The 144179-nt window shown below is 38.2% G+C and overlaps 2 protein-coding genes, 4 long non-coding RNA genes and 30 other non-coding genes across 37 annotated transcripts; 7 read left to right on the top strand and 29 right to left on the bottom strand.

Annotated features, from left to right (window-relative positions):
* Positions 1–22: 22 nt before the first annotated feature.
* On the top strand, positions 23–12689 carry LOC100334677 (NLR family CARD domain-containing protein 3-like). 2 transcript variants are annotated; one of them, XM_073947402.1, is made up of 12 exons: positions 23–64; positions 755–805; positions 979–1086; positions 2301–2408; positions 2859–2943; positions 3849–4044; positions 4138–5911; positions 6922–7095; positions 8051–8224; positions 10700–10746; positions 11067–11267; positions 11377–12689. In XM_073947402.1, exons 2-12 carry the CDS (start codon positions 762–764, stop codon positions 11418–11420), a joined length of 2955 nt encoding a protein of 984 aa, XP_073803503.1. In that variant the 5' UTR covers positions 23–64; positions 755–761; the 3' UTR covers positions 11421–12689. The 2 variants fall into 2 exon arrangements, with proteins under 2 accessions (XP_073803503.1, XP_021331151.2); XM_021475476.3 differs by having other exon boundaries at positions 11067–12689.
* An 11446-nt stretch (positions 12690–24135) lies between these two features.
* On the bottom strand, positions 24136–27419 carry LOC141381720 (uncharacterized). The gene is made up of 3 exons (XR_012402349.1): positions 27357–27419; positions 26527–26652; positions 24136–25559 (listed from the first exon to the last, which is right to left on the bottom strand). It is a non-coding gene; the product is annotated as an uncharacterized lncRNA (long non-coding RNA).
* Positions 27420–48212: 20793 nt separating this feature from the next.
* LOC101882691 (uncharacterized) lies at positions 48213–56173 on the top strand. The gene is made up of 10 exons (XM_021475474.3): positions 48213–48242; positions 49351–49444; positions 49641–49787; positions 49862–49989; positions 50064–50200; positions 51340–51433; positions 51514–51849; positions 51942–52119; positions 52333–52460; positions 52900–56173. The coding sequence occupies exons 1-10, from the start codon at positions 48231–48233 to the stop codon at positions 53212–53214; spliced, it is 1569 nt and encodes a 522-aa protein (XP_021331149.3). The 5' UTR covers positions 48213–48230; the 3' UTR covers positions 53215–56173.
* A 3339-nt stretch (positions 56174–59512) lies between these two features.
* On the bottom strand, positions 59513–61778 carry LOC137490919 (uncharacterized). Its single transcript, XR_011010956.2, has 3 exons — positions 61512–61778; positions 61138–61238; positions 59513–60255 (listed from the first exon to the last, which is right to left on the bottom strand). It is a non-coding gene; the product is annotated as an uncharacterized lncRNA (long non-coding RNA).
* Positions 61779–66770: 4992 nt separating this feature from the next.
* Positions 66771–66843, bottom strand: trnar-acg (transfer RNA arginine (anticodon ACG)). Its single transcript has one exon. It is a non-coding gene; the product is annotated as a tRNA-Arg (tRNA).
* A 297-nt stretch (positions 66844–67140) lies between these two features.
* trnae-cuc (transfer RNA glutamic acid (anticodon CUC)) lies at positions 67141–67212 on the top strand. The gene has a single exon. It is a non-coding gene; the product is annotated as a tRNA-Glu (tRNA).
* An 85-nt stretch (positions 67213–67297) lies between these two features.
* Positions 67298–67384, bottom strand: trnay-gua (transfer RNA tyrosine (anticodon GUA)). Its single transcript is given in 2 exon segments — positions 67298–67333; positions 67348–67384. It is a non-coding gene; the product is annotated as a tRNA-Tyr (tRNA).
* A 1649-nt stretch (positions 67385–69033) lies between these two features.
* Positions 69034–69106, bottom strand: trnar-acg (transfer RNA arginine (anticodon ACG)). The gene has a single exon. It is a non-coding gene; the product is annotated as a tRNA-Arg (tRNA).
* A 297-nt stretch (positions 69107–69403) lies between these two features.
* On the top strand, positions 69404–69475 carry trnae-cuc (transfer RNA glutamic acid (anticodon CUC)). The gene has a single exon. It is a non-coding gene; the product is annotated as a tRNA-Glu (tRNA).
* Positions 69476–69560: 85 nt separating this feature from the next.
* trnay-gua (transfer RNA tyrosine (anticodon GUA)) lies at positions 69561–69647 on the bottom strand. The gene is given in 2 exon segments: positions 69561–69596; positions 69611–69647. It is a non-coding gene; the product is annotated as a tRNA-Tyr (tRNA).
* An 88-nt stretch (positions 69648–69735) lies between these two features.
* On the bottom strand, positions 69736–69807 carry trnae-uuc (transfer RNA glutamic acid (anticodon UUC)). The gene has a single exon. It is a non-coding gene; the product is annotated as a tRNA-Glu (tRNA).
* A 1851-nt stretch (positions 69808–71658) lies between these two features.
* On the top strand, positions 71659–71730 carry trnae-cuc (transfer RNA glutamic acid (anticodon CUC)). The gene has a single exon. It is a non-coding gene; the product is annotated as a tRNA-Glu (tRNA).
* An 85-nt stretch (positions 71731–71815) lies between these two features.
* On the bottom strand, positions 71816–71902 carry trnay-gua (transfer RNA tyrosine (anticodon GUA)). The gene is given in 2 exon segments: positions 71816–71851; positions 71866–71902. It is a non-coding gene; the product is annotated as a tRNA-Tyr (tRNA).
* An 88-nt stretch (positions 71903–71990) lies between these two features.
* trnae-uuc (transfer RNA glutamic acid (anticodon UUC)) lies at positions 71991–72062 on the bottom strand. The gene has a single exon. It is a non-coding gene; the product is annotated as a tRNA-Glu (tRNA).
* A 3357-nt stretch (positions 72063–75419) lies between these two features.
* Positions 75420–75492, top strand: trnar-ucg (transfer RNA arginine (anticodon UCG)). The gene has a single exon. It is a non-coding gene; the product is annotated as a tRNA-Arg (tRNA).
* Positions 75493–77753: 2261 nt separating this feature from the next.
* trnar-ccg (transfer RNA arginine (anticodon CCG)) lies at positions 77754–77826 on the top strand. The gene has a single exon. It is a non-coding gene; the product is annotated as a tRNA-Arg (tRNA).
* Positions 77827–83482: 5656 nt separating this feature from the next.
* LOC141381743 (uncharacterized) lies at positions 83483–85783 on the bottom strand. The gene is made up of 3 exons (XR_012402393.1): positions 85634–85783; positions 84248–84348; positions 83483–83851 (listed from the first exon to the last, which is right to left on the bottom strand). It is a non-coding gene; the product is annotated as an uncharacterized lncRNA (long non-coding RNA).
* A 1356-nt stretch (positions 85784–87139) lies between these two features.
* trnat-cgu (transfer RNA threonine (anticodon CGU)) lies at positions 87140–87213 on the bottom strand. The gene has a single exon. It is a non-coding gene; the product is annotated as a tRNA-Thr (tRNA).
* A 5898-nt stretch (positions 87214–93111) lies between these two features.
* trnap-agg (transfer RNA proline (anticodon AGG)) lies at positions 93112–93183 on the bottom strand. Its single transcript has one exon. It is a non-coding gene; the product is annotated as a tRNA-Pro (tRNA).
* A 2173-nt stretch (positions 93184–95356) lies between these two features.
* Positions 95357–95428, bottom strand: trnap-agg (transfer RNA proline (anticodon AGG)). Its single transcript has one exon. It is a non-coding gene; the product is annotated as a tRNA-Pro (tRNA).
* Positions 95429–96851: 1423 nt separating this feature from the next.
* trnap-ugg (transfer RNA proline (anticodon UGG)) lies at positions 96852–96923 on the bottom strand. The gene has a single exon. It is a non-coding gene; the product is annotated as a tRNA-Pro (tRNA).
* Positions 96924–97329: 406 nt separating this feature from the next.
* On the bottom strand, positions 97330–97401 carry trnap-cgg (transfer RNA proline (anticodon CGG)). The gene has a single exon. It is a non-coding gene; the product is annotated as a tRNA-Pro (tRNA).
* Positions 97402–97700: 299 nt separating this feature from the next.
* trnap-agg (transfer RNA proline (anticodon AGG)) lies at positions 97701–97772 on the bottom strand. The gene has a single exon. It is a non-coding gene; the product is annotated as a tRNA-Pro (tRNA).
* A 1427-nt stretch (positions 97773–99199) lies between these two features.
* trnap-ugg (transfer RNA proline (anticodon UGG)) lies at positions 99200–99271 on the bottom strand. Its single transcript has one exon. It is a non-coding gene; the product is annotated as a tRNA-Pro (tRNA).
* A 1988-nt stretch (positions 99272–101259) lies between these two features.
* On the bottom strand, positions 101260–101331 carry trnap-cgg (transfer RNA proline (anticodon CGG)). Its single transcript has one exon. It is a non-coding gene; the product is annotated as a tRNA-Pro (tRNA).
* Positions 101332–102182: 851 nt separating this feature from the next.
* On the bottom strand, positions 102183–102254 carry trnap-ugg (transfer RNA proline (anticodon UGG)). The gene has a single exon. It is a non-coding gene; the product is annotated as a tRNA-Pro (tRNA).
* An 877-nt stretch (positions 102255–103131) lies between these two features.
* Positions 103132–103203, bottom strand: trnap-cgg (transfer RNA proline (anticodon CGG)). Its single transcript has one exon. It is a non-coding gene; the product is annotated as a tRNA-Pro (tRNA).
* A 299-nt stretch (positions 103204–103502) lies between these two features.
* On the bottom strand, positions 103503–103574 carry trnap-agg (transfer RNA proline (anticodon AGG)). Its single transcript has one exon. It is a non-coding gene; the product is annotated as a tRNA-Pro (tRNA).
* A 951-nt stretch (positions 103575–104525) lies between these two features.
* Positions 104526–104597, bottom strand: trnap-cgg (transfer RNA proline (anticodon CGG)). Its single transcript has one exon. It is a non-coding gene; the product is annotated as a tRNA-Pro (tRNA).
* A 1330-nt stretch (positions 104598–105927) lies between these two features.
* Positions 105928–105999, bottom strand: trnap-ugg (transfer RNA proline (anticodon UGG)). Its single transcript has one exon. It is a non-coding gene; the product is annotated as a tRNA-Pro (tRNA).
* An 877-nt stretch (positions 106000–106876) lies between these two features.
* On the bottom strand, positions 106877–106948 carry trnap-cgg (transfer RNA proline (anticodon CGG)). Its single transcript has one exon. It is a non-coding gene; the product is annotated as a tRNA-Pro (tRNA).
* Positions 106949–107247: 299 nt separating this feature from the next.
* Positions 107248–107319, bottom strand: trnap-agg (transfer RNA proline (anticodon AGG)). Its single transcript has one exon. It is a non-coding gene; the product is annotated as a tRNA-Pro (tRNA).
* Positions 107320–108270: 951 nt separating this feature from the next.
* Positions 108271–108342, bottom strand: trnap-cgg (transfer RNA proline (anticodon CGG)). The gene has a single exon. It is a non-coding gene; the product is annotated as a tRNA-Pro (tRNA).
* A 1330-nt stretch (positions 108343–109672) lies between these two features.
* On the bottom strand, positions 109673–109744 carry trnap-ugg (transfer RNA proline (anticodon UGG)). The gene has a single exon. It is a non-coding gene; the product is annotated as a tRNA-Pro (tRNA).
* A 3391-nt stretch (positions 109745–113135) lies between these two features.
* Positions 113136–113207, bottom strand: trnap-ugg (transfer RNA proline (anticodon UGG)). The gene has a single exon. It is a non-coding gene; the product is annotated as a tRNA-Pro (tRNA).
* A 28998-nt stretch (positions 113208–142205) lies between these two features.
* On the bottom strand, positions 142206–143323 carry LOC101883113 (uncharacterized). Its single transcript, XR_225378.6, has 3 exons — positions 143268–143323; positions 142358–142393; positions 142206–142259 (listed from the first exon to the last, which is right to left on the bottom strand). It is a non-coding gene; the product is annotated as an uncharacterized lncRNA (long non-coding RNA).
* Positions 143324–144179: the final 856 nt, after the last annotated feature.

Here is a 144179-nt window from a genome sequence, read left to right as displayed (position 1 = left end):
AGTGAAGCGAGTGAAAGAGCTCAGATTGTGTTCCTGCTGCACAAGAGTGTCTGTACTTCTGCATGTGAGTTTAACACTTCTACATTACGCTGATTTGTGGAGATGATGAAGGGGTTTTATATGTGTTAGTGTGATTTAAATGTCTGATCCTGAAGATCAAATCCTCAAACACCGATTAAACACTGAGTCAAACACGGTGACTTAAACACTGTGTCTAAAAGCTTTATTTTTAATCACTTTAAAGTGTTTGTGCTCTTCTATATCAGACTGACTCAATAGTGTCCAATAATTCAGCATTAAATATAACTCTAAACATTCAGAGTCACGACCTTCAGTTGAACAGGAAGAAAAGCTGCTGAAAAACAACAAGCTGACGATCCTTAAACAACACTGCATTTAACCTTTGACCATCAGAGTAACTCATTAACCAAATAGCCTCTTTAGTAGAGAGACATTTTATTACTCACTAAATCAACAATTGGCTGAACCTGAACTTCTCTTGATAAACTCTATATAACATGCATTTACCTTAAATCAAATGTGAAACAGCTGAGATGTCAGATCAGGGTTAAACCAACTGCATTTATGTTAAGGACTATATATATATATATTTATATATATATATATATATATATATATATATATATATATATATATATATATATATATATATATATATATATATATATATATTTATGTATGTATGTATGATTGTTTCCTGAAAGCTCTGCTAATGTCTGCATTGGTGTTTTAGCTGCAGTATGGCAGAGGAGCGAGTAAAGGACTCTCTCTCAGAGAAACACAGGTATTGACTCTGTTTTTACACCATTATTTTAACATGACAACAGACAGACCTTCAGTCAACTATTAGTCTGTGCTGAATTAAACTGAACAAACTCATATTTGTCTGATAAACTCTTGTAAAGGAGACTGAAGTTTGTCCTGCAGTTTATTCCTCTGGTGTGTTTGTGTGTTCAGTGTGAGATCAGGATCTCGTGTGTCCAGCTCTGTGTCTCTGAAGAGTGACCGGTCTAAAGGTGGCAATCTTCCAAACTTCAGTGAGAAAACACCATCATCAGTCAAAAGGTATTTAGTGATTTACATTATTGGTCACACTTGGACTGTATTGAACATGTTATTGTGAACCAACAATCCAGAAAATAGAGTCATTAGTAAATGAATCAGTTGTTTGGATTAATCAAATCACTCAATGACTTTTGGTGAATTAAGAAATTTACAGACACCTGGTGATGGTTTTAGTTTCTTATTCAGAGTATCTTTTAGACAGGCAAGGGGACAAAACAAGCAATCATTCATAATCAAGGGTAATCCACAAAGAGTAATTCAATATCCAGACAGCTAACAATAAACACAGAAGATTAAAACACAAACCAGCGAAACACGCTCTGAGTGTACATGAACGAGTAACACACCGCTAATCCACAAGAGTACTCCAGTAAACAGAGCTGATGGCTGATGTTGGAGCGCTGCTTCATGAAGCTTCAATACCTTTACATTTATTTTGTTGTAAATCAGTGGATCAGAGCATTTGACAGATCTATTGACAGCTCAGTTTAGGCAGTTCTAGAAAATGTTTGGTCGTCCCACACATCTTTCATTAAAGGATTATGGGGCCACTGTGCTCTGAGGAACCTTCAGTGCAGCAGAAATGTTTCTGTAACCTTGGCCAGATCTGTATCTTGCCACAATTCAGTCTCTGAGCTGTTCAGGCAGTTCCTCTGACCTCATGATTCTCATTGGCTCTGAGATGCATTGTGAGCTGTAAGCTCTTATATAGACAGGTGTGTGGCTTTAATCAAGTCCAATCAGTGTAATCAAACACAGCTGGACTCAACTGAAGGTGAAACACCATCTCAAGGAGGATCAGAAGAAATGGACAGCAGCTGAGTTCACAGCAAAGAGTCTGAACCATGTAATATTTCAGCTTTTCTTTATTAATAAATCTGCAAAAACGTCTACAGTTCAGTGTTGTTCTGTCAGTATGGGCTGCTGTGTGGACATTAATGAGGAAACAATGAACTTAAATGATTTTAGTGAATGACCACAATAGAACAAAGAGTGGGTCTGAATACTTTCTGTACGCACTGTAAGTCTAATCTGTTTAACAGACCTGATCAGCCTGACCTTGAGCTAAGAGTTACTTTGAGCTAGTTTTGTGCAGGGTGAAATGTTTTTTTTTTTTCCAATAATTGTCTCATCTGTCAGACTTAATACAAGGTGTACTAAGGAGACTGAAGTTTGTCCTGCAGTTTATTCTTCTGGTGTGTTTGTGTGTTCAGTGTGAGATCAGGATCATGTGTGTCCAGCTCTGTGTCTCTGAAGAGTGACTGCTCAATGGGTTATCCACCACCAGACCTCAGAGAGAAAACACCATCATCTGCCAGAAGGTATATTGTGTTTCACATTATTGATCACACATGGATTGTTTCAGGCATATTATTGTGAACCAACAATCCAGTAAAGGAATCACTTCTGAATGAATCAGTAGTGTGAATGAATCAAATGACTCAATGACTTTGACTCATTTACAGACACCTAGTGGCCGATTTAGTTTCTTATTCAGTGTCTCATGTCATCTTCATCCTCATGTCATTTCTATTATTTGTGTGACATAAAACATGTTTTGAAGATGTTTATAACCCAACTATTTTGTAAATATATCTAAATATAGATGAAGCATTGGGAAAAAAAAAATTAATACATGACACAGCAGTAGTCCAGTGGTCTCCTTATTATAAGCGCCACTACAGAGCATTCATTATTTTCAGTGTTTGTAAAATATATCTGTATCTGTTTGCCTCTAAATGTATGATTACAGTAGTTTTACCTGTTAACAGTGTTGAATATGAGTCAGCAAATTCAGGAGACGAGACTCACAGGAGACACAAGAGCTTCACAGACAATCTCCAGTGGATCTTCCAGGTAGGAAAAACTCCATTAGATTCATATTTTAATTGTAAATATAACACACAAAATGTTTACTGGAAAAGATCCTGCTTCTGCAACACATTTCATTTGTAACTGTTATTTTTTACGAAATTAAAGATTTCAAGAATTAAAAAGTATTTGTGAAGTGAGGAATAATTGACTGCAGTTCATTGAATTACTCGCAAATAGTTCACACCTGTGATACACGTACAGTCACCGTTACACATTTAGTGTGTATTATTTTCTAATAATTCAACAGACCAGAGTGGATTATTCTGCAGTGTTTAATAGATGTCTAAACAATGATAGCCAGACCAAAAAAAAAAAGGCTAAATTTAAGCTGTCAGAAAAAAATCTACTAAACATCTAACTATAGTCCAGAACTAGACTAGTCATCAAATACACAGATCAGACAGATTCACACTGCTGCATATCTGATGTCTAGTGTAGTTTTGGGCTGTTGTTAAACATCTATTAGACTTCTTTTAAATATAAATGTAATAATTGAAATATGTTTGCTGGGATGCTGATGTTCCCACAGCTTAAGCCACCATGTTGTGTTCCAGACATTTGTCAGGTTTTTGTCCTCAAACTTCTCCTGTGTGTGAAACTAGTTTCTTACAAATCCAAAGCTTTCTGTGTGTTTTGATGTGATGTTTGACTGCGAAGAAGAGATATGGAACTGTCATGTGCTCAAAACCTGCCAAATCTGCTTTAGCTGTGTGTTTATCTGAAAATAACAACACCTCACAAAGTTTATCAGCCAATCAGAATCAAGCGTTTAACTTCAACTCATATTATAATGTCTTTTTGTTTTTATTGAGTAGTTTGTGGACGTACAACTGTATGTTAATGAATGTTTTATTTAAATATTGTTCTTCTCTTTTCTTCAATCATAGAATCTTGAGAGCAAAATGATCAGATTTCTGAAGAATCAACTGGAAAACTTTAGGAAAATCTTACAAGACAAAAACAGACAAGAGTTTGTAAAAGAGTTTATTGAGAACAGAAGCATTATCACAGAAGCAGCTCTTGATCTCACACTCTTCTTCCTGAGAGAGATGAAGCAAGATCAAGCTGCTGATACTCTCCAGGGTAAGAGACTCATGGGTATCTGTCAGACTGACACTTACTAATATAGCTAAAAAAGTCGAGACTAAATCCCTGTTTCTTTTCTCCTGTGTTTAGATGAGCTGTTCTTCATTAATCAGCTTAAATGTAGCATGAAGAAGAAATATCAAAGTGTGTTTGAAGGAATTGCTCAGCAAGGAGACTCCACACTTCTGAATAAGATCTACACAGATCTCTATATCACTCAGGGTGCGAGTGAACAGGTCAACACTGAACATGAGATCAGACAGATTAAAGCTGCTTCCAGACGTCATCAGTCACTAGAGATACAGGTTGAATGCAAACATTTGTTTGAAGCAGCTAAACAAGACGAGCAGATCAGAACTGTCCTGACAAAAGGAGTTGCTGGCATCGGGAAATCAGTCTCTGTGCAAAAGTTTGTTCTGGATTGGGCTGAAGGGAAAGAAAATCAAGACATCAGCTTCATATTTCCTCTTCCATTCAGAGAGATGAACTTAAAGGAGAAAGAAAGACAAAGTTTAAAAGACCTCATAACTCAGTTTTTCCCAGAGACTAAAGGACTGAACCTTACAAGAAGCACACGATTCAAAGTCCTATTCATCCTTGATGGATTGGATGAATGTCGTCTTCCTCTGAACTTTGCTGGTAATGAGACGTGTGGTGATGTATCTTCAGCAGTCTCTCTGGATGTTCTCCTGACGAACCTCATCAAGGGAAATCTGCTTCCTTCTGCTCTCATCTGGATCACCAGCAGACCAGCAGCTGCCAGTAAGATTCCTGCTGACTGTATCGACCGGCTGACAGAGATACGAGGATTCAATGATGCCCAAAAGGAGGAGTACTTCAGAAAGAGACTCACAGATCAGAATCAGGCCAGAGAAATCATTGATCACATTAAACAGTCAAAGAGTCTCTTTATTATGTGCCACATCCCAGTCTTCTGCTGGATTTCAGTCACTGTTCTCCAGAACATGCTGAAACTGAAACACAGGGCTCATGCTGAAACACTGCAGGAATCTCCCAAGACTCTGACACAGATGTACACACACTTTCTCCGCTTTCAGATCCAGCAGAGCAGAAGAAAGTATGATGGAGAAAACACAGCAGATGTCTCCTGGGATCCAAACCTCATCCTTTCACTGGGGAAACTGGCCTTCCGGCAGCTGGAAAGAAACAATGTGATCTTCTATGAGAGCGATCTGAAAGACTGTGGCATTGACGTCTATAAGGCATCGGTGTACTCAGGCATGTGTACCCAGATCTTTAAGGAGGAGACGGGAATCATTCTTGGTACCATGTACTGCTTTCTTCACTTGAGCATTCAGGAGTTCATTGCAGCCCTTTATCAACATCTGCACAGCGAGAAGAAGAGTGGATTTCTTTTTAGACAGAAAAGCAGAAATAAAGGCATGATTGATTTGCTGAAGACAGCAGTGGACAAGGCTCTGGAAAGTGAGAATGGACATCTGGACCTTTACCTTCGCTTCCTTCTCGGTCTGTCACTCCAGTCTAATCGACAACTCTTACGAGGCCTGTTGACACAGCAGGATGACAGAGACCAGAGCAAAGAGGAAATAATTGCCTACATCAAGCAGAAACTTGAAGGGAATCTGTCTCCAGAGAGATCCATCAATCTGTTCTACTGTCTGAATGAACTGAACGACCAAACTCTGCTGAAAGAGATTCAGTCTCACCTCAGTAGTGGACATCTGTCATCTGCTCGCCTTTCACCTGCCCAGTGGTCTGCTCTGGTCTTTGTGTTGTTGACCTCAGAGGAGGAGCTGGAGGAGTTTGAGCTTCAGAAATTCCAGAGATCAGACGAGTGTCTCATCAGACTATCAGCAGTCATCAAAACCTCCAAAAGAGCTCTGTAAGTCAAAGTGCCATGTTTACTTGCAGTCGCGCATTTGCCTCATTCATAACAGCAGAACACGCAGGATTCAGCATGTAAATTCACCAGTTATTCTCAGAATACATGCAAGTGAGTGTCTGGTGAACTTAGAGAAGGGTAGATTCAACTTTATAGTTACTTACACCCTGTGTATCTGATATGAATAAAACACATCAGCAATTTATATTTGAATGAATTTGTTTCACAAACTCTAAATGTCTTGTTTTACTAGTGCTTGTTTGTATTTACATGTAGATGTTTATCTAAAACATGAAATAAGCATTAGGCGGTTAAAACGCTGCATAATTGTAATGATGACACGTCTTTCTCTTTATCAGCTCCAGCCAACACACCTGCTGTTGAACTCCCTTCCTCCTAATCCCTGTCTGATGTGCCGAAGTCTATATCAGTGAGCGAGAGAGACCGTGTTCACTCCGCGTGTTTTTTAATAATCAAACGTCCCCGTGTCGTGCGAAACAAATCAATTATGAAATTCAATTATGACATTCACTGCCAAAGCTTTGAGTAATCGATTTTTATCAATTTAATTGATTTGTTGTTGCAGCTCTAATACAAATATCTGACATACTCCACTGTGATTGGTGGGCTCGTTCATCAAACTCACGGGCTGCACTAACATTAAACTTTTGAATGAAGGCGGGGCCACAAACTATCGTCTCAAGAGTATCAGACCACGGGTTTGAAAACCCTGCTGTAGAAGCAGCGCACGGCTCCCACACTGCCCCCTATTGACGAGCACTCACAAATACAGCTGTCATTTAAAAATACCGGTATTAAAAAAATTCGGAATTGTATTGTTTTGAGTGCTAGGGTATCCCTATGCTTTTATAGTTTCGGTATATCATGCTACACTACTGTTAGTACATACAACCATAATGGTGAAATCTAGTGTCGTTGTACTGAGTAAGCATTGTTAATCAGTGAGGTCCCAGATGACCTCATAAATATTGTGTTTGTCCTCTACACAGGCTACAGAGCTGTAATCTTACTGTTCAGTGCTGTGAGAGTTTGTCTTCAGCTCTACAATCCTCAAACTGTGTGCTGAGAGAGCTGGACCTGAGTAACAATGACCTGCAGGATTCAGGAGTGAAGCTTCTCTCTGATGGACTGAAGAGTCAACACTGTAAACTGGAGACACTGAGGTAAATACTCTTCCACTCAACAGCAACTCCAAACAGAGAGTTACATAGTGGTTTAACAAATATAGAAGCCCCTATTCCCCACTCAGTGTGTTGGCAAATGGGCAAATTTTTATGGGTGTTATTTTATTCATATCTATACAAATGTGTGTATAGACAAATGCACTGTATGACTGTATTTAACGATTATTTAGATGAATTGTCTATAAATTCTCTACTCATATTTTACATGTTCATATTATATTGTTGTTTATATTTGCATTTGTTTATTGGAAAGGTTTATTTAAGAATTTGTCAGATGTTCTGGCAATAAATAAATAACAGTGATGAAGACAAAGTTAACCCTGTGGAGTCTGTAGGGTTTTGGGCCGTGGTGAGGTTTTGACTGGCCCTGATGTTTGTACAGTTTGCAGTTTTCCTGAAAACATATAAAAGTCTCATCACAGTCTTATTATCTAAACTGAAGAAGTGTCTTGGCCTTGTTAACATTTGGACTCAAAGGTGGATTGACTACATCTCTAGTGACTGTCAGACAGGAGACAAAGACACCAAGAGATTGAGTTTGTGTGTGTTTAGTTTATTTACAATATTGTCCACAATATAAAATAAATATGATCTAAATATAAATAATGAAAATCAGCTCATTTTCAATTACACTTTATACTACAAGATTTCCTTCTGAGGTCAAGTGTGTCTTATTCCTCACAGCAGACTTTACAGCTTCATGTGATGTCTTATGAACTATTGCTCTGTACACTTCTACAGATGATGTCGAGTCCTTGTTGAGCGTGTGAGTGTGTTTGCTGATGTGAGGGCTCGATCAATAAGGAGAGCTAATCAGGATGTGTGTGTTCATCACTGCTGTTGACATGAGCAGAAACAGCAGTCAGCATCTTCACAACACAAAGAGATGTGTGATTGTCCAACTGTGTGATGTGGACTATTGCTGTGTTTGTAGATTGTCTGGCTGTATGGTGACAGAGGAAGGCTGTGGTTTTCTGTCTTCAGCTCTGACTTCAAACCCCTCACACCTGAGAGAGCTGGATCTGAGCTACAATCATCCAGGAGATTCTGGAGTCAAGCTGCTCTCTGAACAACTGGAGGATCCAAACTACACACTGGACAAACTCAAGTATGTGGAGCAGCACTGATGTCGTAACGCTGAATGCTCTTAACTCTTTCCTGACAGCCATTTTTATTTATTTGTTTTTGTGATTATTACTTAAATTTGACAGCCCTCTGAATAATCTTTGGTCAAGAATATCTGAACATATTATATATAATTAATTAAAGAATCACCCTGATATCAGACATCAGAAATGTTTAATCTATTTTCTCCATCGTCTGTTTGTGTTTTATGCACACTTAACTGCAGGAAGAATTCATGACAAATGAACATTTATGACAAAAACTGAAAATATATTTTTCTAAAAGCTTAAAAAACATTTAAATATCTGCAGTTACAAGAAATAAAGTATAACACGCACACACACACACACACACACACACACACCCCCACAGACACACACACACACACACACACAGCACTAGTGTTTGTCTTTGAGCTCCACAGTGAATCAGATTTGTCATAACAGTTGTGAATGTGTGAATGTGTAAATGAGTGATTCCAGCAAGTCTCATATCAATAATCACACACTCTCAGCTCAGAATGATGGAGTTCTGAGTCTGTTTGGAGATGATGAAGAGGCATTTGACAGAAGATGAAGATCTCCATCATATTTCAAGTCATTTAACACTGAATTCTGCTTTATTATTGTGCTGCGCTTTTGTCAATTGATCCTTGAATGAATCCTTCAGTCTTTATATCTGTCTGTTTCTGTGTTTCCATTCTGTTTTCTGTTTCCACATCTGATCTAAAAGCTCTGTGTGTCATTCAGAAGCTGATTTGACAGCTCCACACACACTCATGTTGTTTTACTGCAGTTATTAATGCACTGAGATCAGCCAATCACAATCCAGCATTCAGCACACTCTCCACATGTCTTGTTGTGTGTGTGTGTGTGTGTGTGTGTGTGTGTGTGTCTTTGTCTGTCTGTCTGTCTGTGCGTGTGTGTGTGTGTGTTATAAGCTGATGTTTGTGTACTGACTGAAGGACAACCTGTGTGTGTGTGTGTGTGTGTGTGTGTGTGTGTTAAAGCCTAGTTCACACTACAGGATTTTAAACATCAGCAGATCGCTGTGCCGTTCACTCTACATGACCTGACTTTGTGTCTTTTAATCTCTGTGGTGTTCACACTACGCAACACTCTGTGAATGATCCACAAGAGGGGGGTCACACACTACATGATCTGACAACATCTCATTCCCCATCAGCTCATTCAAGCTACCAAACCACAGCCAATGAAAATTTGAGGGAGGAGTCGTCAGAAAAAGCTGAACACTATTGGCTGCTTGTGTGCTGATTACATCACTGACAGCGTTTCAAGCTTTGGAGAAAGCATTTAAAAACATCGTCAAATCAGCTGATTTATAAGCGGATTAATCACTCATCTGCAAGGTTCCAGTGGATGGATACACAGAGAGTTTTTAATTTTTGTAATTTTATAACTCTTTGAAATAAAACTAACAAATAACACCCTGCCGTTTTCTAACTATCAGTGTATTTCTTTCTGACATTGTTATTTTTTTTATTACAAAACAGTAAAGAACTGAGCATTTCTGCCTTAAATTACCATATTGGTTAAAATGACTGCATGCATGTCTGATACTTTTTCGCTGTGACTTTAAATATGTGTGCATTTTCTTGCCTGGCAACTTCCTGCTAACATAAACAAAACTTTCTGATGGCAAAAACATCAATTTACTTCAGATATCTTTCAAAACAGCATATTCTGTGCAGTGAAATAGCTCCTGTTTGAAAGTGAAAATGAAAGCCAAGACCTTTAAGTGTTTTAGTATCTTAACTACATATTTATAGGCTGTATTACAAAAAAAAGATTATATTATTAGGGTAATGGTGTCATTAAATATGATGCCAGACATTCAAAGCTAAATTTTAATATCTCAATAATAGCTTTGAATGTAAATATGTTGTGACAATATGGCGTTTTATATGAGAACGATCAGAATGAGCAGTATGGTAATTCTAATAGTTACAAAATTCTAGCTCCACTGTTAATATAGCCTACTCTCATGTCTGTGCTAACGCAGAATGAAGCCAGTGCACCGATGCCCATTCTGACCAATCACAGATGTTTCTGCTGAGCTCCTGAACACACAGGCACGCGGCTCATGCTGATATGCTCTCTCATTGGCTGCAGCTCGTCACTACATCTGACCACACGTGGGGTTGAGTCGGCCGACGGCTCTGGAATATTTAGCATGCTGAATGTTGGATTTCCGTCTGCGAGGTGTCGGCGACGCGTCAGCGAGCCTCGTTGATGCGTTGCTCAGTAGTTCACACATAAAGAGCGCCGAGCGCCGAGCGCCGAGCACCCGCAGATTTCTTCCCGATCACAGCCCGATCTGTCGGCGAGCTCGTTAACTTCCAAATCGGGCTCAAATCAGGCTTAAAATCCTCTAGTGTGAACTAGGCATTTGCTGATGTTTGTGTACTGACTGAATGTCAATCTGTGTGTGTTTACAGCCTGGATCATGGAGGAGAGACGAGGATTACAGCAGGACCACACAAATGTAGGACTACACACACACTCTTACACACTCTCTCAAACACACACACCCATGCATACGATCACACAATTAGACACACACACACACACACACACACACACACTTCCTCTCTCTCACACTCACACATACACACACAGAGCAGTGAACACATGCGTACACACACACATACCCTCTCTCTCATACAATCAGACACACAAACTCACTCTCTCACACACACTCTCTCTCTCTCTCTCTTTCTTTTTCTCTCTCTCTCTCTCTCTCTCTCTCACACACACACACACACACACAGCTGTGGTTGTAAATGTGTGTGTTCTTGTGTTCAGATGTCTGTTTCCTCACTCTGGATCCAAACACAGCACACACTCAACTCATTCTGTCTGAGGAGAACAGAGAGGTGAAGAGTGTGAGAGAGAATCAGCGGTATCCTGATCATCCAGACAGATTTGATGTTCATCCTCAGGTGTTGTGCAGAGAGAGTGTGTGTGGACGCTGTTACTGGGAGATTGACTGCAGTGGAGATGATGGTGTGTGTATATCAGTGTCATATAAGAGCATCAGGAGGAAGGGAGCAGGTGTTGAGTGTGTGTTTGGATTTAATGCTCAGTCCTGGAGTTTGCTCTGCTCTTCCTCCAGATTCTCATTCAGACACAATAACACAGACACTGTTCTCCCAGTGAAGGCGCTCAGCAGGAGAATAGGAGTGTTTGTGGATCACAGTGCAGGAACTCTGATCTTCTACAACATCTATAGAGACACAATGAGCCTCATCCACTCAGTCCAGACCACATTCACTGAGCCGCTCTGGCCTGGGTTTATAGTTTATTCTGGATCATCAGTGAAACTAAGCTGAAGACTGACGAGAGATTTACCCAGAATCCTCTGCAGGAGCAGACAGCAGCAGTGTGTGTGTGTGTGTGTGCATGCATGCTTGTGTGTGTGAGAGAGTATGTGTGCGTGAGTGTGTGCATTTAAGAGTGTCTGTATTTGTGTGTGTGTGTGTGTGTGTGTGTGTGTGTGTGTGTGTGTGTGTGATAGAAAGTCTGTGTGTGTGTGTGTGCGTTTGTGTGAGAGAGCGCGTGTGTGTGTGTGTGAAAGAGAGAGAGAGAGACTTTTGACTTTTAAGGGTCTCTTTTATTACAAAACAACAGTTTAGCTAAAAACAATTTAGCTAATTAAAATGTACATGACATCTTAAAAAAAAGCAAAAAACTTTTTTTTTCTGATACTTACAAATAAATATTTAGAACATTTTCAGAGTCAGCATGACAGATACACTGATTTAAACCCCATTTGTAATTAAACATTGCCAGATCATTTACCATTTTGTAAAACCCATACTCTACATTAATGCAAGATTTTATTAGTCCTTTTATTATTAAAAAAGCATCAGTTGAACCTTTGTCATTTAATTGACTTTTTCTTGACAGCCAAATTGCCATCTTTGCTTGCCCCGATAAGAAGTTTAATAGAACATGATGCTCTCTTCGATTTTTTTTTTTTTGTATTTAGGTCCATAAATAAACATTGCAGGTGTAAAGGCCTCTCCAAGTTTTTGGCACCATTCTTCTAGCTGATAAAATAATGGTTGTAGCCTTTTACAATTAAGGAATAAATGGAAAACAGTTTCTGGTTCTCCACAAAAAGGACAGCCCTCCCCAATCTGAGGATCAAGGCGCGCTCTATACAGTTTGTAGCAACAATACAGTGTACAATCCACTGCAAGTCTCCAGTTCTTTTTTCAATTGGAGGCTTATACAGAGATCTCCAACAGCCTTTTGGGGAGGCATTTGGTACAATTGTCTCTTTCCATTTTGGTCTCTCTCACACTCTGTAGTTGAAACAAGTTTGAGGTTTTCACACACATCACATAGATTGATTTCTTTCCAGCAATGCTAAAAAGTCTTGGTTCTGGTGTTTTAAACGATAATAAACTGTTTTCTGTTTCTGACCAAGTTCTTGTGTTGGCTGATATAATCAGCTCTGGGAATGCAGGAATTGTATTCTCTACATTGTTGGTTACTAATGACAAAATGTAATCCGATGGTAATGACTCGACTATCTGAGTCAACAATTTTCCTGTTGCCCGAACAGATCTCATTCCCAGTTTGGATGCTAGATCCTCGGCAGTAATCCAGCCATTCTCAGAAACAAAGTGTCCAATTTTAAATATATTTGCAGTCTTCAAAGCTTTTCTGAGAGCAAGTGAATTGAGAATGTCCAGATCAAGAGCAGGATTATAAAGTAGGGGTTCTTCTCTTGACCACAGCCTTTTTACACCATTGTGCTCTCTAGAGAACCTAAAAAGAGTCCATGACCTCAACATTGACCTGTAAAAAGGTGTCAGTCCAGACAGGTCTAATTTATTAGTATCCATTAAAAACAAGTGGCGGTCTAGACCCATTTGTCCTGCTCTTCTCAGGATAGCACAGGCTACTCCGGCCCAGCTTACATTTTCTCCATACAAAAGTCTTTGGGTTGTTTGTAGTCGAAAAGCTTTTACTCTAGACATTATATCCACCAAACCTTGTCCTCCTTCCTGTAGGGGTAAATACAGGGTAGCTGCCTTCAACCAGTGTTGTCCCGTCCAAAAGAAATCCACCAGAAGCTGTTGAATTATCTTCACCATGTCCTCTGGGGGGTCCAATATCATCATTTTGTGCCACAATGAAGATGCGACTAAGTTATTGCAGACCAACACTCTCCCTCTGTAGGACAACTGGGGTGTTAGCCATTTCCAGTGACACAAACGAGCACACACTTTTTCTTTTAAGCCCTCCCAATTCTTTTTCTTATATTCATCAGTTCCTAAAAATACTCCTAAATATTTAAAACCTTCTTTTCCCCACTTTAAACCACAAGGTAGCATAGGACTATTAAAATCTCGCCCACACCATAAGGCATCACTTTTTTCCCAATTAACATTGGCTGACGATGCTTTACTATAGCACTCCAAAACTTCCTTTAAAACCCGAACATCTTCATTATTTCTGATTAAAACTGTGACATCATCTGCATATGCAGAAAGTTTAACAGTAGATTTAAAATCTAACGTTTTAATTTCCAGTCCTGTCAATTTTTCTCTTAGTTTGCAGAGCAATGGCTCAATGACCAGGCTGTAGAGCTGGCCAGAGAGAGGACACCCCTGTCTTAAGCCTGATTTATACTTCTGCGTCAAACACCGGCGTATGCTACGGCGCTGACGCATAGCCCTTCGCCGTGGCCATCGCCGTCACTGACGTGCACCTCTCAAAAAATGTAACTACACGTCGCAACGACGCGTAGCATAAGCTCTGTGATTGGTCGGCTTGGTAGCGCTGACGAGTCTGGGCGGGACCATGAGGCGCGCGAATGGCGCGACGCCGCGCGAGCGATTGTTTACAAGTGTGGAGTCCCGTGAAGGAGCTCCGGATGGAAAGTTTTGTTTTGTGTTTACCTCATAGTTAAAGTTGTTGCACGTCCGCCGGTTCCTGCCTCAAAATGAGCGAGTTTGAGCCACTTGTACATCCCGGAAGTGTTCAGGAAATGCAAAAAAGTAGCGAAGAAACTTGACACAGAGGAACATTTACACTTTACTGCCAACTAGCGTTTCGGAAGTGTTAATGCAGACCGGCAGAGACAGCGCGCAGAAGTATAAATGCACAGCCACGCGCGTTGCCTGCGCCGTGGGTTACGCCGGTCACCTGACGCAGAAGTATAAATCAGGCTTTATTCCTCTTTGCACCTTTACAGGAACACTTAAACCTCCAGCAACTTTAATCATGCATGTTGCTCCTTTATACAACAGTTGTATTTTTGAAATAAAACCATCACCAAATCCAAAAGCTCTTAAGGTGTCAAAAAGGAAAGTGTGGTCAACTCTGTCAAAGGCCTTTTCTTGATCTATTGACAAAAAACCCAGATCTAACTCATTGTATGAAACAACATCATAAGCATCCCGAATCAAATGCAGATTATCTGTAATAGATCTTTTCATAATACAATATGACTGAACTTTATGTATAATTGTATTTAGTGCCAGATTTAATCTATTTGACAAACATTTTGAAAAGATTTTGTAATCCGAACTTAAGATTGCAACAGGTCACCAATTTTTTAAAAGAGTTAAGTCACCTTTTTTTGGGAGCAATGTTAAAACAGCTCTCTGACAACTCAAAGGGAGAACACCTTTGCAAACACATTCTTGTAGTACTTCAAATACATCTTTTCCTAATTCAGCCCAGAATGCCTTATAAAAATTAGCAGGCAGTCCATCCAACCCTGGTGTTCGTCCTGTGGAAAGCCCCATAACTGCAGCAGTGACTTCCTCAAAAGTAATATCAGCCTCAAGCAAAAGTTTAAGTTCTGGAGTTAAAACTGGGAGATCCTCCAAAAGAAGTCTCCTGCATTCCTCATTAGAAGGTTCAGAGGCATATAAATCAGAATAAAAATTTACAGCAAGTCTGCGCATTGTTATTGGGTCTGAAGTGTTGTGTCCATTATTATCTTTTAAAAAATGCATCAGTTTTTCTTGTCCCGTTTTTCGTTCTAAACTAAAAAAAAAAGAAGAAGGTCCATCCATATCTCTTATTTTTAAAAAACGACTCCTTATCAGGGCTCCTTTAACCTTTTCATTTAAAAATGAACTCAACTTCTTCTTTTTCTCAGTCCATCTATCTTGAAGAGTCAGGGTATCATTTTCATTCATGCTCTTTTCAATGTCAATGATTTCATTTTCTAACCACTCCAAAGTTTTCTTTAAAACCAATGAGGAATGAGATGTATATTGCTGACAAAAACTACGGATATGAGCTTTCCCCACTTCCCACCATTCAATAATATTTTCAAAACAAGATTTTTCCATTTTCCAGGTCTCCCAAAAAACTTTAAAATTCTGGCAAAAATTTTTATCTTCAAGAAGTTTGACATTAAAATGCCAGTCATAACTCTTATGTTTTCTCTCTACCAGCATACAGTCAACTGTTATTAATTTATGATCTGAAAAACATATAGGGATAATTGATGCATTAGCAACCTTGTTTCTTCCAGTATGTGAAATATAAAATCTATCTAATCGAGCTCCAGACACTTTTCTATTACAAATTTTTATCCAAGTATATTGTTTCTCTAATGGGTTATGTTCTCTCCAAACATCAGAAAAGCAAAAATTTTTTATTATATTTTCTAAAAACGCAGCTGATTGTAAATGAGGTTCTTCTCCATTTCTGTCCTGAATAAAATTTAATGTGCAATTCCAATCTCCCCCTAATATAGCAATGTCACCCTCGTGTTGTTGTTTAAATATGTGCTCTAATTTAGTGAAGAACTGTATCCTGTCTGCTCGTCCATTAGGGGCATAAACATTTACAAAAGAGAAGAAGAAACCCATTATTTCAGCTCTTATAACCAATAACCTGCCAGGAATTTCTTCCTTTTTTGACAGGACTTTTACTTTTAATGTGGGGGAAAAAAGTACAGCCACTCCAGCACTTAGATTAGTTCCATGACTTAGGATTTTCTCCCCTTTCCACCATAATCCCCAATCAACCTCATTATCCATACAACTATGAGTTTCTTGTAGCATCACCACACTCAACTCTTTCAACTTAATTATTTCTGCAAGGTGACTCCTTTTTTCCCCATCTCTCATTCCATTTACATTAACTGATCCCACTCTCAAGACTTCCATGCATAAGGGAAAAAAGAGAGGAAAGGACAGATAGCAAAGAGAAAGAAACACCTTCATTTAGTATTTAGTTTTCCCCCTCACTTTCCCTGGCTTCTTTCCACTTCTTATATTAGTGATATGTTTTCTTAATCGAAACCATTTCTGTTGTGACAGCACTTCCAGGCTGCTCACTTTTCTGGCCCGCATAACAGAAGAAATAAATTTTTCTGTATCAGGGAAATATTCACTAACTTCAACACCCACTTTTCCTTTAGTTTTGTCTAAGAAGGAATTAATTTGTTCAACAGTATACAAGCCATTATCATTTTCCGCTGCAGCATCTGACCACTGTTCCTCATCTCTTATACTATCATCCATACACTGTGACAAACCATCCAACTCATCAATCATACTGTCCCCTACACTTTCAGCTTGTGAGATTTCACATTCTTCTGCCATGCAATCAGTTGTATCATTATTCTCAGCAGCCTCACTAACATCAACAGACTCTGCAGGGTTGCTACAACCAGGTTGTTCTACGCTGGAAACTATAACTGAAGTTTCACTCACCTCTTGCTGTTCTTCTTCCCTTTGCTCGCCACCTCCCTGTGTCTGTTTATCTCCTGTTTGTATTTCCATGTCATTTGTCCCGGTATTTGTATCAGTTGTTTGTTTTCCATCCTTATTTGGACAAAAAAAACATTTGTGCCCAAAAATTCCGCACTGAAAGCACTTCATGCTTTCAGTACTAGCGAAAACCATGTAGGAATTTTCCCCATGATTTACGCGAAAAGACGCGTCTAATGTACGGTCCGGTGAATTCAAAAACATGTAAACTTGACGTCTAAACGAGAGAACATGTTTTAAAGCGACATTCTTACACCTAAGGGGGATCGTTCTAACGGGGCCTGCAATTTTCCCAAACCTTTGCAACTCTTTCGTAATCATTTCATCTGAAATAAAAGGCGGAACATTCGAGATCGTGATTTTTGTTGCAGGAGTGGACAGCGGGTTTACCCTTACAAACGTTTCTTTCACCCATATTCCACTCACAATCAGCTGATTAACTAAAGATTCCGATTTAAGGAATACAACAACAGCTTTGTTCATGCGGGAGGCCGAGAGAATATTCTCAAAGCCTACCTGTTCTCCAAAGATCAAAAGCAGCTCCTCCACTGTCACCCCCGGCTCTGGTACGCACCTGCAACCGTTTCTGAGTGACAGTGAGGGCGTCCCTTGCTCGGGATCAGCCGCCATTGCGGCGTTTAATGTTTAAACGTTATTTAGGTACAAAAATAACAAACATAAACTACAAAGAAAACGGGGGGGGGAAAAATAAATTAATTTAAGGGGAAAAAAAAGGTAAGAAAAGCCACGCTCTCCAAAAGACGCTCAGCTCCCATTCACCCAAACGCACACCACGTGAGAGAGAGAGAGAGTGTGTGTGTGTGCGCGTGTTTGTGTGTGTGAGTGTGTGTGTGTGTGTGAGAGAGAGAATGTGTGTGTGTGTGTGTGAGTGAGAAAGAGTGAGAGAGTGTGTGTGTGTGTGTTTGTGTGAGTGTGTATGTGTGTGTGTGTGCGTGTCTGTGTGTGAGAGAGAAAGTGAGTGTGTGTGTGTGTGAGTGAGAGAGATGAGAGAGAGTGTGTGTGTGTGCGTGTTTGTGTGTGTGTGAGAGAGTGTGTGTGTGTGTGTTTGCATGTGTGAGAGTGTGTGTGTGAGATAGAGAGAGAGTGTGTGTGTGTGTGTGTGTGAGTGAAAGAGTGAGAGAGTGTGTGTATGTGTGCGTGTTTGTGTGAGTGTGTATGTGTGTGTGTGCGTTTGTGTTTGCGTGTGTGAGAGTGTGCGTGTGTGTGTGAGAAAGTGAGCGTGTGTGTGTGTGAGTGAGTGAGAGAGATGAGAAAGAGAGAGAGTGTGTGTGTGTGCGTGTTTGTGTGTGTGTGTTTGCGTGTGTGAGAGTGTGTGTGTGTGAGAGAGAGAAAGTGAGCGTGTGTGTGTGTGAGTGAGTGAGAGAGATGAGAGAGAGTGTGTGTGTGTGCGTGTTTGTGTGTGTGAGAGAGAGAGAGTGTGTGTGTGTGTGAGAGAGAGAGTGAGTGTGTGTTTGATTGCATGAGGTTGTGTTTGTGTGTACGCATGTGTTCACTGCTCTGTGTGTATGTGTGTGTGTTTGAGAGAGAGGAAGTGTGTGTGTGTGTGTCTAATTGTGTGATCATGTGCATGGGTGTGTGTGTTTGAGAGAGTGTGTAAGAGTGTGTGTGTGTGTGTGTGTGTAAGAGAGAGAGAGAGGGGGGGTATGTGTGTGTGTGTCTGATTGTATGAGAGAGAGAGAGAGAGAGAGTGTGTGTGTGTGTGTGTGTGTACGTGTGTGTGAGAGAGGGAGAGAGTGTGTGTGTTTATACTATGAACTATCTGTAACACGAGAAGCGCATGTGCATGGGATCGATGTTTATTTTTCTTTTTCTCTCATGCTCGGATTAAGTTATTTTCTGTAGTGACGCTGGTGACAGAATAAAGCACTAGATGTGGGATGAGACCTTTGTGAGCCTGGATGGATTTTTTTTTTTTTTTTGCTGCTACACTCCAGTTAAGAGAGCATTGTTTTTTTTTTATTCAACGTGTTACATGACATCTTTCACACATATCCGGAATATGCCTTATCTGAGATGTAAAACGCATGGAAAAGCTGCCTAATAGAGAAACACTGCCGTCGCTCACAGAGAGACGCATGTGCTGGTCAAGAGTGCGTGTGCGTGTGTGTGTTTACAGCCGTTTGACTGATAAATAGGGATTTGTAGCTAAATCGTTAGAGGTGGCGAACATCATTTCTCGTTGTTTACGTCTTTGCTACAAGATACCGTTAAGGCTAGACACTGTACATGTCATGATCAATTTTAACAAATAAAAACACTTACAGGTCGTGGCTCAGAGTTCACAGCGTCTCCTTGTAGTTGCTCCATCTTTGAGGAGATTTTAGCCAAATCCAGCTCTACACTGGGAGAGATTCTGGAAGCTGTTTTTTGTCAAATCATGCTTGCTATGTATTTTATAGTTCTCTGGAACATAATTAATATTGAACTGTAAGCACTTTTGTGTTTGTGTCGTGTCATTTGGAAGCCCAAGTACAGAAACAGAGAAGCTCTGTGGAAATAGCAGGATGGCATTTCTCCCTCTGCTGTAACGTTACAGTGCCTCTGGCCACGGCCCTTAGCTGCGCTGTGTGTGTGCGTGGTAAATGAACCTTTGTGATCTCAGAAGGGGCGGAAGTATTTTTTGTAGTCCCAAAAATTTGTTCATTGTAGGCTTTGCTAAGCTAACTCTGTAAAAATCAACGTCTCCCTTTGCATTGAACTTTGAGCTTTTTACATTCAGAGATGTTGTTAATGTTGTCACAGCTACATTACACATCAACTAAAGTTTTAAATATGATATCGTAGTGGACCACCCCTTTAAAATCACAGCTAGCAAGGTTCTTGAGGGAAAGTTTTTCTCTAGTATTTTTTATATCCTATAATTATAAAATTTTAATATGCTTATGCTAATTATAAAGGTTAACAACCTTCAACTTTTTAGTGGGGGTGGGGGCAATTTAAATCATAAATAGATTTTTTTTTTGTTGAGATTTTGAAATCTGAGATATTCTAAAAGGGCCATATCACCCTATGCGAAATGATCAATCATTCAGCTCATCTTTGAATCTTGTTATGAATAGAATAAAATTATTGAAAAACACATAGTAGACAATACACATGAAATAAAACATTCATAAAGCTATTTAAAAAGAAATAGTTTAAACATATCAGGACTGCTAAAAGAGCATTTTAATACAAAACTGAATATTATCTGCTGAGTTTATGAATGGTGTTTAGCAGCTGTTAACTACAGAGAAAGGAGGATGCTGGCAACTGTCACTTATATGGCTACTAATGTTTGGGAGAGTGCATTTATTTCAAACTTTGATTAAAACTGACTGAAACCAAAGAGCATAGAATCAGCAAGAGGCGACACTCTGTTGCTATTTTGGAAACAGCCTCAAGATGTTGCTAGTGTTACGCGGCGGCTATTTTGGAATGATTATTTAAATAGGAAAACAGCACGGGTAACTAACAGTGGACAGAATTAATTAAAATATTGAGTTAAATATGATTTAAAATGAGTACATACCTTTTGAAAAGTAACATTTTAAAACGTTTTAAAACACTATCCCATTGAAAACACAATACTTGACAATACTTTAGCTGCATCCCAAATCGCTTTCTTATGCACTATTCTATGCCATTTTGTAGTATAAATAATGTTAGTGCATTTACACTGAAAACTACCCGGATAAGGCACTCATTCAACCGGTAAAATTAAGTGTGTAATGATAGACACTTCACGCACTCAACGACCACAGGTTTGCTCATCCTATTTCTAATAACTGATTTATTTTAACTTTGTCATGATGACAGTTAGTAATATTTTACTTTATATTTTTCAAGACACTTCTGTACAGTTTAAAGTGACATTTAAAGACTTAACTAAGTTAATAAGGTGAACTAAGCAGGTTAGGGTAATTAGGCAAGTAATTATATAATGATGGTTTGTTCTGTAGACTATTGAATAAAAAATTAGCTTAAAGGGGCTAATCATTTTGTCCCAAAATTTGTTTTTAAAAAATTTTAAACTGCTTTTATTCTAGCCGAAATAAAACAAATAAGACTTCCTCCAGAAGAAAAAATATTATCAGACATTCTGTCAAATTTCCTTGCATCTTCCTTGCATTTCCTAAACATAATTTGGGAAATATTAAAAAAGAAAAAAAAAATCAAAAGGGGGCTAATGATTCTGACTTCAACTGTATATGTGTGTGTGTGTGTGTGCGTGTGTGTGTGTGTGTGTGTGTGTGTATGTATAATAAGTTGGTGGTATGCTTTCATTATAGGTTTGTGATCATCCTCAGCTGATACTCAGTGTTTGGAATATCCTTAAAAATGTATTTGTGACTCAGCACTTGCATCACTGGTGATGAATTACAGTGAGCACAGCAATCTGAGAAAAAGAGCTCTAAAAAGAGTTAAAACATTTCTTGAATCCGTTGAATCAGTGGATCAGGATGTAAACGAAGACAATCAGTTGCCAGACAACATTCCTGTTAGCAGCCCTGTTGGTAGTCCTCCAATTAGGAACCCTGGTTCCATTGGTAGTACTTCAGACAGTAGCAGTACAGACTACAGGAATGATGAAAATGATCTAAGAAGCAGCTTGACCGATTGGGCACTTCGTTTTGGTGTTTCACTCATTGCACTTTCTGCATTATTGGCCATTCTTAGAGCTCATTTCCCATTTTTGCCAAAGGATGGAAGGTCCTTGTTAAAAACAAAAACAAGTTACAGTGTAGAGACGATTGCTGGTGGGTCTTTTCACTACATTGGTATAATTGATGCTTTTAAAAACACTTTGAGAAGTGTAAGTTCTGTTTTCCCGGATAATTACACATTCAACCTGCAGTTAAATTTTGTTGGCCTCCCCATCTTTAAGAGCTCTTCAGTACAACTTTGGCCTATTCTTGGTATGCTCAAAGGTGTATCCAAAAAGCCTGCTGTTATAGGTTTGTTTTGCGGAGATACCAAACCAAAAATTCTGTCAGATTATCTTAGTCACTTAGCTTCAGAGTTACAGAGCTAAGGCAGAGGTTTTGGGTTTGCTGGAAAGACTTTTTTTGTCAAGATTACATCGGTCATGTGTGATGCTCCTGCACGAGCCTTTATCAAAGGTATAAAATCTCACACAGGCTACTGTGGAAATATAAATTTCTATCAACTAATTCCAAATGAACAATAATCTACGTATAACTGAAAAGTTATATTCTCTGGTTTTTAATTATATAATTTCATTAACATCCCAGCTAGGAGTGACATTTAACCTTTATCTTTCTGATTACAGGCTAAGCCAAAGTAATGCAAATTGTCAGTTTCACAGCATGGGGTGTCTATTGTTTTCTCTTTTCGATCAAATGGTCAGGCGGTTTCTGTCTCCAGAACATGATGAGATTAGACCTGAGAAGCAGTTTACCCTGCCGACCACAACCCTTAATTTGCATGCTTTGTTTAGCTATATCCCCTCCTCCTAAGAACACAATATAGCCATGAAATCTTTGTCTTAATTCAGACTAATTCAGACTTGTGTGAGACTTGTGAGAGACTTGTGAAAGAACTTGCAGACTGCAGACCTCTAGTAGGCTCTTGCAGACACATGGAAATCTAAAAGATGCTGTATGACTGCAGATTAACCAACACGTCTCAATAAAGGAATTCTGCTTGTTCCGAGTCTCCTGGACTGGGTTCTTCTCTCTTCTTTTCACTCATTTATTTTCTTTTTTACAACACTACTATGGCTGTGACAAGTGTCAGCGGAAGGGTTCCTATTTTAAACATCGCATGACATTTCCAGAGACCAATGCCCCCTGTAGGACTGATGAAGATTTCAGACTAGAATTAGACGAGGAACACCATCTAACACGTTGTCCTCTGTTGGAAACTGACATTGATATGATCAGTGGTTTTCCGCATGATTACATGCACCTAATGTGCTTGGGAGTAATGAGACGTCTTCTGGATCTGTGGTGTGGTGCAGTGGGACCACTTCAAACAAGACTTTCCAACATTTTGGTCTGTGCCATCTCTGAGAGACTGCTAGCACTGAAGGACTTCATTCCAGCAGAGTTCAACAGAAAGTCAAGGGCTCTTGGTGAAAGGCTTCGCTGGAAAGCAACAGAATTCCGTCAGCTGTTGTTGTACACGGGTCCTGTTGTTTTAAAGGATGTGTTGCTGCCTCAGGTTTATGATAACTTTATGTTGTTGTCTGTTGCTATTTACATTTTGGCAAACTCCCAGTATTGTGTGGAAATGAATGATTTAGCTCACTCCTTTTTGGTGTCATTTGTTAAACATTACTCCTGCTTATATGGCAGAGAGCAAGTGGTGTACACCCAGCCGGCATTTCAACGGTGATTCAACGTTGAAACCACGTCAGGTCTATGGTTGGATCAACGTTGAATTACCTTTCGGTTTTGCAAATTGGATCAACGTTTATGTAGTGACGTTGTTTTACCGTCGGACCACCACCGGTGATTCACAGTTGAAATCACAACGTTGTTTCACTCTTACCTTCTTCATGGGTGAATTATGGTCGTTTTGTAGACGTTGAATGAAGGTTGAATTACCTTTCGATTTTGCAAATTGGATCAACGTTGATACCGTGACGTTGTTTCACCGTCATACATTTCAACGCAAGTTAAATAGAAATTACATACAACGCAAAGTCCATAAATATAGCAAACAAATTTTTACTAATAAAAATACACGACAAAAATACACAACTTAGCCTGTGTATCAATTTATTTAATACACACCTCATTATTACATTTATTCTAAATATACAGCAACATTTACAGCATACAGTTCATCAAAACCATGCAGGTTACTATACATGCTGTACACTCAAATACAGAAAAAGGCATACAATTAAAGAGTCACTTTTTAATTAGGTTTCATGAATTAAAGTTAGTTAATGTTTACTAACATGAACAAAGAACAAATACTTGTACAGCATTTATTAATCATTTAATTAATTGAAATATGTCCCGATGCTATTAAAATCAAAATGTATGCTTGTTAACATTAATGCACTGAGCTGACATGAACTGTACTTTCTTTATATGAAAGATGCTTCATTGTTCTTTGTTCATGTTAGTAAATACATTAACACTTACTAATACAACCTTTTTGTAAAGTGGTACCGTCTTCAGAAAGACAGATGCTAACTAAATTAAACTAAGTAACTAAACTACGCTTCAACCATCACAGTCTCCAAAATACAATTCCGTTTACAAAGTTTACAAAATACCCATTTTTAAAGTGGCTGCAGTAAAAAAAATAAAATAAAAAACATCACTCACAACTAAGAATCACAAGTGAAATACATTACATCTGTTTGAGGTTTTATAGGTTGAGAGAAACACTTGAGGTAAAAGATGGCACTGGGGACAAAGAATCAAGTGTAAAACACTAAAACATCTATATCAGTTTAGCAGTTAAATACACATTTATTTCTCAAACACCAGGTGAGTTTCCAACAAAATCAATAATGAGGTTTGCTATTCCAACTCATTGTGAATGAATGGCTTCACATTCACAATAGTGAAAACTCATGCTATAATCTAAACCTGACATTACTCCTTCACTTTGCAGGTCTGCATGCTAAATATTTAGTAGTTTTTTTTGTTTTGTTTTTTTTGCATAAAGTACATCTATTGTGTTTAGCATTACTGCAGCAAAACTGAGCACCTGTGACAGTGGAACATGTAGACAAATATTTCAGTAAATCATCAAGAAAATGTGTAGAATATATGGTTTGATTCTCTCTCACAAACACAACAGTAAAAGCAATTTGTTATTCCATTATTACTAGTATCATAAAAATTGCATGTTCACATGGGTCTTATAATAATGGCTCACATTTGTGAATGTAGGACCACTATTTCACTATTACATGTCACATTAAGTGTTCATATAGGTTCTGTTATTAATTACTTGTGTCATCCCAGAGACCTGTTAATCTTCAGAACACAAACTAAAATATTTTAGATTAAACGCTCCTCATCCTCTACAGACAGCAATGGTCCCAAGATGGTCATCGTCAAGATAAGGCACAAAACACATTGTCAAAACGTTCCATGTGACTTCAGTGATTTCAACTGTGAACATAACAAGCTCCAACAACACTTTAGTGAGGCAAAACAAAACAGTAAATACAAATATGTTTGCATATATCTCTCCCGCATCAGATCAGCGTGTGTGTTTACTACGAGCAGTATGCACACACCATGACCTGTTGTGGCAAAGGCAAACAAGTTATTTTTACAGTACTTACTGTGATTTAACCTTTATGACAAATGTACTGGACCTGTTACACATATATCACTATCTTTTATGAACACAAATTTCACTGTAACGGATGCTGTTGTTTTGCTCCAGTTATACCTTTAGAGAACACCGTACTAGTCAGACATCCATACAAAAGCAGAGAGTTTGGTCTTGTGTAGCAGAACTGCAATAGATGTCTGTCTGTCTAGGCTGACACTGGTTTAGGCCATCAGTATGTCCTTGATGCCCTCAAATGGAGCTTCCAGAAAACCTGCAATAAATGAAATACGAGGTTACAACTAAGTTGGTATCTGCTATTATACAAAGTGAAATTCAAATATTTATTTTTTATTGAATCCAAATTTGTCTTATAATAATCGCCACACTCAATAATTTTGACTCATCCATCTGAATATTCCTAACTAAGAGAAGTGAAGAATTAGGTGTGATATCGTCAGGAAGCCCTTCACCACCACCGGTGCCAGCATTTTCCAGAATTCAAATTTCAGATTCTCGAAAAAATTTCTTTTTTTTTTTTTTTTTTTAACAAAGGCTGCAGTAAAGAACCATGAAACATTCAACACATATAATAATTACAAGTTGTTGTAAACCATTACATGTACTGTAAAAGCTGTTTAAAGCTTTTTAGACATATGGTTGAGAAAAACTCTAGAAGGAGTAGCACTTCTGCAAAACTCTGCATGTAGGACAGAAAATTAAAGCGATAGTTTAAAATTTGTATTCTGTCGTCATTTACTGACCACGTTGAACACAAAAGAAGATATTTTGAAGAAAGCTGCAAATCTATAACCATTGAATTCTATAGTATTTTTTTTCTACTATGGAGGTCAATGTTTACAGGTTTTTAGTTTTTTTTTCAGAATAGCCTCTTTTGTGTTCAACAAAATAAACTCATAATGGTTTTAAACCATTTGGGGAGTAAAATGTGAGTAAATTTTCATTCTTGAGTGAACTATCCCTTTCAGTTGGGAAACACCAGAATTCTTAAGTAGACCCTTTTCGCAAGACAGATGATGCATTTCATTTCTCATCTTAATCCTCAAGTTTTTAATATTTAGATTTATTTAAATAGCATGTTTATTTATTTGTTTTAATGACATTTAATAAAAACAACTTCTCAATGACATCACATGTACTGGACCTGCTACACATGTATCACTATTTTTATAAATACAAATTTCACTGTAACGGGTGCTGTTGTTTTGCTCCAGTAATACCTTTAGAGAACACAGTAGTAGTCAGACATCCATACAAAAACCTTGGCGTGGAGTAGCAGAACTGCAGTCTGTCCAGGCTGACACAGGTTTAGGCTATCTGCATGTTCTTGATGCCCTCAACTGGACCTTCCAGAAAACCCAGAAAGTTAAAACCCATTACACCTCTTATTTGCTACTATTCAAAGTGTAATTTAAACATTAATTTCTCACTAAATACATATTTGTTCCCCAATACTGTCACATAGTAACATCACAACATGATTTCACAATAATAATATCAATATAACAATATAATATCACAACATAGCCTAACAATCAATAAACAAACAGATTAGAAAGAGAATATCACCAACCAAAGCACCAAGAAGATTTAACAGATAGGCTAGCTTAGTTAAAGGTAAAGTAAACTTACATGGGCAAAGCCTTTTCCAATCAATGCTGTGCAAGTTAGTGCGTCTCTGGAGTAAGTTACATGTCTAAAAGCAAAAACAACAACAACAGTGAAACGAAAGCAGTTCACTTTGTAATAATAACACTAATAATACAGCGTATAAAAATGATATTGTTTTATAACGTTGCTCAGTAACTTTAAACTGCGTTTGGAGTTTATCGCTTTGAATTTGCCATAAAAACGCTCATTTAGACTAACGTTACACATGTGACATTACCTCGAGGTTAGCTGCGTCACCGGAGCGCAAACTAAACCAAACTGGAAAGTTTTAAATGCTTCAAAATTCGAAACACTACACTAAGTCACATTTAAGATACACTGTGTGTAAAACAAAATCGGGGGGTAAATAAAACATTAAAGCATCTAAAAACACGCTTACCTCTGAATTCTGCTGCACTGCAGGTCAGGTGTTCGTAATTAAGTGAAGTGAAGCGCTGCGCGTGGCCGCGTGCGCCGAGTCCTCCGATACCATGGTAACCAAACATGTTGAATATTGGGTGAAGCCATGACGTTAATTCAACATACAGATCATGATAAAAAAAAATGTCAACGTTGATTTGTACAAGGATTTCTGTAACTTTTTTCAACCATTTATCATTCAACATTGTTTCAACATTAAAGCAACAACTGACGTATTTTCAGGGCCGGATTAACCAATGGGCCTTATGGGCACAGGCCCAGGGGCCCGTGCGCACTAGGGGCCCCTGCGAGGGGGGAGAAAAAAAGACAATTTCGGAGTGTCTTTTTAGGCTAATTGCAAATAGCGCATCCAGTTGGACTAAGCTATTCAGGGTTTACGCCTATCGATGCCTGATTGATAGAGACAAGATGAGTAAAGAGCAGTGTGATAATACAGCCGCAGTGGCGCACCTTGTAAGGCACACAGCACCAACTTTTGACGCGATTACACATAACATCGGTTCGAATCCACCATCAGTTGAACTCGTGCTACTTTTTTTTCTCCCCATTACATATCAGATTGGAAATATATTTATTTTTAACAGGAAAGAAACATTTTTTTAAAAATAATGCAAATGTGATATAAAGTCACAAGTGTCTCGTGGGTATTTAATAATGTTTAGCCTTATTATACACAGCAAATTCATTGGTGTTAAATTTCAAGTGTTGTGGTAATTCAGAGTAAAGTGTTAAAATTCTAGAGTTAGATAAAGGTAAAATAACCCTCTCGGCGTTAGAAGCTGATTTGCCACCTTGTCATACAGAGTAACATGTATCTACCTTTGTAGAAAACCCTTGTATTTGAGAAACTAATCAGAGTGTCTGAAATCTCACCACACCCTCATTCACCTGGCCCTTAAATTACTCAATTAGTTTAGTCCACTAGACAGAGTGAATGACCACAAATAAGTGAATTCAGACATCTGCTGTTGAACACCTGCTGTTAACAAGCACAATAACTGAAGAAAAATAAGAAATTGAAGGAAGAAATAAAACTACAGACACAGCCTCACACCAAACCAACTGAATTAAAACAGAGGATTAAACAACTCCATTAAATAATAGTATAAGCAGCTTCACTGATTACAGTTTGACTTCATTTCTGTAAGAATATTTGACAATGAACAGAGGTTAATGTTTTTTTATTAAAAATATTTCATTTGACCTCACCATCATGGAGATCAGAGGCTGCTTATTTGAGCTCTTGAAGCTTTACTCTTATAGCCTAATGTTTCTCTGACTGTTATAGCTGTGTTTCTAAAACTCATTAGCTATAGCAAGAAAGGTCAAGAGAAACTATACTGTTTATGCTTAATTGTTATAGATTTAATTTCAGGTGTTTATTAAGTTGATTCATAAAGATATGCAAATATAGTTGTATTAAAGCTGCATGGGACAATACTACTGGCAGTCTGCAGCTCTTCATAGAAAATTCAACAAACAATTAGGATGCAATTAATAATTAGAGTGTCATGCACTAAACATTCAAGCTCCAGCTTGCTCATATGACACACAGGCATCAAGAATCAGGACATGAACCTCAACCGTGGTTGCTAAAAAAAAAAAAAAGCTGCATAGTTCATGCCGCAATGCATGCTGGGTGACAGCATAGTACAAAGCTCCCAGCATGCATTGCAGCATGAATAAATTATGCAGCTTTATGTTCTTACAATCTCTTTCTTTTCCTTTATTTTGTGTTGTTTTTGGGAGGTGATATTTCAGTAGAGTGTTTTTTTTACTTGATTTTTATTTTTTTGTTTGTCACCATCATTGAGATTCAAAGACTAATTGTTGATGTCTGTGTGTTTTTAAGTTCTGCCATAGATCAAACATTCTCATTGTAAATATTTTTTTATTTTATATTATTGGCGCTTCAGTGGTTCCATTTATGTATAATATTTATTTCTCACACAAAATTAATATGATATTGAATTAGAAAACAAGCAGGAAAGGATGGCTATGATATCATAAATAATCTCTTCAGACTGATACTTCAAGTTTCTTTAGGCTTTCCATGCTATATCTATAAATAGTGTGAATAACACTAACTATAGCAGCCTAAGTAAAATACATTTATAGTAAAAAAAAAAAAGTTGAAGAGCTTGACTAAAGTAGACTCTGTCCTCCATCATGGTGACTTTAAATGAACAACAGAAATTTCATTAAGAGCTTTTGTTCACATGACAGAAATCAAGTCAAAGGTCAGTAATAGGTGAAGCTCCATGATAAGTTGTTTAATGTGATGAGTTTTTTTTAAAGATGTTGATAAATATTTTTTTTTTGTATTGTGTAATTTGTTTTATTTTTATTGATTATTATTTTATTTAGAGTTTTTTTTTTTTCTCAGTTGATTTCATCTTTGGTTTTGGCTTGTGTTTTTCTTTCCTTCAGTGATTCTGCTTGTTAACAGTTGTTCATCAATAATTCTCAATCCTCCTTTAATTAGACACTTAATTGTTTCATTAACTTCATCACTGTCTGAGTGTTCAGCCCTCTGTAGTGAGGACACTAGTGAGGATTTTGCTCTGGAATTTAAGGCTTAAGTGTGTTCGAATGAAAAATACAGACTATGGGATTTGTTTTTAACAGAAATATTCTGGAAACTGAATTTACGAATGTAAAATGTTGAAAACAGCTGATTACTGGCAACCACTGCTGCCAGTATTTTGACATACATTTAACAGATATTTTACACAATAAGAGTTTGCTAATTAACACTCTGGGTGTTAAAAATTTTAACACTTTCAAAAATGTTATTTTAACACTTATAGTGGTTCCCATATAAACACTGAGGGAATGTTAATTTTAACTCTAAGGTAGTTAAATCTACCAAATCTAAAATTTGCAGTTTGTGTTCAATAAAAAAATACAGACTGTTGAATGTGCTTTTAACAGAAATATTCTGTAAACTGAATTTATGAATGTTAAAAACAGCAGATTACTGGCAACCACAGCTGCTGGTATTTTTCTGTAAAATCTAAAAATGAAAAAAAAAAAAAGAAAAACAGCAAAACGGTTTTTGTGTCACCATTGTGGAGGATAATAGCGTCTCTGTTCAAGTCCAAGATGAACTGAGAGTATTTGATGTTATGCTGCATCTTCTTTTGTTTAAAGGTAACTGTGTAGTTACTAATGCAGTCAAAATCTGTTTGCTAATTGCCATCACACATGAAAACATTGATGCATCTAAAGGCTTTACATTTTTGTGCACTAAGCTATGATTTTGTAAACTGAACTTTGTATTAGTTCATGAAATATGGTTATTTTTTTGTAAATTTGTACAGATATATAAAACTTCCATGTTTTTTCACAGAAAGATTCTGGCAACCACAGCTGCTGGTATTTTGTCGGAAATGTAACAGATATTTTAAACAATAAGAGTTTGCAAATTAACACTCTCTTGGTGTTGACAATGTTAACACTTTTAAAAGTGTTATTTTTAACACTTATAGTGGTTCCCATATAAACTATGAGGGAGTGTTAATTTTAACTCTAAGGTAGTTAAATCTACTATCTAAAATTTGCTGTGTACGCGCCTGCCGCGCCTCCCTCTCTTCAAAAACTAACTTATATTGCTCAGACAACTGTATTTCCTCTGAGCAAAAAAATCGCGATCACATATTAATATTATTATATTTAAATTGCCTTTCTTTCTTTAACTAAACAGAATGCTGTAATTGGTCAAGCGCGGAAACGTCAGTTTTGTAATAACCCGCACTAAACTGAGCGGACTTTATCTGTCATAGATCAAAAATGAGTGGACAAGTGGATTTAGCAAACGCGAGAGAAAGAGGAGAGGAGGCATCTTTATTGAGGCATTTTCCATACACACCTTCTTTAAACAGACCCGTGATCAGGAAAATGAGGGTACAGAAGAAGACGTTAACTTTAAAAGATGAGAAGCTAGCATTAACCAGGCGGAGGAGGCTAACGGCAGCGCAGCGCGGACTGGATTCATCGTGTGAGAGACAGACAGAAAGGGAGAGAGAGAGAGGGAGAGAGAGAGAAAGGCCCAGAAGAGAGAGAGGGGAGAGAAGAGGTATAGTGTCTGTGATTTCGGATACTTTTAGGTTTATAATCAAGTTTTCATCACGAGAAGAGTAGAGAAAATACAGGGAGAGGAGAGAGAGAGTAAATCAGTGTTTGTATTATGAAAGACTCAGATTCATAGAACTCAGATTCATAGAACTGGATTGGAGAAGCATTGTGCGTTATATGCCATGGCAATAATATGCTTTATAAGTTTGTAAAAGCAATACACTAAAATACCCTTAAAAAAAAAAAAAAAAAAAAAAAAAAAAAAAAAAATATATATATATATATATATATATATATATATATATATATATATGTAGTTTTATTAGTATTTCTATTTAATGCTTTGAAAAATAATTTAAATCTTTGCAGACTATAAATACATATGTACTATATATCATTTATTTAAATATGTGGGCAACAAATTATAGATTAATTTTATTTAAAAATTATTATATTATTCTTATTTTTTAAATTCAACTATTGGGGTGCGGCCAGGTAGGGGGCCCTACAATACAATGTGCCCAGGGGCCCCTGAGTTCTTAATCCGGGCCTGCGTATTTTCAACCACATTTCAACGTTGAAGCCTTGTCATATGCAGGCTGTTTTTCAACCGTTCAACATTAAACGTTCTATCAACATTATTTCAACGTTCAAAACACATCTGACCTTATTTCAACCATATTTCAACGTTGAAGGTCGGTCGTGTGCCGGCTGGGTAATTATTGATGTCTGGGTGTTTATAAGTTTTGCCATTGATCAACCATTCTCATTGTAAATACTGTTTTTATATTATTGGAGTTTCAGTGGTTCCATTTATGTATATTATTTATTTCTCACACATATCACATATGATATTGAATTAGAAAACAAGCAGGAATGGAAGGCTATGTTATAAATAATCTCTTTAGACTGATACTTTAACTTTCTTTAGGCTTTTCATGCTATATGTAAAAATAGTGTAATTAACACTAACTATGGCAGCCAAAATAAAAAACATTTATAGTAAGAAGTTGAAGAGCCTGACTAAAGCAGACTCTGTCCTCCATCATGGTGACTTCAAATGAACAACAGAAATTTCATTAAGAGCTTTTGTTCACATGACAGAAATCAGGTCAGTAATAGGTGAAGCTCCATGATAAGTTGTTTATTTGATGAGTTTTTTTTTAAAGATGTTAAAAAATGACATTTTTTTACTGTGTAATTTGTTTTATTTTTATTGATTATTATTTTATTTAGAGTTTTTTTTCTCAGTTGATTTCATCTTTGGTTTTGGCTTGTGTTTTTCTGTCCTTCAGTGATTCTGCTTGTTAACAGTTGTTCATCAATAATTCTCAATCCTCCTTTAATTAGACACTTTATTGTCTCATTAACTTCATCACTGTCTGAGTGTTCAGCCCTCTGTAGTGAGAACACTAGTGAGGATTTTGCTCTGGAATTTAAGGCTTACGTGTGTTCGAATGAGAAATACAGACTGTGGGATTTGTTTTTAACAGAAATATTCTGGAAACTGAATTTACGAATCTAAAATGTTGAAAACAGCAGATTACTGGCAACCACTGCTGCCAGTATTTTGACATACATTTAAAGGGGTGGTCCAGAATGTAATTTTAAGGCTTGGTTGTGTTTATAAGATGCAAAGCAATGTGTGCTTATGTTTCACTTGACGGAAATCGCGTAATTTTTTCATATATCTCACTTTGATTATACACAGCTACTCAGCTAACATGAAAACGACTGTCATATTTCCTAGTTCCTCTAAAAGGCCCGCCCTTAAGTGACTCTGATTGGTCATCGACATAATGTGCTGCTATTGGCGGATCGGCTCCACGTCACGCCCGTAAAAGCACACGCTTTTCTGCTGTGTAAACATGAAGTCAACCTCGCGCCCGCTCTCTAAAATAACATCTGACAAGTGTCTGTAACTAACGAGTGAAAAAGGGGTGCGGCTCCTTTAACAGCGTCTGTGTGTGCGTCTATGTGTGTGTTTGTGTGGTGTGAACTTTCTGTAACAAGCGCAAGAGCGCGGGACTTTCTTTTTCTCTGATGCTCGGATTAAGTTATTTTCTGTAATATATCGTGACAGAAGAATAAAGCACAAGATGTGAGATGCTACCTGTTTGTGGTGTACTGTTATATGCCCTTAATAAATGTGTTTCTGAATTATACCTCTCCGTGTAAGCTGTCTATATAACACACAGCACAAGGAGGAAACACTACATGGTGTCAGAAGAGAGTTGTTTTACGGACTCAAGCCTGCAGTTGACAGCAAATTGATGAAGAACGTGAACTCATCCTGACTAAAGTAAGTCTGCCATAGTGAAAAACAAACATGGATCAGTTCAGATTACCACCTCCATTAGTCCTGTCTGGCAATACAGGTGAAAACTGGAGAAGATGGATACAGCGGTTCAACATTTATATGACTGCTACAGGATCAGACTCAAAAACTGAAAAGGTAAAGATTGCCATTCTGCTTCATGCTTTAGGAGAGGAGGCATTAGAAGTATATAACTCACTGTCTGTTGAGCTAGAAGGGGAAAATGAAACAATGCAAGATATAGTAACTGCAATGGAGAAGTATTGCTTACCAAGAAAGAACATTGTTTTCGAAAGGCACCAGTTCTGGGCTTACCCCATGCTTGATGCGATTAACATCGATAAGTATGTCACAGAACTAAAACAAAAGAGTAAGGACTGTGAGTTTGGCTCAACAGAATCTGACATGATAAGAGACAAGATTGTGTTCAGTATCAGTGATCAGCGTTTAAAGGAGAGGCTACTAAGAGAAACAAACTTGACCCTTGAAAAAACTGTGGACATATGCAGAGCGGCAGAGGCAGCAAAAACACAGATTCAAGCAATGGGGGAGCAGAGTAAAACTGTTCACGCCATTAAGAAGAAGACAAAAGATGTAAAACAGAACAAAATATTTGAAAGAAAGTCATTTCAACAGCAAAAAACAGTAACATTCACTTGCAAAAAGTGTGGAAAATCTCACCTTCCACGACAGTGTCCGGCCTATGGCGCAACATGTCATGCTTGTGGCAAATCCAACCACTTTGCCTCAGTGTGCATGTCTCAACAAAAAGACACAAAGCCTAAACACAATAGAAATGTCATGGTTGACTCATTATTCATTGGATCAGTGGAACTAAATCAGACAAGTGGATCAGTACAGAACGCATGGCACACAGATGTAAACATTGGAAATGTGACAGTGAAGTTCAAACTGGACTCTGGGGCTGAAGCCAACATAATACCTCTGAACATTTTTCAATCTCTGCACAAAACAGCGATGTTGCAACCAACTTCAACTATGCTTGTGGCCTATGGTGGAACAAAATTAAAGCCGGAAGGTGTGGCCAACCTTCAGTGTGTCACACCCAAAGTGCAAGCATGCTTACCCTTTTACATCACCAGACACTCATCCATTCCAATACTTGGTAAGGAAGCATGTGAAAGGATGCAACTGCTGAAAAGAGTTGAGACTGTTGTAATTAAGCATTATACCTCCAAAGAGGAGCTGATTGCACAACATCCAACAGTCTTTGAAGGGCTTGGTCAGTTTCCGGGTGAACACCACATTCATGTTGATCCGGAAGCAATCCCAGTCATATATGGCTGTAGAAAAATTCCCTTAGCAGTGCTGGGCAAACTAAAGGATACACTAGATCAGCTGTTGCAAGCAGATGTTATAGCACCAGTCACCCAGCCCACTCCTTGGGTCAACAGCCTTGTTATAACTGAAAAAAAGAATGGGTCATTACGAGTGTGCCTGGATCCTCGTGACCTTAATAAAGCTATCCTTCGTCAACATTTCTCCATTCCAACTACTGAAGATGTTCTGTGTAGGCTTTCAGGAAAGACAATTTTCTCCATTTTTGATGAAAAGGACGGCTACTGGCAAGTCACACTTGATAAAGAATCTTCACTACTATGCACGTTTAACACGCCATGGGGTAGATATAGATTCAAACGACTGCCGTTTGGTGTCAAATCTGCTAGTGAAGTTTTCCAGCAGTACAACAATGAAGTGTTTGGAGACATAGAAGGTGTACACATTGTAGCAGATGATATGATTGTTGCTGCTGCCACAGAACAAGAACATGATGTCATTGTTGCTGAAATTATGCAGAGAGCAGAACAACACAACGTGAAATTCAACCCCGACAAGATCCAGTTCAAGGTGAACAATGTACATTTCATGGGCCACGTGATAACACCACAAGGTGTAAAAGCAGATGATGGCAAGATACAGGCAGTAGTAAGCATGCCAGCACCTGAGGACAGACAAGCACTGCAGCGTCTTTTGGGCATGATTCGATATCTCGCACCATTTATCAGAGGTGAGGCAACACTGACGGCCCCTCTTAGACAGCTGTTAAGAAAGGACATTGTATTCCAGTGGCAACCAGAACATGACGAGGCCCTGTCTGCACTCAAGACAGCACTAACCAACACACCAGTTCTCAGGTACTATGACCCCAACACAGCAGTCACCATACAGACAGACGCATCCAAAGATGGCTTAGGATCATGTCTGCTGCAGGAGGGGCAGCCAATAGCATATGCATCTCGGGCATTAACAGATACAGAAAAGAACTATGCCCAGATTGAAAAGGAGCTGCTGGCGATAGTTTTCTCGACCAAAAAGTTCCATCAGTATGTTTATGGACACAGTGTGAATGTTCAATCTGACCATAAACCATTAGAGGCTATTTTCAAGAAGCCACTGATGAACGGGTCGTATACTCGCTTGAAGCACAAGGAGGAACACTACACTGTTGAGCCTTGATTTATTATTCTGCTGCGACCACTAGTCAGGTAAGCTAATCTGTGTTTTTTTAACTCTAGTGCTGGATTTGTGCTGGTTTGTGCCGTAACAATTAACACTTTATCCATGTTTATTGATTAGATATTGACTAATTAAAACATTTCGGGAGCCGCGACGTCACTCAGCGCCCCATTTCCTCTAAAATGCACAAAACAGGTGACATTCTTTAGTGCTGGATTTGTGCTGGTTTATGCCATTAAAATAAACACTTTATCTGTTTGTATTGTTTAGATATTGCCTAATCAAAACACTTTGGGAGCCGCGACGTAACTCTATATTGCACAAAACAGGTGTCATTCAATTGTGCTGGTTGTGCCGTTAATAAACACTTAATCTGTTTTCCTTGTTTGGATTTAATTAGAATATTTGGTTAGATTTGTGCTGGTTTGTGCCATGAAAATGAACAACAGATAGACCTATTTATATTTGTGCACAAATATGTTACTTTCGTTTAATTGCTCGTTTGTGCTGCAAAAATATTATTTGTAAAAAAATAATATCAGATCATTAAGAGGTCTCTCCACCCCAGTTGCTACATATTTACTAAAATAGTCTCATTTGTGTTATGACATTAAAAAAATTGCAAATATATGACAGAAGATTGTGATATATGACAGAAGATTGTGATATATGACAGAAGATTGTGATACAATATGAGGCATATTAAATTCATAGGCCTACTTTCCACTGACTGAAAATCATCCACCCGCACAGTTGGCCTTAAACTAAAATATAATTCGTATATTTTTCTTGGAAAAAATATCTTTTTGAAAGAAATTTCGTATATAGTTTGTCTCTTTAAAAGCCGCTTTTCCAATCGTTCGGACCTTTTTTTATGCTGAGCTGTTAGGCTCACATTCCGTGCTAAACCAGGTAAGACAGCAAATCAATTTTATTTGGAGGGAAAATTACCAAAATTTAACGTGATGAATGAAAATGATTGGAGGGGAAATAAATTTATTAAAAATTTCATACATTAAGCAAAAATAAACAATGATAAAAAAAACAATAATACATTTGTATTATAGTGCCAGAAATATTTTTTGAGAGGCCTTGGGCAAAGTAAGCAAGCACTTGCACTAATAAAAAATATAGCACTTAAATTATTTCATTTTTAACAATCAATAAATTACACACAGGTTTTATATCAAAAGTTGATAAAAATATAAAATATACATTTTGTTGGTAAAATAACCATTTAAACAATGGCTGTTATTTATTTTAGTATTCAAACACTAAGTACCGATTTTTTCAAGTGAAATAAGAATGAAAATGAAACAACAGCATATCAGGATGTAAAGCATATTCATATTAAAGCAATTCCTGGTTGAGATTTTAGAAAATATAGCTACCCAGTATATATTAAAGATCACAGATAAATTACATGTCCCCAAAAATGTCCAGCTTATATTTAACTGAATTGTATAAATATTGAAAAGTGCTCATTTTATTTTTAAGAAATTTTTGTTTAATATTTATTTTTTATTAGCAAAAAACAATATCAACATTTAAGAATCTATATTCATTCATTCATTCATTCATTCATTCGATTTGTTTATTGGTGCATATATAGGCTATAATTTAAATTATACAACAGTACCTTGGACAGCTACAGTGCCACTAAAGCTTTCAAACAAAAGTCCAAAAAACTAAAGTTTTAAAGTTTAAATTAATTTTCTCCGGTGACGGCCGACATCACAACACGCCGTATAACCGTCCTTCAGGTGGTAACCTATAGCCGGCATTAAATTATAAAACAAGCTGTCTGGGCCTTGAATTAAAAAAGTTTAGTTATTTCCTCATTGTTTAAAGAGTCTACAAGTTATTAAATATAAAATAAATATAATAATATTAATAATAATGACAATAATAAGAAGATAACTAAGGATAACTAAAATATAACAAAATATTACATGTTTATCTTTTATTAAACCAAATCAAAATGGTCAAAATAACATCCTACAGCCCGTGATAAAAATGCAGTGTTTACCAATTAAGTGAATGTAAATATTTTATATGATTGTTGTTATTGTTATTATTATTATTAATTGTAATTAATTAATCAATAATTTATTGTTATTTTATTGCCGTTTGGACATTGTTCTTTTACCGTATGACAAACAACACAATCACGAAAACCAAAACTTATCTGTAAAAAACGCATAGCCTGTGTTTGCGCCTGTTATAATCTATTTTTCCCCATAAAATAAATATTGACTAAATAAGTCCACTAAATCTGCTTTACTTATAAGTGGTAGGCCTACCTACCACAACAGAAAAGTTTAGGCTGCTAGTTTAAATACGAAAGCAGCCTAATATGGACGACCAGATGATAAGAGTATTTAAGAGAAAATCGCAGCATGGTTAAACAGGTAAAAAAATTTATATTAATACATTTTTATAAAATTAATAAATAAAATTAATAAAGATTTTATATATATATATATATATATATATATATATATATATATATATATATATATATATATATATATTTTTTTTTTTTTTTTTTCCTCTATTGTTAAGCATGCTGGCTACTCATATGAGACTAAAACGAAGTAGATAAGTAAAGCAGGGTTGTAGCCAATTATCTTTATATTGGCCAAGCCCTTTTACTTGGATTAAATCTGTCAAAATGATGTTCGCATCCTTCATGCTTTTTCTAATAATAAAAAGATCTCAGAATAACCTTGGCCTAGGCTATCTAAAAAAATAAAGCATCTTAAACAAAATTTCTATCAGCCCAAACAAATTTAAATATTTTAAAATATGCGGGTAGCTGATATCATTATCTTTCATTCAATATTTTAATAAAAGAAGCAACACTAACAAAACTTTCAGGTACAATCCAGCACAAATGAAACGCACATAACGAGACTATTTTAGTAAATATGTAGCAACTGGGGTGGAGAGACCTCTTAATGATCTGATATTATTTTTTTACAAATAATATTTTTGCAGCACAAAAGAGCACAATTTGTGAGCAAACGAAAGTAACATATTTGTGCACAAATATAAATATCTGTTGTTCCTTTTCATGGCACAAACCAGCACAAATCTGACCAAATATTTTGGTTAAATCCAAACAAGGAAAACAGATTAAGTGTTTATTAACGGCACAACCAGCACAATTGAATGACACCTGTTTTGTGCAATATAGAGTTACGTCGCGGCTCCCAAAGTGTTTTGATTAGGCAATATCTAAACAATACAAACAGATAAAGTGTTTATTTTAATGGCATAAACCAGCACAAATCCAGCACTAAAGAATGTCACCTGTTTTGTGCATTTTAGAGGAAATGGGGCGCTGAGTGACGTCGCGGCTCCCGAAATGTTTTAATTACACAGCAAATTGTGAGGTGTTGAATTTCTGGTGTAAGCTCATGTAGTGTTTTAGTGTTAAAATCTAAGTGTACATATACTGTTTTTAACGCTGATGTGGGTTAAGTTGTGACTTTAACAGTGTGTATTATTGGTGTTGCCTTTCCATACTCCTCATCGGTGTTAATTGCACATACGGGAACTTGAGGTGACTGAGTCAATACGGTCCGCATTTGACGATAAACTTTTCATTAATGGCTGCTCCTGCTGGACAGTTTCCTGCCGGAAACTTGACATAAAAGCAATCGAAAGACACGCGAGTCGGATTTTTTACATTTTAGAATTAAGAAGCCGGTTTAGCAACTTTCCGGGATTGTGGGACTATACCCGTCATTACAGCATCAGCCACACAAAGCCATAGGTGTTGAGGTACGTCATTTTCCTCATTTAATAGCACAAACTTCAGTTTTTTTATTTGTAATGTTATATATACGCCTGGGCTACTTGTTAATTACACAAATTGTCCTAAATACTTTTGTAAAACCTTAATGTCACGAATCATTTTAAATGATTTTTGGCGCGGGATTCTACACCACTTCAGTGTATATTTTACATACAGGACCCCCTCGTGAGTCATCAACACGGAGCGGAGCGATGGCAGCAGCAAGTTTTCCGGGGCGGCGCAAGATGGCGGCTTGATTAGACGCACATGCTTTGGCTCTGAAAATAAAAGCGGGTATCTTACAGATTTCGATGTAATTAATCAGTCACACTTTATATTTAAGTTTTATATCAGTGGTTAGAACGTGTTACAGTTAAGTAGTCATATTTACATATTTTTTTTACTCGTATTGAAAACTCCTGAAAGTTACCATGGACTCGTCTGACTCCGTAAAGATGGACATTGAACTTCAGCGATCGACGGAAAAAAGGCTCATTAGTGAAACTCATTCATATAGTTGTCACGGCAAAGAAGGAGAAGAAAATGATTCTGCTCCGAATACCCCATCAAAAGCACCTCCAACGAAAAGGGTGGCAAAAGGTGATGCAACGGATGACCTCACATTAAGCCAGGTACAGCAAAGTATCATTCAAATAATTCGACAATCATCTGAAGAAATAAAAGACATGGTTAAAGAAAATTCGAATAGCATCAACTTATTGAAAGATGCCCTAGAGGCGGTGCATTCAGAAATATTCGACATTCGGAAGGAGAACGAAGAGTTAAAAAACAAGAATGAAGCTAATCTGAAGCGCATCTCAGAATTGGAGGACAGAATGAATGAGCAGGATCGTTACGGCCGGAGATGGAATCTTCGTTTGGAAGGGATGCCTGAGCGTCCAGATGAGAATGTCAAGGCGCGAATAATGGAAATTTGCAAAGAGGTGGTCGTCGAGCAAGAGCGTGACTTTGTAGCAAGTAATGTGGACATTGCTCATCGAGTTGGAAGATCCAGTGCAGACGGCGGCAAAGGAAAGAAACCAAGGCCAGTGATAATAAGATTCACTTCCAGAACAGCGCGAGACCTCACATGGAAAGGAGCCAAGGGAAATGACTTTCTCAAGAAGAACAAGATGTACTTCAAAGAAGACTTCACGATCAAAGACAGGGCTACGCGGAATCTCCTTTGGCCGTCAATCGACAAAGCCAGGAAAGAGGGAAAAAAGGCCTTCTTTGTTGGAATCAAGGCAATAGTTGATGGTAAAGAAATTAAGATATAAATTGCTCTAAATATAGGTTTTAGACACTGATTTTTTTGTAACACAAAAAGTTCTAGCTACATTGTAATTTTGTTAATGATGTGACCTCTTTAAAATATATATAATTTATTTTCCTTTCACTCTTTAAATGTATACATATTTGTTACTGATAATTTCAATAACATATTTTCCATAAAAAATAGTTACTTTGTTTTGTGGTACACAGAAAAAAAACAAAAAAACAAAGGAGGTCATTTATCTATTTTTTTTTTTAATCAAAGCGAAAAGGATTTCAGGACTAAGTTAACGTGACTGATTTTTCAAAGACGGAGGGAATTTTTTACCCGTTATACACTCTCAACACTCTTAAACCTTATTCGGTTGTTGTTCACTTGTTCACTTGATTGTTTTTTTTTATAATTAAGGATTGTATATTTTTTTGAGTTATGTCAATAACAATATTTTCTGTTAATGCCAGGGGTATACGAGATTTGCTAAAAAGAAAGGCTTTGTTTCTGTTTTGTAAAAGTAAAAAGGCTGACTTTTGCTTTATTCAAGAAACTCATGCCTGCAAAGAAGATGTGTCTTTTTGGAAGAGTCAATGGGGTTGTGACATTTGGTTTTCTTTTGGCGCTTCAAATAGATCAGCAGGTGTCGCTATTTTAAAAGATAAGTTTTTAGGGAAGACAATAACTCAAAAATCGGATGATAATGGCCGCTGGGTCATTCTACTTGTTGAAATAAACCAGGTACAATTTATTATTGTAAATATTTATGCCACCAACAATAAAAAAATAAATGGATTAATTTTTCAAGATATTGAAGGTCATATTAATAACTTGCAATTAAAATTCCCTTCAGCTGAAGTTATTTGGGGTGGTGACTTTAACACTATTTTTGATGGACAACAAGATAGATTGCCCCCGAAAGTTGACTATAGTGCAAATGAATTAAGCAACGTATGTTTAAGGTTAAATATAGTTGACATTTGGAGGTATAAGAATACAAATTCCTTAGCATATACTTGGTCTAATAGGGATGGATCTCTCCAATCGCGTATTGACTTTTGGCTTATATCAGAAAGTATGAAAGAAAAAGTAGAATATGTGAATATTGAACCATCTGTTTTAACTGATCACAAGGGCATATCAATAAAAATTTGTATTTCAGGCCATCAGTCAGACAGGGTTAAGAGGGGATACTGGAAATTAAATAATAATTTGCTGAAATGTAAAGAGTTTGAAGCTCAAATTAAAACCTTAATTATTAAATATTGGAAACAGGCATGTATGACCCAAATGTATGGAAAATACTGGGAACAAACTAAATTTGAAATAAGAAAACTCGCTATATCCTATGGAAAGTCTATTGCAAAGAGGAAAAAAGAAAACGAAAACAAGATAATTAGTGACATTTATTCTATTATGTGCAGAAGTAACCAAGATATGTCAAGCAATGATGTATTAAAACTTACAACATTGCAGAACGATCTAGACAATATTTATGAAGAAAAAGCAAAAGGTGCATTTGTTAGGTCAAGAAAACAATGGATGGAAGCCGGAGAAAAGAATACTAAATATTTTTTTAGCTTAGAAAAAAGGAATCGGGAAATTTCATCTGTTAATAAATTAATAATAAATAATTCTATCAATGAAAATCCTAAGGAGATTTCTAACTATGTATCTCAATTTTATAGTAAATTATATAGTTCCTTTAATCAACCCACTAATATAGAACTTTTCCTTAGCAGTTTATCAGAAAATAGTAATAAAATTGACTTTAATTTTAGAAATTCATGTGATGAAGATTTCAATTTAGTAGAAGTAATAGATTGTATAAAGAGCCTTAAAGAAAATAAATCTCCTGGAAGTGATGGGTTGACAGGGGAATTTTATAAAACTTTTGATAATATTCTTGCACCTTTTTTACTTGCTGTTTATAAAGAATCAGTTATAATTGGAGAGCTTCCAGCTTCACTAAAACAAGGAGTAATTACAGTAATACCAAAATCTAATAAAGACAAATTGTACTTGGAAAATTGGAGACCAATTAGTTTGCTAAACAATGATACAAAAATTTACTCTCTGATATTGGCCAAAAGAATTAAAAAATCTTTAAATATGATAATTGATCAAGAACAATCAGGCTTTCTGAAGGGACGGTTTATTGGAAATAACATTAGATTAATTCTTGACCTAATTGACTATAACCATTTTATACTAGAGGACAGTTTAATATTATTTATCGACTTTTATAAAGCGTTTGATACTATTGAACACTCTTTTATATTCAAAGTTATTGAATTTTTTGGCTTTGGCATTTTTTTTCAAAATGCAATTCAAACTCTTTATAATGGTTGTAATAGCTCAGTCCAATTATCTCATGGGACTTGTCCAAGATTTAAAATGAGCCGTGGGATAAGGCAAGGTTGCCCTATATCGCCTTTTCTTTTTTTATTAGTTGCACAAGTAATGGCTACTCATATTAAAAAAGCTGATTTTCAAGGAATTTCAGTGTTTGACAAAGAAATAAAACTCAGTCAATTAGCTGATGACACTACAATTTTTGTAAAAAATAGTAAAGAAGTGAAGAGTGTTATTAATTGTATTGAGGAATTTTCTGAGGTCTCTGGATTAAGGATGAATAAGAGTAAATCTATTTTATTTGCTCTTAAAGACTGTCCCTTAAAAGAAGTTAGTGGTATTCCAATAAAAGACACTGTTACATACCTCGGTGTAATAATAAGCAAGGATTTGAAACAAAGAAATGAATTAAATTTTAAGCCCACCATTGAAAAGATCAAAAACAGATATAATATGTGGTTAATGAGAGATCTGTCCTTATATGGTCGTGTGTTGCTGTCTAAAGCAGAAGGAATTTCAAGGTCTGTATATATATTATTGTCAATGGAAACTTCGAAAAATGTTGTTAAGGAATTGGATAAAATTCTTTATGATTTTATTTGGCGTAAAAAGGCTCACTATTTAAAAAAAGATATTTTAAATAACAGCAAAGACTTTGGAGGCCTTGAAGTGTTAAATTTTACAGATCTCAATGAGGTATTTAAGATAAAATGGATAATTGAATACATTAAAAATAAAGAAACTTTGTGGCATATCTTTCCAAATTTTATATTTAACTCTTTGGGTGGCATAAATTTTCTTTTAAAATGTAATTTCTCTATTGATAAAATCCCTATTAAATTGGCAAGTTTTCATAAGCAGGCATTGTTGGCTTGGCAGTTGGTCTATAAACATAATTTTACACCTCATCGGTATTTTCTGTGGAATAATAAAGATATCTTGTACAAAAGGAAATCTATATTTATTCAATCATGGTATGACAATGGAATATGTACAGTCAGTCAATTACTTGACGAACATGGATTGCTTTATTCATACTCGGAATTCCTTAAAAAATTTAAAGTTCCTGTAAAACCAAAAGACTATGCTGTTATTTTTGATGCAATACCAAATAAAGTTGTATCACTGTTACGTAATTCAATATACAATGTGGACCAACAGCCAAAGACAAGTGATGATGTATTATATATTGGTGATATTAACATTCTTAAAAATAAATGTAGTAATAAATATATTAGAAATGTATTAAAAAAGAATCAAATACCATCTTCAACAGTCTTCTGGTCATCAAAATTTGGAAGTATTGAGTGGAAAAAAGTATGGTTACTTACAAATAAGTTCTTTATAAGTAATAAAGTAAGACAGGTATCATTTAAAATTTTACACAGAATTTATCCTGTAAAAGAATTATTTGAACGATTTGGAGTTGATAGAGAAAACTTTTGCGATTTTTGTGGAATTATTAAAGAATCTGTTACTCATCTTTTTTTTCAATGTGTATACTCAAGATTATTTTGGATTGATGTTTCTAACTTTATTTCAAGGACATTTGGTACACTAATACAAATTGGGTTATATGATGTCATACTTGCTTTTGTACAAGATGGAATTGACTCCAAAACATGTTTTCTTATACAACTAATAATATTACTTGGAAAATACCATATCCATGTCAAGAAATGGGCCAAAGCTAAGCCAAATTGTGTTCATTTTATAAAGGAGATTAAACAATATGGTACTACATTATGTAACATAAAAAACAGAAAAGCTAAAAAAACATATGAGGCATTATGTAAATTTCATTTGATTGAATAAGTTTTTTTTTTTATATGATTATCATTATCTTACCTATTCTTTGTTCTACCCCTGGCATGTTTATGCATTGTATAAATGAAAGAATTTATTTCATTTTATTTTATTTATTTTTATTATGTTCATAACTGTTGTGAGATGTATTCTATTGTACTATGTTTGTAAATACACTGTAAAAAATTGCTGTTAAAAAACGGTCAGATTCTACGGTAAAATAATGTTTTTTCACTAAAACAGTAATATTCTGTTAAAAACAGTGCTTTCTGGGTAACATTTTTGTTTTCGAGAAAGTAACCAACTGCAGAAAACTGTGAGCTAACAGAGTTCAGATTCGATGTTTTGAAGTCTGTGTTTGAAATCACGCTTTGTGTCCTTGTTCACTATTTCATACACTAGTTAACTAATATAGTTCACCTGACAGTTTTAATGAACACTAATGAGTGAATTCAGACACTGATGAACACCTGCTGTTAATAATCACAATTACTGAAGAAAATAAAGAAGAAACACAAACAGTAACTTGAGTTACAGCATAAAATAAAATCAAATAAAATAAAACAGCTTCAGTCTCAGCAGAGGATCATTAAACAACTCCACAAACAACAGCAGACACACACTTATTACTGACTGATTTGACTTCCATACTATTCTCATTGAGATCCAACAGAAATTAAGGTGTTTTTTGTGTCACCGTAATGGAGTGAAGGGCTGATTTAGTTGGGTTCTTCACCCTTGAACTCTTTTAAGAGGACACTCCAACTGCTGTAATACAGAGTTTACAAAACGTTTGTACTATAGCAATAAAGTTGGGAAGTCAATAAATAGAGAAATCTATTTATCTGAAATTAATTCTGATAAATGTTTTGTTATAAATCTGGAAGAAGGGCCACATTCAATAGATTTTATGCCTAATTGCAGGTATTAATTTAATTAATAAGAAGTGTAAACAGAAAAGATACCTCCGTAATTACTTAACAGTTAAGAAATAACATACAAAAACAGTTCAGTTATGACAAATACACACTCAGACCTCATGAATCTGACCTTGTATCTCAACAATGGTAACATCTCAAATGTTTCATGCTGCAATGCATGCTGGGAGTGGCACGGTACAAATATCCCAGCATGCATTGCGGTATAAATAAATTTTGTATAATGGTCTTACAGTTTTCTTTATTTGTGTTTGATTCTGCTGTTGTTTATGTTTAGACTTTCAGTTGCCTGTTTGTGAGTTAAACTGTTAATTTTGTTAAATTTGTTTTCACCATTATTGAGGTTCATATGCTGATTATTGATGTCTCTTTGAGTGCGGTTTACACCATAGAGCAGTGTTATTGTCCAAGATATTCTTAAAAACTTCCAGAAATCATTGCCATATATATATATATATATATATATATATATATATATATACATATAATGTAAAACAATAGATTTACATTGAATAGGAGCAGTAAATTTTATTATACTAAATGAGAACAGTCTCTGCCATTTAATAGCAACATGAACATCACCAGATCTTATTTAGGCTTTTGGCTGGCTTGCCACAACAAAGGAGCTTTTCAAACAAAGTTCTTAACAATTGCAGCAGCCACGATATATAAATGTTAAATATGACAGGGCTAAGAGCCCAACTAAAGCAAACTCTGTTCTCCATGATGGTGACGTAAAACTTTAACTTTTTCTCAAGAAGAACTTTAGTAGATGTTATACAAAAATACATGTATTAAGTAATAAGTGTAGCTGGTGATGATGTTTGTAGAGTTGTTTAATCATCCGCTGATCATTTAAATGATTTAATCATTTGTTGTTCTTCAGGTTATTTCATTATAAAGCTGTGACTAAAGTTTTGTATGTTCTGTTCTTGTTCTCTCCCTTCAGTATTTCTTCATTTGTTCATTGTTAATCCTCAATTATCATTTAATTAGTCAGTTAATTAATGAATTTACTTCAGCTTTGCTACATGTTTCTTGAACACTCAGTAGTGTGGACACTTCAATTAAAACTGAAGTATATGCTCTGGGGTTTAAAGGGTTAAAGGTGTGAGAGGTAAAAACACAGTGTAAAAATGTATTTTAACAGTAATATACTGTTAATTTACACTACGGAAGTAGACTGTAAAAAAACAGTAGATTGCTGGCAACCACAGCTGCCAGTAGATTACTGTTAAATCAAGGAAAAAACAGTATTTTACTGTAAAACCTGAAGCTAATTTCTTCTGTCTGTCACCGTTGTGGAGGAGAGTAGAGCCAGTGTATGAGTTAAAGATGAACAATGAACTGCTGATGTTATTCTGCATGTTTCTCTATTTAAAAATAGCGGCTGTTTAGTTGCTGATGCAGTCAGAATCTCTCTGGTGATTCCAGATTTACATGTATGTGTGCTGTTGTGAAAAATAAGACATTAGAATTAAACCGAACTTTTCTAATTAACTAAAATAAGTTATCATTATAAGTATGCTTCTAAGCATATATAGCACATTACTTCATAAACTCATTCAGCAGTTGACCAAGTTGAGGCAGTTGCTTTCAGTGAGCAAAATGAGTTCACTTGAGTATTGTGTAAATCAATGTAGTCCATGTATTTTTACAGCAACATACTGTAAAATAACAGTACATTGCTGGCAACTGCAGCTGCCAGTATTTTACTGTTTTTTAACGGGACAATTTTTAACAGTGTACTACAATAAAAAAAAAAAAAAAGCAGCAAGTTTTCCGCTCATTTAATGCCAAAACAGGTGAGTTGTTTTGTACGTGTTATCGAAATTATAACGTAGTAATTTTATTTTAACAAAGAGAGTATTGCAGAGTGTAACGTTACGCTTTCTGCCTTTAACGTTACTGCGAATGCCTCATAAAATGTCACTCATAAATTTAGTTTTAGACAGCTTTCCTATCTTTACACATGCTTAAAATCTAAATTTTTACCGTCTGTTTATTCGTTTGTGCGTAAATGGTATGGGTATGTTGTTGAAACTTATTTTAAATGTGATTGAATCAACCAATGCAATCCAATTTATTATTTAACGTCGCAAATTATGTGCTATTGAGCATTTTACACATGGTACACGATGTCTGTAAGTGATTCTGATTGGGAATGTGGAGAATGAATTCGTATCCTTACATGTATACCGTTAACAGCATTTCTTTTACGTTTGCCGTCAGCTAAGTTAGTGCATATAATTTTGAAAGATTTTAAGGCGGGTTAATGTACACTGATTTAGTGTTCCTTTTTTCAAACGGAGACTCGACGCCTTGCGTGTCACGCTGGAAAAATAACGAACTATGCATGAAGCAAGTAGAATCAAGTTTTTCCTTTCCATTTTTGCTTGAAAACAAAATCATTAGCTTAACTTTAAGTTATACCGTTTTACATTAAGGATAGCAATTTAGTGTATGACGTCTGCTGCTGTGGTAAATGTTTTATTAATACTGCAAATGTTACTGATAATATATTCTAATATTCGTTTTATCATCTTTCTCCTGGAAAAGTGTAATGTTACTATTTACTAATATTATTTTTCATCGACGTTTGAAGGAAAAATGTACTAATGTTTTTTTTATATTTCGAGTTAAAATCCTGCATTAAGACCGGTTTTGTGCAAAGATTTGAATCTAATGTTTTTTGTGACTTGTCCAACTATTGCAAGAATCCACAGAATGTTAAACTCTCCATATTGTGCAAAGTTGGATGTCTACTTTTACATGTCATTAAAGAAATGTGGTAAACCAGACTTAGAATTTTGAAGAACATTGATATTTATTTATGTAAATGTTTTTCTTTTTTTGTTTGTTAGTGTTTATTACCCAAACTCTATTATAATCATATCTTTTATTTCTAACCAGATGATCAACAGAATGCTGTTTAAAGTACAGTATCAAGCTCGTAAGAGATACATGAAGCTTCCAGTATTGGAATATGATGCCCTTATACGGGAAGGTAAGTTTTCATACAATTTTTTTTGATACCTGGCATTTTTTTTTGTTTTTTGGCTAATGTCTCTATATATTAGTTTAGCCTAAAACACGTTTAGAAACAGATATTATGAAACAACTGATGGAAAATTGTAATTTATTTAAATATTTGTTTTTCTATTCACCTAATTATATTATTTATTTTATGCCATTTTGTGTAGTCAAGGAGAAATTTGGTATATCTCCAGATCATACCATTTATTTGGCAGACGAGACCGGAACTGAAGTGGATGAAGATGTTTTTGCTGATATTATGGAACAAAAGCCTAACACACTTTGGACAATTGTTGATTCTATGGCTACAGAAGGTTTGCAAGGCTGCAAATGCAAATATGTGTGTTTTAAATAGTTATGTATTTGTAACATTTAATTTTCTTGTTAGATTCTACTGCCCCACCACCCTCTCAATTTTCAAATGAAATGAAAACGGTGTCACCAACAGACAGCTGTGTTTCTGTTCTCTCAACAAAAAGACCTCGAACTGACGACCAATTTACTGAGGCCAAGGAGGTAGATTACATGATTAAAACCTATATAAATGTTGCCTTATGACATGATTTGATCAATTTATCTTTGTTTTTAAGCTTGTAAAAGATGTATTGGGGAAAAAAAGTGCAGGGGAGAAGATTTTTCAGGAGTACAGAGCAACTGGGAAAATCACAGATTCTACAAGGCGAATTCTTGTGAATGCTGTAGTTGGAGACATGATTGAAAAACATGGGTAAAGTATATAAATATAAGCTGTTTTTACAATGCATTGTCATCCCAATTAAAGGGATAGTTCACCCAAAACTGAAAATTTTGTCATCATTTACTCACCATTTACTTGTTTTTTTCTTTCTGCTGAACACAAAAGAAGATATTTGAATAATGTTGTAAACATGTAACCATTTTCCCACTGATGGGTTGCAGCTAGAAGGGCATCCGCTGCGTAAAACATATGCTGGATAATTTGGTGGTTCATTCCGCTGTGGCGACACCAGATTAATAAAGGGGCTAAGCCGAAAAGAAAATGAATGAATGAACATGTAACCATTGATTGTGCTAAGGAAATCAATGGTTACAGAGTTCTAAAATAATTTATTAAAACCACTAATTTGTGTTCACTAGAAAAAATAAACTCAATGGTTTCAAAGAACTTGAGGATGAGTAAATAGAGGAAATCTAAATTTTGGGGGACCCATCCCTTTTAAACAGACTTGAACATTCAAATCAAAATCTTTGAACTGTCTAGAAACTTGAGTCCAATTTTGCATATTAAATGGACATTTAAACTAAAACTGAAAATTTACTTGCTATTTGCTCACCCTTAAATAGTTTCAGACCCTTATGGCTTTCTTTATTCAGTTGAACACAAAATAAGATATTTTGAAGAAAGCTGAAAACTTGTAACCATTGACTTTGTTAGTAGCAAATGCAAATACTATGGAAGTGAATGGTTACAGGTTTTCAACTTTCTTCAAATTATCTTTTTGTGTTCATAAAAAAAGTCTTGCAGGTTCGATAGAAGTAAAGTCTGGGTAAATGATTGTTAATATGTGGGGTATAAATGAAAATCAGTTGTACAAAGTGTGTTACCTTGTGCAGCAAAACTGTTGCATCACTTCACTACCTCATCATGGGATAGTAAAGTGTGCATATGTGCATTTCAGAATCTTTGTGACGGTAATTTATCTAAATACTTCTCACTCAGTGTCCTATTAATACTTTGTTTTTGGAAATGGTACTCTGCTTACATACTGTTTCATATGGTAGTATGTGTACTATGTGAGTTTGTACACAGCATAAGTCTGTATTGCTTGTTAATAAAGTACACAGTTTAATACATATTACACACTATAATTTTATTTATCTTCGTAGGAACATTCCACCAAAAGAAATACGAATTAAATATGCTGTTGGAATAGTGACTCTGTTCCCCTCCCTCGAAGATCCCTACTCCAAAAGAGGCTATGTGAGTTGTTGTTTATTTTCCCTAAAAAAATAAATAGTGTCTTTTTAATTTAACTAAAACATCTTGTTTTTTTATTGCAGGAACATTTTTATGATCCAGATAGTAACTCTGGATACATAGCCTGGAGACTGAAAACGGTTCAGCGCAACAGTCAAGTCAGTAGGACCAGCATTCCACAAGGCATCTCTGAGAGTAGGGGCCCTATCACTAAAAGAGCGTTTTTGACAACGGAGATACAGCTAGAGGGAGATAGCTGCCAGGAAGCCATTTCATTTCTAAAACACTGTTCTGATCTGGAGCAAGTGGCTGCAAAGATGAAATCTACTTTCCAGTATCGCCAGGAACTGATCCGCAATCCTGAAAAGTCGTCATCTGTTTTCAATATATTCCCTAGGTTCCTTGACACAAAAGGCCTGGTATGTGCTGCACCAACTGATGGTGGTTTAAAATGGATTTTAATCTGCTGATGTGACATGACATTTCTGTTTTAATCTATATAAAACATTAGGTGCTTCAAGACTTTGAGTTGCTGTTTGGAGTAGAGACTTCAGCAAAGCTTCTGGAGAAGTGGGGATCTTCTCTTAAACACAAAGTAATTGGAGAAGCCAAAAACCTGACCCAGTCATTTCATCTGAGTCGTCTGATCGAGTCTGCAGAGCAATGTGAAAGCAGTCAAGAAGTTACAGGTAGTTATTTATGTATCGCAATAATTGTGTTTCTTTTATGGCTTTTAGGCTTTATTATAAGTAATTTTAAGTCATACACATAGATTATCTTGATTTAATTCATGTAGATTGAAACAATTATGGGCCATGGTGTTTTCTGAAAGGATGTGATTAATCATATGCATTTGTTTTAAAAATAATGGGCCATGATGTTTTCCTTTTCTTGACTTTTAGAGTGGGACAGTGACATGTCTTCACTGTTGTTGCTTCTCTATCTCCTTCCACCACCTTCAAGTGGAAAGAAGAATATTGTAAAGATCAGTGTCCAAGAAGCATTAAACCACATAGTAAGGTTCCACAAGGTATGCTTTGTGTTTGGGTCGGACTAATTAGTGTTCCAAATGTTCTAAGATGCAAGTTAACAATGGATATTAACTTAAATAGTGGTAAATGATTGCAAAAAACAAAATAATTTAATAAACTAGGCACATTTTGCAATGACTAGTGCTGCACTGACCATGAATTTTCATGAACCATATGATTTGCGTTGTTTTTTTGTTTTTTTTTTAAATAGCATAAAATAGTCTTGCATAACAATAATGTTGTTTATCACAATATATTGTACAACAAAAATTTGAATTTGTGACAGGCCTACTGTACACACTTTGTGGCTGAATTCAATCATTTATTTTGCAGACGTGTTTGGAGCAAATTTACGTTTGATCTGTAATTCTTAGATGTACATCATACCCTCTTTTGTAAAATACTGAAATTTTTGTTTTACTTTTTTTTTTTTTTCAGTCCTGTTGCAGTTTCGATGACGTGCTGAGGGCAGGACAGACAACACAGCCGTACATCTTGGCAGTCGGAACTTTGAAGAATTGCATCCATGACTATTACATCATCGTGGATGGACAACTCATTCCCTGCAAGGCGATGTCCTCTCTGGCTGCTTTTGATGAGCTTTTCAAAGCACATTATGTGTTCGGGATTTCATATGATGCTGCTTTACACAGTATGTACACGTTTCTTCAAACAACGGTTTACAACATTGACGTTGGTGTCACTCATGAAAGCCCTCGAGTCAGGGATCTTCGAGCCAAGATTCTAAATTAGGACACTACTGCAGAGCTTAAAAATGTTTAGGTGCTTTGTTTGCAAGTTGACTTGCAGTACAGTCAATGATCTAATACGCCATCTAAAACTTTCTCATGCTTTTTATCCTGGCAGAAGATTACAGTTGGTATGCAATCAGGATGATTGTTGTCTAAGATTTGTTTCATATTCAGGGTTTAGAAAACATCTTCAACGTAGGCACAACAGTGAGCTCTCTGACATGTCTTTATTTGAATCCTCCCCGGCTCCTTCTGTTGAAAGTGGACCAGCATCTGTAACACAACCTTCCAACTTAGTTTCAGGAAATCCAGGAACATCTTCAAACACTGATGAGAGAAAGTTGAGAACCCAAGAAATGTGTGCATCAGTTATTGCAAAATTACAGAGTAGCGGAGTAGCCTCCAACGTAATTACATCAGTGGCTGAAAATATGGAAGAGCTTGTGAGTGAATTGCATTCAAACATCAGAGAGGATATTGTTCAGTTGGTATCTGATGATCACAGGTCAGATGTTGAAGAGTATTTTGACCATCTTGACAACCCATTCTCTAATTTCACAACTGAGACAAAATGGAAAAAGTATTTCTTTGAGAACTGGGGTGTTGTAGAACCTATTGAAATACCCTTAGGAGTGAGATATGACAGTAGGCGCAATAGAACTACAGGCACATATGATCAGGTTCCAATTACTGATAAATTTGTATATGTTCCTTTATTGCAGACTTTGAAATTTATGTTCAAAAATGTAGAAATTCAAAAGCATTTTGTCCAGCCAAGTGAGAATGGAGAAATATTAAGAGAGTTCTGTGATGGTAGCTATTTTAAAGAACATCCTCTTTTTTCCAAAGAACAAAATTCTCTTCAGATACAACTCTTTTATGATGACTTTGAAACTTCGAATCCCCTTGGTTCTAAGCATGGAATCCATAAGATTGGAAGTATTTATTTTGTTTTGAGAAACCTGTCATCAAAGGTAAACTCTGCTTTAATGAATATTCATCTTCTGGCACTTTTTCACACACAAGATGTAAAGCGATATGGCTTTAATGCCATTTTGGATCCAATTGTGCGTGACTTTAAAATTCTTGAGACATCTGGAATTACATTACCGATCTCAGAGGATCCTGTCCATGGAACTATAGCTCAAGTAACTGGAGATAATTTGGGAATGCACACACTTTTTGGATTTGTAGAATCTTTTAACTCAAATTATTTTTGTCGTTTTTGTTTGATTGACAAATGTGCTTCACAGAACATTTTCTCTGATGACCACCCAGACATAATACTGCGTGACAGACTTCTACATGCTCAACATTGTCAAAGCCTCTTTTCAGATGCTGGTCCACAATCATCCTTTGGTGTGAAAAAAACATGTTTGCTGAATGAGCTACAGTATTTTAATATTTCGGACAATTTTGCATTCGATATAATGCATGATATATTAGAAGGTGTAGGACAGTTAGAAATGAAATTGCTTTTTAACCATCTATCACACAGCAGCATTATATCTTCACAATCTGCAAGCAATAGAATTTACTCATTTAACTATGGCTTTGTTGAACGTAAGAACAGACCAACAATGATTAATTTTGAACAAGCTGGGAATGGTTTGGGTCTCAATGCTATTCAGACATTTTGCCTTATTAGAAATCTGCCTTTAATTTTTGGAGATCTGGTTGAAGTTGGAGATAAACACTGGAGTTTGCTACTGCTTTTACTTCAGATAATAAATATTGTGTTTTCTCCAGTCATCTCAGAGGGCATGACTATTTATTTAAAACATCTGATTTGTGAACACCACACACTGTTTAAAGAACTTTACCCAAGGAATCTCATTCCTAAGCACCACTTCATGACCCATTATTCCAGATGCATCAGGAAGATAGGCCCGCTGGTTCATGTGTGGGGAATGCGTTATGAGGCGAAACATCGCTTTTTCAAAAAAAGTGTGAAGAATTTCAAAAATATTACCAAATCTTTAGCGCTAAAACACCAGATGTGTATTGCATACCACTGGGAATCTCAGCCATTTAAGAATATTGACTGTGGGCCTACAACAAGCGTTCAGCTTTGTGACCTGATTGACTGTGAATTCATTGCAGAAAGACTGCAAATTGACAATGAAAGTAATGTAGATCATCTTTCTTGGATTACTTGTTTTGGAACTGAGTATCGGTCAGGCCTTTTTGTTTGTTCAGATTTAAGAGATGACATTCCTGTGTTCAGTAAAATTACTGATATTATTGCATTTGACAGTCAGTATTTTTTGCTGACATGTGAATTTGAAACTGTATGCTTTGTTGAACATCTTCACTCCTTTAAGGTTAAGGAGGAGCTTTGTAGAAAAGTTTCCCTTTTGAATGTTGAAACCTTGCGTTTTTTTAAGCCATTCGACCTTCAGATAAGTTATGGATTGGAGGAAAATGACTTTTATATAGTTCCTGTACACGTTTTCATATGAACCACTTTAGTTCAGTGATGGTACATTGCTGAGGCTTTCCTGTATGTTTAGATTTGAAAGATGCTATTTCTGTGCTCAGTAAAACGTCTGATATTGTTTGATGGACAGCATTTTTTGCTTGCTTATGAAATTGAAAGTGTGCTTTTGTTGAACATTACTAATTTCAAGGAAATCCCCCTTTTTGAGTGATTTTTGCTGTGGTTTTAATCCATGTATTTTTTTTAAACAACTGTATGCAAAAATTACTTTTATATTTTTATAAAGCATTTTGGTTCAGGAATGGGGCTTTAGCTCATGTTGTCTTGTTTATGTTTGGCAGTGACAAGTAAAATATTAAACATTTCCACTGCATTTTTTTCAATGTGACAAATGTTTGTCTAACAAATGACATTAATGACAAATTAAAGTTTTCAGGTATGAAATGCATATTCTGTAAAGTGATTTAATGTTGCCTGTGCTGTGAATTTTAAAGAAAATAAATTCTGTTTTGTAACTTTCTCCATGATTGCTTAATTTATGCGCTAAACACTTATTTTAATAAGGCTGTAACAGAAGAATTTATTTACATTTTGTTATTATTCCAGGGTGTTAAAATTTTCAAATATACACTTATCTTTGTGAGTTTCATGTGTGGAAAATGTTAATTTTTCTCATGTTAGTTCAAAGAAAAATAGAATTTATGCTGAATATGACCTGGCTATGGTGATGGAGTATTTACTATACACTATATCTAGTTTATAGTTTTTACACTCTTAGTGTAAAATTATTTACTCAGCTTCAGTGTATATATTCAACACTTTACAAAGAGTAACTTATACACTGGGCTGGTGGGACTCGTATATACACCAGAAGAGAGTGTAATTTAACACCTGAGGAGTTATATTTACACTGGACAATTTGCCCTGCAGGTGTTAAAAATGTTTAATGTGGTGTGCATTTTTACACTCTAAGTGTAAAATATTTTACACTGCAGAGGTGTACATATTCAACACTTTTCAAAGTGTAATCTGGACACTTGGCTGGTGGGACTCATATAGACACCAGAAAAGTGTTAAATTCAACACCTGTGGTGTAAAATGTACACTGGCAAATTTGCTGTGTGTGTTTGTTCTTGCTGTCAACTGTGAAAAAATGTTGATAGCTTGAAAGCTTTCTGATAAACTGTTGTGAGTAAAACTGTGTTTAACTAATGACAAGTCAAGCTTTCGGTTTGGCAGTATATGGGAGGGAGCCTTAGAGTACATATACTGTATAAGATTACACTGTAAAAATGTATCTTGTAATTTAATGGTAAATTACTGGCAGCAGGGTTTCCAGCAGTGAACTTTACTCTTACACTTTAATACTGTGTTCTAAATTAAATAATAATAAACCCCTTTTCTAATTAACTATTAAAATACATGTTCTTCTGTAAATACACAAAATACATTTTAAGTGGCAGCAAATACACAGAAGAAGAAAATAATGGTATTATAATGCAAAATGTTTATTATTATGCCCAAGCAAATAATTAAATTTTTTGTCATTAAAACCTTGGAATATTCCCCTAAATACACCCACTGAGAAACAGGAGAATCCACAGGCAAAGAGCATGTTAGATTTATAAATTGTCCAAATCTGGTGCTGCTACAGCCAGGAGTGGAATGTAATCTGAAATATAAAGAATGGACATTTAAGTAAAGTTACATGTTAAAAGAATATAAAGCAGCATCCTATTAACCACATATGTGTAAATATAGACGTGAAAAGGGCTTGATATTAACTTTTTTGATAACCAGCCACTGTGGCTAGTAGATTTTTATCATCACTAGCCACTCACCATTTTCACCAGCCACACTTGTGTTGTTGGGAAAATATATTTTTTATGCATAAATTTGACTTTGACATGCTAAAATTACTTGATTTATATTTTGTGTTATGTCCACATGCCTCCTCATTCACTTCACATTTTGTGTGTCGTGTATGAGCAAATGGGCCATGGTTTCATAGTGTTGTATTACAATTAGTTTTAATTTCACATAACCTTTCAGAGCTCAAATTAAGTATTTACCAAATTTAAATAAAATACTATTTCATATCCACAAATTTTAAATGTGTCAAAAAAAGCAAAATATAGATGTTAACTATTTATTTAACAAAACATTTCTTAAAAAAAAAACAAAAACAAAAAAAACAATTGACATTAAAAAATAACTGCTGTAGTGTATCTTGTGGGAAAAAAGGAATTTATTTGTAATACTTTTGTGTCTTTATTTTTATTAGAAAAATGTTTAGACTAACAAAAGATTAATCAATCTTTTTCTTTTGTATGATACCATATTGACCAGGCATATTTCCTCTTTTTTACAGTGCTGCATACTTTTAGAAGGAACTGCTGTCAAGTGAAATAGCAGAATAAGAATAAATTTATTGCGGGGGCCCTTGTTCCAGACTGCTGTCTAAAACGAAGTCTAGACATGTCACAAGGAGCATGATGCTTGTAGAAGTTGTGAAATATATTGAAGATGCATGTAATTGTTCAGTTCTGGTATGCAGAGAATGGTTTCAGAAAAGAGGAAGTATGTGGTGGGGAACAAGAGGCAAAGGACTTCAGAATGACTGATAAGTGACGTTACACCAAATTCCACCTGTTAATATCAGATTTGTATATATGCTGGAGTCAGGAAATGCAAGTTAGTTGTGAACCTCTCGAATGTATTTCTTGTATTGCATTAGGGTTTCATAACCCAGAGCTCTGAGATCGAATTATTCATTTGTATCTAATAAATTACTAATATTTTTGTCATTGTATACAAAGACAGGTGAAATTAAGAAATAATGAGAGATATACTTAATATACAGATGTTACTACTTCAATGTGTTCCTTTTGCCGCCATTCATACCGCGGTGACGGCGGTAATTGATGCCCCAGCACCAGTTGACCGCTGGGTGGCACTTTAACCACAGATATTCAGCTTTGCCTTTTAACAACGCTAAACAGACTGTTCTGTGATGTGTTCAATTAAAATATACTTTTAATTTAGTTTTTCTGGTAATAGACATGCTCTTACACTCTATGCTGTAGAAAAGATACATGGTGAGAAGTCATAGGCTTCAAAAAGCAAATATAAGAATTAATATAAGCAAATATAAGAATTAAGTTATTAGCCTTCAGTGCAAGATTAAATTGTGTTGGGGTGAAAATAATGTTTTGATTTCTTTGACAATCATGGCAATGTTATTACCTCAAATCTTAAACGTGCGCATATGAAAAACAGCAAAATAATATAGATTATCCTGCCGGTAGAGCACATCACCTCACAGTTGTGAACTTGCGATCACCTCAACTTACATTTAAAGAGCATATTGCAGGTTAGACACCCCAATGAGACAATGTGTGTAAGAGTAAAGTAAGAATTAGATTTTCTTTAAAATATACTTTAAAGTTTATTATTAAGCCGTTTGGAGTCACGGAAATTTACTTCCGCGTTTGAATCGCCAGACCGGAAGTGACGTCGGATCAGGGATTTTGCGCATATAAACACTATGAAGACAACTGATCATGGTGTGTTTGGTTGCCGAGATAAGATATTCTGAGAGACTCACACAAACGACAGACCACAGCCATACAATTATAAGCCTGTGGACAGACCAGCAGACAGAACAGCAGTCTGGGAAGTGTAATTTAACTCTTTTGTGAGGGAGAACAGAGCAGGTTTATGGTGAGGCCAGTGTTGGCTTACAGAGAGATATGTAAGATAACAAAATCTTATCTGGCAACAGCAAAGCTAGTATTGATCATCTAAAAATATTAATACTTACCAGTAACAGAAACTAATGAGGATTTAACACAGTTATGCCACATTGACACTATTTTTAATAGTAGATAAGTGAATACAAAACACAAATAACTCAGAACGTCTGGAATAATGCAGAAACATGTAAACAAGGTACTGGAAAATCTATTAATTTTACAAAAGATTTTCAGAGCTTCTGTATTAAAATAAAAACAACATCAAATATTATAACAATTAAAATAAGTTTTTAAATGTCTTTTTGTCATTTTTTCATTGGGTATAAGATTATCTGTATCAGATCCCATTTAGACAACAATCCATAAAAAGACAAGTATAGTTGTTAAAGTATAAAATATTTACAAAGATTTGATCAACAGATCTGATCTGCATTTATGGTTAAATAAACTTCAACCCTAATTCAAGTTCAAATTCAAAATGCAACTCAAGAAAATCATAAGCAGTGTTAATACCCAGCATTTTTACTCTTTATATATGTATAAGTATCTGTGTGAGTGTGTGTATACTGAAAGGAAAATATATCATCTGACCCATTTAAAAGTAAACCTAAAATTATTTTTCAGTAAGTTGGCCAACGTTTATGTGGGTGCCACACCATCATGTCTTTAATGTGTGTTAAATTGTGAATGCTGTGTAAAAAGATGCCGACAGCCTCATCCTTGTAAACTCGCTGGAAGGATCTAGAAAGGAGAGCAAATGTAGTGGCCACTTCTGCATTCTCGTCGAGCCTGTGAAGACCTCCAGTAGTCCACCGTCAGACACGCAGTGAGGGCTGATGCATATATTCTGGGGAAATAATGCAAAAGTTGAAATCATGTTTATTAATAATGTATATTTTAAAATTCACCATATGATTTTTAATATAACACAATACAGAAAACCCAACCACATTTGCAGACCCCTGGATAGTGAACTGCAAACCATCTCACATATACAGTAGACTGTACCCATTATAAGTTGAGCATGTAAGAACAAACTTCAATTTTTTGAATGTTATTTGTTTTTCTTCTACAAGATGAATATTCCTCATATGTGAATAAAAAGTGCCTTTCCTCATTGACAGGACGGAAATTTTTTTACTCTCCCTCAAGTGGTTTCAAACCTTATTGACTTTCTTCTGTTGATCACAAACCAAGATATTTTGAAGAAAGCTAAAAATCTGTAACCATTGACTTCTATAGTGGGAAAAACAGATATGGAAGTCAATGGTTACACGTTTCCAATATTTAAAAAAAAAAAAGTCAAAGATAGTGTGAGTTTACCTGCCTGCATTATATAGAAATATTGTAGTAATTCTTTGCCCTTCTAGTTTTTGTTATCAAATAATACCATGCACAAATAATTCACGATAGGGGTCATAATATTTTACCCGATGAACGAGGTGAATGTCTGAGGTAAAATTGGTTTTATATTCACACATTCTGACTTTCTCCCTAATAATATAATTTCAGAAGAGTATTATTTGCTAATCCCTAATATCATGTTAGCAGCCAATGACTATCAAAGTACAACATTGTTCACTGTCAGTTTAATAGTGCTAATGTGGTTTTTAAGTCATATTTACGTGTGATTTTAGTAATTATAATAAAAGTACTATGGTAAACAATACTGAGAGTGTGTCACACAAGCTGTCACTAATCGAATGTGCGAATGTAAAATCCACTTAACCTTAGTTGAGGTTACTCTGTGAGCCAAAGTGAAGCACAGTTGACCGAGAGGCCAGTGGAGAGAAAGCCTTTAGCTCCGGGTCATAATCTGTCTCCCAAAGTCTAATAAACACACCACAAAGCAAACAAAGTCACAACGCTGTAACTATACAAGACATTTATTATATTAGCAAACTGATGCTACTAGCCGTCTTATCATATGTGTACATTTTTACACGCTTTAAAAAGTATATTTAATATGCTTAACAATACAAGCTAGCAGCCGTGCTATCGGCTACTCCAAAGTAAACACATCACGTTGCTTCAAATTACTCAAAGAATAATGCTTACGGACTTGAAAGTTGACAAACATAAACGAAAAACGAGTTGTCTTACCGTGTACATGTCCGACTGATCCAGGAGTGTTTCTCGCCGTTCGCGTCAGCTATCACTCTTATCGGATTCATCCCATTTCACGAACCAAAATAGCAAGAGGAAACTTGTGGACTTGATCTGTTGACAGGCTAGAGTTTGTGCAGTTTTCATAAACGCAATAATATACCACGATGATGATAAATTACGCCAAAACTAACAACCAGTTCTGCTATTAGCTCCTCTGCCCCACTGTAAACAGTGCGCGTCTGTCAGATAAGTCCCTGCACTGACGTCACCGGGGTGGTTAGAAAGAAAAGCGGAAGAGGGAAAACAGACACATTTTCTTTCAAATTTGTGCCCTTGCACTTCGTAAAACATTTTAATATGGTATTTTATGGTATTATAGAGTATTTTCACAACGATTCTACCTTTTTTTAAAACAGTTTTTTACCTACAATATGCTCTTTAACCTTATGGTTTTGTTTTGCATTACTTATATCATGTAGTTAAAGTGTTGTTGTGATTATATCCTAAGTTCTTTATCTTCATTAGTATCCCTAAACATTTGTTGGTTGCATTGATTGATTGTTCTATAAGTTGCATTTTATAATAAATATTTTGCATTCAGGTTATTTTGTTGGCTTATCTCTCTTTTGTGCTGCGACTCAAACAAGCGGGTCATAACACTTCGTAAAATGTGTCCGGTTGTATCCGAGATCTTGTCCTTTCAGTCATGACCATGGGTGACAGTAGGTACTTAGATTACCTTACGTCTCAGCTCCTTCACCACAACAGACAATCACATCAACTCCATTACCAGCTGGCAGCTAGCTCTCTGCAACTCTCACATGGCTGCCCACTGAAGCTAAGCAGGGTCAGTACCTGGATGGGAGACCACATGGGAAAGCTAGGTTGCTGCTGGAAGTGGTGTTAGTGAGGCCAGCAGGGGTTAAACCAAGGTTGTTAGGTGGTCCCAGGATGTCCTTCGAAAAGAGTAGGCTTCTGCCCATCATGGGCTCCTAACCATCCCCATATTCAATTGGCTTCATCTCTGTCTCCTCTCCACCAATCAGCTGGTGTGTCATCCAGGTGGAGTGAAGTGGTGGAGGAGATCCCCCATTGTGCATTGAGTGCCCAGAAAAGCGCTATATAAATATAAGGAATTATTACTGCTGCCGCTGCACTGATCCATCTTTTAATCTCATATTACATTCCTCATGGCAAAAAAAATCAGATACTCCATTTGGGGTAAGGACTCTCTGCCAAACTGGAGGTGGCCACTTTTTTCCATTCAAGCATTATGGTTTCTGACTTAGAGGTGCTGTTTCTTTCCCTGCCATGTCACACTAAGCAGCAAACTGTCCCACTGCATGCTGAAGGTCCATGTCCAAAGTACCAGCGGGGTCTTAAAAGCATTAAGAAAAGTCTTAAATTTGATAATCTCAAATTAAGGCCTTAAAGCCTTCAATTTGGTATATAACTTCTTGAATTTTGTTACAAAGGTCTTAATTTTATGCATTTATTTTTGCCTTTCCTAGGATTAAGTTCGGACCGTAACAAAATTAACTGTTACTAATGTAGGCTATTTTAAAATTAATGCAGCGTAACGTTGAGTGCACCTCTAGCTCCACGTCATAGCAGAAATCGCGAAAGTGTGCGCACCCATCATATGGTTACTTGAGGTGAGGTACAGAACAAGATAGTCACTAGCCCAGTTTGTCGGCTAAAATGGGAAAGTGTCGCTGTGGCCAAGGAATCCGAATTGAGTTTGGGTTAAGCCTGTGCCAGGAAATGACCGCGACGCCTATTGCTGTTGATGCCGGAAATCTTTTAAGCTAACGTTAGAGACAATGGATGTTACGGCCCTGGACTCCCATATGGGGGGTTGCCAAACACACCATGTGTATTACTGCTTGTCAGCGCCAACCACCTATTGTGCAGTTCTGTGCACCGGAGGCCTCTTCGGTTACTGAAACAGCTTTACCGATCAATAACAAAGAAGTTTCTACATTAGAAGAATGACATTTTCTTCTTCTTCCTGTTTTACGGTGGTCGAAAACAAAGTTTTTGATGCATTACTGCCACCTCTTGCTCTGGTTGGTGATGTAGCCAAACAATCATTGGGCTGACACGAGAAACTTGCTTTATTAAAAGATGACAGAGAGATTAGATTAGGGTGTAATTCATTAATGAAAAGTTGTAAAAATATATACAATATAATGCTTATTGCAGAGTATTTCCCTTTACTATAAATAACTATGGTATTTTATTTGTGTAACACCTGGTTTTATTGGATTTTTTTTTTGTTTTTTTTTTGTTATATAACATAATTTGTTTCTGTTTGGTACAACATAATATTTACAGTAAATAACTGAACTGAATCATTTTCCATTGACAGTTTTATTGATCACTAAGATATGATTGACTTGGATTTAAGTTGCTTCGATTTAAATATGAATATTGTAAAATTAGCTTGGGTGTAGCTACACTAGTTTTGCCAAGGAGTTTTTAGCTTAGCTTGCTACATTTCCAAGAGGTAAGCTTTTAGTCTAGTTAAGCTGGCAATCTGGCTTTAAGAAAGGCCATTCAACTGAGACTGCCCTGCTCTCGGTCGTGGAGGATCTCAGACTGGCTAAAGCAGACTCTAAATCATCAGTCCTCATCTTGCTGGATTTGTCAGCTGCTTTTGACACTGTAAACCACCAGATCCTGGTATCTACGCTTGAGTCACTGGGCATTGCGGGCACTGTTATACAATGGTTCAGATCGTACCTCTCTGACAGGTCATTCAGGATGTCTTGGAGGGGAGAGGTGTCCAACCTACAGCATCTAAACAGTGGGGTATCTCAAGGCTCTGTTCTTGGGCCACTTCTCTTCTCCATCTACAAAACATCTTAAGGACCAGTCATCCAGAAACATGGATTTTCCTACCACTGCTATGCTGATGATACCCAGCTATGCCTTTCATTTCACCCTGATGATTCCTCGGTTCCAGCTCGCATTTTCAGCCACCCACCTGAATGTTTGGCCACAAAATACACCAAACTGGATTTCAAAGAATCCCAGCAGATGTTTTCTGTTAATCACATCTCCATGGTGCTCATTTAAGTTTCTTTGGTCTTGTCCAGTACTGCCTCTGGGGACAGTTTTCTGTATGACTTTCCTTTGTTAGCTTCCTTTACTTTTGTTGCCTCTATCTGTCAGATTCAGGCTGCCATCAATAAAATAATTACATCATTAATAACAATGTTTGTCCTAGTTGAGACAGTGAATAAGTGAAATTTTATTTTATCTCTTTTGTAATGTAATAATGTACATGTAACGTAAATTTTTTGAAGACAACATTTTCACATCCAAAAAGAAAATATTTTCTACATTTTGAAAACTACTGTTTTATTACATGTAAAAGCAGTGCATTCAAACTATTACTTTTGTATAACATGTCTTTATTGAGTATTGAACCCAAAACTTACCCTAGACAGGCTTAGGGAAAAAAATATAAAAATAAATAAATAATTAAAAAATGCAAAAAAATAAAATAATAAATTACACATATACATATACACATAAAAATATAATAAATAAAAATAAAATCAAGCACCAATTAACATCCCACAACTTCAGACATCCGAAGCTTCTTCAATATCTCCGTTTTTTACAAAGTTCAAAAACAATTCCCAGATGTCACAAAATTCAGAGGATTTTTTCCTTATTATATATGTGAGCTTTTCAAGAGCCAAGCATGTTATAAGGTTTCTCAACCAAAATCCAATGGAGGGGCGATTAACTTTTTTCCAGCATAAAGCAATACAACGCCTTGCTTGTATTAAACATAAATCAATCAATTTTCTTTCTTTAGTAGACAAGGCACAACTGTATTCAAACATATTCAATATATCAAGCTATTACTTTTAATTGAAGTTACTTATATTTTAGTCTGTTACTAAATTTAATCTATGTCTGTGAAATAGAAAATTAAAGAAGATTATTAATGTTAACTTTGTTACTGGATTATAATTAGGGATGAATTAATGTGTGTGTATTATATTATTGGTTTATTATTGAAGATGCATTAATGTGTGACCCTTATATTATCGCTTTATTATTAGTGATGAATTAATGTGTGAGCATTATTCTATTATTGGTTTATTATTAGTGATGCATTCATGCGTGATCCATATTGTTTTTTTGCTTTGTGATTGATTTATTAGATTAGTTTATGATTAGTGATGTAGTCATATGTGAGCGTTATTATAATATTTGTTTATAATCAGTGACTGATGAAATGAGCCTTATATTTATTATAAGTGAGTGATTCATTGATGTGTTAGAATAATGCACGGGCATTATTGTAACTATGGTAGTAAATAATAATATAAAGTGTTGTAATGTATAATAACTGCATTAAAATGTTTGTAGTAAAACTTTAAAGAGTGCTTGGTCGGCTAAGTTAATCTTACCAAATAATGTTATACAACATCTATAACAATCATATAATAATCGTGTTGTAGTAATTAATGTTACTGTAATGGTTATTCATTTAAACCAACTTGTTATAAAAATACTTAGTTTGCAATTGTTTTCCGAATTAATCTGCAACGAATTCTGTTATTACAGTACAAATCTTGAATGGTATAAGGGCTCTGATTGGCCATAGCGTTCATTGTAACTCGGAACATGATTGGCTGCCGTAACCAAGAATAGGGTGAATCTTGATTCCAGCTCGGGACGTGATTGGCCAGCGTAACCATGAATTAGAAAAAAATCTTGGTTCCAACTCGGAACGTGATTGGCCGGTGTAGCCAAGAATAACCACGACTTACAGGTGCCAGTATGCGCCACTGGCCCAGTCTGCACTGTGTGGCATATTTGCTGACATATAACAGAGACTGAAACATTGCTCACACTTGTCTGAGGTGGTCATTTTGACTGCAATCTTGTTTTAGGTTGGCACTTTGTTTTTGAATATTGTCTGCTTTTCGAATGCTTATCTGTGCTGCAGTAGAACGCCTTAGCCTCACAGCAAACATTTTGGTCTACAAGCTGTCACTGCCGTCTTCCCAGGAGAGTGGCTGTACTGGTTTCTTCTGGAAGTCCTAAGGGATGTACGGGACCAAGACATGAGAGCAGTTGGGGCAGCCTTTGAACCCAGGAGAGCACCCCACAGGCTCTGTGCTGGTGGCCCCAGAAACTCGATTCACTCCAGAGTAGAACCGAACAACTCCGGCAGGGGCAAACCGCGACCGCACTGCACTGAGAGCAACGCAAAATGGTCCTGAACGAGCCAGCCAGGAGTCGAACCTAGAATCTTCTGATCCGTAGTCAGACGCGTTATCCATTGCGCCACTGGCCCAGTCCGCGTCAGCAGTGCTCAGTAGCATGCTGATTGGAAAGAGGACACGGCTCGGTGAACACGGAGTTCCTTCAACGCATGCTGTGCTTTGTTGTCATGGCAAGTTGTGGTGTCGATAGGATGCTCTTACACCGAGCATGTGACAGTCCCTCCCAAGAAGAACTGTGATCCAGGCTCTGAGACTTTCTCTTCCCCAGGAGGAGGTTGCAAAGGTTAGAGTTATTTTTGTCAGAGCAGCTGCAGCACACCTGGGTGGAGGCCCACAGCTAGACTTGAGGGCAACCTTCAGCCAGACCTTCCCTGGTGGTCTAGTGGTTAGGATTCGGCGCTCTCACCGCCGCGGCCCGGGTTCGATTCCCGGTCAGGGAACTTCCTTTTCACCTCCATGCTGAACTTTGAGCAGTGGTGAACTCACTTGGCGAAGGCAAGAAAGCGGCTCTGAGCGCAAAAGATGTCCTTCGAGCCGGAGTCGAACCAGCGACCTAAGGATTGCCATCATCCCACCTACAGTCCTCCGCTCTACCAACTGAGCTATCGAAGGCATACGGGGCAGCTTCACAACCACATCCTATAAGGTAGCTGCAGTCCGACCGCTGGCCAAAAAGGACAGAAGCAAAAGCACTCAAGCCTTCCCATACCGGGAGTCAGCCCCGGGCCGCCTGGGTGAAAACCAGGAATCCTAACCGCTAGACCATATGGGAACTGCCACTTTGGAACGCCAGTCTTGGCACAAACTCCAGTTCATTCTGATCGCTGGCACGTCCCTGCTCCGCTTGCACAAGTGCCACTCATACACTTACGCACTCTCTCATACACAGTTTCTTGGTTTCCGTAACCGAGAACCTTCTGATCCGTAGTCATAAGCGCTAACCTTTGTGCCGCCGTCACTCTGTTCAGCACCTTGTTAGCACATTGCTTGGAGCAAGGACAAGGCTCTGTCAACCCGGAGTTCCTTCACCACACATTCTGCTTTGTTTTTATGGCAAGACGTTGTGTGGATGGGATGCTCTTACAGGATTCCTGACAGTCCCTCCATAGAAGAGCTGAGATCCAGGGTCGGAGACTCTCTCCTCTCCAAGAGGAGGTTAAAAGCAATGGTTTCTTTTGTGTCTGTGTGTCAGAGCGCTTAGGTGTTGCTGCAGCTCAGAGACCTACAAGTGGAGGAGATTACACTGCAAGTTGCCTGGATGACCTCTAAGTGGTAGGCACTTATGCCGCACGTAGGCTGGGTTTGCGATTGATGTAGCTGTAGTAGACATTCACAAAAATAAAAAATAAAAAATATATATATAAACTGCTTACTCTGAGGTTGTGTTTAGGGTTGGGGTAGGAGTAAAATTGAATAAAACACAGCAGGTTACCGTGAGGTTGAGCCTAGGGCTGGGGTAGGTGTGATTTTAATAAACTGCGATAGGTTGTATTCTGTGCCATGTATGAGACATTGAATCAATGAAACCCACATGGAGGTTTGTTACTGTGAGGTTGGGTTAAGAGTTGGGGTAGGTTGGGAGGTTGATAAAACACAGCAGGAAACTGTGAGGTTGGGTTAAGGATTGGGGTAGGTTTGACATTCAAACATAACTGGTTGGGCGCAGTGTCTTGTACCAGACATTAAATGAATGAAAACTCCAGGAGGTTTTTACAGCCCACTTGGAGCTCAAGTCTCACCCGCTTGGAGCTGACCAGGCCATTTGGAGCAGGCTCCGATTTCTATTTATACCTTTCTCAGTCAGGTAACTTCCTTTTCAGTAGTATGAGCGTCTGCACTGTGTGGCATATTTGCCGACATATAACAGGGACGGAAACATTGCTCACACTTGTCTGAGGTGGTCATTTGGACTGCAATCTTGTTTTAGGCCGGCACTTTGTTTTTGAATATTGTCTGCTTTTCGAATGCGTATCTTTGCTGCAGTAGAACGCCTTAGCCTCACAGCAAACATTTTGGTCTACAAGCTGTCACTGCCGTCTTCCCAGGAGAGTGGCTGTACTGGTTTCTTCTGGAAGTCCTGAGGGATGTACGGAACCAAGACATGAGAGCAGCTGGGGCAGCCTTTGAACCCAGGAGAGCACCCCACAGGCTCTGTGCTGGCGGCCCCAGAAACTCGATTCACTCCAGAGTAGAACCGAACAACTCCGGCAGGGGCAAACCGCGACCGCACTGCACTGAGAGCAACGCAAAAAGATCCTGAACGAGCCAGCCAGGAGTCGAACCTAGAATCTTCTGATCCGTAGTCAGACGCATTATCCATTGCGCCACTGGCCCAGTCCGCGTCAGCTGTGCTCCGTAGCATGCTGATTGGAAAGAGGACACGGCTCGGTGAACACGGAGTTCCTTCAACGCATGCTGTGCTTTGTTGTCATGGCAAGTTGTGGTGTCGATAGGATGCTCTTACACCGAGCATGTGACAGTCCCTCCCAAGAAGAACTGTGATCCAGGCTCTGAGACTTTCTCTTCCCCAGGAGGAGGTTGCAAAGGTTAGAGTTATTTTTGTCAGAGCAGCTGCAGCACACCTGGGTGGAGGCCCACAGCTAGACTTGAGGGCAACCTTCAGCCAGACCTTCCCTGGTGGTCTAGTGGTTAGGATTCGGCGCCCTCACCGCCGCGGCCCGGGTTCGATTCCCGGTCAGGGAACTTCCTTTTCACCTCCATGCTGAACTTTGAGCGTTGGTGAACTCACTTGGCGAAGGCAAGAAAGCGGCTCTGAGCGCAAAAGATGTCCTTCGAGCCGGAGTCGAACCAGCGACCTAAGGATTGCCATCATCCCACCTACAGTCCTCCGCTCTACCAACTGAGCTATCGAAGGCTTACGGGGCAGCTTCACAACCACATCCTATAAGGTATCTGCAGTCCGACCGCTGGCCAAAAAGGACAGAAGCAAAAGCACGCAAGCCTTCCCATACCGGGAGTCGAACCCGGGCCGCCTGGGTGAAAACCAGGAATCCTAACCGCTAGACCATATGGGATCTGCCACTTTGGAACGCCAGTCTTGGCACAAAGTCCAGTTCATTCTGATCGCTGGCACGTCCCTGCTCCGCTTGCACAAGTGCCACTCATACACTTACGCACTCTCTCATACACAGTTTCTTGGTTTCCGTAACCGAGAACCTTCTGATCCGTAGTCATAAGCGCTAACCTTTGTGCCGCCGTCACTCTGTTCAGCACCTTGTTAGCACATTGCTTGGAGCAGGGACAAGGCTCTGTCAACCCGGAGTTCCTTCACCACACATTCTGCTTTGTTTTTATGGCAAGAGGTTGTGTGGATGGGATGCTCTTACAGGATTCCTGACAGTCCCTCCATAGAAGAGCTGAGATCCAGGGTCGGAGACTCTCTCCTCTCCAAGAGGAGGTTAAAAGCAATGGTTTCTTTTGTGTCTGTGTGTCAGAGCGCTTAGGTGTTGCTGCAGCTCAGAGACCTACAAGTGGAGGAGATTACACTGCAAGTTGCCTGGATGACCTCTAAGTGGTAGGCACTTATGCCGCACGTAGGCTGGGTTTGCGATTGATGTAGCTGTAGTAGACATTCACAAAAATAAAAAAAAATATATAAACTGCTTACTCTGAGGTTGTGTTTAGGGTTGGGGTAGGAGTAAAATTGAATAAAACACAGCAGGTTACCGTGAGGTTGAGCCTAGGGCTGGGGTAGGTGTGATTTTAATAAACTGCGATAGGTTGTATTCTGTGCCATGTATGAGACATTGAATCAATGAAACCCACATGGAGGTTTGTTACTGTGAGGTTGGGTTAAGAGTTGGGGTAGGTTGGGAGGTTGATAAAACACAGCAGGAAACTGTGAGGTTGGGTTAAGGATTGGGGTAGGTTTGACATTCAAACATAACTGGTTGGGCGCAGTGTCTTGTACCAGACATTAAATGAATGAAAACTCCAGGAGGTTTTTACAGCCCATTTGGAGCTCAAGTCTCACCCGCTTGGAGCTGACCAGGCCATTTGGAGCAGGCTCCGATTTCTATTTATACCTTTCTCAGTCAGGTAACTTCCTTTTCAGTAGTATGAGCGTCTGCACTGTGTGGCATATTTGCCGACATATAACAGAGACGGAAACATTGCTCACACTTGTCTGAGGTGGTCATTTTGACTGCAATCTTGTTTTAGGCTGGCACTTTGTTTTTGAATATTGTCTGCTTTTCGAATGCGTATCTGTGCTGCAGTAGAACGCCTTAGCCTCACAGCAAACATTTTGGTCTACAAGCTGTCACTGCCGTCTTCCCAGGAGAGTGGCTGTACTGGTTTCTTCTGGAAGTCCTGAGGGATGTACGGAACCAAGACATGAGAGCAGCTGGGGCAGCCTTTGAACCCAGGAGAGCACCCCACAGGCTCTGTGCTGGCGGCCCCAGAAACTCGATTCACTCCAGAGTAGAACCGAACAACTCCGGCAGGGGCAAACCGCGACCGCACTGCACTGAGAGCAACGCAAAAAGATCCTGAACGAGCCAGCCAGGAGTCAAACCTAGAATCTTCTGATCCGTAGTCAGACGTGTTATCCATTGCGCCACTGGCCCAGTCCGCATCTGCAGTGCTCAGTAGCATGCTGATTGGAAAGAGGACACGGCTCGGTGAACACGGAGTTCCTTCAACGCATGCTGTGCTTTGTTGTCATGGCAAGTTGTGGTGTCGATAGGATGCTCTTACACCGAGCATGTGACAGTCCCTCCCAAGAAGAACTGTGATCCAGGCTCTGAGACTTTCTCTTCCCCAGGAGGAGGTTGCAAAGGTTAGAGTTATTTTTGTCAGAGCAGCTGCAGCACACCTGGGTGGAGGCCCACAGGTAGACTTGAGGGCAACCTTCAGCCAGACCTTCCCTGGTGGTCTAGTGGTTAGGATTCGGCGCTCTCACCGCCGCGGCCTGGGTTCGATTCCCGGTCAGGGAACTTCCTTTTCACCTCCATGCTGAACTTTGAGCAGTGGTGAACTCACTTGGCTAAGGCAAGAAAGCGGCTCTGAGCGCAAAAGATGTCCTTCGAGCTGGAGTCGAACCAGCGACCTAAGGATTGCCATCATCCCACCTACAGTCCTCCGCTCTACCAACTGAGCTATCGAAGGCTTACGGGGCAGCTTCACAACCACATCCTATAAGGTAGCTGCAGTCCGACCGCTGGCTAAAAAGGACAGAAGCAAAAGCACTCAAGCCTTCCCATACCGGGAGTCGAACCCGGGCCGCCTGGGTGAAAACCAGGAATCCTAACCACTAGACCATATGGGAACTGCCACTTTGGAACGCCAGTCTTGGCACAAACTCCAGTTCATTCTGATCGCTGGCACGTCCCTGCTCCGCTTGCACAAGTGCCACTCATACACTTACGCACTCTTTCATACACAGTTTCTTGGTTTCCGTAACCGAGAACCTTCTGATCCGTAGTCATAAGCGCTAACCTTTGTGCCGCCGTCACTCTGTTCAGCACCTTGTTAGCACATTGCTTGGAGCAAGGACAAGGCTCTGTCAACCCGGAGTTCCTTCACCACACATTCTGCTTTGTTTTTATGGCAAGACGTTGTGTGGATGGGATGCTCTTACAGGATTCCTGACAGTCCCTCCATAGAAGAGCTGAGATCCAGGGTCGGAGACTCTCTCCTCTCCAAGAGGAGGTTAAAAGCAATGGTTTCTTTTGTGTCTGTGTGTCAGAGCGCTTAGGTGTTGCTGCAGCTCAGAGACCTACAAGTGGAGGAGATTACACTGCAAGTTGCCTGGATGACCTCTAAGTGGTAGGCACTTATGCCGCACGTAGGCTGGGTTTGCGATTGATGTAGCTGTAGTAGACATTCACAAAAATAAAAAAAATATATATAAACTGCTTACTCTGAGGTTGTGTTTAGGGTTGGGGTAGGAGTAAAATTGAATAAAACACAGCAGGTTACCGTGAGGTTGGGCCTAGAGCTGGGGTAGGTGTGATTTTAATAAACTGCGATAAGTTGTATTCTGTGCCATGTACGAGACATTGAATCAATGAAACCCACATGGAGGTTTGTTACTGTGAGGTTGGGTTAAGAGTTGGGGTAGGTTGGGAGGTTGATAAAACACAGCAGGAAACTGTGAGGTTGGGTTAAGGATTGGGGTAGGTTTGACATTCAAACATAACTGGTTGGGCGCAGTGTCTTGTACGAGACGCTAAATGAATGAAAACTCCAGGAGGTTTGTACAGCCCACTTGGAGCTGACCAGGTCATTTGGAGCAGGCTCCGATTTCTATTTATACCTTTCTCAGTCAGGTAACTTCCTTTTCAGTAGTATGAGCGTCTGCACTGTGTGGCATATTTGCAGACATATAGCAGAGACCGAAACATTGCTCACACTTGTCTGAGGTGGTCATTTTGACTGCAATCTTGTTTTAGGTTGTCACTTTGTTTTTGAATCTTGTCGGCTTTCCGAATGTGTATCTGTGCTGCAGTAGAACGCCTTAGCCTCACAGCAAACATTTTGGTCTACAAGCTGTCACTGCTGTCTTCCCAGAAGAGTGGCTGTACTGGTTTCTTCTGGAATTCCTGAGGGATGTACGGGACCAAGACATGAGAGCAGTTGGGGCAGACTTTGAACCCAGGGGAGCACCCCACAGGCTCTGTGCTGGCAGCCCCAGAAACTTGATCCACTCCAAAGTAGAACCAAACAACTCTGGCAGGGGCAAACTGCAACTGCAGTGCACTGACTGAGAGCAATGCAATAAATCCTGAACGAGCCAGCCAAATGTCGAATCTAGAATCTTCTGATCCGTTGTCAGACATGTTATCCATTGCGCCACTGGCACACACTGTGCAAGGAGTGCTCAGTAGCATGCTGTTTGGAAAGAGCACATGGCCCGGTAAACATGGAGTTCCTTCAACGCATGCTGTGCTTTGTTGTCATGGCAAGTTGTGGTGTCGATAGGATGCTTTTACACAGAGCATGTGACAGTCCCTCCGTAGAAGAACTTTGAACCAGGCTCTGAGACTTTCTCTTCTCTAGGAGGAGGTTGCAAACATTAGAGTTATTTTTGTCAGAGCAGCTGCAGCACACCTGGGTGGAGGCCCACAGCTAGGCTAGAGGGCAACCTTTAGCCAGGCCTTCCCTGGTGGTCTTGTGGTTAGGACTTAGTGCTCTTACCGCTGTGCCCTGGGTTCAATTCCTGGTCAGGGAGCTTCCTTTTCACCTCTATGGTAAACTTTGAGCAGTGTTGCCGATCATCTCTTCACGAAAGCAGTTCTGAATGCAAAAGATGTCCTTCGAGCCGCACTGTAAGACGTAATAAGACACACTCTGGCACAGACATCAAGTCTGCACGCTGGAATACACACTATTATCTCATGGTTAAGACGCAGCTTCAAAATTTAGTTTCAAACCGGAAGTACAAATTTGCTTGAAATAACGCAAAAACAACCAATTTACACTTTTTAGTGAAATATTTGTGTCCTAATAGTGTTTTTAGCAGTGTGGGACACATATATGACTGTCAACAGCTCAAAAAATGTGTTTTGGAGTTTCGTGACCCTTCGTGAAAATCTTACTTTGTTTTTCTTTTAACTAAGTATATTTTTATATGTTTTGTTGTTTTGTCTCAAATTATTTTATGTAGGACACAAATGCCTCAAATGCAGCTTTAACATCATTGGAATTAATTATATTTTAACATATTCAACTGGAAAAGCTAACATATTAAAAAGGAATAATTATTTACAAGGTTACTTTTATATCTGCATTTTTATAAACTAAAGCAGTTTTGTCCCAAACCTTTGAAAAATAGTCCATGTTGTCTTTATATTTTTAGATGTTTCATTTATTACTGATTTTAGTTTATTCTTTCAAAATATGTAATTATGCAGTTGAAGTGATATTGTGCTATTTTGCTACATAGTAGAAGTGAACTAGTTTTGTTTTGTGTTAAAGCCACAATGGCCCTGTATAAAAGTGCTTTACTGGGACCTTATAGGCACATTTTGTGCCTGGACTCAACTTAGTATTAGTGGGACCTACCTATTTTGTTAATTACTAAATGCCCACAGAGCATGCTCACAGGACATACTTCTGACTCAGATAGTATACCTATACTTCGCCCATTGTGGCTATATACACTCCACTTTGTGTGGACTTGCTATGGGCCCAAAGTGAACTTCTGTTTCGAGTGGGCCAGCCCACAGTTTGGTCTAGCGACATTGTATATGTTTTTGGTATAGACATGTTTCTTTGGAAATTTGTGCAGTAATACTGTACACTCAAGTACATGAAGGTAAGCTTTAGCAAACAGCATAATACATTCAAAACTATTGTATAAAAATAGCATATCTCATTAAAAAAAAGCATATCTTAATTAAGATATAAATTGGATCTCATTGAAATACTGTAGAAATTATCCAAAAGGATTTTTATGTATTGTACTATAAAACAATCCTATAGCAATGGTTCCAAAATATGATCAAAATTCTAATTGAATTCCTTCAAAGAAATCCTATAAGATGCTTCTTTTTTGTCTGTTTGGCAGTGCCACAAAAAAATTCTGTGAAACCGGTCCAATCTACTTTTTGTTCATGTTGTTTTTTGTTATGTGCGTCAGCAACTCCCTGGATGCGTATTACAGTTCACAGGCAGTAAAAACGGCCCAGTGGCCTAATGGATAAGGCACCAGCCTTCGAAGCTGGGGATTGTGGGTTCAAGTCCCACCTGGGTTGTCTTTGATGCACTTCTTATTAAGTTGGCTATGCAGCACAATCCAGTGTGATCTTCAAAAAGCTAGGTTTATACCCTTAGGTCAAAAAGACATGACAATGAAAAACTCTTTAGAGAATCTGTTTTGTCATTAGGTGTACACACCAGATCGTCTGAATGCAATATGGTATAGGAATCCTAAAGTGCTGTTTTCTGAGTTATAAGAACTTCCTGAGCCATACAACAGATATGGCAAATGCTAGTATTGGCCCAGTGGCCTAATGGATAAGGAATCAGCCTTCAAAGCTAGGGATTGTGGGTTTAAGTCCCATTTGGGTTGTGTTTGTTGGGTTACATAAAAATTGTATGGAAAAAATCCTGACATGTCTCCTCAAAGCTTATGCGTGATGATCTAAGGTCAATAGTTCGCTAGAGAGAGGGAGGGAGATCTTGACTTCAAGTACCCGGTGGCTTTCAAATAATGGTCTCATGTTAGGTGGATGATGATGAAATGCAAACAAGAAAATAGCTGCAGAAAGGTTGTGATTTCATGTTAATGAGAGTGGCCTCGTCTGGAATTTGAAACTCAAGACCAGTCTCACACCATACCCCAGGACCAATGAGACACGAATGTGGATAATTACACAAAGAAAATGTTTTTCCATTAGTTGCAAACATCTTATTTAATGGAATGCAAACTGGCATCGAGATCCCAAAGTTCAGTTTTCCATGCGTTGGCATCTTGTTGAGGGCATACAAGAGCTCCATGACAAAAACATGGTAACATGGCCCAGTGGCCTAAAGGATAAGGCATCAGCCTCTGGAGTTGAGCGTTGTGGGTTCAAGGCCCGTCTGGGTTGTCTTTGAAGGTCTCACTTCAAGTTGGGAGCTATGTTTGTTGGATGAAACACAGTAACTGTGAAAACCTTCTAGAGATGTGTTTGCGTGTCATTAACTTCCTTCGTTGTCATCCTTATTAGAACGATCCCTAAACAAATCTAACAACTGAATCATTGCCGCTACTTTCTTTCAAATCAACTCACTTTTATTGTCACATCAGCAGCAGCATGTGTGCTATGATGAGTGAAAAGCTTAGGTGCTGGCTCCAGACAGCACAAAATACAGAGTAATACAGTGCAAATACAACGACAGTACAAAATACAGACAGTGCAAATGAAATGACAGTGCAAAATACAGACAGTGCAAATACAACGACAATGTGAAATTGACAGCGATGTGAACAATTAATAGGTGTCCACATAGTTGTAGGCAGTATTGCTTCAAGTATGGATTGGTTAAAGTGCAGTGCATGCTACATATTGATGGTGTGCAGTGAGGGTATGGTAGAGTCTGTGTGTGGTGTGTTAAGTGTTCATCAGCCTGATAGTCGGAGGGAAGAAACTTTCCATCAGCCAGCTGGTACGTGACCAGATGCGGCAGAACCATCTGCCTGAGGGTAGCAAACTATTTTGTCGGTATAATTGTACATAATCGACTAATTTAGATTAGAAGTAGATTGTGGGTTCAAGTCCCACCTGGGTTGTCTTTGATGCGGTTCCTTTTAGGTATCTGTTGCAGCGCAATCCAGAGTGACCTTCAAAAAGCTAGGTTCATACCCTTAGGTCAAAAAAACATGACATTGGAAAACTCTTCAGAGAAGCTGTTTGGTCATTAGGTGTACACACCAGATCATCTGAAAGCAATAGGGATCCTAACGTGCTGCTTTCTGAGTTACAAGAACTTCATGAGTCATACAACAGATATAACAAATGCTAGTATTGGCCCAGTGGCCTAATGGATGAGACATCACCCTTCGAAGCTGGGGATTGTGGATTCAAGTCCTGTTCGGGTTGTGTTTTTATGGGTTACATTTAAGTTGTGTGAAAAAATCCTGGCTTGTCTACTCAAAGCTTAGGTGTGATGATCTGAGGACAATAGCTTCGAATTCTCAGACTTGCTGCACACTTCAATTAAGATTCATCCATTCTTGCTTGAATCTCATTGTCACGTTACAAACCTAAAAGGTTCCTTCTAGTAATGGAGATCTTGACTTCAAGTACCCCATGGCTCTTAACTAACGGTCTCATGTTAGGTGGATGATGATGAAATGCAAACAAGAAAATAGCTGCAGAAAGGTTGTGATTTCAAGTTAATGAGAGTGGCCTTGACTGGAATTTGAAACTCTCAAGACCAGTCGCACTATACGCTAGAACCATACCCCAGGACCGATGAGACAAGAATGTGAATGATAGCAGAAATAAAATGTTTGTACTATTAGTGACGTGGCCCAGTGGCCTAATGGATAAGGCATCAGCCTCCGGAGCTGGGGATTGTGGGTTCAAGTCCCACCTGGGTTGTTTTTGAAGGTCTCACTTCAACTTGGGAGCAATGGTTGTTGGATAAAACACAGTAGCTGTGAAAACCTTCTTGAGATGTGTTTGTGTGTCATTAACTTCCTTCATTGTCATCCATATTTCCTGTTATGACTAAAAGGGTACTCTGTGCTTACATATAAAGCTGGTGGGTTTTTCAAGATCCATAAACAAATCTAATAACCAAACCATTGCCACTGCTTCTTTTTGTCTGTATTGTACATGTTAGAATGATTTACAGTAGTTGAGAGTTCAATGTGGCTATTACCTCCGTGGCATATACCGCCGCCGCTTTAAATGGACAAGCACGAGTTTTTAATGTATGACTGCAGTCTGTGAATATGCCGCCAGGGGGCACAAAGGGATGCTAACAGACAGAAATAGCCTATACAGCAGCTGTAAATATGCTACTGTTCTTATAAATAAAGATGAAACGATAAAACAAAGCATTATAATTCCTTCATTAATCATTAAACATTTGTTAACACGCTTTATTATCATTGTAAACTTGTTAAGTGCAATGAGGATTAATTTTGGAAAGTAGAATTGAAGAAATAAAAGACAACTCAAATATAAGCACAAACATTCAGAACAAATAAGTAGGCCTAAATAAATAAATAAAGCAGTCTTTTAGCCTAAATATAAAAAGATGTTGTTTGCTATTTTGATAGGACTAGGACAGTCATTTATTAAGCTTTTTCATTTATATCTTCATTTACATTTTTACTTATGATTTTGTTGTTGATTAAGCATAAAAATAAATTCACCTACCTCAAGCAGATCACTAAAAGTACAAAAAAAAAAAAATCATTTTGCCGCAGGACATAAATGAAGTCCCGCAAGTTTATTTTTAATAATTTAGTTGTAGTTCAGTTCATTTTTTTTTCGAAACGTCAATGTTCTCCTTTAAAGTATAATTGTTGTTTTGTTTTTTGTTTGTTTTTTTTTACTTGTAGTAATGGCTCAGTATCTTTGGTATTTTAATTTCCATTTTTAGTCACCTTGCGTGTGAAATATAATTCGCGCATAACCGCGTAAAAAGAAGAAAAAGCTGTCAAAAGTCAGAGCCAATTCATCCAAATTTGCCATATTAAAATACAGCATGTATGTTAACACAGGCAGAGTGTAAACAAACTCAGGGTAAGGCTAAATTATGCACTTTCCTTTTAAGGCAAGATTTGCGGTGAACGAAGAAGAGGTTTTACCAACCACTTATTTACAAATATATGTCAATCATCGTGCTCATGAGTCGATATGTTGCCTTTTTATATTCTGTCTTTTCATCTAGCAGCAATAATGACGACTATAAAACTTTGTTTAGAACGAAAATGAACTGTTTACTGAAGTTTTTTTGTATACTGAAAACAGGAGCGAAACTCCGAACACACACACTCTCTCACACTGAGTCAGTTGCCAATGGCTACAGGCGCGCTTTCAGTAGCGCTAATCATCATAGGAAAACTGTTCTTAAAGCAAAACAGCATATATAAATGCCAAGGTAAATAAAGTCACTTTATGACAATTAAACGATAAATGGAGCATTAATTAATCACTCTTGCAGCTACATATCAATTTAAGTCATAACATTTTATAGCCTACATGCTACTATGGTGTGTAATAATGTTTGGTGGAACAGTAAATTGGTTTACCAACTTGAATTTGGAATTGGGCCAGCCGAGTTGATTTCAGAAAATATTTTTTTTATTATACATATATATTATTATATTATTAAATTACCACTATTTTGGAGACCATGCGCTTCTTCACCCTCTTCTCCACTGTTTTCTTAAGTAAGTTAAAATGATGTTAAAACATGAAACGTAGGAAAACACAGTACAAATAATCATGAAGGAGATAACGGAAAGAAAGAATGGTGTAATAATTACCCTTTTTGAGTTCCTGGTCCTCTTTCCGTAAAAAGATGAGCTGTTATTAATGACTAAATAGGTCACGCAGAAGATCACCTAAGAAAAGTTCTACAGGGTCTGTGGCACTTGCGGCCTTATGGGCTCATACAGGTTGTGAAATGTGGGTGGGAATGCAAAGCTGTGAATCTTTGCCTATCTTTTGAATATGTCAATAGCCTGTACTGTATACAGTAGCCTAAATTTATCAACTTACCCTAATCCTTTAGCTTTCTTTTTTTTTTTTACAAAAAATTGTTGCAAAGTAGCAATAGACAAGTTGTTACAGCAACACGCAAATATGTTTCAAAGGATTAAAATATTACAAAAGTTATTATTTTCTACATAAATATAAAAACTGCTGCCTCCATGCCTTCTTCATCTTGGGTGGCTTGTTTTTAGTTCATTCATAACAACTTGCTTTTTTTATAATGTTATTATTATTAGCAGCAGTATTGTTTATTATATGCATATTTATATTTGTGTTATTAAAAACAAGCTTAGATTTGTCTACCTGTCAGGTTTTGGACCATATGGGGCATAGCTAAATTATATGTACAAAAAACAATACACAACAAAAGAGTTTTGAAATATTAAATATGAAGCATTTGGATAAGATGACATTAATCAAATCACGCAAACAGAGCATTTAGAAATTACGCAAACAGAGAGTAAAACCATCAGAAACCTACCTTCTTTTCTGTCATCCAGTCCTGCGCAAACAAGTGTTTATGTTTTTGTCTGACATGGTTAAATAAAAAAATAAATAAATAAAATAAATGTAAAGCTTTATTATAGCTGTTGAGCGCAAGGAGATATAGGCTATTTCCCAAAGATGGGTTGCGGTTGGAAGGGCATCCGCTGTGTAAAAACTTGCTGGATAAGTTGGCTGTTCATTCCGCTGTGGTGACCCCGGATTAATAAAGGGACTAAGCTGATAAGAAAATGAATGAATGAATAAAATATAAGCTATAGCCTAGTCTATATTTTATTACTTGCACTTATGTCCTGCAACACTTAACAATTTCCTTGATAACCGAATAATATGCAACATCCTTAAATTATTCTCTTAAATAAAGGGAAATTACCTATCAAGTGTCATATAGTCTAGAGAAATGTTAATATGATTAGGTTTCTCCTTAGCATTTGGGCAGAATGTTTGACGACGTCTATCAAAAAGAGGACGTTATAAAATATATATTTTTTACTGACCTATTACTGGAAAATTTCTTTAGGCAACTTAACCCTGCGTTTTTGTCGAGATTCCCCCGTACTTTACCATTTAATCCTTCTATCACGTTTATCCCACTTGATTCCTCAGTTATATCACTGGGTGCTGTTAATGCTCCGGTCAGCTAATCAAAAACTTGTCTGCATATTTACTTATGGGTGGGTCACAGGTGGATTAGATCAATCTTTGGTTAAGCAAACTTTAACTACAAAAAACTGACTACAAAGTTGCAGATATCTTCATTCTCACAATACCAAACTAAGCTTTTTGCATAATATGCGTTTATACAAACATTTAAGCAACACATTCATAATCATGATGATTATTTTTGCCAGTGCAATGCGTGCGCTAGTTTTATTCATCCATTTACGTTGATGATCATGTTAATGGATGGCCGCAAACTTCACAGTTCATCGGGCACAGTTAACAACCTTTCTGATTATTGCAGCACATTAACAAATAGACTCAGAATCGCTTAACTATCATAACCATATTGTGTTTCATTTATAGCTTTAATTTCAGATCATTTCAACCAATTATTGCAGTGAAAAAAAAATGATGCATCAACACATCAAAGCACTCTCTTGCTGACATCAGGGCTTTCCTGTTGCAGTCGGGTGTGCACGTCTCCAACACCACTATAAGACGACACTATAGACGTCAAAGACCTGTAGGCCTTCCTAGAAAAACAACTGCAAGGAAAATGAACAGGTATTGTGTATTGTCATCTTGTCAAATCAAGTATATCAGCAACACTGATGTCAAAAAGTTATTAATAAAATTTTTGTATGTGTTTGTTGTATAGTGCTGCACTTAAAACGATTGACGAAAAACTTAACAAGGACAATGAGCGATCTGCTAAAAAGATTCAGAGTGAGCTTCTGTTTAGAATACAGTTAAAAGCATCAGTCTGCACTATTAGAAAACCATTAAAACAACTCAGGTGGACCTATGGAAAAGCCAGGTAAGCCATTTTGATCAATGCCATAATGAAAAGATTCAATTAACATTCATTCATGCATCTCTTTATTTAGGCTATTTGCTTTATACGACCCTATTAATAAACCGCCATGTTGTAAAACCAAAAGCAAAGCATCCAGAAAAATTCATGTCTGGGGAGCCATATTCCATCAGGGACCTGGACCGCTAGTTGTGTTAGAAAAATTAGTTCAAATTTCTTCAATATGATTGAATCGTTTCTTTGCAGTTTCTTTATTTACAACTTTTTTTTCTATTTTCAGGAATTATGGACAGCTGTTTTTACAAAGACACTATAGTAAAATTTAATCAGGTTCCATATGTAAAACAACACTTTAAAGAACCACATCGCTTCTTCCAAGGTAGATGCAGTATGTAGGCCTACTGTACCAACTGTGTGTGTGTGTGTACATGTTCACTGCTGTGTGTGTGTGTGCACACGTTCACTGCTGTGTGAATGTGTTGAATTTTTTTATCAATCTTGATGATTATAGAATAAATAGTAAAGTTAACACATTGCTTAAAGGTAACATAGTTTACCCTTTTTTTATGATTTAACATTATTATTATGGTTCTTCTGAGTGTGCCAGTTTAGGTTCAGTTCAAAAAACAATTCAGATTTTTTATTATGATGTGTTATAATGTGTCATTTTGGGGGCGTGTACACAGCTCGCTGTTTTACATGTTAAACGTGTTGCTTCGCATGAAAATTAGTTTCAAATTCAGTCGGTCGGTGAGTAAATGAATATATTGAATGAGAACACACAGGCATGTGCGTATAGACATAAAATGTAATGTTGTACAGTAACGTGTCAATTGTTTGTTTCAGTTGTCTTTATATGAAAGGTTTCGTGAGGATGTGATGGTGTGCTTTATCTGGCTGATTCCTACTGAAGTGGGCGGGTTGTGTGACGTTTGATTCGGGGGATGTTATGGGGCGGGGTTTGCGTGACGTGCTGCGAGCTACTAGCCCGACAGTGGAAACGCAACATGATTTCGGCCTCACTGCTTAACCTCCTGGGCAATTGCCCCGGCTCGTCCTGGCTCGCACTGGCCTCAGCTCACAGCCTAGAAGTCCAATGCACTATCCATTGCACCACAGAGCTCCTACCTCTAGCACTGTTGCACAGAAAGCAATTTTTGGTACTCTCTGGCCCATAAAAGCACAGCTCACTGCAGATAAAGTACTGCTGGGATTCATACATAGGATCTTCTGTTTACTAGACAGGTGTTTTGACCAACTAAGCCACAAAACCAGACAGGGGGTAATTGTTTAATCGAAAAAAGAAACGGTAAAAACGGTAGCACTGCATGTTTGAATGTCTAGACTTAAAAATTTTAAAGTCCAATTGGTTACGCATCACCATACCATGCTATATAATGCCATCGTCCAAAACCCTCTTAATAGTACAATATTAAAATTGTTTTATTATTTAATATATAATCAAGGTTTCCCTTCTTAAACCAATTAACTTCTCTCTATAAAGCTTCAAAAATTGCAACAAATGAACACTCCAATGAAACAATGTACAAATAAAATAAAAATGAAAATAAAACATTTACTTAAAACATTTCAAATTTTCCCAAAAGTCCAGTACAGGTGATGAACACTCAAAAAGATTCTTTTGCAAAACAACTAGGTTGCAAATTCAGTTCCAGAGATCCAGGATGTTGCACTTGTGAGTTTGTTGTAAATTTACACTCCTACCATGACGCTGAATAGGTTTCACTTTGTATCTTTCCAACAGGTGTATCCAAAAAATCCACTTAATGGGAGGCTCGCCAGTCCAACTCCACAATTAGACACGCACCGATGGAAGTTGAGACAATCCAAATCCAGAAAAGAGTTCACACTTCAATTAATTTGAATGCAGAGCAGATCACATTCAGCAACTGACTTCAATAGAACATCTCACCAATGAAAAACCAGAAGAAGATGCACAAGCAAACAAACAAAGGGGAGAAAAAAACCATTAGCATTTTACAGTGTATGCATTATCTCAGCTTAACACATTTGTAAATAAACAGCAACAATAAATGACCATGTATATGCTTCTCTCTGCTGAATTTCTGTGTTTTTCCTATTTCTTTCTCCTATTTGGCATTTTCTTTTTACAAATGACAGCATTTTACTTAAACTCTCTCACTTAAACTTTACACAATCACTTGTATAATACTGTGTATAATACTGTGTTTTTACTAGACCAAACAAATGGTTAATTAATGAAACACATTTTTGACACTAGTTTAAATCATGTTATAATGAAAACAATAAAAAAAAACATGAACTCACCAAGAAAATCATTCAAAATCAAAGCGAAAAGCCAGGAAAACAGGGGGCACTCGTGTGCAGATTTCACTCACAGATACAAATCTTGTTTTTTTCTCTCAATCCTTCATTAAAGATATATGATAGAAATCATTTCAGCATCTTATTAATGGTCAGTTTTCACAGTTAATACACATTTAAAACATTAAAATATATATTTACATTTACATTTAGTCATTTAGCAGACACTTTTATCCAAAGCGACTTACAAATGAGGACAAGGAAGCAATTTACACAACCAAGAGCAACAATGAATAAGTGCTGTAGGCAAGTTTCAGGTCTGTAAAGTCTAAGAAGGGAAGTATTAGTAGTATTAGTATTTTTTTTTTTTTGTGGGTACAGTTAGTGTGATATTCAGAGAGGCAATTGCAGATTAGGAAGTGAAGTGGAGACTAAATAGTTGAGTTTTTAGTCGTTTCCTGAAAGTAGCGAGTGACTCTGCTGTTCTTATGCAGTTAGGGAGTTCATTCCACCAACTGGGCAGATTGAGCGTGAGCATTCGCGAAAGTGATTTCTTCCCTCTTTGGGATGGAACCACGAGGCGGCGTTCGTTCACAGAACGCAAGTTTCTGGAGGGCACATAGATCTGCAGAAGTGAGAGCAGATAAGAAGGAGCAAGGCCAGAAGTCACTTTGTAGGCAAACATCAGAGCTTTGAATTTGATGCGAGCAGCAACTGGCAGCCAGTGCAAACGGACTAGCAGCGCAGTGACATGTGCTCGTTTCGGTTCATTGAAGACCACTCGTGCTGCTGCGTTCTGGAGCAGTTAAAGAGGCTTGATAGAGTTAGCTGGAAGCCCAGCTAGTAGAGAGTTGCAGTAATCCAGTTTGGAGAGAACAAGAGCTTGAACAAGGAGTTGAGCTGCATGTTCAGAAAAGAAGGGTCGGATCTTTCTGATGTTATAGAGTGCGAATCTGCACGATCGAGCAGTTCTAGAAATGTGTTCAGAGAAGTTTAGTTGGTCATCAATCGTTACTCCAAGGCTTTTCACCATTTTGGATGCAGTAATGGTTGCCCCATCCATCTGGATTGAAAAATTATGGTGTAGAGTCGGGTTAGCAGAAACTACAAGAGTTTTTGCGAGGTTCAGCTGAAGATGATGATCTTTCATCCAGTGTGAAATATCCAACAGGCAGGCTGAGATGCAAGCTGGAACCGAGGGATCATCAGGATGAAAAGAGAGGTATAGCTGGGTATCATCAGCATAGCAGTGGTAGGAGAATCCATGTCTCTGGATGACTGGTCCTATAGATGATGTGTAGACTGAGAAGAGAAGTGGCCCAAGAACAGAGCCTTGAGGCCTTGATATCTATCTAATAGTTTTCTACTGTTATTAATTTAAAAACTTACATCTCTGCATTCCCTTGCGAACACTGAATCACCATAGCAACGGTAAACACAAGCTAACAGACAAGAGAGATTTGTTATTGTTTGTAAATCTGATCTGCTATAGTGTAAGGCACGATGATGTTATTCTAAAGCACTATTCCCTTGAATGCTGTTTAATACTCGATTATGAATTATTTATATAAATAAATAATTTTAATATATATTATTTAATCGAGTATTCTGCCAATGTTTTTTTTTCGTATTTATAAGGGTGTTTCTATTTGCTCTATTGCTGTGTACTACCCACTAGTAACCTGGGTTACAACTGACTATATATAAATCAGTTGACATTATTAAGGCATTTATTGGGTACAATTGCTACTTTTTTACTGTCATTCATTGTGTTTTGGTCATTATCAATGCACTGTCACTTTAATTGAGCGTGAGCAGTGCGTCAAAAATAGACCCGGCGCCGAAACTATCGCTGCACTGCTGCTTCAGCGACGCTCACGCCTCGCTCTGACGCGCTGCTGTTGCGTGCAGTATGAAAGCTCTAATCTGTTAACATGGACGCCGAAAAAACACGCGCTGCTGGCGCTTGCGGTTTGAAACAGCCGTTAGTCTTAACACTAAAAGAAAAAAACTGTGGATACGATACTTCCAAACGCAGTTTCTTCTAAGACAGTGGGGGGAAGCAAAATTTACTATGCTTTCAACTCAGTTACTTTGCACATGCATAAAGAGGCTCTTGTATGACAAATCCAAAAGGTGTGATCTTAACAATAGGTGGCGGTCACTTTTGCCCTAAACCACAGGTTGCCTTCGAGTCATTCCTTAAGTCCACTCGGCCTTATTTATAATCTCCCTTATTTAAAACAGCTCAATTAAGTCATCGGCTTCATTGTAGAGTACCCCTAGTATCTGAGCCTGTACTGCGCAATGAAAGAAAGAAGCAAAACGGGATGGACAGATGCCTAAAATGTTAGAAACGCACCACACCTTAAGTCAGTGAAGAAAAGGGTCAAAGCTTGACACTCTTGTGGGACTCGAACCTACAACCTTTGAATGGCTCAGCTCACAGCCTAGAGGTCCAATGCGCTATCCATTGCACCACACAGACTGCACCAAAAAGCACTTTTTGGGACTCTCTGGCCCATGAAAGAACAGCCAACTGCAGACAAAGTACTGCTAGGATTTGAACTCAGGATCTCCTGTTTACTAGACAGGCGCTTTGACCACCTAAGCCACAGGGTCAAACGATGTTGACAAGGGCTAATTGTTTAATCGAAAAAAGAAAAAAAAAACTAACAATGGTAGCGCTGCATGTGTGAATGTCTGGACTTGAAATATTAAAGTCCAATTGGTTAGGCATTACCACATTATGCTATATAAAGCCATCGTCCAAAGTCCTCTTAAACGTGTAGCGTTCTTAAGGATTTGAGTTTTGTTTAAAAACCGACTGCTAAACATCCCGCTGCGTAAACACTCGTTACTCTTAAGAAAAAGCAACGCTGGCACATGTACATTAGGCACTGCTGGGACTTGAACCCAGGATCTCCTGTTTACGAGACAGGCGCTTTGACCAACTAAGCCACAGCACCAAAGCTGAAAAGAAGGCAGGACGGTTTTGCACACAGAGACTAAAAAAAGACAGCAAGTCTAAAATGGCAATCAAAGAGGTTGTTTAAGTCTATTTGTCGCAATATTCATTAGGCCTCAAAGCTATACAATTTTATTATGCATTCCGGTAAGCTCTATAAAACTAGCGCATTCACCACCTGGATCAATTTAGCCCTGGATCAATTTAGCCCAGGATCTCCTGTTTACAAGAGAGGCGCTTCGACCAGCTAAGCCACAGCACCACAATGAATGATCGTAAGAGACATTTGCCCGATAACAAAAAACGAAGAAGAACAAACCAATACACAACAAAAACCAGCATGTCAGGATGCAGAAAATGCCGACAAGATGGACGTGGTCTTTTAGAGTCCGGATGATTATGTCTCAAATCTGACCAGTAACCTGGCCTTTTTTCAAGATCAAAGCAAAAAATGCATTGATTTATTTTTATTTAATCTACCCTTAATCATGTGTTAGGTGTTTTTTGGAATCTCCAGTTTCATTACATCCAAACCCAGATTCAGCTTGGAAAATGGAAATCTGAGGGAAAGGTGCAATTTGGATTCGAACCTAGGACCTGCTGTTCCCAAGACAGGTGCTCTGGCCAACTTAGTCTTAACACTAAAAGAAAAAACCTCTGGATACGATACTTCCAAACGCAGTTTCATCTAAGACAGTGGGGGAAAAGCAAAATTTACTATGCTTTCTACTTAGTTACATTGCACATGCATAAAGAGGCTCTTGTACGACGATTCCAAAAGGCTTGATCTCAACAATAGGTGGTAGACACTTTTGCCCAAAACCACAGGTTGCCTTTGAGTCATTCCTTAAGCTTACTTGGCCCTACACCGTTTTCTAATCTCCCTTATTTAAAACAGCTCAATTAAGTCATCGGCTTCATTGTAGAGTACCCCTAGTATCTGAGCCTGCACTGCGCAATGAAATTAAAAAGCAGAACAGGATGGACAGATGTAAAAAATGTTGGAAATGCACCACTCCTAAGTCAGTGAAGAAAAAGGGCAAAGCTTGCAACGCTGGTGGGACTTGAACTCAAAACCTTTAAATGACTCAGTTCACAGCCAAGAAGTCCAATGCGCTATCCATTATCTTAGATTAAATGATTTCCATTTTCCGAGCTGACAGATGGTTTGGATGTAATGAAACTGGATATTCCAAAAAACAATTAACACATGATTAAGGGTAAATTAAATAAAAATAAAATAATGCATTTTTTGCTTTGATCTTGAACAGAGGCCAGGTTACCGGTCAGGTTTGAGACATGATCATCCAGACTCTAAAAGACCACGTCCGTCTTGTCAGCATTTTCTGCATCCTGACATGCTGGTTTTTGTTGTGTATTTATTTCTTCGATTTTTGTTATCGGGCAAATGTCTCTTACAATTAATTTTTGTGGCGCTGTATCTTAGCTGGTCAAAATGCCTTGTAAACAGGAGATCCTGGGCTCAATCCCCAGCAGCGCCTTAGTTCAGGTGGTGCGTGTGCTTTTTTTTATAGAGATTAACGAAATTAATTATAAAACTGTATAGCTTTGAGGCATAATGGATAGTGCGACAAAATGAGTTACATTTAAGAGCTCATCTGATTCACAACTAGTTGACTGCACACCCATGTTTTTAAGTTGTTTATCTCCCCCTCCATATTCTCCATTCCTCAAACCTATTGAGGATTTTTTTCCTGCCTGGAGATGAAAAGTGTATGACCGAAATCCAAACACATGTATACCCCTTCTCCAAGCTATAGCAGTTGATGCTTTTCGTGGCTGGATTTGCCATGCAAGGTGACATTTGCCCCACTGCTTGGCCACACCAATACAGAAAAGAGAATGCAGTATAGCTGTTTTTTTATTTATTTATTTTTTTACTGTAACTGTATTTAGTAAATACTTCTGTTGATGGTATATGTAGACCACATTTTCTGCAACTTTGTGTTGGTTGGGATGAACACTGTGTACGCTGTTTTTGTGAGGAAAATGTTTTATGTGAGGCTTACAGAAAGTCATTATGATGAATAGAGAAGAAGTGGTCATAGTGTTTTACATTAAGCACATTAGTGTTCAACTGATCTTATGAATATCTATTAATGTGATGGCTTGTGTGTGTCATTTGAAAACAAAATACCTTTTTGAGAAGAAATCACATTGTTTTGAACTTATAATTTCATTTTGCAGAAGAATTGAAGAGTTTTGCCCAATGTGTGTGTGTTTTGTGATTTGTGTGTAGAGTTCTGACAATTGAGACATGCTTTCAGAAAATGTGTGTAAAAAACTGGAAAAAACTGTAAACAACCTCTTTGGTTGTCATTTTAAGACCTCCAGGAACAAGTTTGGTGACCCCTGGCTTAAAAGCATAGTTCTCTCAGACAGCAACTTTACAGGGAAACACTATATGCTGAATGGCTCAACCGAAATTTTAACCTGTTATTTCTCACGGAATGAACGAGAATCATACTCCTAGACAAGCAAGCCACTATGCAAAGTAATGTTTTGTGGCGACACTATATGCTGGCAAACTGGAATTCTTCGAAAGACATTTTTATGAAAGACATAATGTGCTGTAAAACGCAGGACACCTGCAAGGTCTCATCCGGTTTTTGAACCTGGGACCTCTCACACCCGAAGCGAGAATCACACCCCTAGACCAATGAGCCACTAAAGTGATAGGATTTCACATGGCGTCAGAAGCATCAAATAGTCAGAAATCTTTCTCTAAAGGGAATCAAGGGCACCCTAAGCGAGATTCATAGCCCTAGACCAACAAACCACAAAAGCTTGAATATTTCACAAGACTTCAGAAGCAACATATGGTCAGAAATCCTTATCTAACAAACATTGAAGCAGGGATTTTGCTTCATTTGGACCCAGGACTTCTACAATGGTTCGTCCAGGATTTGAAAACGGGACCTCTCGCACCTTATGTGAGAATCAAGCGCGTAGACCAACAAGCTACTGCAAAACAGCCACTTTACATGGCAATACTATCTGCTGACAAACTGGAATTCTTCAAAAGACATTTTTACGAAAGACATAATGCCCTGTAAAACACTAGACAACTGCAACGGCTCGTCTGGAATATGAACACAGGACCTCTCGCACCCGAAGCAAGAATCATGCCCCTATACCAACGAGCCACTGCAAAACAGCAACTTTAGATGGCAACACTATCTGCTGACCAACCGGCATTCTCAGAAAAAGGCCTCTGTGTAAGCCACAACGACCTTACAAAACAAAAGACAACTGTAAGGGTTCAACTGAAATTTGAACCTAGGATTTCTCATGGCATGAACGAGAATCATACTCCTAGACCAGCAAGCCACTATGCAAGAAATATTTATGTAGCGACACTATCTGCTGACAAATTGGAATTCTTTGAAAGACGTTTTTACGAAAGACATAATGCCCTGTAAAACACAGGACACCTGCAAGTGCTCGTCCAGGAATTGAACCTGAGACCATTCGCAACCGAAGCGAGAATCATACCCATAGACCAACAAGCCACTAAATTGGGAGAATTTCACAAGGTGTCAGATAGTCAGAAATCTTTCTCTAACGAATTAAGGGCACCCTAAGTTAGACCAGCAAGCCACTATGCAAAGGAATGTTTTATGTGGCGACACTATCTGCTGACAAACTGGAATTCTTCGAAAGACATTTTTATGAAAGACATAATGTCCTGTAAAACTCAGGGCACCTGCAAGGGCTAATCCAGTAATTGAACCCGGGTCTTCTCGCAACCGAAGCGAGAATCATACCCATAGACCAACGAGCCACTAAATTAAAATGATTTCACATGGCGTCAGAAGCATCAGATAGTCAGAAATCTTTCTCTATCTAATCAAGGGCACCCTAAGCGAGAATCATACGCCTAGACCAACGAGCCACAAAAGCATGATTATTTCACAAGACATTAGAAGCAACAGATGGACCAGAAATCCTTATCTAACAAACATTAAAGCAGGGCTTTTGCTTCATTTGGACCTAGGACTTCTGCAAGGGTTTGTCCAGGATTTGAAGCCGGACCTCTCGCACCTTAAAATGAGAATCATACTCCCAAACCAACTAGCTACTGTAACAGCCACTTTATATGGCAAAACTATCTACTGACAAACCGGCATTCTCAGAAAAAAGGCCTTTGTGTAAGCCACAAAGCCCTTACAAAACAGCAGACAACTGTAAGGGCTCAACCGAAATTTGAATCTGGGATTTCTCACGGCATGAACGAGAATCATACTCCTTGACAACCAAGCCACTATGCAAAGGAATGTTTTATGTGCCGACACTATCTGCTGACAAACTGGAATTCTTCGAAAAACGTTTTTTATGAAAGCCATAATGCCCTGCGAAACAATAGAGAAACTGTAGGGACTCGTTTGGGATTTGAAACCAGGACTTTTCACACTCTAAGCGAGAATCATACCCCTAGAACAACGAGCTACATAAGCTTGACTATTTCACAAGACATCAGAAGGAACAAATGGTCAGAAATCCTTATCTAACAAACATTGAAGCAGGGCTTTTGCTTCATTTGGACCCAGGACTTCTACAATGGCTCGTCCAGGATTTGAAAATGGGACCTCTCGCACCTTATGCCAAGTCAAGCCCCTAGACCAATGAGCTACTGTAAAACTGCCACTTTACATGGCAATACTATCTGCTGACAAACTGGAATTCTTCGAAAGACATTTTTACGAAAGATATAATGCCCTGTAAAACATTGGACACCTGCAACGGCTCATCCAAGGTTTGACCACAGGACCTCTCGCACCCGAAGCAAGAATCATACCCCTAGACCAACGTGCCACTGCAAAACAGTAACTATATATGGCAACACTATCAGCTGACAAAATGGAATTCTTTGAAAGACATTTTAATGAAAGTCATAGTGCCCTGTAAAACACATGACAGCTGCAAGGGCTCGTTCGGGATTTGAACACAGGACCTCTCACACCCGAAGCAAGAATAATACCCCTAGACCAACGAGCCATTAAATTGAGAGAATTTCACATGGTGTCAGAAGCATCGGATTGTCAGAAATCTTTGTCAAACGAATCAAGGGCACCCTAAGCGAGAATCATACCCCTAGACCAACGAGCCACTGCAGAACAGTAATTTTATATGGCAACACTATCAGCTGACGAACTGGCATTCTCAGAAAAAAGGCCTCTGTGTAAGCCACAACGCCCTTACAAAACAAAAGACAACTGTAAGGGTTCAACTGAAATTTGAACCTAGGATTTCTCATGGCATGAACGAGAATCATACTCCTAGACCAGCAAGCCACTATGCAAGAAATATTTTATGTGGCGACACTATCTGCTGACAAATTGGAATTCTTTGAAAGACGTTTTTACGAAAGATATAATGCCCTGTAAAACACAGTACACCTGCAAGGGCTCATCCGAGAATTGAACCCGGGTCCTCTCGCAATCGAAGCGAGAACCATACAGATAGACCAATGAACCACTAAATTGAGAGAATTTCACAAGGCGTCAGATAGTCAGAAATCTTTCCCTAATGAATCAAGGGCACCCTAAGTGAGAATCATACCCCTAGACCACCGAGCCACTGCAAAACAGCAACTTTATATGGCAACACTATCTGCTGACGAACTGGCATTCTCAGAAAAAAGGCCTCTGTGTAAGCCACAACGACCTTACAAAACAGCAGACAACTGTAAGGGCTCAACCGAAATTTGAATCTGGGATTTTTCATTGCATGAACGAAAATCATACTCCTAGACCAGCAAGCCACTATGCAAAGGAATGTTTTATGTGGCGACACTATCTGCTGACAAACTGGAATTCTTCGAAAAATGTTTTTTATGAAAGCCATAATGCCCTGTAAAACAACAGAATAACTGCAAGGGCTCGTCTGGGATTTGAACCCAGGAGCTCTCGCACCCTAAGCGAGAATCATACCCCTAGACCAACGAGCCACAAAAGCTTGGATATTTCACAAGACATCTCAAGCAACAAATGGTCAGAAATCCTTATCTAACAAACATTGAAGCAGGGCTTTTGCTTCATTTGGACCCAGGACTTCTGCAATGGTTCGTCCAGGATTTGAAAACGGGACCTCTCGCACCTTATGCGAGAATCAAGCCTGTAGACCAACGAGCAACTGCAAAACAGCCACTTTACATGGCAACACTATCTGCAGACAAACCGGCATTCTCAGAAAAAAGGCCTCTGTGTAACGCCTGTTTCACACCGCAAGCGTCAGCGGCGCGTGAGCAGAGCGTGAGCAGCGCGTGTGTTTTCGGCGTCCATGTTAACAGATTAGAGCTTTCATACCGCACGCAGCAGCAGCGCGTCAGAGCGAGGCGTGAGCGTCGCCGAAGCAGCAGTGCAGCGATAGTTTCGGCGCTGGGTCTATTTTTGACGCGCTGCTCACGCTCAATTAAAGTGACAGTGCATTGACAACGACCAAAACACATTGAATGACAGTAAAAAGTAGCAATTTTACCCAATAAATGCGTTAATAATGTCAAATGGTTTATATATAGTCATTCAAATGAACTTAAAACGATTTAAAACGGCAACAAACATTTATTTAGGTCCGAACTACAAAACCAAATGTAAAACAATTTTAGTATCAGTTGCACACTAGTGTTGTAGGAGAGGGGAAATAGAATATTTACGGGAATTGTAGTCCATAGCGAAGTGTATTGTGGGTAGTGTAGTTCGACACGCATGCTGGATGATGTGAGCTCGCTGTGTTCTGTGCAGCGGAGCAGAGGAAGAAAGTTTTAATCGGCTTTGTTTTATGTTCACTCGAGTTATTCCTACCGGGAGCTGTTTGCACAAATTGCACTCTGAATCTGACAACACGAAAATAAGTAAAAGAATGGCATGCATTAATTACTTTTGTCCGTCTCATCATCTGCACGAGCATGAATTAACGAGCTGTTATTCTGCCGCTGGACATCACTGAAGCGGAGAAATTAACACTAGTTTGATCATGTATAAATATCATTATAAATATATTGTATAAATATGATTATAACTAGGTCTACAGCAACCTGATAATCAAAAAACAAATAACATGATATCACAGGTGATTGTCTTCTGACTGTAGACACTTCTCATATAAGTTAGCTTGAGAAGCATACAGTACTATTTGATCTATAAAATTTGTAAAATAAATATTTGCAGGTTAACGAAACAGCATAGGTGGGGCCTTGGTGCAGATGAAAAGTTTAAAAAGTGTATTTGTATATAGAGAGACATGGGTAACTAAATAGAATAGACAGATAGGTTGATCTCTGCAGCAGCTGCCGAAGAGCTGTGCGCTGCAAACGCAGCTGGTGTGAAAGGCAAACGCCTGCGTGCTGCTACTGCTCGACATGCGCGCTGCGCACGCTCTGCTCACGCGCCGCTGACGCTTGCGGTGTGAAACAGGCGTAAGCCACAACGCCCTTACAAAACAAAAGACAACTGTAAGGGTTCAACTGAAAATTGAACCTAGGATTTCTCATGGCATGAACGAGAATCCAACTCCTAGACCAGCAAGCCACTATGCAAAGGAATGTTTTATGTGGCGACACTATCTGCTGACAAACTGGAATTCTTCGAAAGACATTATAATGAAAGACATAGTGCCCTGTAAAACACATAACACCTGTAAGGGCTCGTCCGGTATTTGAACCCGGGACCTCTCACACCCGAAGCTTGAATCATACCCCTTGACCAACGAGCCACTAAGTTGAATTCATTTCACATGATGTCAGAAGCATCAGATAGTCAGAAAACTTTCTCTAACGAATCAAGGGCACCCTAAGCGAGAATCATACCCCTAGACCAACGAGCCACTGCAAAACAGTAACTTTATATGGCAACACTATCAGCTGACGAACTGGCATTCTCAGAAAAAAGGCCTCTGTGTAAGCCACAACGCCCTTACAAAACAGCGGACAACTGTAAGGGCTCAACCGAAATTTGAATCTGGGATTTCTCACGGCATGAACGAGAATCATAGTCCTAGACAACCAAACCACTATGCAAAGGAATGCTTTATGTGCCGACACTATCTGCTGACAAACTGGAATTCTTCGAAAAACGTTTTTTATGAAAGCCATAATGCCCTGTAAAACAAAAGAATAACTGCAAGGGCTTGTCCGGGATTTGAACCCGGGACCTCTCGCACCCTAAGCGAGAATCATACCCCTAGACCAACGAGCCACAAAAGCTTGAATATTTTACAAGACATCAGAAGGAACAGGTGGTCAGAAATCCTTATCTAACAAACATTGAAGCAGGGCTTTTGATTCATTTGGACCCGGGACTTCTGCAATGGTTCGTCCAGGATTTGAAAACGAGACCTCTCGCATCTTAAGCGAGAATCATGCCCGTAGACCAACGAGCAACTGCAAAACAGCCACTTTACATGGCAACACTATCTGCTGACAAACCGGCATTCTCAGAAAAAAGGCCTCTGTGTAAGCCACAACGCCCTTACAAAACAAAAGACAACTGTAAGGGTTCAACTGAAGTTTGAACCTAGGATTTCTCATGGCATGAACGAGAATCAAACTCCTAGAACAGCAAGCCACTATGCAAGAAATATTTTATGTGGCGACACTATCTGCTGACAAATTGGAAATCTTTGAAAGACGTTTTTCCGAAAGACATAATGCCCTGTAAAACACAGTACACCTGCAGGGGCTAATCCAGGAACTGAACCCGGGTCCTCTCGCAACCGAAGCGAGAATCATACCCATAGACCAATGAGCCACTAAATTGAGAGAATTTCACAAGACGTCAGATAGTCAGAAATCTTTCTCTAACGAATCAAGGGCACCCTAAGTGAGAATCATACCCCTAGACCACCGAGCCACTGCAAAACAGCAACTTTATATGGCAACACTATCTGCTGACAAACTGGCATTCTCAGAAAAAAAGGCCTCTGTGTAAGCCACAACAACCTTACAAAACAGCAGACAAGTGTAAGGGCTCAACCGAAATCTGAATGTGGGATTTCTCATTGCATGAACGAAAATCATACGCCTAGACCAGCAAGCCACTATGCAAAGGAATGTTTTATGTGGCGACACTATCTGCTGACAAACTGGAATTCTTCGAAAGACATTTTAATGAAAGTCATAGTGCCCTGTAAAACACATGATACCTGCAAGGGCTCGTCCGGGATATTAACCCAGGACCTCTCTCAACCAAAGCGAGAATCATACCCCTAGGCCAACGAGCCACTACATTGATAAAACTTCACATGGCGTCAGAACCATCAGATAGTCAGAAAACTTTCTTTAACGAATCAATGGCACCCTAAGCGAGAATCATACCCCTAAACCAACTAGCTACTGTAACAGCCACTTTACATGGCAAAACTATCTGCTGATGAACTGGCATTCTCAAAAAAAAGGCCTCTGTTTAAGCCCGTAGACCTTACAAAACAGCAGGCAAATGTAAGGGCTCAACCGAAATTTGAATCTGGGATTTCTCATTGCATGAACGAAAATCATACGCCTATAAGCCACTATGCAAAGGAATGTTTTATGTGGCGACACTATCTGCTGACAAACTGGAATTCTTCGAAAGACATTTTAATGAAAGTCATAGTGCCCTGTAAAACACATGACACCTGCAAGGGCTCGTCCGGGATTTGAACCCGGGACCTCTCACACCCAAAGCGAGAATCATACCCCTAGACCAACGAGCCACTTCTGTGATAAGATTTCACATGGTGTCAGAAGCATCAGATAGTCAGAAAACTTTCTCTGACGAATCAAGGGCACCCTAAGCCAGAATCATACCCCTAGACCAACGAGCCACTGCAAAACAGTAACTTTACATGGCAACACTATCTGCTGACAAACCGGCATTCTCAGAAAAAGGCCTCAGTGTAAGCCACAACGCCCTTACAAAACAAAAGACAACTGTAAGGGTTCAACTGAAATTTGAACCTAGGATTTCTCATGGCATGAACGAGAATCATACTCCTAGACCAGCAAGCCACTATGCAAGAAATATTTTATGTGGCGACACTATCTGCTGACAAATTGGAATTCTTTGAAAGACGTTTTTACGAAAGACATAGTGCCCTGTAAAACACATAACACCTGTAAGGGCTCGTCCGGGATTTGAACCCGGGACCTCTCACACCCGAAGCGAGAATCATACCCCTAGACCAACGAGCCACTGCAAAACAGTAGCTTTATATGGCAACACTATCAGCTGACGAACTGGCATTCTCAGAAAAAAGGCCTCTGTGTAAGCCACAACGCCCTTACAAAACAGCGGACAACTGTAAGGGCTCAACCGAAATTTGAATCTGGGATTTCTCACGGCATGAACGAGAATCATAGTCCTAGACAACCAAACCACTATGCAAAGGAATGCTTTATGTGCCGACACTATCTGCTGACAAACTGGAATTCTTCGAAAAACGTTTTTTATGAAAGCCATAATGCCCTGTAAAACAAAAGATTAACTGCAAGGGCTCGTCCGGGATTTGAACCCGGGACCTCTCGCACCCTAAGCGAGAATCATAGCCCTAGACCAACGAGCCACAAAAGCTTGAATATTTTACAAGACATCAGAAGGAACAGATGGTCAGAAATCCTTATCTAACAAACATTGAAGCAGGGCTTTTGCTTCATTTGGACCCGGGACTTCTGCAATGGTTCGTCCAGGATTTGAAAACGAGACCTCTCGCATCTTAAGCGAGAATCATGCCCGTAGACCAACGAGCAACTGCAAAACAGCCACTTTACATGGCAACACTATCTGCTGACAAACCGGCATTCTCAGAAAAAAGGCCTCTGTGTAAGCCACAACGCCCTTACAAAACAAAAGACAACTGTAAGGGTTCAACTGAAATTTGAACCTAGGATTTCTCATGGCATGAACGAGAATCAAACTCCTAGAACAGCAAGCCACTATGCAAGAAATATTTTTTGTGGCGACACTATCTGCTGACAAATTAGAAATCTTGAAAGATGTTTTTCCGAAAGACATAATGCCCTGTAAAACACAGTACACCTGCAAGGGCTAATCCAGGAACTGAACCCGGGTCCTCTCGCAACCGAAGCGAGAATCATACCCATAGACCAATGAGCCACTAAATTGAGAGAATTTCACAAGAAGTCAGATGGTCAGAAATCTTTCTCTAACGAATCAAGGGCACCCTAAGTGAGAATCATACCCCTAGACCACCGAGCCACTGCAAAACAGCAACTTTATATGGCAACACTATCTGCTGACAAACTGGCATTCTCAGAAAAAAGGCCTCTGTGTAAGCCACAACAACCTTACAAAACAGCAGACAAGTGTAAGGGCTCAACCGAAATCTGAATCTGGGATTTCTCATTGCATGAACGAAAATCATACGCCTAGACCAGCAAGCCACTATGCAAAGGAATGTTTTATGTGGCGACACTATCTGCTGACAAACTGGAATTCTTCGAAAGACATTTTAATGAAAGTCATAGTGCCCTGTAAAACACATGATACCTGCAAGGGCTCATCCGGGATATGAACCCGGGACCTCTCTCAACCAAAGCGAGAATCATACCCCTAGGCCAACGAGCCACTACATTAATAAAACTTCACATGGCGTCAGAACCATCAGATAGTCAGAAAACTTTCTCTAACGAATCAATGGCACCCTAAGCGAGAATCATACCCCTAAACCAACTAGCTACTGTAACAGCCACTTTACATGGCAAAACTATCTGCTGATGAACTGGCATTCTCAGAAAAAAGGCCTCTGTGTAAGCCCGTAGACCTTACAAAACAGCAGACAAATGTAAGGGCTCAACCGAAATTTGAATCTGGGATTTCTCATTGCATGAACGAAAATCATACTCCTAGACCAGCAAGCCACTATGCAAAGGAATGTTTTATGTGGCGACACTATCTGCTGACAAACTGGAATTCTTCGAAAGACATTTTAATGAAAGTCATAGTGCCCTGTAAAACACATGACACCTGCAAGGGCTCGTCCGGGATTTGAACCCGGGACCTCTCACACCCAAAGCGAGAATCATACCCCTAGACCAACGAGCCACTACTGTGATAGAATTTCACATGGCGTCAGAAGCATCAGATAGTCAGAAAACTTTTTTCTGACGAATCAAGGGCACCCTAAGCCAGAATCATACCCCTAGACCAACTAGCCACTGCAAAACAGTAACTTTACATGGCAACACTATCTGCTGACAAACCGGCATTCTCAGAAAAAGGCCTCTGTGTAAGCCACAACGCCCTTACAAAACAAAAGACAACTGTAAGGGTTCAACTGAAATTTGAACCTAGGATTTCTCATGGCATGAACGAGAATCATACTCCTAGACCAGCAAGCCACTATGCAAGAAATATTTTATGTGGCGACACTATCTGCTGACAAATTGGAATTCTTTGAAAGACGTTTTTACGAAAGATATAATGCCCTGTAAAACACAGTACACCTGCAAGGGTTCATCCGAGAATTGAACCCGTGTCCTCTCGCAATCGAAGCGAGAATCATACAGATAGACCAATGAACCACTAAATTGAGAGAATTTCACAAGGCGTAAGATAGTCAGAAATCTTTCCCTAACGAATCAAGGGCACCCTAAGTGAGAATCATACCCCTAGACCACCGAGCCACTGCAAAACAGCAACTTTATATGGCAACACTATCTGCTGACGAACTGGCATTCTCAGAAAAAAGGCCTCTGTGTAAGCCACAACGACCTTACAAAACAGCAGACAACTGTAAGGGCTCAACCGAAATTTGAATCTGGGATTTTTCATTGCATGAACAAAAATCATACTCCTAGACCAGCAAGCCACTATGCAAAGGAATGTTTTATGTGGCGACACTATCTGCTGACAAACTGGAATTCTTTGAAAAACGTTTTTTATGAAAGCCATAATGCCCTGTAAAACAACAAAATAACTGCAAGGGCTCGTCCGGGATTTGAACTCGGGACCTCTCGCACCCTAAGCGAGAATCACACCCCTAGACCAACGAGCCACAAAAGCTTGAATATTTCACAAGACATCTGAAGCAACAGATGGTCAGAAATCCTTATCTAACAAACATTGAAGCAGGGCTTTTGCTTCATTTGGACCCAGGACTTCTGCAATGGTTCGTCCAGGATTTGAAAACGGGACCTCTTGCACCTTATGCGAGAATCAAGCCTGTAGACCAACGAGCAACTGCAAAACAGCCACTTTACATGGCAACACTATCTGCTGACAAACCGGCATTCTCAGAAAAAAAGGCCTCTGTGTAAGCCACAACGCCCTTACAAAACAAAAGACAACTGTAAGGGTTCAACTGAAATTTGAACCTAGGATTTCTCATGGCATGAACGAGAATCAAACTCCTAGAACAGCAAGCCACTATGCAAGAAATATTTTATGTGGCGACACTATCTGCTGACAAACTGGAATTCTTCGAAAAACATTTTTTATGAAAGCCATAATGCCCTGTAAAACAACAGAATAACTGCAAGAACTCGTCTGGGATTTAAACCCGGGACCTCTCACACCCTAAGCGAGATTCATACCCCTAGACCAACGAGCCACAAAAGTTTGAATATTTCACAAGACATCAGAAGCAACAAATGGTCAGAAATCCTTATCTAACAAACACTGAAGCAGGGCTTTTGCTTCATTTGGACCCGGGACTTCTGCAATGGTTCGTCCAGGATTTGAAAACGGGAGCTCTCGCACCTTATGCGAGAATTATGCCCGTAGACCAACGAGCAACTGCAAAACAGCCACTTTACATGGCAACACTATCTGCTGACAAACCGGCATTCTCAGAAAAAAGGCCTCTGTGTAAGCCACAACGCCCTTACAAAACAAAAGACAACTGTAAGGGTTCAACTGAAATTTGAACCTAGGATTTCTCATGGCATGAACGAGAATCAAACTCCTAGACCAGCAAGCCACTATGCAAAGGAATGTTTTATGTGGCGACACTATCTGCTAACAAACTGGAATTCTTCGAAAGACATTTTAATGAAAGACATAGTGCCCTGTAAAACAAATAACACCTGTAGGGGCTCGTCCGGGATTTGAACCCGGGACCTCTCACACCCGAAGCGAGAATCATACCCCTAGACCAACGAGCCACTGCAAAACAGTAGCTTTATATGGCAACACTATCAGCTGACGAACTGGCATTCTCAGAAAAAAGGCCTCTGTGTAAGCCACAACGCCCTTACAAAACAGCGGACAACTGTAAGGGCTCAACCGAAATTTGAATCTGGGATTTCTCACGGCATGAACGAGAATCATAGTCCTAGACAACCAAACCACTATGCAAAGGAATGCTTTATGTGCCGACACTATCTGCTGACAAACTGGAATTCTTCGAAAAACATTTTTTATGAAAGCCATAATGCCCTGTAAAACAAAAGAGTAACTGCAAGGGCGTGTCCGGGATTTGAACACGGGACCTCTCGCACCCTAAGCGAGAATCATACCCCTAGACCAACGAGCCACAAAAGCTTGAATATTTTACAAGACATCAGAAGGAACAGATGGTCAGAAATCCTTATCTAACAAACATTGAAGCAGGGCTTTTGCTTCATTTGGACCCGGGACTTCTGCAATGGTTCGTCCAGGATTTGAAAACGAGACCTCTCGTATCTTAAGCGAGAATCATGCCCGTAGACCAACGAGCAACTGCAAAACAGCCACTTTACATGGCAACACTATCTGCTGATGAACTGGCATTCTCAGAAAAATGGCCTCTGTGTAAGCCCGTAGACCTTACAAAACAGCAGACAAATGTAAGGGCTCAACCGAAATTTGAATCTGGGATTTCTCATTGCATGAACGAAAATCATACTCCTAGACCAGCAAGCCATTATGCAAAGGAATGTTTTATGTGGCGACACTATCTGCTGACAAACTGGAATTCTTCGAAAGACATTTTAATGAAAGTCATAGTGCCCTGTAAAACACATGACACCTGCAAGGGCTCGTTCGGGATTTGAACCCGGGACCTCTCACACCCAAAGCGAGAATCATACCCCTAGACCAACGAGCCACTACTGTGATAAGATTTCACATGGCGTCAGAAGCATCAGATAGTCAGAAAACTTTCTCTGACGAATCAAGGGCACCCTAAGCCAGAATCATACCCCTAGACCAACGAGCCACTGCAAAACAGTAACTTTACATGGCAACACTATCTGCTGACAAACCAGCATTCTCAGAAAAAGGCCTCTGTGTAAGCCACAACGCCCTTACAAAACAAAAGACAACTGTAAGGGTTCAACTGAAATTTGAACCTAGGATTTCTCATGGCATGAACGAGAATCATACTCCTAGACCAGCAAGCCACTATGCAAGAAATATTTTATGTGGCGACACTATCTGCTGACAAATTGGAATTCTTTGAAAGACGTTTTTACGAAAGATATAATGCCCTGTAAAACACAGTACACCTGCAAGGGCTCATCCGAGAATTGAACCCGTGTCCTCTCGCAACCGAAGCGAGAATCATACAGATAGACCAATGAACCACTAAATTGAGAGAATTTCACAAGGCGTCAGATAGTCAGAAATCTTTCCCTAACGAATCAAGGGCACCCTAAGTGAGAATCATACCCCTAGACGACCGAGCCACTGCAAAACAGCAACTTTATATGGCAACACTATCTGCTGACGAACCGGCATTCTCAGAAAAAAGGCCTCTGTGTAAGCCACAACGACCTTACAAAACAGCAGACAACTGTAAGGGCTCAACCGAAATTTGAATCTGGGATTTTTCATTGCATGAACGAAAATCATACTCCTAGACCAGCAAGACACTATGCAAAGGAATGTTTTATGTGGCGACACTATCTGCTGACTAACTGGAATTCTTCGAAAGACATTTTAATGAAAGACATAGTGCCCTGTAAAACACATAACACCTGTAAGGGCTCGTCCGGGATTTGAACCCGGGACCTCTCACACCCGAAGCGAGAATCATACCCCTAGACCAACGAGCCACTGCAAAACAGTAGCTTTATATGGCAACACTATCAGCTGACGAACTGGCATTCTCAGAAAAAAGGCCACTGTGTAAGCCACAACGCCCTTACAAAACAGCGGACAACTGTAAGGGCTCAACCGAAATTTGAATCTGGGATTTCTCACGGCATGAACGAGAATCATAGTCCTAGACAACCAAACCACTATGCAAAGGAATGCTTTATGTGCCGACACTATCTGCTGACAAACTGGAATTCTTCGAAAAACGTTTTTTATGAAAGCCATAATGCCCTGTAAAACAAAAGAATAACTGCAAGGGCTCGTCCGGGATTTGAACCCAGGACCTCTCGCACCCTAAGCGAGAATCATACCCCTAGACCAACGAGCCACAAAAGCTTGAATATTTTACAAAACATCAGAAGGAACAGATGGTCAGAAATCCTTATCTAACAAACATTGAAGCAGGGCTTTTGCTTCATTTGGACCCGGGACTTCTGCAATGGTTCGTCCAGGATTTGAAAACGAGAACTCTCGCATCTTAAGCGAGAATCATGCCCGTAGACCAACGAGCAACTGCAAAACAGCCACTTTACATGGCAACACTATCTGCTGACAAACCGGCATTCTCAGAAAAAAGGCCTCTGTGTAAGCCACAACGCCCTTACAAAACAAAAGACAACTGTAAGGGTTCAACTGAAATTTGAACCTAGGATTTCTCATGGCATGAACGAGAATCATACGCCTAGACCAGCAAGCCACTATGCAAGAAATATTTTATGTGGCGACACTATCTGCTGACAAATTGGAATTCTTTGAAAGACGTTTTTACGAAAGATATAATGCCCTGTAAAACACAGTACACCTGCAAGGGCTCATCCGAGAATTGAACCCGTGTCCTCTCGCAATCGAAGCGAGAATCATACAGATAGACCAATGAACCACTAAATTGAGAGAATTTCACAAGGCGTCAGATAGTCAGAAATCTTTCCCTAACGAATCAAGGGCACCCTAAGTGAGAATCATATCCCTAGACGACCGAGCCACTGCAAAACAGCAACTTTATATGGCAACACTATCTGCTGACGAACTGGCATTCTCAGAAAAAAGGCCTCTGTGTAAGCCACAACGACCTTACAAAACAGCAGACAACTGTAAGGGCTCAACCGAAATTTGAATCTGGGATTTTTCATTGCATGAACGAAAATCATACTCCTAGACCAGCAAGCCACTATGCAAAGGAATGTTTTATGTGGCGACACTATCTGCTGACAAACTGGAATTCTTCGAAAGACATTTTAATGAAAGACATAGTGCCCTGTAAAACACATAACAACTGTAAGGGCTCGTCCGGGATTTGAACCCGGGACCTCTCACACCCGAAGCGAGAATCATACCCCAAGACCAACGAGCCACTGCAAAACAGTAGCTTTATATGGCAACACTATCAGCTGACGAACTGGCATTCTCAGAAAAAAGGCCTCTGTGTAAGCCACAACGCCCTTACAAAACAGCGGACAACTGTAAGGGCTCAACCGAAATTTGAATCTGGGATTTCTCACGGCATGAACGAGAATCATAGTCCTAGACAACCAAACCACTATGCAAAGGAATGCTTTATGTGCCGACACTATCTGCTGACAAACTGGAATTCTTCGAAAAACGTTTTTTTATGAAAGCCATAATGCCCTGTAAAACAAAAGAGTAACTGCAAGGGCGTGTCCGGGATTTGAACCCGGGACCTCTCGCACCCTAAGCGAGAATCATACCCCTAGAGCAACGAGCCACAAAAGCTTGAATATTTTACAAGACATCAGAAGGAACAGATGGTCAGAAATCCTTATCTAACAAACATTGAAGCAGGGCTTTTGCTTGATTTGGACCCGGGACTTCTGCAATGGTTCGTCCAGGATTTGAAAACGAGACCTCTCGCATCTTAAGCGAGAGTCATGCCCGTAGACCAACGAGCAACTGCAAAACAGCCACTTTACATGGCAACACTATCTGCTGACAAACCGGCATTCTCAGAAAAAAGGCCTCTGTGTAAGCCACAACGCCCTTACAAAACAAAAGACAACTGTAAGGGTTCAACTGAAATTTGAACCTAGGATTTCTCATGGCATGAGCGAGAATCAAACTCCTAGACCAGCAAGCCACTATGCAAAGGAATGTTTTATGTGGCGACACTATCTGCTGACAAACTGGAATTCTTCGAAAGACATTTTAATGAAAGTCATAGTGCCCTGTAAAACACATGATACCTGCAAGGGCTCGTCCGGGATATGAACCCGGGACTTCTCTCAACCAAAGCGAGAATCATACCCCTAGGCCAACGAGCCACTACATTGATAAAACTTCACATGGCGTCAGAACCATCAGATAGTCAGAAAACTTTCTCTAACGAATCAATGGCACCCTAAGCGAGAATCATACCCCTAAACCAACTAGCTACTGTAACAGCCACTTTACATGGCAAAACTATCTGCTGATGAACTGGCATTCTCAGAAAAAAGGCCTCTGTGTAAGCCCGTAGACCTTACAAAACAGCAGACAAATGTAAGGGCTCAACCGAAATTTGAATCTGGGATTTCTCATTGCATGAACGAAAATCATACTCCTAGACCAGCAAGCCACTATGCAAAGGAATGTTTTATGTGGCGACACTATCTGCTGACAAACTGGAATTCTTCGAAAGACATTTTAATGAAAGTCATAGTGCCCTGTAAAACACATGACACCTGCAAGGGCTCGTCCGGGATTTGAACCCGGGACCTCTCACACCCAAAGCGAGAATCATACCCCTAGACCAACGACCCACTACTGTGATAAAATTTCACATGGCGTCAGAAGCATCAGATAGTCAGAAAACTTTCTCTGACGAATCAAGGGCACCCTAAGCCAGAATCATACCCCTAGACCAACGAGCCACTGCAAAACAGTAACTTTACATGGCAACACTATCTGCTGACAAACCAGCATTCTCAGAAAAAGGCCTCTGTGTAAGCCACAACGCCCTTACAAAACAAAAGACAACTGTAAGGGTTCAACTGAAATTTGAACCTAGGATTTCTCATGGCATGAACGAGAATCATACTCCTAGACCAGCAAGCCACTATGCAAGAAATATTTTATGTGGCGACACTATCTGCTGACAAATTGGAATTCTTTGAAAGACGTTTTTACGAAAGATATAATGCCCTGTAAAACACAGTACACCTGCAAGGGCTCATCCGAGAATTGAACCCGTGTCCTCTCGCAACCGAAGCGAGAATCATACAGATAGACCAATGAACCACTAAATTGAGAGAATTTCACAAGGCGTCAGATAGTCAGAAATCTTTCCCTAACGAATCAAGGGCACCCTAAGTGAGAATCATACCCCTAGACGACCGAGCCACTGCAAAACAGCAACTTTATATGGCAACACTATCTGCTGACGAACCGGCATTCTCAGAAAAAAGGCCTCTGTGTAAGCCACAACGACCTTACAAAACAGCAGACAACTGTAAGGGCTCAACCGAAATTTGAATCTGGGATTTTTCATTGCATGAACGAAAATCATACTCCTAGACCAGCAAGACACTATGCAAAGGAATGTTTTATGTGGCGACACTATCTGCTGACTAACTGGAATTCTTCGAAAGACATTTTAATGAAAGACATAGTGCCCTGTAAAACACATAACACCTGTAAGGGCTCGTCCGGGATTTGAACCCGGGACCTCTCACACCCGAAGCGAGAATCATACCCCTAGACCAACGAGCCACTGCAAAACAGTAGCTTTATATGGCAACACTATCAGCTGACGAACTGGCATTCTCAGAAAAAAGGCCACTGTGTAAGCCACAACGCCCTTACAAAACAGCGGACAACTGTAAGGGCTCAACCGAAATTTGAATCTGGGATTTCTCACGGCATGAACGAGAATCATAGTCCTAGACAACCAAACCACTATGCAAAGGAATGCTTTATGTGCCGACACTATCTGCTGACAAACTGGAATTCTTCGAAAAACGTTTTTTATGAAAGCCATAATGCCCTGTAAAACAAAAGAATAACTGCAAGGGCTCGTCCGGGATTTGAACCCAGGACCTCTCGCACCCTAAGCGAGAATCATACCCCTAGACCAACGAGCCACAAAAGCTTGAATATTTTACAAAACATCAGAAGGAACAGATGGTCAGAAATCCTTATCTAACAAACATTGAAGCAGGGCTTTTGCTTCATTTGGACCCGGGACTTCTGCAATGGTTCGTCCAGGATTTGAAAACGAGAACTCTCGCATCTTAAGCGAGAATCATGCCCGTAGACCAACGAGCAACTGCAAAACAGCCACTTTACATGGCAACACTATCTGCTGACAAACCGGCATTCTCAGAAAAAAGGCCTCTGTGTAAGCCACAACGCCCTTACAAAACAAAAGACAACTGTAAGGGTTCAACTGAAATTTGAACCTAGGATTTCTCATGGCATGAACGAGAATCATACGCCTAGACCAGCAAGCCACTATGCAAGAAATATTTTATGTGGCGACACTATCTGCTGACAAATTGGAATTCTTTGAAAGACGTTTTTACGAAAGATATAATGCCCTGTAAAACACAGTACACCTGCAAGGGCTCATCCGAGAATTGAACCCGTGTCCTCTCGCAATCGAAGCGAGAATCATACAGATAGACCAATGAACCACTAAATTGAGAGAATTTCACAAGGCGTCAGATAGTCAGAAATCTTTCCCTAACGAATCAAGGGCACCCTAAGTGAGAATCATATCCCTAGACGACCGAGCCACTGCAAAACAGCAACTTTATATGGCAACACTATCTGCTGACGAACTGGCATTCTCAGAAAAAAGGCCTCTGTGTAAGCCACAACGACCTTACAAAACAGCAGACAACTGTAAGGGCTCAACCGAAATTTGAATCTGGGATTTTTCATTGCATGAACGAAAATCATACTCCTAGACCAGCAAGCCACTATGCAAAGGAATGTTTTATGTGGCGACACTATCTGCTGACAAACTGGAATTCTTCGAAAGACATTTTAATGAAAGACATAGTGCCCTGTAAAACACATAACAACTGTAAGGGCTCGTCCGGGATTTGAACCCGGGACCTCTCACACCCGAAGCGAGAATCATACCCCAAGACCAACGAGCCACTGCAAAACAGTAGCTTTATATGGCAACACTATCAGCTGACGAACTGGCATTCTCAGAAAAAAGGCCTCTGTGTAAGCCACAACGCCCTTACAAAACAGCGGACAACTGTAAGGGCTCAACCGAAATTTGAATCTGGGATTTCTCACGGCATGAACGAGAATCATAGTCCTAGACAACCAAACCACTATGCAAAGGAATGCTTTATGTGCCGACACTATCTGCTGACAAACTGGAATTCTTCGAAAAACGTTTTTTTATGAAAGCCATAATGCCCTGTAAAACAAAAGAGTAACTGCAAGGGCGTGTCCGGGATTTGAACCCGGGACCTCTCGCACCCTAAGCGAGAATCATACCCCTAGAGCAACGAGCCACAAAAGCTTGAATATTTTACAAGACATCAGAAGGAACAGATGGTCAGAAATCCTTATCTAACAAACATTGAAGCAGGGCTTTTGCTTGATTTGGACCCGGGACTTCTGCAATGGTTCGTCCAGGATTTGAAAACGAGACCTCTCGCATCTTAAGCGAGAGTCATGCCCGTAGACCAACGAGCAACTGCAAAACAGCCACTTTACATGGCAACACTATCTGCTGACAAACCGGCATTCTCAGAAAAAAGGCCTCTGTGTAAGCCACAACGCCCTTACAAAACAAAAGACAACTGTAAGGGTTCAACTGAAATTTGAACCTAGGATTTCTCATGGCATGAGCGAGAATCAAACTCCTAGACCAGCAAGCCACTATGCAAAGGAATGTTTTATGTGGCGACACTATCTGCTGACAAACTGGAATTCTTCGAAAGACATTTTAATGAAAGTCATAGTGCCCTGTAAAACACATGATACCTGCAAGGGCTCGTCCGGGATATGAACCCGGGACTTCTCTCAACCAAAGCGAGAATCATACCCCTAGGCCAACGAGCCACTACATTGATAAAACTTCACATGGCGTCAGAACCATCAGATAGTCAGAAAACTTTCTCTAACGAATCAATGGCACCCTAAGCGAGAATCATACCCCTAAACCAACTAGCTACTGTAACAGCCACTTTACATGGCAAAACTATCTGCTGATGAACTGGCATTCTCAGAAAAAAGGCCTCTGTGTAAGCCCGTAGACCTTACAAAACAGCAGACAAATGTAAGGGCTCAACCGAAATTTGAATCTGGGATTTCTCATTGCATGAACGAAAATCATACTCCTAGACCAGCAAGCCACTATGCAAAGGAATGTTTTATGTGGCGACACTATCTGCTGACAAACTGGAATTCTTCGAAAGACATTTTAATGAAAGTCATAGTGCCCTGTAAAACACATGACACCTGCAAGGGCTCGTCCGGGATTTGAACCCGGGACCTCTCACACCCAAAGCGAGAATCATACCCCTAGACCAACGACCCACTACTGTGATAAAATTTCACATGGCGTCAGAAGCATCAGATAGTCAGAAAACTTTCTCTGACGAATCAAGGGCACCCTAAGCCAGAATCATACCCCTAGACCAACTAGCCACTGCAAAACAGTAACTTTACATGGCAACACTATCTGCTGACAAACCGGCATTCTCAGAAAAAGGCCTCTGTGTAAGCCACAACGCCCTTACAAAACAAAAGACAACTGTAAGGGTTCAACTGAAATTTGAACCTAGGATTCCTCATGGCATGAACGAGAATCATACTCCTAGACCAGCAAGCCACTATGCAAGAAATATTTTATGTGGCGACACTATCTGCTGACAAATTGGAATTCTTTGAAAGACGTTTTTACGAAAGATATAATGCCCTGTAAAACACATTACACCTGCAAGGGCTCATCCGAGAATTGAACCCGTGTCCTCTCGCAATCGAAGCGAGAATCATACAGATAGACCAATGAACCACTAAATTGAGAGAATTTCACAAGGCGTCAGATAGTCAGAAATCTTTCCCTAACGAATCAAGGGCACCCTAAGTGGGAATCATACCCCTAGACCACCGAGCCACTGCAAAACAGCAACTTTATATGGCAACACTATCTGCTGACGAACTGGCATTCTCAGAAAAAAGGCCTCTGTGTAAGCCACAACGACCTTACAAAACAGCAGACAACTGTAAGGGCTCAACCGAAATTTGAATCTGGGATTTTTCATTGCATGAACAAAAATCATACTCCTAGACCAGCAAGCCACTATGCAAAGGAATGTATTGTATGTGCAGTGACTCTCGCAACCCCCGTAGCTCATAGATGAGGCCTTCTTCCCTTTTTGACTGAGCTGTCAGAAATGTCCTCATCAATGCCACTACATCGCTCTCCATACCTTTTGATTCAGGTTTAACTCTAGGGGACATGGCTTCGGCACCCTCTGCACTGGCTGTCTCCTCTTCGTCCATAGTGTCCCATGCTACCTCTTCCAGCACAGGTTTTTGTGACCGCAGACCCTTCCTGGCCTGTTTTCCAGAAGTCACTTTTCTACGACTGGCCATCCCACTTCTGACACCACTTGTCACACAGAGGCGTTTTTAGGGTGTGTGTGAAACAAGAAAAAAATAAATGATGGCTCAGTCGACGTAGCACTATGGTGCAAGGTGCGTTTATTTACAGTGCAAAAGTGTCCAATCCAAAAATCCAAAAAAATAAAGTAGACAAAAAAAAAAAAAAAATTATATATATATATATATATATATATATATATATATATATATATATATATATATATATATATATATATATACAAAAATAAACAAACAACAAAACAAACAAATAAAGACAATAAAGTAACAAAATAATTATATACAAAATATTTTCTATCCAGAATTATCAAACCAACCATTCACCACTACTCACACCTTCTATCTTTAACGACTCCCACACTGAACTGAGCACAAGTCACTCTATTTATAGTGAGTGACTCCGCCCAGTTTGGATTAAACTATATTGAAGGTAAGTATAAGGTAAGTATGGACATAAACAATCTTTCAGGTAAGCATTTCACACTTTCATACACTTCATTTGTATTACTATATAACTTAAAACCAAAATTATTAAATCAGCATTTTCACATGTCATGAATACTTCTTTTTTTATTGTTTTCCCATTCTTTTCATCCCCCACATAAAACACATAGTCTCCCCCGGGTGCCCAACCACTCAGCGCATGCGCAGTGCATCACTGTGCATAAACTGCTGCGCATGACCTTTTTGGCCCCTTTTGCCTCCCGTAGCCGCGATTGCGCAACCCGGAAGAGAGACGCAACAGAAACGCAACGAGACGAACAAACACAAACACAAACGGACACACAGGTAAGACAAATGTTTGCGGTGTGATTTATGGCGTGTCAGAAAATGCAAGGATTAATGGAGTATATAATGTGTTTGTGCGTGTATGTGTTTTTATTACAGCGCAATCTCCCGTGTGCACTCGGTAGATCGGCTGGTGGAGTGAAGGTAAGTTATGTGTGTGTGCGTGAATATGTGGGTGTACAGCTCTGCCGCAGGCCAGTGACAAACTCCTTTGTCACACGAGACCTCTCGCATCTTAAGCGAGAATCATGCCCGTAGACCAACGAGCAACTGCAAAACAGCCACTTTACATGGCAACACTATCTGCTGACAAACCGGCATTCTCAGAAAAAAGGCCTCTGTGTAAGCCACAACGCCCTTACAAAACAAAAGACAACTGTAAGGGTTCAACTGAAATTTGAACCTAGGATTTCTCATGGCATGAACGAGAATCAAACTCCTAGAACAGCAAGCCACTATGCAAGAAATATTTTTTGTGGCGACACTATCTGCTGACAAATTGGAAATCTTTGAAAGACGTTTTTCCGAAAGACATAATGCCCTGTAAAACACAGTACACCTGCAAGGGCTAATCCAGGAACTGAACCCGGGTCCTCTCGCAACCGAAGCGAGAATCATACCCATAGACCAATGAGCCACTAAATTGAGAGAATTTCACAAGACGTCAGATGGTCAGAAATCTTTCTCTAACGAATCAAGGGCACCCTAAGTGAGAATCATACCCCTAGACCACCGAGCCACTGCAAAACAGCAACTTTATATGGCAACACTATCTGCTGACAAACTGGCATTCTCAGAAAAAAGGCCTCTGTGTAAGCCACAACAACCTTACAAAACAGCAGACAAGTGTAAGGGCTCAACCGAAATCTGAATCTGGGATTTCTCATTGCATGAACGAAAATCATACGCCTAGACCAGCAAGCCACTATGCAAAGGAATGTTTTATGTGGCGACACTATCTGCTGACAAACTGGAATTCTTCGAAAGACATTTTAATGAAAGTCATAGTGCCCTGTAAAACACATGATACCTGCAAGGGCTCGTCCGGGATATGAACCCGGGACCTCTCTCAACCAAAGCGAGAATCATACCCCTAGGCCAACGAGCCACTACTTTGATAAAACTTCACATGGCGTCAGAACCATCAGATAGTCAGAAAACTTTCTCTAACGAATCAATGGCACCCTAAGCGAGAATCATACCCCTAAACCAACTAGCTACTGTAACAGCCACTTTACATGGCAAAACTATCTGCTGATGAACTGGCATTCTCAGAAAAAAGGCCTCTGTGTAAGCCCGTAGAACTTACAAAACAGCAGACAAATGTAAGGGCTCAACCGAAATTTGAATCTGGGATTTCTCATTGCATGAACGAAAATCATACTCCAAGACCAGCAAGCCACTATGCAAAGGAATGCTTTATGTGGCGACACTATCTGCTGACAAACTGGAATTCTTCGAAAGACATTTTAATAAAAGTCATAGTGCCCTGTAAAACACATGACACCTGCAAGGGCTCGTCCGGGATTTGAACCCGGGACCTCTCACACCCAAAGCGAGAATCATACCCCTAGACCAACGAGCCACTATTGTGATAAGATTTCACATGGCGTCAGAAGCATCAGATAGTCAGAAAACTTTCTCTGACGAATCAAGGGCACCCTAAGCCAGAATCATACCCCTAGACCAACGAGCCACTGCAAAACAGTAACTTTACATGGCAACACTATCTGCTGACAAACCGGCATTCTCAGAAAAAGGCCTCTGTGTAAGCCACAACGCCCTTACAAAACAAAAGACAACTGTAAGGGTTCAACTGAAATTTGAACCTAGGATTTCTCATGGCATGAACGAGAATCATACTCCTAGACCAGCAAGCCACTATGCAAGAAATATTTTAGGTGGCGACACTATCTGCTGACAAATTGGAATTCTTTGAAAGACGTTTTTACGAAAGATATAATGCCCTGTAAAACACAGTACACCTGCAAGGGCTCATCCAAGAATTGAACCCGTGTCCTCTCGCAATCGAAGCGAGAATCATACAGATAGACCAATGAACCACTAAATTGAGAGAATTTCACAAGGCGTCAGATAGTCAGAAATCTTTCCCTAACGAATCAAGGGCACCCTAAGTGAGAATCATACCCCTAGACCACCGAGCCACTGCAAAACAGCAACTTTATATAGCAACACTATCTGCTGACGAACTGGCATTCTCAGAAAAAAGGCCTCTGTGTAAGCCACAACGACCTTACAAAACAGCAGACAACTGTAAGGGCTCAACCGAAATTTGAATCTGGGATTTTTCATTGCATGAACGAAAATCATACTCCTAGACCAGCAAGCCACTATGCAAAGGAATGTTTTATGTGGCGACTTTATCTGCTGACAAACTGGAATTCTTCGAAAGACATTTTAATGATAGACATAGTGCCCTATAAAACACATAACATCTGCAAGGGCTCGTCCGGGATTTGAACCCAGGACCTTTCACACAAAGCGCAAAAGCGCAAAAGCAAAGCGCGAATCATACCCCTAGACCAACGAGCCTCTAAATTGAATTTATTTCACATGGTGTCAGAAGCATCAGATAGTCAGAAAACTTTCTCTAACGAATCAAGGGCACCCTAAGCGAGAATCATACCCCTAGATCAACGAGCCACTGCAAAACAGTAACTTTATATGGCAACACTATCTGCTGACAAACCGGCATTCTCAGAAAAAGGCCTCAGTGTAAGCCACAACGCCCTTACAAAACAAAAGACAACTGTAAGGGCTCAACCGAAATTTGAATCTGGGATTTCTCACAGCATGAACGAGAATCATAGTCCTAGACAACCAAACCACTATGCAAAGGAATGTTTGATGCGCCGACACTATCTGCTGACAAACTGGAATTCTTCGAAATACATTTTTTTGTCTTTATTTTAACAAAACAAAAAAGAACAGAACAATGACAACAGCTTACAACCAAGAAATTTCTTACCATCACAGCACATAATGAAAAATCAAAATCAAAAAGAAGACATAAAAATACGGAGTAATAATAAAAATAGAAAAGTACATAAATTAACCAAAGTTTATGGTGATGTAAGGTTTTGCAAAAATGTACCTGAAATCCTAGGACCTACATATTCAAGCAACGGAGTCCAGATCTGATAAAAAGTGTTTTTCTATGGAGAGAGATTAGACTCAATAATAATTCACGCAAAAGACACGATGTACACATGCGTAGCCAAATTCACATGCGTAAAATATTTATTTATACTCACAAAAACAATTCACATGCACAAAATAAAAATACATTTTCACAAAATACATTTCACAAATGCAAAACACCATTTGCAAATATATAAGAGTGTACAAAAAGTTTTGAATGTTTAAAATTCACGAGTTCATCCTGAATGAGAATGTGCAAATCCTCTCTCACGTACAACTCACCCTGAATACGAGTGTGTGCATTTTTGAGACTTTCCTGTCAGCACACACCTCCCACGTGAGTCACTCGTGCCCTGTAGCCAATAAGATGCGAGCTTACTGTTCAACCAATCACAACTCCCTGAGAATGTGGGAATGACCGAAGCGCTTCACTGTGCGCTCCATTTGCGCAGTCTGACCTAATTAACGGAGATGATCCTCTAAGAAGAAGAATACTCCTCTATTTAGCATGGCAGGTGAAGAGCGGGATGCGCGGGTAAGTGGTTACTTGATTTCTATAGTGGTTTATGTATGCAAAGATTAAGTATCAAACGTTTGTTAAAGCAATGGCTGCTGTTGTTTATAATGTAAACTTTATAACGTAAATTAAGTCCGTTATTAAGCCAACATGGCGAGTGAAGAACGGGATGGTCGTGTAAAATAGCATGGCTTCTGTCATGGTCAATTCTAGGATTGTCATTCAAGGGAGCTCAGCTATAAATTTGATCGAGGACTAATTTGGGGGTGGAATCGATCGCGTACTAAAGTGAAGACCGGGAGAGCGTAATGCCGTTTTGGGTGTGGGTGGGTATGGGGGGTGGAGAGAGGAGATGATCGCCGACTGTAAGGAACGGGCGGGGTGGGGGTCGGCAGTGTTGATCGCGGACTATGAAGATAAATGATAAAAGGTATAATTGGTATTTGTCTTACAGGCACTGTCATCAGAAGTAGAAATAGCAGCAAAAGCTCTGATCGATGTATTAGCCAGGGGCCTTACTCCATCTTCGTAAAGAAATGCACTAGCTAGTGGTAGTAGACCAATGAGAGAAAGCATCTCAAGTGGGACCATTCCTTTGCCTGCAGAGCCTGAAAACATGGTAAGGCAAGCCTTAAAAAGGTAATTTTTCATGTTTACTGTAAAACACAACTTTTTGTGTCATGCAAAAAATGTTTCTTATTATTAATATGTTTATTCATTTTGCCCTTTTGTCACTATAGGCAATTCCCAAGTATGTTTGGGACAGAGATTTTTCTGTGGCCAAACCTGGTAACATTAAAAAAACTGATTTTCAAATCCATGTCCTCTCTGAACCCACACCCTTCACACCAAAAGGAGATGAAGACCTTGAGCTTGTCCATGCTGGACTTGGAAAAAGGCTTTTAACTGTTCCAGATAATTTTAAACACAGTGAGGTAATTGCAAATGTTACTATAATACTAGGAATTGATGGGAGTTTTATATCTGTTGGAAAAAAAAAAAAAAAAAAAACTAAATGATGAATTTTGTTTCATTCTTAAGATTGTCAGTCTGCTTGAAGGAGAGTTTCCCAAATTAAAAACACTTCAGGGTGGCTGGATGTTTTACAAGTCTACAGGTATTTATGTTTTGCATGTTACATATAAACAAAAAATGATTTGTGTGCATTTGCAATAACTTTGCACTTTTGTAAATTAATGAAACTGGTATGTGCTTTGTTGGCGTTAATAATTTAGTAATAAGCTTCATTAGTTTAAACTTTTTAGTCAAGGACATGTTTTCTGCCATGTTCTAAGATTATGGCATGCCCTACTTCAGTTTTCCAGTGGTAAACAGAGCTTTATAGAACATTTCTGTCCAAAATTTTAGGTGACACATTTATAACAATATTGCTAGCCCAAGAAGGCAACAGTAGTCCTGAATGTGATTCTCAATTGATTTTGCCATTTGGTGGGGGTGGGCGGCGTAAGCTGTCTATAATTCCCACAGATGCTGATGGATACTCAACTCGACTCCTAAAATCAGTGTCAAATAATGGAAAGAACATGCTGTTTGTAGTTCCATTACAGGAACAGCTTTCCACTGAACCATTACCTTATGATTCTGTGGAGTTTGCTAAGATGCCACAGTCCAGCTGTATGAAATGTGGTAAGAAAATACCACTGCCATTGCTGCCCTTACACATTGAAGAGTGTAAAGAAGCTGAGACAGTAAGTAATACAGTATTATGGTTTTATTTTTCTATCAATATTATTTATTTACAATGCCAATGCATTTTGATTACTTTTATTAGGAGTTTTCAAATGATGTGACCATTCTAGATGATGATGTAGACGAAAATGTAATCGAAACTGTTGACCAGCCAAGCCCACTTCACCCCATCTTAGAACCATCATTACAGGTCTTTGATCAAAGCCTATTTCTTGTATTTGGGTATACTCACTATATTTGAATATACCCAATTCGTGGTTCCATAAAGAATGTGTTTGAAGCTATTAAAAATTTAAGACTATTCTTAATATTTTAGAATCTTTTTATGGGGTAGAATATGTATGTTCTTCAACAAATTTGCTACAAACATACATTGTTTAATTTATTTTTACTTTTTACAGATTTGTCCAATTTGCCAGATCTCTTTCCCAACTGATGTCTTGCCTTTTCATGCAAGCATGTGTGGTGAAGGGTAAAGTTATGCTAAAAATTGTAGGATGACATGCCTTTAATACTAAAGGATTAGTTTGCACAGTTTGTTTTGGTTGTATATATCTCGAGGGAGATGTACAAAGATCAGATGGAATGTAGGGTAAAAAATTAACAAAATAATTTTCTGGTGGACTGTCTTAAATTTAAATTAATGTGTTGGTTTCATAAACTGGGTCAGTAGTAGACATTATTAGATTTGATGTATGTAGCTTTTATAAGCCTTGCTTTGAGAAAATCATTACTGGTGACTTTTGACATTAATGACTATAAACAGTATGTCATTGTAAGTTACATCTGATACCGTCCCTGCCAACAATCAGCTCCTTTGAATTCCATGCAGTCACCATTATCCACCCCTTCTACATAAATGTGGTTGTCATCTACCGCCCACCAGGTAAATTAGGTCACTTCCTAGATGAACTGGATGTTCTTCTCTCATCTTTTTCTAATTTTGCCACTCCCTTATTGGTGCTAGGTGACTTCAACATTTACGTTGACAAACCGCAAGCTGCAGACTTTCAGACTTTGCTTGCCTCTTTTGACCTAAAAAGAGCACCTACTTCTGCTACCCACAAATCAGGTAATCAGCTAGACCTTATTTACACACGACACTGCTTCACTGATCAAACAATAGTAACTCCACTACAAATATCTGATCATTTCCTTCTGTCTCTCAACATCCACATTACTCCTGAGCCGCCACACACTCCTACACTGGTTACCTTTCGCAGAAACCTACGATCTCTCTCACCCAATAGACTATCCACCATTGTTTCAGACTCTCTTCCTCCATCTCGCAAACTCACTGCACTTGATTCGAACAGTGCCACTAATACACTCTGCTCCACACTAGCATCATGTCTAGACCGATTATGTCCTCTTGCATCCAGGCCAGCCCGTGCCAGTCCTCCTGCACCCTGGCTCTCGGATGCTCTCCGTGAGCATCGCTCAAAACTTCGGGCTGCGGAGAGAATTTGGCGGAAAACTAAAAATCCTGCACATCTCTTAACATACCAAACTCTTCTGTCCTCTTTCTCAGCTGAGGTTACTTCTGCAAAGCAGACGTATTACCGTCTGAAAATCAACAATGCCACTAATCCTTGCCTACTTTTTAAAACATTTTCCTCCCTCCTCTATCCTCCTCCTCCACCCGCATCCTCCACACTTACTACTGATGACTTTGCTACATTCTTCTGCACCAAAACTGCAAAAATCAGTGCTCAATTTGCGGCACCTACAACAAACACGCAAGATACAACACCAACACCACACACACTCACCTCTTTTTCTCAGCTCTCTGAGTCTGAGGTGTCCAAACTTGTGCTATCTAGCCATGCAACCACCTGTCCACTCGATCCCATTCCCTCTCATCTCTTGCAAGCCATCTCTCCTGCAGTCATACCAACACTGACTCACATAATTAACACATCTCTTGACTCTGGTTTATTCCCCACTACATTTAAGCAGGCTAGGGTAACCCCACTGCTAAAGAAACCCAACCTGGACCATACGCTACTTGAAAACTACAGACCAGTATCCCTGCTTCCATTCATGGCCAAGATTCTGGAGAAAGTAGTGTTCAATCAAGTCCTGGACTTTCTTACTCAAAACAATCTCATGGACAACAAGCAATCCGGCTTTAAGAAAGGCCACTCAACTGAGACTGCCCTGCTCTCGGTCGTGGAGGATCTCAGACTGGCTAAAGCAGACTCTAAATCATCAGTCCTCATTTTGCTGGACTTGTCAGCTGCTTTTGACACTGTCAACCACCAGATCCTGCTATCTACGCTTGAGTCACTGGGCGTTGCGGGCACTGTTATACAATGGTTCAGATCTTACCTCTCTGACAGGTCATTCAGGGTGTCTTGGAGGGGAGAGGTGTCCAACCTACAGCATCTAAACACTGGGGTACCTCAAGGCTCTGTTCTTGGGCCACTTCTCTTCTCCATCTACACATCATCTCTAGGACCAGTCATCCAGAGACATGGATTCTCCTACCACTGCTATGCTGATGATACCCAGCTATACCTCTCTTTTCATCCTGATGATCCCTCGGTTCCAGCTCGTATCTCAGCCTGCCTGTTGGATATTTCACACTGGATGAAAGATCATCATCTTCAGCTGAACCTCGCAAAAACGGAAATGCTTGTAGTTTCTGCCAACCCGACTCTACACCATAACTTCTCAATCCAGATGGATGGGGCAACCATTACTGCATCCAAAACGGTGAAAAGCCTTGGAGTAACGATTGATGACCAACTAAACTTCTCTGACCACATTTCTAGAACTGCTCGATCGTGCAGATTTGCACTCTATAACATCAGAAAGATCCGACCCTTCTTATCTGAACATGCAGCTCAACTCCTTGTTCAAGCTCTTGTTCTCTCCAAACTGGATTACTGCAACTCTCTACTAGCTGGGCTTCCAGCTAACTCTATCAAGCCTCTTCAACTGCTCCAGAATGCAGCAGCACGAGATGTCTTCAATGAACCTAAACGAGCACATGTCACTCCGCTGCTAGTCCGTTTGCACTGGCTGCCAGTTGCTGCTCGCATCAAATTCAAAACTCTGATGTTTGCCTACAAAGTGACTTCTGGCCTAGCACCTTCTTATCTGCACTCACTTCTGCAGATCTATGTGCCCTCCAGAAACTTGCGTTCTGTGAATGAACGTTGCCTCGTGGTTCCATCCCAAAGAGGGAAAAAATCACTTTCGCGAACGCTCACGCTCAATCTGCCCAGTTGGTGGAATGAACTCCCTAACTGCATCAGAACAGCAGAGTCACTCGCTATTTTCAAGAAACGACTAAAAACTCAACTATTTAGTCTCCACTTCACTTCCTAATCTGCAATTGCCTATTTGAATATCACACTAACTGTACCAAAAAAAAAAAAAAAAAAAAAAAAAAAAAAAAAAATTACTAACACTTCCCTTCTTAGACTTTACAGACCTGAAACTTGCCTTTAGTACTTATTCATTGTTGCTCTTAGTTGTGTAAATTGCTTCCTTGTCCTCATTTGTAAGTCGCTTTGGATAAAAGCGTCTGCTAAATGACTAAATGTAAATGTAAATGTACATCCAGACTTTGTCTGGCACTAGGGTCTAAGCCTTGTCTATGAAACTGGGCAAATGCTTTTAATATGCATGAAAATTTTTGAAGTGGCTTAATGAACAAAATTGAAATTGTTTGTGTCTTGCCTGTTTTAGAGAAAGGACTTTTGGTGACAATGATTCTTCATTCACTTTAAATACAGAAGAATTGCCAGGACCCTCAACTGCACAATCTTCAACATCCCTGTCTGCAGGTTAGACACAACACATTTAATTTTTTTTTAGTGCTGTTGTACTGTAAAATGATAAGTGCATCTTTATTCATTTATTCTTTCATCTTTTTTGTATTGTTATTCAACTATGCTTGTAAAATGGTATTTAGATAAATTGTTCATTTGATTTCAGCATGGAAAAATGAAATTGACCCATTCAAATCATCTCGAATGTTCTGTGATGAGTTGCTCTCCATCAATTCACACTGTCCATCTCTATCATTACTCATCAACCAGTTTGATACTATGGATGAACAAGATAGTACCCTGGTTTCATTTTATAAAATGAACAGTGCTAATTGGTCCACTCCATTGAAATATAGATTGACTGGTACTTCTTTTTTATTATTAAAATCATTTGAATCGCTTATAGTCTGTACAGTTTGTGCAACGAACTTGCTTCATTTTGTATTTTTTTTTTAGGAGATGCAGCTGTTGGCAAGGGAGTTAACCGCCATATTTTGTCAATGATGATGCAAAAACTGAAGACTGGCTTCACTTTAAATTTGGGTTTGTAATTGGTTGCAGTTCGGTTACATGTGCACACACACACACACACACGCACACACACATATATACATATATATATATATATATATATATATATATATATGTATATATATATATATATATATATATATATATATATATATATATATATATATATATATATATATGTGTRTATATATATATATATATATATATATATATATATATATATATATATATATATATATATATATATATATATATATAAAGTTAATTTTCGTCAACACTGCCTGTAACCCTGACTTTTTTCTGTATGATTTCGTGCACTGTACTTGAGAAGCCTTTTGCACACCTGATAAGATGTAAAATGTTCATAACATTATCTTCTATTTACTGGTGGGCAATGCAGATCGATGCTGACTGGTACCACCACAGTGCATACAGAGAAAACATTTGTTTAGAATTTTACAGATGTGATTTGATGTTTTATGTCTCTTTTGCTTTTGGGCTATTACAGATTTTATACAACTAGTACTATTAGTTAATTCTTACTGATTGGATTTTTTAGGTTCATCTACTACAGCCCTTTTTGAGGGGGAAAAAAACCACCGTGTACCTTCTGCATCTGCTGTACTACGGGACAGCAACCTGTTCCAGATGGCTGGCCGGATGATAGGCCATTCATTTTTGCATGGAGGTCCTAGTCTTTCTGGACTGAGCATACCTGTGGTCATATAATCAGCTCAGACCTTGTTTATTTTAAAATAATTTAATTCACAGGAATTAGAAAAATAAGAAAGTTACATTTCTTTTCTAATTCTCCCCAAAATTAAAGAACTTCAGTTAAAATAATTAATGATGTTTCTCCATCAAAAGAATTCCTGAGATTAAAAGTTGATACTGAGGAGAACTTGTCAATTTTGTGAAAGTTATTGAAAACACTGAGCATGTTTATACAATTGCATATACTCATGTACATGACTCATAACACATAATGTCGCGCAGATCATTAATTCTATTTTATTTACTTGTGTAAATATATATTTATTCACTTTTTAAATTAAATACAGTAATATTATTGACTAATATAAAAATGTTTATCTGATTTATGTACAATGCAGTTTTTACAGTAATATTTTTGTCTTTTAGTAGAAATATTATATGAGTGACTTGCTTTGTTTATCAAATAAAGTGTATCTAATTGGATTTGCATTTTAAACATTAAATAAAAGTTTAAAAGATAATATTTTTTGTTTCACATATTTAGGTTTTAGTTATAATACTCCCAAAATATTTTGGCAGAAATCCACAGATTTTTATCAATATTCTTCGCAGAAATAGCAAAAAACGTTGACAGATTCTTTCTGGCCCTACTCATGACTCATAATACGTAATGCATAATACAGAATGTCTCATGTCAATATCCATTTAAACCCTTTTTACAATAAACAAGTTAAATTTGGTGTAACTAAAACAAATTGTACACAGCATTACCTGGTTAACAACCTTTTATGCTTTGCAAAACATTCTTCATTTATAAATGCAGGTTTTTGGACCTTCTTTTTAAGTGTGACTTTGAGATTATTAGACTCATGAAAGGCCTAATAAAAGTATCCTCTTTCAATTTTTATTTTGCTCACCTATCATTGCTGGTTAGTAATAGTATATATATATATATATATATATATATATATATATATATATATATATATATATATATATATATATATATATATATTAGGGATGCACGATATATTGGCGGCCATATCGGTATCGGCCGATAAATGCTATTTTTAGGACTATCGTTATCGATTCGATGTCTAAATTCGGCTGATATCTTTAAGCCGATAAATTACGTAATTGTACAGACTTGCGCGCTGCGCACGCTTGGGCGGATCTTGTTCAGACTTGCCCACTGCACTATAATGGATCTCTCTTCACACTGTTTATTCCTTCAAAGTCTGTCATTTCTTCAAGTGGTATTGCTGTGCGTTAATAAGTCAGTAAGTAACCATGTTTCTTATCATTGTAGATGTGTTTGATTGAGTGTCATTGTGTATTTTGCTTTAAATCGCCTCAGGAAAAATATTAAGTATGTAAACCTTTCCAGCTCTGTCTCTTTGTTGTGTAGAGATAGCAGGGGATCTTAACTTATTACTCCAGGGCCGAATAATATTAGTTTCGTGGTGAATTGCCTTCTCTTTTAGTTGCAGCCGGTGAATGAACGAGGACACATGTAACTTGGTCCAAAATATTTATTACTTTTCGTGTGGTACAACAAATCAGTCACCTAAAATAGTCTCATTGCCCAAAAACCGCTCCTCTCTCTCTCCCTCTCCCTCTACGCTTCACACACACACACACCAAACTGCAACTGGACCCGCACATTTTACAACAAGTGTAAACAGTTGTTTGTAATCTGATTATTTGTTATTATCAACACGTTGCTTGTCATGTGTTGTTGATGTAAGATGTATTCAGTTTGATCGAAATATTCATATTGATTATGACGAGCGCGCGAGCTGTCACCGCGCACACACACACACACTGTAGCACGGGGGAGAGGTGAACCCAGTCATAGAGGCTCTCGACCAGCGGCTCATTCTGTCTTTATATTCAGCTCTGTTAGCCATAAAGTCAGCTCATTGCAGGTTTTGTATGAAAGTCTGACTCTGATGGCAACTCTTCCTCTACAGTTGAGTAAAACTCAGCGGTTTATCATAAACTTTTCATCGATCATTTTCCCCCCGCAATTGACAGCAAGAACGAGCGCAGACGCATCTGATTGACAAGCAGCAGCTACATGTTCGAAAGAATCTAAAACGCCAAATAGCATGAATCTGTGCCGCATTTTCTAAACGTACTATCTGTAAGCTATTTACTTGTACGGTGGCTCTGAACTGTCAAAACACCTCTAAAAAAGGCTTTTTCGTACATGACGTATTTGTACATGTGTACATCACTGTAACACGTTTTATTCAAGAACATTTGAGCTGGTTTCAGTCCTTAGTGCTTTCATTCTCATCTTATTTAAATATATTTAATTTGCTTGTTGAATAAATCATATTTTGTTATTTAACCTTCTTAATTTTATGCAACAGTCAAGTTGCATGTTAATTTGCTATGAAGAAAAGGAAGTAATGTATTTTTTGCATGCTGATTTATGTGAAATCTTGAATATAGGTCTATAATCACCTTGCAATTTTGAAGTTAAAGCTTTTTTGCTTTGAGTATAGACTATTTAGTTCATAAAAGAAGTTCAATCTTTTATGAAGTTTGCTGTATAAAAATATATCATTTTGAAATATTTATAAATATCGGCCTATACATATCGGTGCATCCCTAATATATATATATATATATAGGAACAATCAGAATGTTAATAATTAAATAACTTGTTACTCTTAAAATAATTTACCTTTAACACAATAAACCTAAAACTATAACCTACACACACACACCACTTGCAGACAGCACACAATATAATCTATCAGTGCACATGAGTAGTACAATATGTAATGCATATAAATAATATTTGGAATTTACAGATAGCTGAAGTCCTTCAGTAGTCTAATGAGTACTGGAATTAGCATGTAAGCTAACAAATCACTCATGTTCTCATTCACAATAGCAACACTGGGTTTCCCATACACTGATTTATTTGTAGTAATGTGGGAGTTTTCACATGAACATTTCTTTAAGGGAAACTAGTTGTCCATAGAAAGTTTAATTGTCTTCATGAAGAAAACTTGTTTATTTTCTAAAATATGTCCATCAAAATAAAAGTGTAGTGTTTTGAAACCAAAGTCTCCATTTGTACCCACAACACATCAAGAGTTTATCAAGTCAAAATCTCATAATCTGACAAAAATCTGATCTGTGGTAACTGGCAAATGGCATTGTGTAGTCTGAACAGGGCTTTATAGTGTCTGCATCAGTCTCTCACTGTCATTGCAAGTTCACACCGGCCGAGTTTAGGTGGACTTTCATTCACCAACATGTTTTGTGAAACTGCAGACAAAAGCCCAAAATTGGAGGCAAATCGGTGTTTGTTCAAGGGAGTGAAAATCAAACAATGTGAATAATCAAAAACACAATCTAAGGGTGTAGGACAGTTTACCCTGCATATCCCCAAACATTTTCTCCTCCCTAATCTTTCTAATTCTCTTTTCAGTGCCGACCATTTGATTGCAGTGTGCAATGTGCATAAATTTGGTTTTCAGTTCATAATAACTTGAAACGGAGTCACGTGGGACCGTTGAACAAGATGGAGGGCTGAAGACTAGCTCCGGCTTGACCTCGTTAATTTATTTATTTTTAGTAAGTTAGCACCCCACTGTTAACTATTAGTAGCGTTAATTGAATATAAAAAAATAATTTTGCAATTGCTCGGTTATGACATCCAAGTTTACATCGAAGGCGCGAGCTGCAAAGCAGGGCGCAATTGCGAGTGACGGGCCTGCCGAGATTCGAGAAAAAGACGCTCGATTGGGACACGTTACTACACCACCAGGGTTCGCGGAGTTACAGGCTGCGTTAAAAGCAGCAATGGATGAAATGGCACGATTTAGTGCAAATTTGTCAACTTTGCAGGCAGATGTAACGAGTGTGAAGACTACGCAGTTTCAGATGAAGGCGGACGCGGCCGCCATGGCGCAACGGCTTGACGAGGCAGAGGCTCGAATTGGAGTGCTTGAAGACGAGAACGAGCGCCTGCAACAAATGGCCGAAAAAAGTGCTAAAGACTGTGCAGATCTTCGGGATTCGGTTTCGGATATGGTAAATAGGGAGCGGCGCATGAATCTACGTCTAATAGGACTTAAGGAAAAGTCCGAGAATGGTAATCTGCGGGAATGTGTAAGGCTGATTCTCTCCGAGGCTCTGGATGTGGATATCTCCGAAACGGAGTTACAGCGTGTCCACCGATCTTTGGTTCCAATGCCGGATGAAAACAAGCCCCCTCGCCCCGTTATTATGCGCTTTCACAGTTTTCTGGAAAGAGAGAGGGTTATGGCAGCAGTGAGAATGAAAGTGCGGGAAGGTGGCAGTATCATGTGGAGGAGTTCTAAAATATCGCTGTTTCCTGACATGACGAGAGATGTGGCGGAAAAAAGACGGCGGTTCACAGCGGTCAGAAAGAGGCTTCACGAGCTGGATATCCGTTTTACTCTGGCGTATCCTGCAGTAATACGCTTCACATGGAAAGGACAGCGAGTGAGCTTTGATGATCATAACAAGGCGCTGATGTTATTGTCTGAAAAGGACTGAGGTACGGAAGTTGCTTTCTGGGGACAAAAGTTATGTTATTTGATGCTAAGATAAAAACAAACAGACTAGGTCTGCAACCAATGTAAGGACAAAGGGATCTACAGCAAGTTTGATGGGGTGTTAACATGCGATTTACAAGAACGTTCTGGGGCGGGGTCGACAGGTGGTTCCATCATCAGCGCTTCACTGCTCGTGTATGGGGAGGGGCCTTCTTTTAGTGAAAGGATGTAACTTGGGAGGGTTCAAGGGGTTTAAGTTCTTGAAGTCAATGTTTACAGAGTTCGTTTATGTCTTTTATTTTTACTTTTTTACTTTTGTATGTATGTTTTTTACAGACAGCAAGTGTTTATATATAGTTGGGAGACATGCATGGAACGGCTAAATATTTAAAAATAATATCCTGGAATATAAATGGTTCTCATAATCCAGTTAAAAGAAGAAAATGGTTAGGTTACCTTAAATCTATAGACGTGGACATTGCTTTAATTCAAGAAACGCATATGATGGGTCCAGAGGCTGAAAAACTTAAACGTGACTGGGTGGGACAGGTGTTTCATAATTCATATAATAGTAAGAGGAATGGGGTAGCAATATTAGTGCATAAGAGGGTAAATTTTGTCATGATTAAGCAAAAGAAGGATGAGGAGGGGAGATTTATATGGTTGGAAGCCATGGTTGATGGGCAAAAAGTTAATATTTGCAATATTTATGCTCCAAATAAGGAGGATAGTGTATTTTTTCATATGGTTAATAAGATGATTGGGGGACAAGCAGGTAATCAGTTAATAATTGCAGGTGATTTTAATCAGGTGCAAGATGCCTATCTGGATAGAACAACCTACCATAAAAATATGCCCAGAGACAGATTAGCTATACATTTTTGATGATGAAAGATTTGGGGTTGGTGGACATATGGAGGCTTGTCAATCCTAGAGAGAGAGAGTATACCTTCTTTTCACATAATCATAAATCTTACTCAAGAATAGATTACTTTTTGGTTTCTGGTGATTTAGTAGAGTCAGTAGTAGACTGTAAGATAGGCGTGATTGCTTTGTCAGATCACGCACCAGTGGAGATGACATTAGACACTAAATCTAAGACAATAAAACAAAACAGATGGAGATTCAATATATCCTTGCTTCAGGACTTAAATTTTAGTACAAAATTGGGAGCTGACTTAAAGGAATTTTTCGAGATTAATGTTGGTACCACAGAGAGGCTGGGAACGGTATGGGAAGCATCAAAAGCTTATGTCAGGGGTAACGTAATACAATATGCTAGCTTGGTAAAAAGACTTGACAAGGAAAAAGTTAAAGACATTGAGGCCAGAATTAAAGTTTTAGACAGGCAATTATCACTAAAGTTTTCAGATAATATTTTAAAACAAGTCTGCGATCTGAAATATCAGCTTAATGATATTTACAATAGAAAAGCAGAGTATGCAATGTTTAGGATGCGCACAGCTTTCTATGAAAGTGGAGAAAAGGCTGATAAATTGTTAGCAAGGCAATTGAAACAAAAGGATGCTAGTTTCTTAATTTCAGCTATCAAAAATGAAAAAGATGAAGTGGTGACTGCAAACATGGACATTAATAAGGTCTTTGAAAAGTTTTATAGTAAACTATATGAGGCAGAGTCATCCCCAGACTGTACTAAATATAGAGATTTTTTCTCCAAAATTACACTTCCCACCTTGTCCTCAGACCAGCTTGAGATGTTGGATGCACCAATAGAAGAATCTGAAATTAGGGCTGCGATAATGTCAATGAAGGCCGCTAAGTCACCAGGTTTAGATGGCTTTCCTGCCGAATACTATAAGAAGTACATTGACATTGTTGCACCAATATTGGAAGGGGTGTATAAGGAAACCTTGTTACTGGAGCAGATGCCCCCAACATTTAATGATGCGCTAATTACGTTAATTCTTAAAAAGGATAAGGATCTTTATGATCCTGGGAGTTATAGACCAGTTAGTTTAGAAAATGTTGATTGTAAAATTTTATCTAAAGTATTAGCATTGAGGTTGGAGGGCATTTTATCCAATATCGTACATAGCGACCAGGTAGGTTTTATAAAAGGGAGATCTTCTTCTGATAATCTTCGGTCACTACTTCATCTCATCTGGCAAAGCCGCAATGAGAATGATCCAGTTGCTGCTTTTTCATTAGATGCGATGAAGGCATTTGATAGAGTAGAATGGGGCTATTTAACTTATACGTTGCAAATGTTTGGCTTTGGGCCAACTTTTCTTAAGTGGGTCAAGGTGCTATATTCCGCCCCACGTGCAGCCGTTCTTACAAATGGCATTATCTCCCCTTTCTTTAAATTAAAGCGAGGCACCAGGCAAGGGGACCCCCTGTCTCCTTTGCTTTTTACTTTGTTTCTGGAGCCCTTAGCAGTTGCAATTAGGAATGACATGAGAGTGAATGGTGTCCAGTTAGGAGAGAGGGAATATAAGTGTTTTTTATATGCTGATGATATTCTTCTTTTGCTTTCAAATCCAAGGACATCTATACCTCCTATGATGGATACTATCGAACGTTTTTCTCAAATATCTGGTTACAAAGTTAATTGGGTGAAATCTGAGGTAATGCCAGTGTCTGTGGGATGTTCGTTGGCTGATGTGAGCGCTTTCTCCTTTAAATGGATACCAACTGGGATGAAGTATTTAGGTGTTAGGCTCTCAAGGGACTTGTATGATGTTGTTCAGATGAATATAACCCCTATGCTTCAAAATGTTAGAACAAACTTTGATAAATGGAAAGTGTTAAATTTGTCTTTGTGGGGGAAGGTTAATGCAATTAAAATGATGGTATCATCAAAGATTAATTATATCTCTATGATGATCCCTTTGGAGTTTCCTGAATCCATCTTTAAGCAATACAATCAACTAGTTAGGGACTTTCTGTGGGAAGGGAAGAAGCCCAGAATAAGTATGAAAAATATGTTTACCACTAGAATAAAGGGGGGTTTGGCATTACCAAATATAGAGCTTTATAATACTGCATTTGAGATTATTAAAATATGTAAACATTGGTCAGGTGATAATGTAGAGGGTATAAGTTGGATTGAAATAGAGAAAACGCTAACTTTCCCATTCAGGGTTATTGATGCTTTATCTCAGAAATCTTTATCTTCTATTAGGAATGGGGAAGTTAACCCTATACTGGAACACTCTCAGCAGGTCTGGAAAAAAATACATAAGATATTTAATTTGTCCCATCATAAACAAGGCTATTCTTCATTATGGAATAACCCTGCTATTAAGATAGGAAAAAAAACAGTCTATTGGAAAGATTGGTGTAAAAAAGGTCTGAAAACAGTTGATGATCTATATGGACAAGGCGCACTGTATTCATTTCAGGAATTGAAAGACAAATTCAATCTAGTAGATAAAGGGGATTTCTGGAAATATATACAGCTGCATAGTAGTATAAAAACTGTGGGATTTAAGCCAGGAGCAGAAGAAACTGTTTTATTAGGGTTTCTAAATATGCCAAAGTCGATGCAAACCACATCTTTTGTTTATAAGATTGCTGCAAACAACATGTATGGAAAAAGTGATCATTTAAGAATTATCTGGGAGAAAGACCTGGAGGTGGAATTTGAAGAGGGTGAATGGGAGGCAGTAGTTTCTGGTATAGGTGCTACTGTGAGAGATGTTAGGAGTAAACTCATACATTACAAGATAATTAATCGATATTACTGGACACCAGTAAGACTGTATAGGATAGGATTAATGGAAAATAACCACTGTTGGAAATGTGGTCAGTCTGTGGGCACTTTTTTACATTTAACGTGGAGCTGTCATTTGGTGGCTCCATTCTGGACAAGAGTTATTCAAAACCTTGAGAAATGGCTGGGACAACCTTTACCTTATTCTCCAAGAGTCTGTCTTCTTGGTGATACATCGATTTTACAGAACGGAATATCTAAAACACAGGCTGGACTAGTCGTCGCAGGATGTATTATTGCTGTGAGACTGGTGCTGCGAAATTGGAAGAACTCAGATACTCCCTCCTTTAAAGATTGGATTGAACTAATGACTTCTACTGCATCATATGAACGTATGTTGGCAAGACTTCAGGATTCCACCCATACCTTTAATCAGAAATGGGGTAGCTTTTTGCAATATTTGGAGAGCACATAAAAAGAAACTTGAAAAGTTGTCAATTTGACTGTCTGTTATATGGTTTTGTACTATTTTATATTTGTTATATTTTTTTGTTTTGTTATTATTTTTATTATAATTTGTTTACATTATTTCTCGAATGTTGATTTTGTATTGTAAATTTTATGTTGTGTGGGTGTAAAAATTCAAAATAAATAAAAAAGTTCAATTACAAAAAAAAAGAATGTGATTAATAGAGGTAAATAACATGGTAAATAGTGAAAATGTGTTGCATAAAATATTAGTCTATATAAGATATATAACTATTTATGTTAAACCTTTTACTTTAATTAGGTAATTACATACACAAATATAAATAGTCAGATAGAACCCTTAAAGGACGTTTAGGATGAAAAGCAACCAGAGCTATGAAAATACTCCAACAACTCTTTTGCAAATATTAATGTAGCCTCTTTTTCATTTGTTTTATTAATATAATTATTATTCTTTTTCTGTTTTTTTTTTTTTTTTTTTTTTTTTACGGTGTGGATTTTGGTATTATTTTGATTGTTAAATATTCAGCATGTACAAAAAAAAAACTGATAAAAGTTTTTGTCCTTTACGTTGGTCAAGCTAACCCCCATGAGCTATGTCCATCTCTCTCTCTTTCTCTCTCTCTCTCTCTCTCTCTCTCTCTCTATATATATATATATATATATATATATATATATATATATATATATATATATATATATATATATTATTCATTAAAATAAGAGGGGGGGTCACCTAACATCTTTAAGAATAGAAATATATATATATATATACAGTTGAAGTCAGAATTACTAGCCCCCCCTGAATTATTAGACCATTCGTTTATTTTTCCCCCAATTTCTGTTTAACGGAGAGCAATTTTTTCAACACATTTATAAACATAATAGTTTTTAAAACTCATTTCTAATAATGGATTTTTTTTTATCTTTGCCATGATGACAGTATATAATATTTTACTAGATATTTTTAAAACACTTCTATACAGCTTAAAGTGACATTTAAAGGCTTACCTAGATTAATTAGGGTAACTAGGCAGGTTAGGGTAATTAGACAAATTATTGTATAACAATGGTTTGTTCTGTAGACAGTCGAGAAAAAAATTGCTTAAAGGGCTTAAATAGCTTAAATAATTTTGTCCCTAAAAAAGTGTTTAAAAATTTAAAACTGCTTTTATTCTATCAGAAATAAAACAAATAAGACTTTCTCCAGAAGAAAAAATATTATCAGACATACTGTGAAAATGTCCTTGCTCTGTAAAACATAATTTGGAAAATATTTTAAAAAAGAACAATTTGAAGGGGGTAAATAATTCTGACTTAAACTGTGTATTAAATTTTAAAAAAGTTTAACTGTGTTAAATTTAGCAGTGGTGTACAGCACAAAAACTAGGTAACTTTAATACCACTTAATTCCTCACTCTGTCATCCTTCAGCCTCAAAAAAAAAAAAAAAAAAAGTTATTTAATGCTATCAAGTAACAGTGTTGTGTGAGTGCAGATGCAAAGAAATATAATGATCATGGGGGATGGGGGGTTAGGACGATTCATAAGGGCCCATCTTGTCAGAGGGCTGGTGGTGGCTAGCAGCGCCCCTGATCACAATGCTCATGCTTTTGTGTGATGTATATAATTGTTTAAGAAATTTTTAAGATCTATAAGTTATTTGTGTATATACATAGTCTACAAATTAATTAAGGTTTCAGTGCAAAAATCAATACAACCTAATGAATGTGTAAGGGAAAAAAAATCTATTTAAATAATGAACAAAAAGAGAGAAATAACATATTACTTTTAGAAACATGGAAATTTATTTTTAAATTCACCTCATTAGTATTTAAATGTAATGAAAGTATTAATTTAAAAAAAGGGGTCTGTAAGGGATGTACTCATTTATGCTGGGCAATGTATATCGTTTATGACTGTTGAGAGAGTCAAGAGATAAGTTGAGAGATGGGGGATTGCAAGGGGTTGACAAAGTTCTGGTGTGTAGTTGGATGAAGTTTAAATTCTATATCTTTTCATTTGTGTGTATTAGAGGTACAGCAACAAATCTTCTCCCATGGGGCATGAGGAAAGCTTTCCATTCCACCAGTCCAATGCTGCAGTACTGTGTTGTGTCCAAGAGGCCATCCACCAAGTAAATCCCAAATGTAGAGGAAGATGCGGGGTAGTCAAAGAAGGGGCCTTGATGTGCAAATGTGGAGTAGACCAAGTACACCTCCTCTTTTTTAGCAATTATATTTCTGATCTTCGCCACCTTTCCCTGAATATAGACATTGCTGTTGGCTTCGTCCAGTTTGAGGGTGAAGAGCTCTGTAATTATTATATTGGCTGTACTGTTGCACACACTGAAGCAATGATGGTAATGGTCCAGACATGTGTTTTTTTCTTACACCCAAACTTTCCTCTTTTTCCATTTGGATTGCCTCTCGCTCTGCAAGCTTCTTTACAATTTGGCAGCATGGAAATTCTGGTTTCCTAACAAGCCTTTTCAGTTTTTGCATGTAATTTTCAAATTTGAAGGCACTGAAGGAATTCAGATTTCCATCTTGTGCAAGGTGTACAAGGTTGTGCACATTGTAGGAGATGTGCATGTGTCCATACAGCTTTCCAAAGTGCTGAACAAACAACACAGGTGCATCATTTGCATAGTCTGTTAACTTAAGCAGTGCTTTGTTCGACAGTATGAACACTCCCGTAAACAGCAGTAGGAAATGTTGATATAAAGCTGTGTGTAGGAAGTCTTTTAGGACCGGTGTAAAGTAGGAACTGGCGGAATTCAGAGGCTTTCCATCGGCCTACCTCATTCAAAGATCTTGGTCTTCTTGCAAACTCAACTGGCACTGTAGAAAATATTTCCCCCCCCCGCGACTTGGACTCTTCCAGTCACCCCCACCGATCAGCTTGAAATGGGCTGATCCAAAGTTTCTTGCGGAGTTTCGGAAAGTGGCAGAGGGGAGAAAGAGTTGATGATGATAGGGGTTAGATAATTAAAGCTGTGCATTGTAAATAGTTAGAGGAAAAGGAGTGTTTCAATCCGAGAAGTTCATTGATGGTGTGTGTGCGTACATCTAAAAAGTAAGTAAAACAGAATGTTCAATGCTTAGTTTAGTGAAAGTTCATACCTATTTGTTTGTTTATAAACTGTATCGAACCACTGTAAAGATTGCCGATTTAGATGTACACACATATGTTTGTTTACAATTATCATTTCTTATATCTATATTATTCCTGCCGATACATTTTAGTTGTTATCATACGCTATTAACGCACACACTTTAGGTAGCGCATGCGCTGTAATGCCGTTTGCCGCTTCATGAGTCAGTTCGCACAGCAGGGGTGTTCACGTGCGCAGCTGGTGGCCAACGCACACACATAGCCAATGTATCAACCAGCATTAACACCAATTGCTCCTCTGGTTAACCCATTGTGTTTATGCTGTATGTTTTATTTATTGTCAATGTATATTCATTTATAATGTAACTTTTATTAATGTTATATTGTACTTTTATGTTTATTCATTTTATATTTTTTCTATTGCAGAACCACACACACATACACACAAACAAGCAAGTTGATGCCAATCAATAAATGAAGATTTAGATCATTCCCTGGAGTGAGACTGTTGTCCTGACCCGCAACCCGTAGCCTTCAGCAAACCAAACGAACTAGTTCAAAGAAAGAGATTTTACAGGCACATTTTTTCTGATCTTTGACAGCTTTTCAGAAAGCATATCCACCTGCAAACCTGAGAGCCTGCAAGCCAGTTGACCCTTGAGCCACAGGTACAAGAGTCGCCTCATCACCTCCAAACAGACAAGGTGCATGTATTCCAATGGAAACCCAGTGACCAAGCCCAAAGATGTGGCTAGAAGAGGAGAATATCCTAAATGCTCTTCATCTGTCATTTCCAGGAAATATTCATCAGTGCGAAGGGGGGCATTCATTTCAGGGAATATCACCCTATTGCTCAAATATTCGCCTTCCTGCGTACATTTCTCACACCCCGAGTAGCCTGTGTGCCCTTTTATATTTTTCAAAAAAGCTCGGGCGGGAGCATCACAGACCATTGAGCACAGTTTGAGCCTCATTGATATTCCCTGAAATGAAAATCCTTTCTCCAACAAAGTTTCAGCCACAAAATCTTCTAGGTATTCGGGAAGGCTTGCTGGCTTGCTAGTGCCACAGAAAAGCCCAATTACTAATGGCTGATGCGGAGGGAGGTTTTTGATTACTCCAAGAATGGGCCAGAATTGGGTGGATGAACTTTCAAATACTGGCAACCCATCCACATTTGCTTGGAGCTCTAAGCATAAGCCATTAGCCAATCCACATTTGTTTGCCTCCAAAGTGCTCTTCATTGAATTCAGGATACCAAAATAATGGTATGTCCCACCAGCCTTTTCCTGGACCACCACTGACTCTGACCGAGAGGTCCTTAGAAGAGTCCTTGCATCAGATGGCAATGGTGGATGATGCTCCTTCAGTATTTCTAATAATTTATTAATTGCACTGTGTTATGTTTTCTTTGAGTGCCCATGTTGCAAGTTTGCTTTGTAGATAAGCTTCCTCTTCCTCACCAGAGCTGCTGTTTTCAGACTGTGAAAAATCTAGCTCCTAGGCAAAGATGATTCATAGTCTGGGAATTCCTCATCTAGATGTTCGGAATTGTAAATTGGTAGACTCTCAGCATTAAAGGAATTATCAGAAGCACACTGAACTGACTTCAGTTGTTGTTTTACCCTTTCTCTAGATTTGCGTTTTAAAGTCCAGTAAGAGGGTGTATTTGCCATACTTAAGAGACACACATGAAACAAAAGAAATACAAGACGAAGAAAACAAAGGACACAACAAGAAATGACCATGAGTAACACACACTGACTTTCCTATGCTAGGGTTAGCTTACATAAATTGTTTCTACATTGTTCATATGCAGACAATGCCTGTTTGAACTGTTTCAGACATTGAAGTTTTAGTACTTAATATTAAGCAAGAGTTCTTCAACTTTTTATTTTGTGGCGAGGTCCCCTAAACTCTTACAGGCTCACCCTAAATATTATTTCTCAATACAACACTGTTATAAACAACTGCTAATCATCTGTGACATACCTTTCTTTAAGGACAGGGTTTTCACTGACACCAAGAACAAGTAGAGAGAAAAGCAAAAATATATGGCACATTACTGAAACAGAAGTGATAGACTAACCAATTTCACAAGTAAACATGAACAAATAATGTAATTTACAGTTGTGTTTCATCCCTACAAAAGATTTACCATGGTTTACTACAAAAAAGTTTACTGCAGTTAAGCCATAAGCAGAAAGTAATCATGGTTTGCTACACCAATCATACTGTAGTTACCATAAAACTGTAGTTATAAAATAATAATCAAAATAGCTCAAGAAAAAAAACTGGGTAAAGTTTCTTGAGGGGTTTGATGAGGATAATAATGACACAAAAAATCAAGGACTATAGGATTTAATCAGTAATACTGTGTAGTTGTCAGTTAAAAAGTCAGAGATGACCTTAAAACCTTGTAGTTTTAACAGCTGTTAAGAAACAGAAGACACATGAATGAGTAGGCCTCTAAAAAGTGTCATAGCTTTTAACAAAAAATTAAGCAATTATATTAAATAATTTAAACTGGATGTGCAGTCTTGTTTTAACTTTTAATTATTTTAGGATAGATTTTTTACTCTAAGTGGTCCTGCTATTCTTGGCTCTTAGCCAGCTTGCTATGGTCAGCGAGATGTCACAGATCTATGTCATGTCAGCAACTGTTTTGAAACCAAAGTTCTCTCTCCATAGATGCAACTTATGCAAAAGGAACTAAGTGTTTACATACATTGTCATAATAGCATAATCACTTGATAACATGTTACTTATTCTAACTTCTGACACATATAGCTTCATACAAGTATTTAACATATATAATCAGTGCTTTACATATTCACTTATTGTACACAAACAGTCACTCAGCCTTCTCCTAGTGTTGCTCCTGTGCAGGCATACTCATCTTACACAGACATATTACTGTATTTTTAACACAGGCTGGCATGTTTGCTGCATACACTCTTAAAAGAAACAGTTCTATATAGAACCAAAAATGGTTCTATCAAGCGCTTCATATATGGAACCCCAAAAAGGTTCTAAATAGAACCATTTTAAGGGTTCATTAAATAGAACCCCAAATGGTTCTTTCACTCTTAAAATAAATGGTTATACACAGCAAATTTTAGATAGTAGATTTAACTACCTTGGAGTTAAAATTAACACTCCCTCAGAGTTTATATGGGAATCACTATAAGTGTTAAAAATAACACTTTTGAAAGTGTTAACATTGTCAACACCAAGAGAGTGTTAATTAGCAAACTCTTGTTGTGTAAAATATCTGTTCAATTTCCGAAAAAATACCAGCAGCTGTGGCTGCCAGAATCTTTCTGTGAAAAACATGGAAGTTTTATATAACTGTATAAATTTACAAAAAATAACCATATTTCATGAACTAATACATTGTTCATTTTACAAAATCATAGCTTAGTGCAAAAAAATGTAAAGTCTTTAGATGCAATAATGTTTTCATGTGTAATGGCAAGTAGCAAACAGATTTTGACTGCATTAGTAACTACACAGTTACCTTTAAACAAAAGAAGATGCAGCATAACATCAAATACTCTCAGTTCATCTTGGACTTGAACAGAGACGCTATTATCCTCCACAATGGTGACACAAAAACCGTTTTGCTGTTTTTCTTTCTTTTTTTTCATTTTTAGATTTTAGTGGTTGCCAGTAATCTGCTGTTTATAACATTCATAAATTCAGTTTACAGAATATTTCTGTTAACAACACATTCAACAGTCTGTATTTTTTTATCGATCTCACACTGCAAATTTTAGATTTGGTAGATTTAACTACCTTAGAGTTAAAATTAACACTCCCTCAGTGTTTATATGGGAACCACTATAAGTGTTAAAATAACATTTTTGAAAGTGTTAAAATTTTTAACACCCAGAGTGTTAATTAGCAAACTCTTATTGTGTAAAATATCTGTTAAATGTATGTCAAAATACTAGCAGCAGTGGTTGCCATTAATCTGCTGTTTTCAACATTTTAGATTCGTAAATTCAGTTTCCAGAATATTTCTGTTAAAAACAAATCCCATAGTCTGTATTTTTCATTCGAACACACGTAAGCCTTAAATTCCAGAGCAAAATCCTCACTAGTGTCCTCACTACAGAGGGCTGAACACTTAGACAGTGATGAAGTTAATGAGACAATTAAGTGTCTAATTAAAGGAGGATTGAGAATTGTTGATGAACAACTGTTAACAAGCAGAATCACTGAAGGACAGAAAAACACAAGCCAAAACCAAAGATGAAATCAACTGAGAAAAAAAAACTCTAAATAAAATAGTAATCAATAAAAATAAAACAAATTACACAATAAAAAATGTTATTTTTCAACATCTTTAAAACAACTCATCACATTAAACAACTTATCATGGAGCTTCACCTATTACTGACCTGTGACTTTATTTCTGTCATGTGAACAAAAGCTCTTAATGAAATTTCTGTTGTTCATTTGAAGTCACCATGATGGAGGACAGAGTCTGCTTTAGTCAGCCTCTTCAACTTCTTACTTTAAATGGTTTTTTATTTTGGCTGCTATAGATAGTGTTAATTACTCTATTTAAACATACAGCATGGAAAGCCGAAAGAAAATTAAAGTGTCATTCTGAAGAGATTATTAATGATATCATGGCCATCCTTTCCTGCTTGTTTTTGAATTCAATTTCATATTAGTTGTGTGTGAGAAATAAATGATATACATAAATGAAACCACTGAAGCTCCAATAAAATAAAAACAATATTTACAATGAGAATGTTTGATCTATGGCAGAACTCAAAAACACCCAGACATCAATAATTAGTCTTTGAATCTCAATTATGGTGACAAACAAAAAATAAAAATCAAGTAAAAAAAAAAACACTACTGAAATATCACCTCCCAAAAACAACACAAAATAAAGGAAAAGAAAGAGATTGTAAGAACATAAAGCTGCATAATTTATTCATGCTGCAATGCATGCTGGGAGCTTTGTACTATGCTGGCACCCAGCATGCATTGCGGCATGAACTATGCAGCTTTTTTTTTTTTTTTTTAGCAACCACGGTTGAGGTTTATATCCTGATTCTTGATGCCTGTGTGTCATAAAGAGCAAGCTGGAGCTTGAATGTTAAGTGCATGACACTCTAATTATTAATTGCAACCTAATTGTTTGTTGAATTTTCTATGAAGAGCAGCAGACTGCCAGTAGTATTGTCCCATGCAGCTTTAATACAACTATATTTGCATATTTTTATGAATCAACTTAACAAACACCTGAAATAAAATCTATAACAATTAATCATAAACAGTATAGTTTCTCTTGACCTTTCTTGCTATAGCTGATGAGTTTTAGAAACAAGGCTATAGCAGTCAGAGAAACATTATGGTATAAGAGTAAAGCTTCAAGAGCTCAAATAAGCAGCCTCTGATCTCTATGATGGTGAGGTCAAATGAAATATTTTTAATAAAAAAAATATAACCTCTGTTCATTGTCAAATATTCTTACAGAAATGAAGTCAAACTGTAATCAGTGAAGCTGCTTATGCTATTATTTAATAGAGTTGTTTAATCCTCTGTTTTAATTCAGTTGGTTTGGTGTGAGGCTGTGTCTGTAGTTTTATTTCTTCCTTCAATTTCTTATTCCTTCAGTGATTGTGCTTGTTAACAGCAGGTGTTCAACAGCAGGTGTCTGAATTCACTTATTTGTGGTCATTCACTCTGTCTAGTGGACTAAACTAATTGACCAATTTAAGGGCCAGGTGAATGAGGGTGTGGTGAGATTTCAGACACTCTGATTAGTTTCTCAAATACAAGGGTTTTCTACAAAGGTAGATACATGTTACTCTGTGTGACAAGGAGGCAAATCAGCTTCTAACGCTGAGAGGGTTGTTTTACCTTTATCTAACTCTAGAATTTTAACACTTAACTCTGAATTACCACAACACTTGAAATTTAACAACAATGAATTTGCTGTGTATACAGAACCAAAAATGGTTCTTTCAAACGCTTCATATATGGAACCCCAAAAGATTAAAAATAGAACCATTTAAGGGTTCATTAAATAGATCCCCAAATGGTTCTTTCAAGCGCTTCATATATGGAACCCCAAAAAGGTTATAAATAGAACCATTTAAGGGTTCATTAAATAGAACCCCAAATGGTTCTTTGAATTCAAGTTACATGGTTCTATTTAGAACCATTTGAGGGTTCTTTATTTATTATTGAATAAAAAATAAAACCAATGCAGAAAATTCAAATTGTTTAAATTTATTCAATTTACTTCACAAAATAAGTTTTAAATAATATTTAAAATTGCACCTCTGCGTACTTTGTATAAGATCTACCTCTAAACATTATACATTTTTACTATTTAATTAGTAAACATAATTAACAGCTTAATGGCATTCAACAATCTAATTCTAATGATTTCACTTTTTATTAACATTTGTAAGCTTGCTTACTGATTGAACAAATACAAAACTTAACTTTCAAACATTTCTAAAATGATTAAAAATGTATTACAATGCAGATAGAAACAATACACAAACATCTATTAAATAACACTACAATTTCAACAAGTTCAAGGTACATGTATGTACTGGTCATGGCAACATCCATTTTTATACATAATTTTCAATAAAAGTTATTGAAGAAAGAGCTTAATCGCACACAAAACTTTGCAAAATGATTAAACAAAACACTGAGAACAGCCATTCCACAACCTGTAGCATGTCCATGTTTGCCGGCCTCTCTTATAACGTAAATAGTTTTGTCCATGGGTGGCACAGTGGCTCACTGGTTAGAACTGTCACATCACAGCAAGAAGGTCACTGGTTCGAGTCCTGACTGGGTCAGTTGGTGTTTCTGTGTGAAGTTTGCAAGTTCTCCCAGTGTTTGTGTGGGTTTCCTCTGGGTGCTCCAGTTGCCCCCACAGTCCAAAGGCATGCGTACGGTATTGGTGAATTGGCCATAGTAAGTGAATGTGTGCAGGTGTATGAGAGAGTGTATGGGTGTTTCCCAGTGCTGGGTTGCGGCTGGAAAGTAATTGCTAATTCATTCTACTGTGGTGCCTCTGATAAATGAGGGAGCAGAAGGATAGTGAGCGAGTGTTGGCCATCGTAATGCTGACACTTCAAGCCTTGACGGAATCAGGAGAGCTGTTAGGACCTTTGGATTTCTGTAAAACAATATTTCAATGCTGAGTACTTCCTTCTTTCCTTCCCTTCTATTGGGCCATTTCTTTTAAAGATGTTTCTGTGTCCTTCACTAAGTCCTTATATGCAGCATTCTAAATTAAAACATTTTGTTTACTTTGTGTAAGTGACATTTTCAGCAATACAAGTACTTTAAAGTCATCAAAAATACAGAAATACAGTGTAGACAGCTGTAATATATTTTCTGTTTAATCTGCATCTCATTTGTTACAGAATTTAATGAAATTGACATTTCTGAGTGACCTCAATTTAGTATGAACATTAAATAAAACAATAAAATTAGAATAAGAACAAAACAAAATAATTGTTTATCAAATAACATACATCATATTTGGCAGATACTTTTATCCAAAGGGACGTAGATTGTGTTTATTCTATACATTTATTAATATGTGAGACCTGGAACACATTTGGCATTGCTAATGCATTGCTTTACCAAATGAGCTTTAAAATGTCATATACACAGATTTTTCATATCTATTTGGCACACAATGTAACAGTGTTTGGTTACTCACAAGCTGTGGTACTCCAAGAAGAAGAAACTGCTCCATTAGTTTTGCAGACCCCTCCATAATCTGTACTCTGGAAAATAGTGTGTTTCATTTGGTTCTTGACTTATTCGTAAACAATGTCGCATTCTAGGTCCATCACAATCTGAGGTAGGAAGACAGCATTTGTAGAGTGTGTAAATATGAATTTAAATCACAGAATTAATCTTGACATTAAATGTATTGAAATGAACTTGCCTTGTGTTAAGTCCCTCAGAGTCCAGTTCACTTCCTTTTGATCCCATCATATGAGCTCACCACTGAAATCCTTTCATTTTTACATTTGTTTTGAAGACATTGCAACAAGGAATCCTGTAGGCAAATTTACACCTTTCAATACATATTTCTTCTCTGCAGGACTTTTTTTAGGCAACGACCTTAATATTCTCACTGTATTAAAACAGCAGTAGTAAGTAATAGAATATTTTTTGTGATAAATATATTTTTTCAGTACACAACAACCAACAAGTGTGAATTATGCATGTTATAAAATACAATACTTTACTAGGTGTGCTTGAAGATGATGTCAAACAATTATGGATGTGACACATGTTTTTCTTTAAGCTGGGATCCTTCTTCTTCAAAGCTGCTTGTGTGCAGCAGATCAAATTTGGAAACTTAATATGGGTCCCATGACACTTTTCTGTAATGATAAATACAATCTTGAAGTCTTTTATAATATTTATTTCATTTTACTGACCACAATACAGTTTGTTTGGATTTTAAAACAATGATACATACCAAGCACAAGTTTTATGAAGCAGTTCAGTTTCCAGGCTGTTTGAAGAAAAATAAAATATACATTAAAATATTTATTTTAAACTTATTTTGCACTTTATATATATATATATATATATATATATATATATATATATATATATATATATATATATATATATATATATATATATATATATATATATATATAATTTCACAATACATTTAGTCTGCATTTTTGTCTTTTAGAAATAAGACCTGATCTTTCATCTATGGATTGTTAAAATATGTTTGGCTTTTTAAAGGTTTCAATAATATTTAGGGGCGGACTGGCCATAGGGAGAACTTGCCACCGTGACTGGCCTCCCGCGCGTGCACAGACTCGGGCACGAATCTGCCTGTGCGTGCACGAGCGGTGCACTGCTATCTTGCGGTTTTATGCAGACTAGCGGGAACGTCTCAAAAGCGGGCAGTAATGTCCACTACTTTGCAGAGTTTAGCTCAATCACTGATAAAACACACACGAACCAAGCTGAAAGTGAGCGTTTGTTCAAGGTTGGAGCTAAAAACAACACCAAAAACACGATGAAATCGGCACAAATTTAGTTAATTTTAAAGTAACATGCACATAATGCTTCATTCACGCTCTCTCGAAGCTCGCCTTCAAATAACACAGCTGTGTACTGTTAACGGTAATTTAATTAGTAGTACTGACAAACAAGTATAGCGATATTGAAACTTATTTCGAATAAAAAGCAGAACAAATTCAACTTAACAGATTTCTGATCGCAAGCACAGTGTTTATCCATATTAACGCTAAAGTTGCCCCCATTCAATCTGTATCACCATATAACACGAGGGATTTTCTATCAAATAGAAACCTTACTTCATAATACAAAATATTTCACTATATATATTAAATGTACTAACATACCTGAATGATGAAGCTGAAATAGTGGACTTCTCCTTTCGAAAAATTAACCTTCTCTCGAGGCTCTTCACCACCTGTCCATGACGATGTCCTTGTCAATGACTGACGTCACCAGAGGGCTTTTTTATGATTATTAGTTTTAAATAAATTATTAAACCATAACAACATGTTACTGCACAGTCTAAATAAATTGGTTATTTTATTTATTTCACAAAATAATTTGTCAAAAATGTTAAACATAAACTAGGCCTATAAGTTATATGCTATTGTACAAACCTGCATAAAAAAATCCCATCATACTGTACACTGATTAAGTTTTTGACGACAGCATTCATTTTATTAGGTTTTGACTCAAAAAGCTTTGTCTCTCTGTGTTATAACTTATAATTATTTCATAATCTTTACTAAATAATTATGTTATGATTCAAAAATTATAGAACCGTTTTAATCAAAAAGGTTCTTTGCAGTCAAAGGGTTCTAAATGGAACCATTTTTTGGGTAAAAGGTTCTACTGGCCAAGTATAGAACCCCAAGGTTCTATATAGAACCTCAAGGAACCTTTTTTTTTAAGAGTGTAGCCTTGTCAGTGATGTTGTTGGATCCCTACAAAGAAAAACAGCCTCTTTTTAAGAGACATAGGCCACCTTGACAGTCCTGAGAGCCAGAGTTTTTTAGAAAATTTTGCATTGGCAGCTCAACCATTTCAGGGCTTTGAGTCAGAGTACAAGCAAATGCAGTACTTTACACAGTCTGGATGCTTTGTTCATCCAAAAGAAGTGCCTTTCCCTGGTGTCTAATACACCCAAAAGAGAGACACATTGACGGGGATTGTGAAACAAGTGGCAGACCAAGATACGTTTCAGCTAATTCCTTTAAGGCCTTTGCTAAAGCTGGTTTTAGAAAGTCCAGGGACAA

This window comes from Danio rerio, chromosome 4, assembly GCF_049306965.1.
Source record: "Danio rerio strain Tuebingen ecotype United States chromosome 4, GRCz12tu, whole genome shotgun sequence".
NCBI classification, from domain to species: Eukaryota; Metazoa; Chordata; class Actinopteri; order Cypriniformes; family Danionidae; genus Danio; species Danio rerio.
The sequence above is the reverse complement of the archived record's forward strand: the minus strand, read 5'-3'. Positions and strand labels throughout refer to the sequence as shown.

Excerpts from the sequence above, each read along its gene's own strand:
- LOC100334677 (XM_021475476.3), top strand. The coding sequence starts at position 762 with ATGGCAGAGGAGCGAGTAAAGGACTCTCTCTCAGAGAAACACAG. Across the intron at positions 5,912-6,921 it reads AAAACCTCCAAAAGAGCTCT|GCTACAGAGCTGTAATCTTA; the intron begins GTAAGTCAAAGT and ends TCCTCTACACAG. Across the intron at positions 10,747-11,066 it reads TACAGCAGGACCACACAAAT|ATGTCTGTTTCCTCACTCTG; the intron begins GTAGGACTACAC and ends TCTTGTGTTCAG.
- LOC101882691 (XM_021475474.3), top strand. Across the intron at positions 51,434-51,513 it reads CCTACTCCAAAAGAGGCTAT|GAACATTTTTATGATCCAGA; the intron begins GTGAGTTGTTGT and ends TTTTTATTGCAG. Across the intron at positions 52,461-52,899 it reads ACATAGTAAGGTTCCACAAG|TCCTGTTGCAGTTTCGATGA; the intron begins GTATGCTTTGTG and ends TTTTTTTTTCAG.